The sequence below is a fragment of the Anser brachyrhynchus genome, assembly GCF_964034855.1.
Source record: "Anser brachyrhynchus genome assembly, chromosome: 4".
Classification (NCBI taxonomy): Eukaryota; Metazoa; Chordata; class Aves; order Anseriformes; family Anatidae; genus Anser; species Anser brachyrhynchus.
The window spans coordinates 28353322-28471239 of record NC_137698.1 but is presented as its reverse complement, the minus strand read 5'-3'; the positions used below and the strand labels follow the sequence as shown (position 1 = coordinate 28471239).

Here is a 117918-nt window from a genome sequence, read left to right as displayed (position 1 = left end):
ATTCAATGTACTCTATTAATATGGAAACCTTAGGTGGGATTTAAACCTCTCCATGATACTGGTCTCCCTTTTGTTCTCAACAGATGCAATATGAATTTTGTCATTGAATCAGTGCAAAAGATTTAACTCAAGGTGCTGAATAAACATGACTGGGAACACATTTGCAGGCAGTCCTCAGTTGACTGCAGTCTCCTAATGTTTATCTCATGTATCATATAAACAGGGTAGTAGGTTGGAGGGCAAGTTTATAAACCTTGCTCTTTTTGATTGATTGAGGAAATGCAGGGTAGGCCCAAGGTAAGTCATTTTCTTTTAACAAATGCCTTTTTAGCTAGTGAAGAAGGAATAATCAAGGTATTGCTAACAAAAGGACTTGGAATTGCTGTACCTCAGTCTGTTAACCACTTAATTCATAATTCTGTGTGTTATGCTATTACAAATACATAAATAATCGCTTCAGGATGAAGACGCATGGGCTGCTTAAATAACATAGGAATGTGTTTCTCTGCCAGCAGAGGCTACAGCTTACAACACATTTGGAGCTGCAGGTTCCCATTCCTCTTCATTATGTATGCTGACAGCTTTTAGATAATAAACATTTTGTTGTCATCTCCGAACTAACTGGCATTAGAATGAATATAATAACTTCCCACTTCTGTGTTTGAGGATGTACTGGGTGAGCTCCAAATGGCCTGAATACCCTGCTGTTCAGGGCTGTGATTTCTGTGGGGAAGACGGTTTACTGAGGACATTTTCAGAAAGGGGAGCCAGTGGTAAGGCCAGTGGCTCAATGAGTTTTACACTAGATGGTGTGTAGATGAGCTGACAGTGTTGACTGGATTAAGGATGACTAAATACTGTGATCAGCTGCTGTAGTCATGGTAGGAATAGGAGGGATATTGAGAAAAAGATACAAACAGTACCTCTGATATATATATAAAAAAATCACTTGTAAGTTTCACTGGTATGGTTGTTTTTACTTTTACAATCTGACATTGATGGATTAGAAATAAAGCATTGAGCATCTCTGCTGAAATGAATTGATATACATCATACATTTCATTCATGACTTCAGTCTTGCTTTGAGTCTGTATTTCGGAGTTACTAGAAAGTAAAGAATGACATTCATTTAAAGCTTATTTTTGATATTTTATTTGAGACTAAATTTGGTAAAAAAAAGCAAGATGAAAGTGATTGCAAGTTAGATACTGTTTTTGTTAGTCATTTAAATCTACCTTTAACATGCCTGATACTTCAGATAAAGAAGAATATAAAATAAATTTTGTGAAGTTCTATCTCTAATTAATGACCTCAGATGGTTATTTCTGATTAGTATGTACCTGACATTGTAGAAATAGGAGACTTCACCAGCTATCACATTATTTTTATTCTATAGATTCTATGACGAAAACTAGCTTTGCTCTTTTTTTTCACCTCCCAATTGGTTTTAAACTTTGAACAAATGGATTATTGAACTGACATAATCAGACAGGAGAAGAAACTGCTGGGTACAAAAGCTATTTTAACACTTCAGCAGATTCTGCTCTAAGGTGATTAGTCAGTGACTTCCTCCAGCTGAGTGGCTCTGCTTCCCTCAAAGCAGTAGCAATGTGCTGTTGTGCACGTAGATGTTGTCAATACAAGAAAACAAACTTGGAATTTTACAAATCTGATCTAACTTCCCCTTTTTTATCTTCTCTTTTATACAGAAAATACGTGTATAAAAAGGTCTTTCATTTGTTTCTTTTGTGTTATAGCTTGTTTACTTTTAAGTGTTGTAATAGCTGCTGCCGTCCATTGTTGGTAATATTTTTTGTCAATGCAGTATGGTCTGACAGGACCTCAAAACTAGCAAGTCTTTTGCTAGAAGCCTTCAGTGTTGCTCTTCTGTTACAAGGAATAACCACAAGTTTGACTGAGGGTTGGCAAGTTTTATCATCATAAAGATGGTTCTTTTGTGGTTGTTAAGCTAAAGTATTAGTGTTTGTATGCCTACTGCAAAGCAGTGTTCCTTTGGTCAATACAGTTACAAGATTTCCTGCTTCTGTTAACAGAAGGGTGTAAGCTGATCTAAACCGGTGCACAAGACTCCAGTTGCACCACAGCCCTCCCTGAGTGTTGCACACGACCTCTGTCCTGATCTGCATGTTCACATTCCACCTGTATTATTTAGCTTGGACCATCAGGTGCTTAATAAATTTGTCTCCATTACTTACTTTGGATAGGACTGTGTATCTTTAAACACTTTCCTGGCCTTGTTAGCACTTTAATCTTGCGTAAACAGCTCTATGGAGTCCCCTTTGGTCAACACTTATTTGAGCAGTGTATGGTCTGAGCTATGCACCAGTGAAACCTGTACCAGTGATTCAGAAGTGTTCTCCAAAATGTGTGTTGTAGTAGTTAAGCATGGAAATAAAATAATTTAAACTGGATTCTTACTATTCCAAAAGTAAGAGTATCCACAAAATAATTTTAATCCTTTATTAAAAAAAAAAAAAGTCCGTTTTGTTATGGTTCTTTATTTGATACAGAAGGAGCATCTGTGTTTTCTGTGCATATTGCCATGACAAATAATATATGGCAGGATTAAAAAGGGGTGTCATCAATTTATTTTTCATAGATATTTTAGAGCCATTTGACTCTTCTGTGTGGAGCATCAGCTCACACACAGTGATTTTATAATTTGCTCACAGTGTTTTTATAATGTACATTTTACACCATAAATGATCATCTAAGTGTATCCATACCCTTAGTATGTAAATCATGTATAAGCCTGTTAAAAGTTTCCTCCATTCACATACAAATTTCAGATGAAAAGACAGGAGTGATAATATATGCTCTTCAGAAAATTCAATATAGTAAATTCAGTGTAGCACCTGTAGTAAAGTAACTCCTGCATTGATAACTCATCAGTTTTGTTATTGGTTGGCTGTATGCTTGTCTAAATATCTGAAACATGATCTGAACCTGATTTTTGAGATGGAGAGGTAATAAAAAATTTAACATCATTTTCTAAACCATCCAGATAATTCTAACTTTTATTAAGATATTCTCTGCAAGTTTATAATGTACGTATGTACAAGCGCATATATCAGAAGAATGCTATTAAGGTTGTAGTAGAAAAGTGCAGTGGGAAGTAGGAAGGAATCAGACTTGACATTTGATTCAATTATACTGAATTACCACTTTCCCCCCTCCACTTGCATATGCTTTTTGTTAAAGCATGTAATTATCATGATTAGAGATCCCTTCCTAGTCAGTGCAAAGAACAGAGTGTGCTTACACTGTGTGTGTGACTATTATGTTTCCCTTGTGTGGCCCAACACTTATTTACTGTTCAGTTGTTCTCTGGAAAGATTTACCACTTCATGATCTATTCTTTCATCATTATTTTATTTGGAAGGGTTTTTTAAGGATGACTTTCTCTTGGGCACATCTGCCCTAGTGCACTCTCCTTTGGCAAGAAACAAAATTTATTTGTAGAAGAGAAGTGAACAACTGTGACATGTGTGTCATACACTCTTTTCTTGAAGAATTGTGGTTCTGTTAGTAATTAAAGGTAGCCAGCCATCCTTCGGCAGGTCTAAGTGGGCAGTGGCAGCAATTACACCCTCTCTCTGTTCTTCTTGGCCAGATGAGCATAAATAGCTGGTTGTGAAGAGAAGCAGGGAAAAACAAAAGTGGTGTTTTACTTTTCAAGGAAAGGAAGAGGACATCAGGTCATTCCATAATTTTAGCAGCCTGCAGTAGGTGCAGTTTAGATCCTCCATTTTAGCCCTTTGCAACACCCATGACTTGCGATGCTGTGTAGGACTCAAGATTGAATCCCTGGCTATGTTAAAGACAACTGCTTTCTTTTTCTTTGACTTTATTAGAGCAAAGCTTTGATCCTGTGTTTCACAGTGTTTTTTTTTTTTTTTTTTTAATGACCATGCTTACTTTAGATCATTTTACAATAAAATCCAGTAAACACAGACTATTTAATGAAACAGAAAGCCCCCTTATACAAGTGTTACTTCTGTGAATACCGAGCTAAACAGTATATTAACAAATGGATTCAAATTTTTATTCTTTCTGGGCTTTGTTGCTCTTTGTTTGTTTGGGAAGTGAAGGTTTGTTCACATTATTCATGTCAGTAGTGACCTTCCTGATTTGATTTAAAAACAAATGGAACACGGCAAATTACTAAGGCACCCAAGCTTGTTCTCAGCTTTGCCACACTGAAACTTTTGTTTATTCTGCAGGACTTCAGGAAGACAGCCCAAAGGCTTAGTGAGATTGAGAACAAGTGTAAAAGATGGAGCAGGTGGGAATGTCAGATCTTTCCCTGTAGTAGCTCTTAATATGCCACTGCTACAGCTTCTGGGCATTTTTGTAAAATACGTGCATACTAAAAAAATATTGATGCAGATTTTATGTCAATAAGATGGCAATACAATTACTTGTTGTAGATGATGCATAACAGTACTGCATCCATCTGTTCTCATTAAGTGAAATGAGATGTACTCAAGTTTCTTATGGTTAGATGAGAATGGGACATACAACCATGCGTGTCAGAATTATTGGTTACCAGAGGCATTATTCATATTACCCCATCACCTATGTTTGTCCCCACAATCATTCTTTTTAGGCTTTCTGTATACACATCTTAACTCCTGAATACTGCAAGCATGAACACATAACATCAGTTAAAATGATAATTGCCGATAAGCTTTTATCAGTCATTTAGAAATAAGACTTCAGGGAGAAAAAAAAAAAAAAAGAGCATCTTTAAAAATCTCTGTTCTTTGATATTGTTTCAAATGCAACAACTGAATCACAAAGAGAGAAAAATAATTTAAGAAAATGTTCAAACTATTTTGCTATCAAAAGGGAAATTAGCATAAATCTAAAGTAATAAAATGATTAATGTGTTTGTGGTAACTGTTGAATAAGGTTGAGTAACTGTTGAATAAGGTTGAAACTCTGTTTCATATAATCCTTATTATTTATAAGTACTGTTTAATTTCTGATAGTAGAGCTATAGTTGCTGGAGCAAAAGTGTTAAATCTGTAGCCCTACTGTCAGTGTAAAGTCACAAATGAATGTTATGTGAACACATGAGTGTGCATGGTTTGGCATTGAGGTGCATATACAACTTCAATGCTTTTTTCATATAAACTTCCACTGAGGTCTTAAACTAACCTTTAAACTGTGTTCTTATATTTTTTATGATTGTACCTTGACAAATTTCTGTCATATCACTGCAAATGCAGTGACTCTGTCCTGGTTCCAGTTAGGACAGAGTTAAGTAGCTCATAGTAGCTGGTAGGGTGCTATGTTTTGGATTAGGATGAGAAGAGTGCTGATAACATGCTGATGTTTTAATTGTTGCAGAGCAGTGTTTACACCAGGCCAAGGACTTTTCGGCTTCTCGCTCTGTCCTGCCAGCGAGCAGGCTGGGGGTGCAGCAGGAGCTGGGAGGGGACAGACCCAGGACAGCTGACCCAAACTGGCCAAAGGGGTATTCCATACCATCTGACGTCATGCTAAACAATATATAGGGGTGGCTGGCCGGGGTGGGGGGGCCGGCTGCTCGGGGGTAGGCTGGGCATCGGTCAGCGGGTGGTGAGCAATTGCATTGTGCATCACTTGTTTTCTTACACATTATTATTGTTAATACTATTACCATTATCACTATTATTATTATTATTGTTATTATTATTTTTCCTGTCTTAATAAACTGTCTCTATCTTAGCCCACAGGCTTCACTTTCCCGTTTCTCTCCCCCATCCCAGAGAGGGAGGGGGGAGGGTGAGCGAACGGCTGTGTGGTGTTTAGCTGCCAGCCGGGTTAAACCACAACAGACTCTCAGTGAGGTCCTGTAACTTCACACCACAGGAAGCCTTGGGAGTGCATTTTTTTTCACAAATCTTTGAAGGCATAATGAAACAACTACTTTTTATTAAGTATAGACTGGATGTAAAGAGGGCAGTCAGTATCTGAGAAGAGAAAGACTAGTCAATGATGGAAGATAAATGAAGTTACGAGAGGATGAGAGGTATACAAGAAGTAAAGAAAATAGACATAAATAAGTGTAGGCAAAGGAAATAGCAGCTCTTAAGATCTTTTCTGGGGATATAAGGAGAACGTTTCATTTGAATTAGAAGGTGAGCAACCCATGCAGATACCAATAAAACCAGGATAATGAAGGAGGAGTCTGAATATAACTACTTGCTCTTGGCTCCAACTTGAGATTAAGACAGGATTCGTGGAGGTTGTAACTCTTGCAGGACATGAAGATGAAGAGAATAGGTCTGTGCCAGGCAGAGAGCTGAGAGATCTTGCAAAGATGGCTGAAGTCAAACTAGATGTAGTAAGATTGTAGAATTGGAGTGATAAGACTGTAGCTGCCTTGTAGGACTGTGTTAGAGACTGAGAAAGGATGACATGAGGAGCAGCGTGACTGTTTTTGACAGTCACATTTGACTGTTTTTAAGACAGTCAAACACGTAGCCTTAACCATTAAGAAATACCATGATATTTGGACAGTCTACCTTTTAAAACTTATAAGAATTTCAGGCACAGCAGGACTCAAAAGCAAAAGCTTTAAACAATCAACTATGAAAGTGAAAAAGTGAAAGCTTCAGACACAGTAAAAATGGAGGGGCCCATGCAAGGTTTCTTCCTTCCTGCTGAGAGCAGCATTAATGAGTAACGAGCAGGGAAAGGCAGCTGTGGTGGTGAATTCAGGGAGAGGACACTCAGGATTTAATTTGAAATTTCTTCTAAGGAGTAAGGTTCTGACTGGGGAGAGAAGTTCCTGCCCAGCTGGCAACCATGTGTGGGCAGAACCTGCCTTCCACAGAGTGAACACTTGTCATGGGCTTCTTGTAACTGCCCTATGATTTACTACTTCTTGCTCTATTGAAAATGTGAGATCTGGTTTTGGTTTGGCTTGGGACACAGGATTTTAATAACTTGAGTGGCAAACTTGTCAGCATGGTAATATGATTCTTTCAGTCAAAGTATCTGCTTGATTGTATTTAGCTGGGACTTTAAAAGGCTGCTTTGGTTAATATGTGCTTGTATTTTGTAACAGCCCTTTTGTACTCTGAGATGATGGATTGAACTATCTGTTTCCTCTTTGCTTGCATTATTGATATACTTTTCTGATCCCCCTTATTAATTTCCTCTCTAAATTAAGCATTTCTGATCTTTTCAGCTCCTCATGTCTTTGAATAACTTCTTTTTTATCCTTTGGGGTCCTCTGTTTTTGCTGTATTCCTCCGGCTGACCCCTAGAAGGTTGACCCCTAGAAGGAGAGTGCTGAATTCTTGCTTGTGACTAGCTCAGAAGGAGGAAGCCTGGCTCCTTTGTTCCTTGGAGAGTCCCAGCAGTTTACGTACAGGTCTTACAGGCCGCTTTGCTGTAAGTTATAAGGTGGTCATACAGGCTGCTTTGCTGTAAGTTATAAGGTGATCAGAAAGACTGACAGATGAGATGTACATCAAACCCTCTGATCTCGCTTATCATATTTGAGTAACTTTACCCCAGAATAGTGCAGTATACTTCTGAAAAATGTAACACCATTCAAAACTGCATACCCTTTACCAGCAATCCAGATCATATATCAGACCAGGTGTAGTTACTGTATGGTAACTCTGACAGAGTGACTGTGAGTCTGGAAAGTCTAGTAAGTTTCCTTGCACACATGTGCAGAGAGTGTGTGCCATTTTTCTGGGAAATGTTGGAGTTACTGTGCACACATTGCACAATGAATTCACTCTTGCAATGTATCCTGAAGGATTTGGATTTTACTGTGCATATGCAATGCAGTATATATTCATATTTTCCATCAGGAAATTCTTTGAAAGAAATAGATCAGACTTAATTTCCTCTATCTAAATAGATAGGCTGTCCTCTCCTTCCTTTGAGCCATGAGAATCCAAAACGATCGTCAGCAATCAAAACCAACAGTAGAAGACAGCCTGAGAGACTGCAACCAAATGCAAGTCTTTCCAGCATGCTTAAAGCACCTTGGATAGGACTGTCTTCCCTAACAAAGTGGCTGCAGTATGAAGTGACAAACATACTGTAAAATCACAAATGAGGAAAAGCAGCTATGGTATTTACTTCTGTGTAACAACACAAGGTCTATTTTATACCTTCAACCACAGCTCATCTCAAGTAAAACTGAAGTGCCTTGTCTCTATTACCAAGGTACACATGGTCTTGCCTCTGAAAATTCAGGGAAAATTTACTTTGTGTCAATAATATTTTAGTATTGTTAGAACTGGCCAGATGTTTAATGGGTTAGGGGTTCAGGGTTTTCTTTTCTGTCTTTCTTTTTTTTTATTTATTTTTTATTTTTTATTTTTTATTTCCATTTTTTTCTTTCTCTGCAGATATTTAGTCAATAGGAACTGAACAAATGTCATCAGAACATTTAATCATCTGCTCCAGTAGGATTTTATCGCAGCAACAAGTCAGTTCTGCTCTTCCCCCTCATATTCACAGCAATTAATAAGAAAGTCTTGTTATTCTCTGCTTTTCTTATTCTAGGGTGGCTAAATACATCTACACAAATGTTGTCAATTTAGGCTCAGAACCCACCAGCACAGTGTTAGCTATCACAGTGCTTGGTGGGAGGTCCTCTTGAAATCTCTGCAGGCCTAGAATTTAGATACACCTAACTTTTTCTTGACCCCCTTGTGCAGCTTGAAGTGATCATAAACAATAAAGAATGATCATTTAAAGGTTATATTTTTGGTGCAAAATAATTGGAATTAGCACACTTTATTTAATTTTGTTTCCCCTATTTTTTTTTTCCCGTTATTAAGTTTGCCATTTAGTTTGCTGCATTTTTCCCCTGTCAGATTACATTTATCGTTCTCTCATTTTTCTTACCCTCTTGAGATGGCTTGTGTTTGTTACTCTTTTTATTTTCTGGGTTTCTTATTTCCTATTTTCTCTTTGCTGAGCCATCTCCAGATAAGCTTTTGTCTTCATTTCCAGGCATGATATTTTGATTCCCTCCTTCTATAAAAGGCTCTGTGTTTGAAATGCGGTAAGATTTTTACTCTTAATCCTGTTATTTGGATGAAGTATAACTTGTAAGATTTTTTCTTAACCACACAGAGGAAAGCAGTCAGTTCTGAGCCTGATACTAAACTCAATTACGATGACTTGACATGAACCCAAGAATAAGTGAAACAGTTTAATGCTCTCATAAGACTGAGCAAACTTTCTCTGGCATATCAGTTGTATTGACAATTATCCTCAGCCCAGACTCCTTTCCCTTCTCTTCTCCTGCCTTCCCCTTCTTTATGAGTCACACTTTTCTCTTTCTCTACAGTTACAAGCAGCTCATATCTGCCTGACTTCATGTGCCCCCACACCTCCCCACCTTGAGAACAGCCTTTCTCAACAGGTGTTACACACTATGTTGATGTTCTCAGTCAAGGTGTAGTATACCATATTCTTGTTATTCTCAAGCTTGACATGCCCCCAGCCCCACAAGATTAAAAACCCATTACCTATTTGATCAAAATATAGCCTGTGGAGCAGGTATGCTGCCTATTTGACCACACGTGGGACAGACATGCACCATATTTCTTTCTATAATCATTCAGTGTAGGTGGTCAATGATTTCTATCTCTGTTCTGGATTTTTGCTCTGGACTATACAGGGTGCATGTTCAGCATGCAATTTCTCTCTCTTTTTTTCTTTTCTTTCTCCTGTTACCATAGTTTTTCATTGTTTGTTCTGATGACATTCCTGCTAGAATATGTGAAATTTGCTTTTGTCTTTGTTAAAAAAGATTTTGTGAATTATAAAAATCAGCTTCCTCAGATACAGTGAGTAATACCAGACAAGTCTTTAAAAGAATGGCTACATAGATGAGTTAGTACAGCCCTTATATTTGAAACTTTTACTTTTCCTTAGGTAATTATTTTGCTTACTTTGTTCCACCAGCACTGAAGTCTTAGTATTCTGAAATGTCTTTTATTCTAAAAATATTGATCAGAAAGTTACATCTTTCATGGGAGAACCTTGCAATGATTGCATGTGAAACGAAAGAATTCAGAAACAATTACATTGTTCAGACTTTTGTGTTATATATACAGGTTTAATAAAACACATAAGAAACTTTTATGTCAGTATGATTAACATCTAACATTAAAGGTAATTTAGTAAACTTAGTTTACAGAAAAGTACCAGGCAATGACTTTTGCCTCAGTATTAGAGGAAATGAAAATATATTACTGAAGAAATTTCTGAGCCTTGCCATGCAGTTTCATTACACTAGATGTCACTGTTATACTTCTTAAAATATGGTGGCCATATTTTCCTGCTATACGACCTCATAGTCTAAGATGTTTAAAAGGCTGTTGAGTATAAGGAGGTGTAACCACGAGAGCATTTTAATAGTATAGTGCTGCCTGAAAGTATTTTTTTTTTTTTTCTTGGTTTGTGTCTAAGCCATTGCACCTGTATAGAGCACATAAAATACTTCTCTTCACAGTCAAGGACAGCCTAATCACTGTGGATGTGAATGTTCTTCAAATGCTTTCAGTGCAAGATATGTAACCATGAAGGATGTTGAGAAATAGTACAGCAATCCACTCTGGCTAATGGAAAGCAGAAACTCAGCTTTGTCTCTCTGCTTTTTAAAAGAACAGAGATAAGCCAAATGAAACATAAAACCATTATACAGAACCACAGAATCATCTAGGTTGGAAGAGACCTCCAAGATCACCTAGTCCAATCTCTGACCTAACACTAACAAGTCCTCCTCTAAACCATATCACTAAGCTCAACATCTAAACGTCTCTTAAAGACCTCCAGGGATGGTGACTCAACCACCTCCCTGGGCAGACCATTCCAATGCCTAACAACCCTTTCAGTAAAGAAGTTCTTCCTAATATCCAACCTAAATCTCCCCTGGCACAGCTTTAGCCCATTCCCCCTCATCCTGTCACCAGGCATGTGGAAGAATAGACCAACCCCTACCTCACTACAACCTCCTTTAAGGTACCTATAGAGAGTGATGAGGTCTCCCCTGAGCCTCCTCTTCTCCAGGCTAAACAACCCCAGCTCCCTCAGCTGCTCCTCGTAAGACTTGTTCTCCAGACCCCTCACCAGCTTCGTTGCCCTTCTCTGGACTCTCTCGAGCACCTCCATGTCCTTCTTGTAGCAAGGGGCCCAAAACCGAACACAGTACTCAAGGTGCGGCCTCACCAGAGCCGAGTACAGGGGGGACAATCACTTCCCTAGACCTGCTGGCCACACTGCTTCTTATACAAGCCAGGATGCTGTTGGCCTTCTTGGCCACCTGAGCACACTGCTGGCTCATATTCAGCTGCCTATCAACCAGTACTCCCAGGTCCTTCTCTGCCAGGCAGCTTTCCAACCACTCATCTCCCAGCCTGTAGCTCTGCTTGGGGTTGTTGTGCCCCAGATGCAGGACCCGGCACTCGGCCTTGTTGAACTTCATACAGTTGACCTCAGCCCATCGGTCCAGCCTATCCAGATCCTCCTGCAGAGCCTTCCTTCCCTTGAGCAGATTGACACACGCACCTAACTTGGTGTCATCTGCAAACTTACTGAGGGTGCACTCAATCCCCTCATCCAGGTCATCGATAAAGATATTAAAGAGGACCGGCCCCAGCACTGAGCCCTGGGGGACTCCACTAGTAACCGGCCTCCAACTGGATTTGACTCCATTCACCACAACTCTTTGGGCCCGGCTATCCAGCCAGTTTTTAACCCAACGAAGCGTACACCAGTCCAAGCCGTGAGCAGCCAGTTTCTTGAGGAAAAGATGGAAATTGATATTTCCATATTGATGGAAATTACTAATAAATAAGCAGATGAACACTCATACCTGTCTTCCTCTTTGATTAATGTTCTACATAAGGTGTAGAAACATAAGAAAGAAGAAATGTATGTAGAAACATAACCTTCTACATAAGGTGTAGAAACCTGTTAGATGTCAATCCTGGATGAACATTGCTTCTATTATTTGAGATACAGATAATGTATCTTATTGCTTAGAGAAAACAGCCTCTCCTGCCTATACCTAGAGACAGCTGTGTGTCTGTACATTACATTCATACAAAATGCAGTAAGAGATAAGATTTTCTACTTATAAGATTGAAGGTTTGTTCTGAGATAGATGAAATTTCAAGGACAAACAGATCTGCCTTTGGAAGTAACCCTCTGGTTTCTCCTCAACTGGAGGTGAAAACCAGAGTTACAACCAATACAAACAAATTTGCTGAGGTTTACCTTCTTCTCTAGTCTAGCGTTCTACTTTCTCCACACACATCTGACACAGTGTCAAATTTTTCATTCCTCTGAAAATCAACCAGATTTATTTACCTCTGATATTATGTGTTTTGATCTACCTTCCAGTTGTTTTACCTCCAATCAGTAATGTATTGCTGATTTTTACCTCTTGCTCTTTCCAGGTGTTTTCTATTTATCTTCTCATGTGGCATCCATCACCAATCACTTAAGAGTATTTAAAAACAATACAAACAGTATCCTCTCTTACTTTCTTTCCAGCATGTTGGATAAGTCAAATAGTACAATGGTTATTTGGGGGATATGCTGAACTCTGGACTTCTCAACGTCTCTCAACTCCTCAATGAATTCTGCAGTGCTGAGGGAGACAAGCTAGAACTAGCTAGATCTTGCCATGGAAAGGGGTTGGAGGCTGAATTTTGGAGCTATAAATGGAGCTACGTCAGACAGCTTTTTCTGTCTCAAAATTTCTGGTACCAGCATCACTTGTAGTAAAATCATTACCACACTGTCATCTCGCTGGGTACAATTAGATAAAATGGCCTACCCTACCTATGTGTGTCTGTGCATGTGCTAGAAAGCAGGAGAAAGAATTTAATGAAAGTAAGATGTGAAATTTTTCAATAAGGGCTTAAATAGGTAGTATATCAGGTCATTCTGTCTCTTCTGTTTACTCTATATTGACAGAAAATCAGGGAGAACAAGTAGTTCATTTTCCACTTGGAGCAAAGTTAGCTCCAAATTACTTTTTAGATTTCTTATATGCTTGAGCTCCCAGGTACAAAAATTGCCATTGTCTTTTGTGTATATGCCTTACAGAAGGATCTCTGATCATCTTTCCTGTCTGCCTTCATATTTACCTGAAGCCTTTGTACACTTCATTAGCATTCATTCGTGAACTGTGTTACTAACCATGACTAGGCTCTTTCTTTGAGATCCCTTTTTCTTTCACAATTCTGCAGTTCCCATACAGAGAAATTCTGATCTTCAGTATCAACATTAAGTAAACATCCACACTTAAAAAGAAGACCTAATCCCACTAAATTATTTCATGTTCACTTAGTTGACATATTTAAAAGAAAAGAAAGCAGTTTGTAGTGCTTATAGAGCAGTTTGTACATAGACAAAAATAATAATGCAAGAAATGTCTATTGTTTATCTAAATGTCCAGGGAGATTTGCTTTGCTTTCAGCTAAACAAAAACAAAGACTTTTTTTTTCTTTGATTTTTCCTTATGGCCAAAGAAAGCTGGGAAATTGTAAATGCATTTTCTGTTCTACCTGTTGGATAATCAAATTTGCAATGGCCTTGAACATTATCAACAGACAAAATAGGCTCTTCAGCTAAAAACAAATATTTGTTATTACAAAAATGTGTATCAATTAAAATTATCAAAGGGATTATGCTTAATTATGCTTGATGTTCTTTAAATTGGAATGACTTACAGTTAAGGTTTCATGATATGGTCTTTTTACAGCATTTTCCATCTTTTTTTGTGCAATGTATAACAGTAACTGCATACCTAGAGAAAAATAGACATTTCTCCCACAGGTATTATTCCGTTGTAGTAATTATCCTGAACAATAATGGGCTGCAGAGAATTAAATTCAGCTTCCTTCTTAAACAGATTCTGAGTTGCACGTCTGAACCATTTGAAAAAAGGCAGATAATTCCCTGCAGCCAGTCTGACTCAGCCAGCTGAGTGCACAGACCAGAGCCAGAGGGCAAACTTTCACTTGACTAGGTCACTTATTTCCTCTTTACCATATGTAGTGTTTACAGAATGAGGAGGATTTTAAAACCGACTTGCAAATTTCCCAGTTCAGTTGGCATATAAGAGATTTTGATCCAAGCTACTCCAGCACTATTTAAATCCATAATTAACTGCAGTGATTTTGTAGCTTCAACACTCTTCTGTGAGAGAAGTAACCTTTTTAGTTGGTGGCTCTACCTTTGTGTTCAGACATTTGATTTTCTCACTTAACAATTTTGTTTTTATAGACTGCTAAATTCAACTTGCAAACAGTGTAAAGTTATGCAGAGTTAAAGGTGTGTTTTCACACCAAATATCATACAGACTATATGTCCTTCTTAATCAAGTCTTGTCTTGCCTTGGCTCCACTGAGGGGAAGCAAGTTGGCTGTCACTGGAAGCTGTGCATGCTGCTGCAGGCTTCATATGTCCCTATGTATGTTTTCTCTTTCCTTATGCCCAGATACCAGATGGCTCCCACAATAAGCAGTTGAAGGAGTTCAGTAACCTTGGTCATATTTAAAACAGATCAAAGATGACAGGGAATATAAGTGAATATGCTGTTGAATATTACTGATGAAGGGAAGCAAATATATTGCATGTTATAGTAAAATTATTTCCAGATTTGTGGTACTAAGCTGTCTGCCTCACAAAATGTAAAGCATAAAACATCAAATTGCCAAACCCTGACCAAAATTCCTCTGTGGAAAAGCACAGTAATTTCTTCCTGTCAGTGTACAGAATACTTTTAAAGTGGTACAGGGTTACTTTTACATAATGTTTAAAATAACTCTTAGGAAAGCGTTTGGAAACGTAATGTCAGCTATAAAAAAATGCCCCTGGCTTAGCTACCTGAGCAGACCTTGAGAAACTGCTGGACATACATAATAGAGGAAGAGGCTGACAAAGTTACATACAACACTGCGAGGAAGGACAGGTTTTCCCAAGTGGGTCAGTGGAAGTGGAACAGGCAGCCATGCTTCTCATGCAATTTTAGGAGAGCACTGAGGATATTCTGGAGGGTACTATGTGCAAAGACCCGAGGTCGGAGCTGGAGACCCATGTAAGGGGCCCAGGGTCTAGTCATGGATATTAGAATGATTTAAAGCCTACAGTTTTCAGTCATTTTCTTTTTAGCGATCCAAAATTGCCTTCAAAAAAAAAAGGAAAACAGGGCCTACTTTTCTTCTTAGTGAACCCTTTTTACTTTTTTTTTTTTCCATTATGTTTCAAATTTTTCATACAGGAATTTGCTACAAACTAATGTCCATGGCAGAAGACTGAGGAGAAAGAATGGTGTTGAGTTACAGAACACATGCACAGCATATGAAAAATTGAATTGACAAGGTTACGCAGTAGCACATTTCTGTCTTGTGTCTTGTAGCTGAAGTAGGTAGCTGTGAAGATAGCAGAGACAGCAGAACAAACAGTCCCTTCCCCTTCCCCTCCCCCTCCCCTCTCCTCTTTCTCTCTTTTCTCTCTTTTCTCTCTTTCTTCCTCCTTCCCTTCCCTTCCTTTTTTTTTTTTCCCCCCTTCCCCCAAATTAAACTTTGTTTCAAATTCACATGCACCATCTATTCCTTCACGTTTTACACAAGGCAAACATGGGAAGCTACTTCATCTAACCAATTGTGGTTACCTGAATGGAAACTGTTCTTTGTGGAAGAGGATCAACCATGTAAAATCAAAGGTATGAATTCACTATTAATTAGCTGTATTGAAGTGATGTCAAGATACACAACAGTTAGTGGAACTATGCATCACAGAAGAATAAGTAAAGTCTCTCTTTTCTCCCAGTGTCATAGAGATTATTCGGACAAGGACAACAAGTTGAGGATGGAAGAAACATCCATACTTCACAAATAAATATAAGAGTTGCAGGAAGAGTGATCAGCTCCAGATTTATGTAAAGAGGTTAATATAGACTTAGACATCAACATTTCAGTCCTAACCTAGATCATATTTTAAACCTAATATTAATTATTTTGAAAAAAAAAAAAAGTGACTGCAAATGCCTCTGTGAGACATATAAATTTAGCACATACAAAAAAGTCATGTCGCTCCTTTTGGTCTGCTCTTCTCTTCCCCAGATGCTTAACAGCAACCATGGTAGAGAAATAAATATCTAAGTAGGTATAAAGTGTTTCTTGTAGCTGAAAACTCAGATCCATTCCACACTGAAGGTGTCACTGACTGATTACAAGATAACAGATGAAAGGAAATACATTGTCATGTTTACGTCCATAAAAATCATAAAAACACAGCAAACCTAGACATTTTGAGATATGGAGAGGATGGGAGAGTAAATATATGTAACAGTTATTATTCTTCCCCACCCAAAACACCAAAGGATTTCCTTTTATTTTCTTTTTTTAGTTCTTGAGCAGTTATTCTCCTCAAGTACCTTTAAGAAAAAGAGCCTTTCATAACACACAGCTGTCCCTTCCTAAATATCTTTCTTGCCTATACAAATTACCATTACAGGGAAAATTTAGTAAGCACACTGTAACTTTTTTCACAAGTTCTGAGAACTTTTTTCTGAGCTTACTTCTCCATCCCCCACTTTGCTTTTCATGGGTGCAGATACAGTGAAACGGCTGTCAGCAGTGCCAGGAGATACACTGTGACAAACTCAGATGTGTTGTGGTAAGATTGGCCAATTCTAGGTAGTTTGGTAGTTTTTTTTCTGTGGGACTTCAGAAGTTTCTTATCTGAAAGAAGAGAAGATTTTGTATGAATTGCCATATAGTACATAAACTGAATATCTAAAAGCAACAATTCAGTGGTGCCCTTTTACCAACAAATCATTTATGTCTTATATATAAAGCCATAAAATCTTGAAGGCTAACAGTCTTCACGGCTCAGGGACCAAAGTTGGCTCTACCATAGCAGCAGAGAATGAGGTTGTGGGAAAGAGGACTCAGAGAACTAAGTGTGTGCTAGATTAGGAAAATGGGTGCATAAGTTGTGTACATAGCAAGAGGAATTTGTGAGCTACATGGATCCTCTAAAAGTGTAGCTATAAGACTTTGTGAAACAGATTTGTAAATATGATTCAGTGTATTCTAGTTTGATAAAGGCCAACTGTACCTTAATGTTGTCTCACAGGGAATATGGCTTATATATAAGGCCCCTTTACTGTTCACCTGAATTTCTCCTTTCTGCTCTTATTACTACAGTTAATCCATCTCTTCATTTCTATCAGCCTGCCACCAGAGTTCCCTAAATGTATTATTAATCTAGTGCTGAGCTGTGGGAAATAGAAAGATGTAATTGAAAGTTCTGCATTGCCTGCTGCAGGAGGCTCAGTTCCTCTGCTTGGCTAATTGTCAAAGTGCTAATTGATAACAGCAATATTGTCTAAGCACTATCCACTCCATTTGCTGTGGAAAGGGGGGCTCTAAAGGGGCACTGTGTACATTTTACCTTTTAAATTGCAATCTCAGGAGAATTATGCTTGTGGCTTATTATTATTATTATTATTTATTTATTTTGCGCTTTTTTTTTTTTTTTGCTTGTGCAGGGGGTGGAGGAAGGAGTCTCATAGAAGGGAGCCAGCATTGCCTTAATAAGTAGCAGAAATGGGAAGCTAAAAATTTGAAAATAGTATAATCCTGGGCTGTATTTTAAGGTGAAAAAAGATCTTGCTCTCCAAAAATGACTCACATAGATGATGGGCATATTTTTTGATGAACTGGTAACATGCAGTACATGCTGTTACAAACACGTAGTCTCATAGCAGGAACATTTAACTGGGTTAAGAAATGTTCTTGTTTATTTGTGGAAATAGGACTGACACACAGCAGGGAGATAGATTTTCTCAAGCGGAAACTTTCTGTTTTGTGACAGAAAATAGAGTCCCAAACAAAATCATACTCTCCTTGTAGCAAAAGCATTCTGCACAAACAAGAGGCTTCTCTTTCATCAGTGTCAACCATATTGTGGCAACAGCCTTCACCGCCCCCTTGTTAAGTTTTCAAAAGGTACCCTTATGCCTTGACCCATGATGTCCCTTGTACATTGAGGAATTGTTATAAATATATCCACAAAGCTGCTTCATTATCTTCCTTAAAATTGCCCTCTACTGTTACTCACAGGAAACCTTGAAAAAAAACATTACTGCTATAGGAGGACCGTTCTTGTTAATCCTGATCAGTAAAATTCCATTTCTACTTCATCCAGGAATCACTTCTATTTCTAGCCAGGAAATAGAAAATTCATTTTTTTGAAATGTCCATTTTTTTTCACTTTTTTCACCTATTGTCCCTTGTCTTATATATATGTTATGGAGTCTTTGTGCCCAAAGCTGTGTTTGCACAGCATCTAACATATTAGTGAGTTGGTTCTTGATAAAGGATTCTTTTCATAAAATAAATGTTAAATAAGAAAATAATGATGTTCTTTATTCTAGCAGCTCTTGTTTTCTCTTTATTAAATCTGAGACACTTAGATAGTCTTAAAGTTCTTTCTACAATGCCTTTCATAAAGCTTGTGCAGGCTTTACAAACTGGAAAATATTTTGCCCCTATATTACCACTAGAGAACCTGATGCACAGGAAGAAAAAGTGATTTGTACATTCAGTAACATAATAATCAAGGTAGGACTTAAACTCTATTTTTCTAGCTTTTTACATTAACTTTTCTACCTTGGTGCTACTCTAATATACAATGCATGCTCACATAGACTGTCTTACTGTTTGCACAGCTAAATCTTAGTGTTATTAATGCCTACAGAATTATCCAAAATCTTTTAGTGAATGTGACTGAGGTAAAGGAGATACATGCTCTTGAAAAGAAAACACAAGCTATAAAGATGTTATCTAAACACAGAATAAAGCACTAGGAAGTTGGAGAAAGCTGAAGGTGGACAATGGCAAACAACAAGATCCCAGAACAAAAGCAGTTGTGGAAGAAACCCATAACCATATGAAGACTCCACCTTCCATGTTGAGATGAGATTGAACTGAATATAGAGTTTGTTATGTGGTCCTATTTTAAGCTTGAAATTTTAGAGGAAAATTTAAACAGAAAATATGTGTTCTATAATTCTTTTCACAGAAGCTACCATGAAGATTTTAATGAAGTGCCTGTACTTATCCAGAAAACAGGAGAAGGCTAATGTTGGGGATACTATACTCCTTTGTCTATTTGCCCAATATCTTGGCACTTTGTCAGTTGTGAGAAAGATGTCATCTGAAGGACCCCATATCTTAAAAATTATTTATGGTGCAAACCTGTTTGGAAAATCCATTCAAGTTCTGAATCAACTCAGTCCTGAAGAAAGAGACGTTTGTATTTTCTCAAAAATATATTTACATTGCCAGGAATGGCACTTGAGTATTCAGACTACATGTTGCCAGTTACCTGTCTGCTGTGAGATGTTACCAGCCAAAGAGTTAAGACAGCAAGAGAGCATGTAGGTCAATGGTATGGTCCTACAGTTTCCATTGTATCACTCTGAGAGCAGTGGCCAGTCCTGAATTCAAGGAGAAATACTAAAAGCAGTTGTAAAATCGGAGAAGAGATACTGGAGTTGGGCTAGCAAGAGAGAAAAATTATTAGTAGAGTTACAGTGTCAAAGCTGTTTCAGGTGAGCTCTGTGTGCAATGTCTTTATTCAGCTGTGTCAGGAGGAGCACATGCGATAACATAAAAGCTCTGAAGTGTCAGCCTTTGATGTTCAGGAGGCAGACTCACCTTTCAAGTTGAAGTACATAGACTTGGTGGTAGAACATTGAAAAGTAGCAGTCTGAGGGTAGTGACAACAGATATTAAGCTGCATTAATCTTGTTGAACACTTAAAGATCAATTAAAGACTTTGGCTTTAAAAAAGTCTTAGAACACAGAGCTGATATAACAGTGACAGTTTATATTTATCAGAAGGAAGTCTGTCATGAAAATTATCAGTAATTGAAACAGGAATTTCATAGTAGCTATGCATAGTAAGAAACTTTTTACTCAGGCAGATAATAATAGGACAAGGGGGAATGGTTCTAAACTAAAAGAGGGGAGATTTAGATATAGATGTTAGGAGGAAATTCTTCACTCAGAGAGTGGTGAGGCACTGGAATGGGTGGTGCAGAGAAGCTGCAGATGCCCCATCCCTGGAGGTGTTCAAGGCCATGTTGGATGGGGCTTTGAGCAACCTGGTCTAGTGGCATCCCTGCCAATGGCAGGGAGGTTGGAACTGGATGATCTTTAAGGTCCCTTCCAACACAAGACATTCTGTAATTCTATGAAAAGTTGCCATAAAAAATTGCTTTTCTGATCCTGAAGGTTTCTTTCAGATACGCATACATATGGAGAAATTCCATGGTAATTCCAGGCCATTGCAAGTTTAATTCTATAATACACTCTACATAGTTAGATTATTTGTGTTACTATTTCAGCATGGTCACCCTGGAATCTTGAATTTTTGTATTAGCTTAGCTTTAAATGCAATTTCCCACTAGCCACTAGGATTTTTTTGAAAGATTCAGTCTTGTTTCTGAGTCTTATTATTTTATAAACTGTTGAATGTCAAGCATCTCCTGGTATCACTAAGAGGAGCTGCTCCTTAAACTTAGTGAGAAAACTAATGACCCTGTAAATCAATTTATGGTTGAGTATGTACTGCTGTGTATTCGTGTTGCTACGTACTGCTGTGTATTGGTGCTGCTACCTGATTGATTCTGGTTGTGAAAGTCACTGTAGAAAATACTTAGTTGTTGTTACATATTTACAGGAACAATTGCCATAAACACAAATAACCCTAAAGTCTCCAGACAATTTTCAGAAAGCTGGCCTAATCCTTTAAAGGTAAGGCTTTGCATTTTTGCTACTGGGACAAATGAAATCACACATCTTTTAAAACACTTCAAAGCAGTGTTTTCTCCAAACTAACAGGAAAACAAGCATAGAAGTAATTTAATGTGTGAAGATATTTGATAGTTAAAAGATATCTGTTAAAAGAGCATGTCAGCACTTTTTAGGAATACTCAGTAACTGCATTCATGGGGTGTGGGATTTTATTTTATTTTTTTCTTTCATGAATTCAGCATTCTTGACGTTAAGAAAAACAGACAAGACATTCAGCAGACGGTAAACGAACAGGAAGTCTGCATAGTGTTTTCTTGATGCAATAAAAGCATATATCGCAGAGAGGGCTGATAGGAGTCAGAATGGTGTGGTAAAAGTCCCATTGATGACTGGAAGCCCTGGCAAAAATTACCTTCATTCAGAGATCGTCAAAGGCTTCAGAAGGGAAATAAAGAAAAGGAAAATGATTGTGATGTTTATGAATGTTACTTGTCTCACAATAATTAGATAGGTACCAGAAAATTGGAAATAATAGACTGGGAAAGAGGAAGGAAGCTTTTATGTCAAATGATGGTTGTGCCCTTTTATGATGTGGTTGGGAAGAAAAGTGCGTGCTGGGTGGACATTTCTTCTGGGTGTTGTATCATGTCAGAGATTCCCAGAGACTTGCTCAGCAAAGAGTCAGTAAGGGATAAAATGGAAGGAGATGACAGGCCATTATGAACTGCCCTGTCTGTAATTATATGGTGGTCTTAGAACAGACACAGAAGTACTTGTTCTTTCTGTGTGAGTCCGTAGGAAGGTCTGGGGGAGCTGACAGGACTTTGAATTGGTAGTTTGAGATCTCTCTGGGCTCTTTGCTCCATCTGGTTGATTGCTTTGGTTATCTCAGTTCCTGGACTTACCCTCCACTCCCCTGTTGTTGCAGGAGACCGTTCACCAACACAGACTTCAGAAACAGTAGATTCTGTTGAGAGGCACCATTGTGGAAAAGTCTGGTTTTGGGCTGCCTACAAAGGTATTGGGCTGCTGTTGGGTATTCTTGGAGTGTGATTAATGGAAGAGTATTAAGAGTGTCCCGTAGGTAGCTCACAACTAGCTTGAATGGAGAGAATTAAAACACTAAGCGAGATGGTAACAATGCCTGCAGCTGTTTTGTCCCCAGATGTAGAGGTGGGGAAATAAGGAGAATGAGAAATGCTTCTTTCTGAAAATAAATATGTAGACCTGTTTGTTTGTTTGTTTGTTTTCTCATGGGATAATTCCCATGCCACTTATTTTAAAATAGCTATTTTAAAATAAATAGATTTTTTTTTTCCCCAAGAGAAAAGACAATGAGCAAATGAAGGGACTAGCAGTAATCATCTAACTGCTACCACTAACTGGTAGGACAGAAACGGAGAGGACCATGCCTGATGCTGGTCTCGGTTACCACAGGGCTTCATCTACTTTCTGTGACTCTTCCAATACCAGACAACAGAACGAGTGTGCAAACACCAGTTTATTGTCCTCAGGAGCAGCAGCCATTAAGTGTACTATAGACCTTCCAGGCTTTTGCTACATGAGAGCCGAAGAATAGGCCATGTCCTCTGCTGGACCTTACTCAAACCTGCTGACACAAGGTGAGCCTTTCTCCTCCTCACAAGATACTCTTGAAGCAGTATCTTATACAGTTCTTCTAAAATGGATAAAAGCAAGAATTGTTCAAATTCCTTATATCAAGCAACACATATCAATTGTTGCCCTAATAACCATTGACAGCTCTAGAAAAAATGAATAAATCAATATGAAAGAGTCCCAGAAACATCATGCAAACTGCAGCTACCATTTGGCTTGTGCCACAGCTGTGTGTATATAGCAGAATTATACTTTTTAATGGTATCACTTCTAATGTCAAAAGTTGTTCTGATAGAACAGTAGAGAGTTAAAGGAACTCATATTAAATGGATGAAAAGCTGGTTAAAAAATAAATCAGAAGTAGTTGGATAAGGTATTGAATTATTAAGAGTAAAATGTAAAGAATAAGAAACATACTATTATTATATTTTGTGTGTCATAGAATTCTGTTTTTAATGCAGAAATACTCATTGGAGTGGAAGAACGTTTTCAAAAGCCATAGTCTCAGTAATGTTTCAGGTGACATAGAAATGGTGAAAGGTGTTGGAGAAAGTCCATACGATTACATTTCTTCATAAGAGGATCTCATTTGATGAACAAATGCAAAGTAATGTGACTAAAAATGAAGATTGTAACATGCTCTTCAATGTGAATTAGAGAATCTTGCAGGTTTTAAAGATTATGTTAAATAAATTTTGAGTGCACTGATGTTACTAAATACTTACATAACAAACCTGAAAAGAAAGCCTGGAGACATAAGGTAAGGAGATGAAATTTTTCTCTGATTATAGCAATATAAATCCCAGCTGTCTTCAGAATAAAAGTTGAAAATCTTTGTTCCATTAAAATATTTTTCAAAGCAACCAGGAATGCTTTAAAATTTGAAAGACACTTGCCTTTAGAAGCTAAAATTTCAGCAGAGATTTGATCCTGGCATGCAATGCTTACCTGAGGAAGAGTTCTGTGCTGATATTTGACTCTTAACAGAAAATGACATAGTTGAAAGCTGGAGTTAGAGATATTCAGACTCAAAATGACATGCAAGTCATCAATGGTGACACTAGTCAATTTAATAATTTACTTAGGAATATTTACAGTTTTATCAACACTATTTTGAATCACTAAGAGTAGAAGGGCACAACATAGGACTGCTATAGCTTAAAACAATGCTTCAGAGTGCAGAGCCTACCAGATTGTGTTGTACACTCTGTAAAATATAGGAGGCTTGATGAGATGGATTGCATGTTCCTCTAATTTTAAGATTTCTGATTCTATGCAAGATGGCCAGATTGTCAGCCCTGAAGCATGAAAGTCCCTTTATCTGCACAGCAGGTACCACATGATAAGCACCAGTGCAAACATGCTCCCTGATAAGCCTGAAGCCTTCCTGTAGGACCCAGTTATATGGAAAAGAGGATGATTTCTTGAGAGGTGGCCATTTGGCAGGGGGATTAAAAGGTGGATGGACACCTAACAAAATCAAAGATACTGTCATTATTTGTAAAAGGAAATAATTTTACTAGGATTTAGACAGAGGACTAATTCATATAGCCACTAATAGTCAACAGATGGTAATTACTACTGGATACTAAAAGCTAGGTCAGATTTGAACCCAATGACCCAGAACTAAAATGCTCCATATGCCATCACTATGCCGTCTGGTATGCTCACTAGTCATGACCCTCCCACCCACTGAAATAAGGCCTTTCCCCGCAAGCGGGAAGCTTTAATATTCTCAGTTAGATGAAACAAACAGCCTTGACATTTCTGCTCTGCCGTTGGTTTTAGCTCTTGCTACATGCTGTTTATCACACTTTCATTTTAACCTTGGGGTGACAAGGGAAAACAAGACAAGACACTTTGTAGAGGAAAAAGAAAAAAAGGAAGGCATAGAAACAATAAAGACTCTTAAAACAGAAGCTCTCCCCCCATCCCAGTCACCCATAAACTAGAAGTTAAGGCTTAAGGCTTGCTTTTTTTTTTTTTTTCTCCTCCCCTCCCTCACAGTGGCCAGTCTTTTCCAAGCCCTGAGGTGTTAACCAATTGCTAGGTGATATCAATCTATTTGGGTGGTGCATATAATTACAAGTGGTTTGGTTAGTTTAGGCTGCAACTGTTTGAGTTTAATTAATTAAGTAAAATCTAATAAAAATCTAGCTGGATGGTGTTCATTAGCCACATAGTGATCAGCAAATACAGCTTGCTGTGTCTTGAAAATATCTGAGGATTGCTTACAATTAAGACATGAGGTCATTTCTGTCCTCTTCATCACTATGTTGTCCTGCATTTTTTAACACATACTTGCATACATACAAATCCATAGCATTCTCACATAGTAATTTTCTGCAGATTAAGAGTTTGATTGGAGAAGTTACTGAGATCTTGTTCGGGTCATAATTTACAGGAAGGGAAGTTTGCTGAGTGTAGGAGGTGAGCCATGCCTCAGCTGCTCTTTAGTTTCCTGACTGACAGAAGACAATCTCTGCTGCCTAATGTCACACGACATGGTTGTCAGAAGTCCTGGCCTAGGCTGAACAGTCACTATTGATTATGCCGCAGTACCAAAGCCATAAATTTATTAAGGCCTGTTTTGTGTCAAACTTCTCTGGAAACTGCTCTGAACTGTTATAATATTTATGATACGCCATACATAAGATTAAGAATTTCCTTGGTCAGAAACCACTCATCTTTTACTTTGCCTGCAGATGCAGGACTTACTTGGAATCAGATTTGCTGAATGCTAACTTTCTGGCAAATACATATGGAATCTTTTATACAATCATGTTTCCTCTACCTATTATTGTTAAAGAAATGCCTGCAAATGCATTAGGTTTCTTCGGGACATTGCTTCTTTCTATGATGGCTGCAGGGTAAGCACTTTCATTTTCATTACTATGTCCTTCTTCTTTATTCTGTAGCATAAGCCTCAAAAACTTGAAGAATGCTTGTTAGTAAGTATTTTATAACAGTGCTGCTGTATTTTGCGGTTCAACTATATGTGGAGTGTAGTAGGCATGTGTTAATGCTTTCCCTTATCTGTATGACAGTTGAACAGATAGCATGAAACCTTTTTCTTTTTGTATGGAACTAATAAAATACCAAATAAAAGGCAAATATCTGCATTTGGTAGTGAAACAGTATAATGCTGCATCAGCAGGTCTTATTTCAAAATTTAGAACAACAGAAACAATCCTAAATAAAACACTTTTAATATCCAATCAGTTTTAGATGATGCTAATAGAAGTAGAATAGCAAGCAAACCACAAATTCTGCATCTTTATATATTAGGAAGCCAACAATTGGATAGTAAGGCAAGTCCACAAATGCATCAAAAAGAACAAAAAAAAGGAGGAAAGCAAAATGAAACAAAACAAAAAATATTACCACAAGTAGTCTGGACAGCAAGATGCATAAAGACAAAGTTTCCAGCGATTTGAAATAATGATACACGGGCTGATATATAGTGAAAACTCAAAGATATTTGTGACTGTGTTCCTCTGCTGTCAGACTAAAAGGATGAAATTCAGGTGTCTTTTGGGGCTCACATTAAAGTGTATGATACTTGTACTTCTATTTGCTTTTTCCACCTAGAAAAATATTATTTACCCATATTGAATATCAGACAAATTTGACTAGCTAGTTAAAGGATGTAATTAAATATTTATTGGCTGAACAGTTTATATTTTTTCAAGCAATTTGTATTGCTAATACTATCAAGAAGGTCCCTGCTGTGAGGCTACTATGACATTTTTTTTTTTCCCCACCTGCCTCATGGTAAAATATCTGGGATAAAATCCTCACCCTATTGACATGTATTAAATATAATTTCTTTGGAGGATAGGGCTAAGGTTTTTCTTCTCTTTTCATCTGATAATTCTTTTTGTTTTATAATGTTCAATATTTAAGAATCTTTATAGCACTGTGTACTTAGCATGGAAAGGTCTTGCTGGGGTTACTTTTGTTGAAGAGAAGAAACTCCTGAATAAGACTGATTTATATCTATGACTATAATTCTTCACTGGTGTTTATCACAAGCAGTCTGAATACACCATCCTAATAACACAGCTCAGACAATATAATGATTATGTATAATTATGTGTTTTTGTATAAGGTTAGAGGCTGTTGAAACAAAGCACTTTTTTAGCAGAGCTATTTGCACCTTTCTTCTGTTAGAATAGTTAAGGATTGTTCCCATCAATCGTTAATCAAATTCAGTTTTTAGAGCCTTAAGTGCTCCTCCTGCTATCTGTGGCATCACCTAGTATCTTGTTATATGTCTTGGGGCTAATGTCTCAAGCAAGAAAATTGTCAACAGCAAACATGAGCCAAAAAGACTTAAAAGCAATAAAATAAAAGGTTTAATTCTTTGAAGGAAGTTTAAACATACAGTCACTCAGGAAAGAATAGAGTAATTAGAAAAAGCGTATATACATATACGTATATATAAACCTTATATTTGTCACTTTGAGTGACACATAAAAGAAATTATACAGAGACTTTTCCACCTCTTCTGCCTTTTTTCTTCCTTTCTTTTCTATTTTCTATTATTATTTTTTTTTTTTTTTGCAAACTAACCTTTTAACTAACATTAAATCAATTAATAAGAACATGAAAGTAATTGTTCTCTATCTGAGTACCCAAACACCAATTCATGCACACAAGACTTGGCTGTCAATCAGCACGACTAACACACTAATGGATATCATGTCTAATCTTCATGCACTACAGCTGGGTCAAGTGCTTGGGCACAAATTGATGGTTAGGCTAGTGCTGGATTTCCAGTCCACAACTGATGTCTTAATTCCTCATTCAGACTGTGTCTGAAAGATAATTACTCTTTCACATGTCAGTTCATTCCAAAGCTGTCCTGAATTCTGAGACGGGAGCAAACAGACAGAGAAAAAGGAGGGGGGCTTGGGGGATGCCATGGCTACTCTGAAAATGCAAAGGTGCTGAGCTGAAATTGGGCATTCACAATGGAAAATATATGAACAGAGAATAATTAAGGATGGCGTTTTGGGGTTACAACTGTGGAGTGTCTGTTCTAACCAAAATAAAATTAAATTAAAGCTGAAAGAAACAGCTGCACATTAAGCCCTATTTAATATTGATGCTAACTGAAGTATGGATTTGAGTGAACTTCTTCCTCAAGGTTTTTTCCTTGTATCACTGCCTTATTGTATAATAAAAAGGATTTCTCATTAGACAAGTACAGAGATCACTCATATATGCTTCTTCACAGTATTTTGAGAAGGATTTTTTTTCCCCTTATAGGCCTCTTTTGGTGATGCCAAAAATTCAGAAGGACTTTGCCGAAAATGAAAGTATAGTCCCTATGAGGGAAAAATCCATAGGGTTTAAGTGGGAAAATGAATCTCTATAGTTTACTTCTAAAGTATTATGTGTAAGTAAAGAATTATGTTAAAAATGCTTTTAGTCAAAGCTGTTTTCTAAGGCATATTGATTTATTCCACATATATTAGCTTATTTATTGAGACACTGTTCTGTTTCAATTATTCAATTATTAGTATACATAGATGGTGAGGAAAGCTGTCCTGGCAGCTTTTCTTATTGGAAATCTGATATCTGGTTTGCTTAGAAGAAATATTTTCTCCAGTAGTTACTTGGTTACTGAGTGGAGTGTATTTAAACCAGATATTGTTTATAAGAGATCTGCACATCCTCCCTGAAAGAAACTAAACAAAAAACACCTCTTGCTGAACATTATAGTGAAGTTTCCTGATTACTGCGGCAATAGGAGAGGAAATGCTGTTTCCACTTCACTTACTTCCAGACTTCCTGGAACATTACTTTGCCTGGTGCTACTCTTTGATCACGACATAATCATCCTTAACAACTTTTTTTCTTTCACAAATTAATTCTGAGAGTTGCCTGCAGACAAAGCCAGTAACACTTGATCACTAAGGTAAAAATACTAGCTTCTTCAATTTTGTTTAACTATGGCTAAACTCTTACAGGTCTGTGTGAGTGAAAAAAGAAATTAAGGTTTGGTTCATATAGTTTTCTTTCAAGAATATAGGTGTTTTTGAATTAACCTAGAATATTAAGCAATTGAAAGGATAGTGTAGTCTATATTTTATGAATGTATTAATCATAATACAAAGGGAGACTATAAAAGCTTACACAGCTTAGTGTCCTAGAAAATCCAGGAACATGATTAGATATACAGACCCATGAGTCCTTTTTTTTGACATCTAGAAAATGGTTCATTTTCTTTTTTAATCATTCCTATGTCTAGCAAAAACATTTTACAGCAATTTTTCTAACTGAAATATAGATATTTCCTGTTGAAATTGTTGCTGTCTGCATAACGGTTTGATTTATCATAAGGCATATTCAAGTGAGAGATACAATGAAAAAATGGTATTTTCTATGGATTTTACAGATAATTTAATGGATTTTTAAAAAGATTTTATTTGAATTTATTGATATTGTTATGTTAGTTGATATTATTTATGGTTTTCCTCATATTCTTCTCATGCTAATATTGTCTGCAGCACAGTTTCAGGTTTGATGTAGATTTCTTTGACTAATGACCTTTATAATGATGATGACTTAACTGTATCTACTCTAGCAGTTGTGTTTAGATTAAGGTTTAGATTAAGTTGTGTTTAGATTGTGTTTAGATCTTTAAAAATAGCCTACTGATCGGCTCCGCTACCCAAGCTTTGCTTATACACCTGGGAGAGGTGGTGGACAGCACAAGTTAGGTACCTTTCAAAGCAAAATACAGCAGAAGTGCTTGAAGGGCAAACCCAGCACACTATGAAAGCTAATGAGTATTCAATTCGTAACACCAGCCAGATCCCAAATGTGCATACTGAAATGCACATTTCTCTTACTTTTCAGATCCAATCCAGGTGAATCACAGAATCACAGAATCGTCTAGGTTGGAAGAGACCTCCAAGATCACCTAGTCCAATCTCTGTCCTAACACTAACAAGTCCTCCTCTAAACCATATCACTAAGGGCTACATCTAAACGTCTTTTAAAGATCTCCAGGGATGGCGACTCAACCACCTCCCTGGGCAGACCATTCCAATGCCTAACAACCCTTTCAGTAAAGAAGTTCTTCCTAACATCCAACCTAAACCTCCCCTGGCGCACCTTTAGCCCATTCCCCCTCGTCCTGTCACCAGGCACGTGGGAGAATAGACCAACCCCCACCTCTCTACAGCCTCCTTTAAGGTACCTATAGAGAGCGATGAGGTCTCCCCTGAGCCTCCTCTTCTCCAGGCTAAACAACCCCAGCTCCCTCAGCTGCTCCTCGTAAGACTTGTTCTCCAGACCCCTCACCAGCTTCGTTGCCCTTCTCTGGACTCTCTCGAGCACCTCCATGTCCTTCTTGTAGCGAGGGGCCCAAAACCGAACACAGTACTCAAGGTGCGGCCTCACCAGAGCCGAGTACAGGGGGGACAATCACTTCCCTAGACCTGCTGGCCACACTGCTTCTTATACAAGCCAGGATGCTGTTGGCCTTCTTGGCCACCTGAGCACACTGCTGGCTCATATTCAGCTGCCTATCAACCAGTACTCCCAGGTCCTTCTCTGCCAGGCAGCTTTCTAACACTCATCTCCCAGCCTGTAGCTCTGCTTGGGGTTGTTGTGCCCCAGATGCAGGACCCGGCACTTGGCCTTGTTGAACTTCATACAGTTGACCTCAGCCCATCGGTCCAGCCTATCCAGATCCTCCTGCAGAGCCTTCCTTCCCTTGAGCAGATTGACACATGCACCTAACTTGGTGTCATCTGCAAACTTACTGAGGGTGCACTCAATCCCCTCATCCAGGTCATCGATAAAGATATTAAAGAGGACCGGCCCCAGCACTGAGCCCTGGGGGACTCCACTAGTAACCGGCCTCCAACTGGATTTGGCTCCATTCACCACAACTCTTTGGGCGCGGCCATCCAGCCAGTTTTTAACCCAACGAAGCGTATGCCAGTCCAAGCCACGAGCACCCAGTTTCTTGAGGAGAATGTTGTGGGAAACAGTGTCAAAAGCCTTACTGAAGTCAAGGTAGACCACAGCCACAGCCTTCCCCTCATCCACCAAGTGCGTCACTTGGTCATAGAAGGAGATCAGGTTCGTCAAGCAGGACCTACCTTTCATAAACCCATGCTGACTGGGCCTGATCGCCTGGTTGCCCTGCAAGTGCTGCGTGATGACACTCAAGATAATCTGCTCCATGAGCTTCCCTGGCACTGAGGTCAAGCTAACAGGCCTATAGTTCCCCGAGGTGAGCTACAACTCTTATTAATGTGACGTGTTTTTTGCTGGCATGTCAAAAGTGTGCGCAGGCTAGTGTTGCCAAGTGAGAGAAGGAAAGATATCAAATATTAGAAGGTGTGTGAAAAAAATAATATTAAAAATATACATCTATTCCCACACTAGCAGAAGTAACAGTATAAACAATTATTTGAAATTTAGCCTAAACAACATTGGACTAAAGTAATGGAAATCATTATGACAATGCTGTGGGTTTACACTAATGGTAGGGTAGGCTGTGGATTTTTTTGTGAAAGTCAAGTAGATTTTGGACTAAAAAAGGTCAAGAAATATTGTCCTCGAAGGTACTTCTGGAGAAGTGTCCCATCTTTGCCTGTTTAACTTGACTGCAAAATCACTGTGATGATTATTAAAAATGACTCTGGCTGAATTTATTGGGAGAGTGAGACAGTATCTGGGTGGGAACAAGCTCTGGGTTTGATGAGAGTGAAGGTTAACTGCCTGAGGGTCATAGTACTTTTCAGTAAAGTTGGTACACTGAAGAAGAAAAAAAAAAAACAACACACAACAACAACCACCACCACCACCAGAAGAGGCCACAGAATTTTTATAAACTCCCATGACTGAGAAAATGAACATGCTGTTGTAGTACTGGTTCAGAGCATGTGTGTCACCACATGACAACTTGTCTAGTATGTGAGAAAACTTTGCTATTCACAATTGGTGAAACAGTGCAAGTTTCCTATAAAAATCAACTTTGTAGCAAATATTCTGGTAATGCTGATAGAAGAATATACCCACTTACAGAAAGAATAGAAGCTTTTCTATAAGGCCCACAGATAAAGTTTTCTACAGTTCATAGAGGAATTGGAAATGTTTCTTATATGCTGTCCTGTCAGCAGAATCTTGCTGCCTCCTTCCTCCTTGTGCAATACCAGCGTGCTAACAATTAACGATACTTTGATTTAATTAAGTTAATGTAATTAACGAATGTTGAAGCATTCAGTGTTACTGCGTCATCAAATATGTTGTTTTAACAATTTGTTTAACAATGTGTTTGTGGCTTTGGGGGAAACTGCATTCTGATTTGTGTTTAATTTTCCACCTACAGTTAGATACATTTAAAGACCTAATGAAGCTAAGAAACAAATGAAGGAATGTAAGGTATTTTTTTTTCCGTTTTTGCATTTTACTTCCTTTGATTTTTTAATTAAATCTTCTAGAACTGGTTCCAGATTTTTAAACATTTTATCAAAATTTTACAAACCCAATAAATGAGTATGAGACAACAAGAATTCTCACTAAGATAGAGTACTCTCATGATAGGAGAGGTTGGTAGGCTAGGACCTATATGGAAACACTTTGTCCTACAGCAAATGCACTTATTTTAGGTAATAGATGGGATCCAGCTTCTTTCTGCCCACCTGCTAAATCACTATGTCTCAGCATACTGATATGTAGTGGAGTATTTATTTGCCACTTTTCTTAACCACTTCATAGAAAATAATCTGGGTTAGCATAAAGCACCTGTTTAAATTGTGAAGACTAACCTGAATGATTGTGATGGGGAAAATCTGGAAATACGCAAGTGTAGAATGCCAGCTCCAACGGAGATAGCTGGTAGACCAGCTAGAGAGGAATGACAATAATTGGACTGGACATTATATTTTCCTATAGAAAGTAAAAATTTAAATCTTAGAATGAAATATTTAGCACGGGATTTGTCTGTTTTGGTGATATCCAAATAGTTTTTATTATTTGTAACATATATGTCTTATACTGTAGCTGCACGTTTTATACTGTAGCTCTTATACCGTGAGAATAATTAGGCTAGGGGATCTGTTACTTAATGGAATAGGAGTATATAGCTGTGCTTTAATGAGTCAAAAATGTTTTTCTGTATAGGAAATCCAGTACCTTTGGAAATCTATTATAAGCCATTCCTATGTTCTTTTCCTCAAATGACCTTTTTACAGGTAAATGCACTTGAGAGTAACAATGAGGTCAAATAAGTGCTAGAAGCAAAAATCCATCGGTTGTGATTCTGCCACTACTTGCAATTTGCTGTGTCAAATTCAGTGAGTTATTCATCTGTGCTTGAAATCACCCATCCTTAGCACAGAGATAAGAAAACATACAACATCTAACTAATGGAAATATTCTGATTTGTAATTAATTGTTTGTGCAGTTCTTTCAAGAGAAAAATTGCTTCTGTATAAAACTCCAAGAGCCTATCCTGACCTAGAATTATTCAGACACACTTAGAGGATTACTTTCAATGTACATCAAATTATAAGGATAAGATGTTCCTATTCCAAAAAAACTTTAAGGTTGTGACTATTTTTGGATATAGACAAGTTACAATCAATAATATTCTGTGTTTCTCTTATTTCAAAATGAGTTGTGATCAGCTATTTATATTCAGAAATATTTATGAATTAAAAGAAAAAAAAAGTCCTTGACAGTGATATGATCAAATTCTATTCTAAGTGACTTCATTAAGCTCTCTGGAATTAGACATTTATAAACAGCAGAAATAAGTCTTTTTTTTTGTTTGTTTGTTTTCAAAAAAAACATTACTAAACAGCGACTGAAGAGTCTTCTAAACGTTTCTCTGTGATATATAGTTGTATACACTGTGCTATGATTACTAAAATATTTCAAGCATAACCAGTTAATCTGTCATTACATTTATCTTTCAAAGTCCTTTCCTGACAAAGAGGTGTCAGCAGGCTTATTAGAACATTATCCTCATTAAATAATTCAAAAAGTCAGTAGTTATGCATGATTCAGATTTCCTTCCTCTCTCTGCATTTTAGTATACTTACAAATTTGTGTGAGGAAACCTGTGGCTTTTATCTCCCAAATTCAGGTGTGGAATGAAAAGTTTCTAGTTCTTCCTGGTAACCAGCCAGGTATTTAGGAAAACAGAAACTATGAGCAGCTCTTCAACCTGGGCTCTTCTACAGTCTGGTAGCAGTGTTTTCTTCAGAAGCTGATGACATTCTAGTCACTGGAACCTCAATATTGTGAAGAATGGTAATATTTAGAGGACTTCTATTCTGTGATACATACAAATGAAAATTATGTGTGTTTATTATTTCTGGAACACATTTCCAGCTTTTGTTTTGTTGATACTTCTATCCAGCTTTAATATTGCAATCTTTATTAATTACTTCTAATGAAGTTTCATTTCACACCATGAAAAACTGGTTTCTCAATTGTAGTTAGAATTAAAATAGGATATATATATTTTTTTGCAATAAGTGGAAAAGAATATTTCCGTAAACAGAATGAAACAGAGATACATCATTTAAATTCAAATTCATTATTTTGTTACAACTTTGTTTACAAACTATGAACCTGCCATTAGAAGTCTTCTTTTCTGTGCTTTTTGTTGAAAAAGGATAACATTTTTTTCTCTGAAGAGTACAGGTCCTTGTCCTGTAGGTTCTTATTTAGCCTGAACATCTTTAAGTTTTGAGACTGGGGCTACATGTGCTTTGCAGAGTGTCTTGAGAATAAACTGACTTTTAGGGTTAGACACAAACATACTCTTTTCCAAAAGTTTCAGAGGAGGTCACATTTGTCCTTGGCAGCCTCTGATTGAACTGGGTATATTTTAAAGAACATTCCTGGAATCTAATGGGCATTGGTCTTCAGGAAAAGGAAAGTCTCCAGCACTACCATTCTAAGAAAAAATAAAGTGTATAAATGGTGATAACAGGTATCAATATTATTATACAATATATAATATTATTATTATTATACACCATTATTATACACCATTTCTTTAGCTCAGTACATAGCTGTCTTTCATAACTTCTTTTGTAGCATGCTTTTATGTTTATATATACACATACATATATATAGGTTATCTTAATAACCTATAAATAGCCCATAAATAACATGTAAGGCTATAAATAACATGTATGAAAACATCTCACATTCTGTGTAGTGAAGTGAAATATTACATAAACATATTAGCCATTGTGCTGAGTGCTGTAATTCACTAAACAGTACAAGTAAAACACTTTTCACAGAGCTCATATTTCATATACTTTAGTAATTCATTTAGAAACCCAGGCTGTATCCATTCAGAACTTATATATGTTTCAGAAAGCTCTGCTACAAAATGCTTTGTACTCTTAGGAACATTGATCTCTGGTCATAATCTTAAGCTTCAGTTCCTTCTGTTTCTGGTTATTTTCCAGGGAGAACTGTACTATACCAGAAGGAGATAACCTCTGAATTATTGTCAGTACACTCTGTCTTGTGAAACTGATTGTAATGTCTTGGGCTGTATGATATTAACTATGAACGGTTGCCTTTTCCTACATCCATCACTGATTTATGTTAATCTAATTCATTGTTTTGCACAGCAGAGTATTTTAAGATATTCCCTTATGATGAGTTAGAATATATAAAGCATACTCTACCATTGTTGGTCTCCTGAAAGCCTTTTCAGTGATAAATTGAACATTATATCATATCTCAGTAGAGCTAATCTCAGCTTTGCAATCACCAGTGCTTCAGTTTATCATTTGTCTATTTTGTACTATAGTGATTTAGGCCCTAGGACATTCTTCCATTCTTTGTTAACACTTGTAAAGAGTGTACAGAGCATGATTCAGCTGAAGAGTCTCCTACATGCTTATTTTGAGACCTTATAATTTCAAACTGGCAAGTTCTCTAGGTTTGCTGCATGTTTTCTGCCCCCACTCCCTCCAATTTATACTCCATTTAGAAAACAACTGTTTAACGGAAAATAATAATAAAGTAAAGGGACTTCTAATAATTATTTGCTAGCTATAAGATTAAATTTAATTGAAATATATTATTGTTCTAGGACAACGATCTGAAACAGTTTGGAAATGGTGAGTAATGCATTCTTTTTTCCTGACTGATTTGAATCCTGGGCTTTGAAATGCAAATCTGATTTTATAATTGTGGTAGAGGCAAAATCAGGTGGATTTGGTACAACAGTGTGAATGAAGCTGGGCTGTTGGGCAAGTAATGAAATGTGTTCCCTTTTCAACAGTGCTTGATGTTCATTTCTGCCATCCTTGTAGTTTGGCAGCTGTCTCTGGACTACAAGTCCTTAGGCAGTGGTTATATGGAGAATGAGTTTATCTATTGCTGTAGGCTTGTGCAAAATGGAGGGAAAGGTATAAGGTGCATTTGAGGGTGCTCCTCCCTCTAAAAGATTTTCCTTAATGTTTAGGAGAAGGAAACCTGTCTATTATTATATGGCTAGAAGGACAGTTCTCTCTTCATCTCTGGGACAAATGGGATGGTCACATCAGCACTGGTTTGCAAGGAACAAGTGGCACAAGAGCACAAATGTAAGAAAAAAACGTAAAATTCTTCTCAGAAAATATTTACAGGTTCCTTAGTATATATGTCAGACCAAGTTTACATTAGCATATTCTTGAATCACATGTCATTTTTGTCTGTATGAACCTTGAACTAGCTCCTTGTTCATTGGTGCTGCCAGTTAATCCTTATGGTTCCTCATAAAGCAGCAACCAGAATCCCCAGTCATCATCAAATTAAATATGGGCATTCTCTTCATCAGAGGGTTTATATTTCCTTTTGATATCAAGACAAAGATGATCACTGGCACACGATGCTTATACAGACTCTGGCAGAGGCTGTAAAGGTCAGTGGAACACAATGACTGGTACAAAAAAAGAGTATGCAACAGAAAGCATTTATAGCTTTATTCTAAGGATGAACAGATAGTAAAATATTGTCATTTTCTTCCTCGTTACCATGGCTATGTGGAAAACGTAGGACTCGTTGTCTCCTGCCTACTTAAATATACAGCTAGGTTTAATTGAGCAACACAGTGCTCAAATATTCAAAGTGCTCAATATTAAATTGTCCAATTTCAGCCATTGCAAATGGAGGATTCTGCTGTCCATATGAATTGTAAAGAGGACTGTCCTTTAGGATATGTGAGCAGGAACCAGTAGCTGTAACAGTTTTGTTCATTATCAGTTGCCGCTGGGTAGCAGTCAAAAGAGACTAGCATGCCAGAATGGATGTATTCTGCACTGATCTTTTGATTTTTTCACACTTTGGGCATTTCAGAATACTTCTTCAAATGCCATGAAAATTGGATTTTGCTGTTGCACTAAAGTGAACTCAGTAGTGCAGCTGCTGAGGGAGAAAATACATACTTTATATTTGCTCTGAAGCTAATGATAACTGATAATATTTCCAAACGACTATGTGTCAGCCTTGAAAAAGCAGAATGACATATATACCAGTCTCCTTAACTTCTGGTTAACGTATCTGCAGTTAGGAACTTCCCTACACTAGATGTTGTCCCCTGGGAAAATTGGATCTGAAAAATTTCTCATTCCACATCAGGAAATTAACAGATTTTTTCCACTGAACCTTCTCCTCCTCTCTTGCCCTCAGAAAAATTACAACAAAACAAAGCAACACCACCACCACAAACAACAACCAACCAAACAAACAACAAAAACAACAAAAACAGATAAAGCTCAGAAAGGAGAAAGAGAAAGCAAATCATCACTCCTTTCCTATGTTTTCATTGGGCTACTTCTTTTCTCACCCTCCAGTTAAGTTGTAAAGTAGAAAACATAGTGGGTTAACGAAAATCAGTTTAGGAGTCACTGCCCATGAAATTCATCATAATATGTCTTAGGCCTATTTCTTGTATCCATGTCATAGTGATGCTACCTACTCAGTTGATGTGGTGGTGCAATTATTCTCTTCTGTTTGTCTGTGCCGAGAGCTTGTTGCAGAAAGTAGGCCACCCAAAGTACTCTTTAGGATGATGGCATCCTCTGCCTCTTTGAGCCAGTTCTGCACATGGGAAGATAACTACAGTGCCTGTTTCAGAAATATCTGTCCCCTTTCAAATCACAGCTGTAGCTGTCATCATTTTGACAGAAAAGGTGAAATATTTATCAAATGGAAACACACCATTGGTGTTGGTTACAAGATAAGAATACCATTCAAAATATTTGTATAAATGTTATCTTATACTAATAAACCTTTACATTATACAACTTAGAAATATCCTTTCTAAGGTAATATACCTTCTTTTATTAGATTCCTCACACTGCTCCAAATATGCTCTTTTTTTTCTTTTTTTTTCTTTCTGGTTTTCCTGTGGAGGCAAAACTGAGTATGGTGAACAAAAATGTGCATTTACTTATTATCCACCTGAGTTGTTAGGTCCCACACATTTAATATTCATATTATTTAAAAATCTTATCTTCCCAGGTTTCTTTACTTTTCTGAGGGAATTTTTGGGTTCTAAGACTGTCTACACAGTTATTGTTGAATATACATGACTAGGTCTCAGATGTTTAACAAATTCCCTTAAAAATTAGTCCAGGTACATTTGTGTGTAATTACAATCCTGTGTTCCAGTTATGAAATAAGCTGACATAATAAAATGAATGAGTGAAGGTCTATCACATCTTACTAGAATGTTAAACACATCAATAACGATAATTTATAGTACAGCATAACTAATGCTTAGCATAAATTGCCATCTAAAGCCTTTACAAAGTAGCATGGTAACCACCATTAACTACCAGTATGCTTCAGCCTGTACTTGATGTTTAGATGTGGTAAACCTGCAATTTTGCATCCACATTAGTATTTGTTTTTGTCTACATTCCTGTTAGTTGAAACTTTGCCTTGCACATTTTTCTGTTCTTTGCCTTGCAAATGGGTAGGTTAAAAAAAAATACCGTCTATTCAGTTTCTTATAGTACTCATCATTATTCTGATTGAAATATCGTGAAAGCATTGAATTCTGACATTTGTTTAGTTAACTATGTGAACAATGAAAATGCAGTTCTTAATGTAGAAAATAAATGATTCATTTTTTTCAGTATTTGTACCATGTCATTGCATCTTACTGTAAAACAGACAAACTATAAAAGCTAGTGGATCATATAATTATAGTTGAAATACAATAGGGGAAAAAAAAAGGAACATATTTAAATGCCCTTTTTCAGATGAATAGCTCAGCAATGTACACTATGTAGGCAGTAGCTGTGCTGAATGCAGCAAATTCTGAGTTCGGTGTAGTGCTAAAACAAATGATTCAAGTAACAATGAAGGTGAAAGCTCTTTCATAAGTACATTACATAATCAGATAAATCCAGATGTAACAGTCTTAACTACCATGACATCTTAATTTCAATTAAATTCTAAATTCTGTTATGTAGAAGTCCAGAGATGTATGTAGTATCTGATTCTAAAGTATCTGACTAGTGAAGCTGGACATGAATTCTTAACAAAGTATTTTACTTCTTTTTAATTAGAAAAAATACCAAGCAGTCAAGAGGCTTCATTCATCCTGCATTTTAGAAAGCTTGGTCAAAAGACCTGGAAAGGCAGGGATGCTATACTGTTAGAAAGCATTGACACAAGTATTTGTAGTTGAGTTAGAATTGGCTATACCCTGGGAAATCTTTCAGGAGCCCAGTGGATTCTTCCTTCAGCTTCTACTGCAGCTGATAAATTTGGGTAAAAAGATTCTAACTGATTCTGCACAAACAGGATAATGTCACTACTGCAGTCCTGTAGATAACGCTAGTCTCTCGAATTAATTGTTTTAAGACCAGGAGGGGATAGATATTACTCCAATAATGTAACTCCAATAATGTAACTCCAACAATAAATCTTATTTATTTTTTGGTGCTGGTTATTATCCAGAATACTGGGGGGATGTGCAGGGAGCAACTTGCTAAATGCATATTTGTGCTGCAGGAAAGGGTAAGTAGGTTGGGAGTGGTACGTTGACATGTAACTCAGAGAAGAAACGAATCAATAATTTAAGATAAGGAAGTTTAAGTTACCAGGAATGGTGAGTAAATTATACAGTACATAACCATTTAGAAGTCATACCTGACAGAAATACCAGAAAAGCTGGCAGCTGTCTTAAGAAACCTGTTTCTAATGACCACTTTGCAGTCACATAGACCGTGTAAAATAATAGCTATATTTGCATCAACCTTTAGTTGCTGGAACCATGTTGCAGTCAATATTTTTTCATAACCAGGTAGTTTATATTTTAGAGCTTTTAAGAGTTTTATACTACAGAACACAAAGTAGTGTAAAACAAAGGAAAAGTTTATGTATCAAATTCTGTATATTATGTTCTTAATGGAGAATAGACTTTCTGATTTGAATGCTTAGGTTTGCTGTTTATTCAGTAAAATGTTGATTTTTCTAAAATGTTTGATTTTTCTTTGAGCCTTGAAAATATTTTAGAGCACAGACTGACAAAATATATTCCAAGTAATGTCCATTTCCAGTTTTACTCTACAAAGAAGCTTTCCATCATTCACATCAAATACATTAAATCACCTTGTCAAGGACCTGTTTAATTATACACTCAGAAAGAACTTCGGAAACTGTAATTCAGATGTTCTCTCTATATATATGGAAGTTAATATCCATAGTATTTTTTTTTTTCCAGAAAGCCAACTTTTTTTGAGAGAGAGTTATCTAAACAGAGAAAATATTATCAAACAAAGCAGTTGAACTTTGAGAGGAAACATAGTTAAAGCTTAGTTTGTGACAATAAACTGTGATACTCTGACACTTAGATGCAACAGTGAATGAGGCTTCTCAAAAATATCTGTGACAGAGGCCAGATCCTGATTTTAGGGACTTGGACACAAAACACGATAATTTCATGCCCAGAGAAATATGCACTTCTTAATTCTCTGGAATGTTCTTGTAAAATTCACTGGACATGGAAATGAACGTATCTATTGGTAACCTTATATTTCGCTTGATACTCACTTCCTAGAAGATTTTTCCTTCTGCTTTAGGTAATTATCTTCAATGTGCACTGTTTTACTACCTCTCAGGTTTTAGATAGCTAAAATAACTTGGTTATTTTAAAAAAATACCTTGGTTACAATTGCTTACATTTAACACCATTTTACTTCAGTGAAGACATGTACCAATCACCAGGCAAGACAGGCTTCTAACGTGCATCTTTCTGGACATAGTTAGCTACCTCAAGATGTGGTTAATATGCTGTAAAAACTGCAGAGAGGTTATTTGTTAAGTTATTTCTGATCAGTCTTGAAAGCACTGCCATAAAAGCAAGTATATGGAAGGAGGTGACTGTCATTGTATATACTTAGTATAGCAGTAAAAAATGAAACCATACGGATATCCACGTGTATGTATTTCGTCACATAAATGAAAGCAGATACTTGTGAAAGTAGTCATTTTGAAATTATTTTTTTCACTATGCATTTTGTAAGGAAAATTGCCTACTAGATAAGGACATATATCCAGACCACAATCTTTGCAGAATAATGCCTAAGCAGCTTAAATTACATCGGGGTGTTCACCACACATGACAGGCTAAGGATAGATGTCCTCAAACATTATTTTAGTACTTATCATTTGTATGTAAGTACTGTCATGCTTTTTGTGTCATTTATAGAATTACAATTTTCAGCTAACTTCATCTTGTAGAAACCATAAATTGATGGTAAACAGAATGTCACTGTTATTTGTGTCAAAGACATCACATCTTAGCTGGAAGCCTAGCAAGAATATTCAGGAGAGTAAATAATATCGTGTATCAATATTAACTGTTTCTAAATTTTCCTTTTCCCTTTAATCTCCACTGCAATTTGCATCCACCTTCAACTCAGCAAACACAGGTTTTCCTTTTGAATGGATATCACTAAAAAGCAATAAAGAATGTGCAAATCTGTTGCACTCAACTGTCTGAGCTTCTTTGAGTGTGAGAATAAGAACAATTGTTATTACTCCAGTTGTTGTACTGGCAGCACAATGTTTATTTTAGCTAAGGGAAACTGACTTATGGAAAAATACTTAAGAGGGAATTTGTTCTATACATCTTCTCCGTAACATCTGTATTTTCTCACTACCCTTCTAGCCCTCATTTAAGATGTATGAAATGTAATAAGAGTTTTCTGGATTAAAAAGTAGGCATAGATAAATCTGTTCTAAATATAAGATTATAAAAGTCTTTTGTCAACTGTGAATTAAGCCAATTCCTTTTTTCCTTTTCCCAGCTCATTCTCTTTCTCTGGGATTTTATTTTATTTATTTATTTATTTTAAATCCTACATTAAAATATCTTAATCACCTTCAATTATCCTGTCCTTATCAAGGGCTTCTTAAATCTCTGGGTAAAATATCAGAGTCTTTAAAGGCTGGTCTCCTACTCCTACAAGTTTTTGTAACACTATTACTACATGGTTCAGAAACCGTTGTGGCAGCTTTCCACTCTAGAATAAGTTTTCTCCCAAGATAATGGAACAAGTGAGAGATTGAGCTTTATCCTGAACCAGAGGCATAATGAGCATTTTGCAGAAATATACTATAACTGCAGAAAGTTGATTTACTCTAACTATTTTTCAGCTTCATCTTTTCCAGTTTTCATTTGCTACTTCCCATCTGAAGTACATTAGTTACTATAGAAACAGCAATGTCATTGGCATGGGTCTAAATATAGTGATGTCCACTAGTGGAGTAATAAGCCAATTTTTTTAATGATTTAGAATATGCAATATGGTTTGGAAAACAGAATTTTTGATGGTACAATACAATGAAAAGTTTGTGAGGGACATAATTTTCACCTTACAAAGAAAAAAATCATGATGGTTCCATATTATACAGGTCTTACCTGAAATTAAACGCTAGCTGGAAATAAACACTTTTATAGTTTTCTATTTCCACTGAAATTGTGGCAAAACTAATTTAACCTGAGTTCTGATTTTCATAGTTCCCATAATTATAACTTACAGCAACGACTTCCAGTATGGAGGCTTCCTCTTGGAAGATGGCATTTTATTTTCATCATCCTCTATCACAAGATGCTTTACTTTTGACAACATCTCACTTGCTTGTTTTATCCGAGAGCTTGCTTCAGAATGTCATAAGTATTTTAACAGCTACCTCTACGGTGGGTTGTTACTTTGAATTAGAGGATGCCTTGGTATCTTCTTAATGCTGCTTAGAAATATAATTGCGTGTGTGTGTGTGTCTGTGTAAGGGAGTGGGGGAGTGATTTCCTAAATCACAAGGATTCTACCAAGAATCCTTAATAGGTTTGTAATTGCATTTTTTTTGTCAATGTAAGGACTTTCCTTTCTTTCATGAATGATAAAATTCTGTCTGCTGATAAGCACATAAAAATGCTACTGAAATATAAAAAATGCTACTGAAATATAAAATATCAATATGGTAGTGGTGTTTCCCAAAACAACAACAACAACAAAACACCAAAAAACAATAACAACAATCTTACCAGCAACATTGTCACCAAGAATTCTTGAGAGATTTCAACTATGTTAGATACGTGTGTAAGCAGGGTGTCTCAGTTATAAATTGCATGTTTTTGTATATAACACCTTAATTTAAATTATTTGAATGTTGTTTAGGTTTATTTCTGTATATGGATATTGCCCACACTCTTTGTTTCAGCAAAGAAACATTTGTTTAGTCCCTTATTTTAGTGATAAAAAGGTTAAGTTCTGATGAGTCTGTAGTGGTTTTACTCGGGTGGGTGGCCGAGCTCCACCACAACCGCTCTCTCACTCCCCCTCCTCAAAGAGGAACGGGGAGAAAATACGATGAAAAGGGCTCAAGGGTTGAGATAAGAATGGGGAGATGGCGAAGTAATTATTGTGATGGCCAAAACAGGCTCAGCATAGGGAGATAGTAAGATTTATTGCCTATTACTAACAAGCTAGAGAAGCAAGAAACAAAGGAAAGAAACCAAAAGCAACTTCCCTCCCGTCCACCCTCTTCCACCTCCTCCCCCCCGAGCGGCGCAGGGTAATAGGGGTTATGGTCAGTCTATAGCGCTTCTTCTCCGCCACTCCTTCTCAGTCACTCTTGTCCCCTGTGCTGTGGGGTCCCTCCCACGGGATGCAGTCCTTGCTGAACTGATCCAGCGTGGGCTGCCCACAGGCAGCAGCTCTTCAAGAACTGCTGGGTCCGTACTATGGAGTCCGTACCACGGGGTCCATCCCTCAGGAGCGAACTGCTCCAACCTGGATCCCCCACAGGCAGCAGCTCCTGCCACGTCACCTGCTCCTGCGTGGTCTCCTCTCCACGGGCTACAGGTCCGGCCCGGAATCTGCTCCGGCAGGGGTCTTCCGCAGGCCGCAGTCTCCATCGGTGCAGGTCCACCTGCTCCACCGTGGTCTCCCCCATGGGCTGCGGGGTGGAACTCTGCTCCTCCGCGGTATTCCATGGGCTGCAGGGGGACAGCCTGCTTCACCATGGTCCTCACCACAGGCTGCAGGGGACTTCTGCTCCGGCGCCTGGAGCACCTCTCCTCCTCTTTCTTCACTGACCTTGGCACCTGCAAGGCTGTTCCTCACTCCTCTCACTCTCCCAGCTGCTGTGTGGTGCAGCGTTTTTTTTTTCCTGTCTTAAATATGCTCTCACAGAGGCACAAAACAACATCGCTTCTTGGCTCGGCTCTGGTCAGCAGTGGGGCCCTTACCTAACATGGGGCATCTTCTAGATTCTTCTCACAGAAGCCACCCCTATGGCCCCCTGCTACCAAAACCTTGCCACGTAAACCCACTACAGAGTCCTGAGTTGTCTCAGGTTTAAAACGAAAAATATGGTTATGATTTTAATTCCAGCTTACTGAACGGATAAGAATTTCCATAGAGAATGATCGACTTTTCACTACAAGGAAATACATACAGTTTTAAAATTTGTGAGATAGCTGTTCAATAGAAAGACACAAAGCAGAGCATAGTATTGAGTTTCACTGAAAAGTTAACTTTTGGAGGAATTAATTGTAGATTCATAAGACATAAATTATCGCACTTTCGAACAGGATGTGTTTTCTATTCCCAGAGGAACTTCCAGATGTAAGCTCATTATGTCTTGTTAAAGAGAAATTGCTGGACTTGTCATTTATATGACAAACTTTTAGTTAGATTGCTAACTGTTTCCAGAATTCTAGCAATTAACACTGTGAACTTTAATTTTTGCTTCATTTGTATAAAATGCATTTGAAATAATTTATTTGTATTTCATTTGAAAGGTTATCATGTTATGTCCTGGTAAGTGACACAGTTCTACTTCCAAACTGTTGATCTCTTCCACGTACATTAGCTTCATCTGTCAGTAGACAGTATTCAGACTATTTATATTTCCATTTTTAAGTGAGAAGGGTAAGGATGTGTACAGTGCAACACTCTTATGCTTTGGAATACAGATGTTCTGTTTTTATACCACGCTATACGAATGAAGAGAGAATGCTAAAGGTAAAATTGTTTTGAAAGAATTATTAAACCTGATAGCACAACGGAACATCAAAAGCATTTATAAATCATATAGACTGCATTTTAGACTATGTAGTTAGTGATCTCATTTAGCCCTTTGTTTAGAGTCCTATAATTCCTATTTGTCTATGTACAGTTATTAAAAAGCTGTTCTTTGCTTTACTCTGCTTTACTTTGCCAGATTTTGTTATCTTCATCTTAGCTACTGCTATTTCCTCCCTCATCTACCAACATCTCATCTCTTCCTTAAATGATTCCAATACCTTTTTTCTATCTTGTGTTATTCTAGTCTGTGTTGCTATAAATGAGTAAAGCCCAGGGCTCTGTTAATCCTTTCTCTGTGGAAGAGTAGATTTGTGTAGAAAGGCCAGTGTCAACTCTCAACTTCTGATTAGGTTGCCTATAATTAATTACATTTTCTGTAGAAAACCTAAGGCTCATTGAACAGTTGCAGTTCCCTGGCAGGGTGTTCCATTATTTACAGCATAATTATGTATTGGGACTGCATGAACAAGTTTAGATTGGAAAATTTTTACTTCAGGACAGTTTTCATTTTGTCGTCAGTGACACTGAACAGGTGGTCATTTCATTTAATAAGGATACATAAGAAAACAACAAAATTTTACTATGTCTCACACTGAGTAGATCTTTATATGAAGAGCAGCTGTTGCAACAGCTATTAGGAAAATGGCATGACAAGCCCTTCAGTGGTCAGAGATTAACCAGAAAAATCACTTCAGACCTTACCACTAGAAGTCCAGGTAGGTATATCTTAAGAACCTGAAAACTGTCCTTCCCAGCTTTCCTTATCAGATGTCTTTCTCAGGAACGTTTTTGGTTGGTTGGTTGAATTTATTTATTTATTTATTTGGGAGGGTGGTGTTGGTGTTTTGTTTTTCCTCCCCTGCAGACAAGGACATTGTGAGACAGACCCTTAGATTCAGACTGAGCAGAAGGAAGGAAAAACCCAGCTTCTGTATCATGTTGAACCAATCAGTAGTTTCTTGTGATAATTCATTTTGTATGGATACTTTTTTGGAATATTCACATTTGTTTCTTTAGTACCAGTATTCCAAAATTCCCAAATTCCTTGTGAGACATCTTATTAGTGGATGTTGTAATGTTACTGAAAACAGTCTAGCAAAAGTCTTTGTTCTTCTATTTTAAATATTTTGCATTTATATTTTATTGTACTAGATATTCTTCAACTTTATTTATCAGGTGCTCAGATTTCATGTCTTGAGAGAGAGATACTAAGGAAAGCAAAGCAATTAAAAATCTGAAAGCTTCTCAGAAGAGCTGGTAAAAACAGCTATTTTGCTCTTTGCTGTGCTATACTGATATCAATCAGAATTTTATATTGTTGGACTAGGAAACAGGTAAGAAAGTCTTTGATTAATTTTTTGATACTGAAATCTTTACATCTGTGAAAGAATATTGCACCATCTGCAGACTACATTCTTGGAACCATTAACAGTAATAAATGCTACTGTGTTCTTCATGTGGCAACTCCATCCCAGATAACGTGACTTGCAATTCACATTTATTGTGTGACTTAGCAGTGGATTACTACAATCTCCTATGTTCTGTGGAGTTTGAATTGCATTTTGAAGTTCAAGCGCAGGGCAAATAACTGTATGGTTCTGAGAAAAACGAATATATTTGACTCTTGTTTCTTAATTTGTGAACATTTCAAATTCTGTGTGCAATCACTGTGAGGGACTGTTAACTTTGGCTTATTAATTCATAGTTGTCAATGTTTTTCTATGTAATTTTTTAGTCTTGCTGCAGCCCTACAGAGTAGTTAGCAATAAGTTTGTTTTTAGAGAAGGCAAATTCTTCTTAGCTGGAAAAAAAGTATCAGTGACTTCATGTAGGATGTTTTTATGTGTATTGCATTGACTGAAAACAGTCTGCTGCAAAACACAGCTATGCTTATAGGTGACAATGTTTATAAAACAATGTTCGAAATAACACAGTCACTCAATGCATCCAAGAGAAAGCTGCAATCTACTAGCAACTTCCCAGCATTTAGCTTTCATGTCCTTTCTTTCCTAGATCACAAATTTCTGCAGAGATTACAGGATCCATTTTCATGGTAAGTTCTTTATTCCATGTTTAAACATCTCAGTATGTATTCTGATATATCCAGGCAACAGACATCAGAAGCTTTTACAGAAATAAAGTGTTGATGTAGATATCTAACCCAAAGGGCAGCTTGCTTGGTTCCTAGGTTATTCCCATAGCATTACCAACTTCATCTGAAACAAGAATCTTTCTGTTTCAAAGAGGTTAGCACAGTAGTCTTAAGTTAAGCCTTGGGGTGTGTTCATATTTTATATGATTAGATTGAGGTATATCAAAACAGCCAAGCCCAGAACAGGAACTGGAGGTGGTTATAGACGAATGGATGAGCAATAGCTTTCTCCTCAGCTTTCCCCTATCTGTCCTGCAGATGTTCTGTTATTTCCAAACATTCATACTGGTAGCCTGTTGGCTGAGCTCTGCCACAAACATGAGGCCAAACCCTTACAATACTCATGGTCATGCTTTATTTGGCTGGCTACTAACATATTCCTGACACAAAAGAGAATAAACAGCATAAGTGTGAACAAAATGTGAATAAAGGCAAAGCATTTGGTTAGTCTGAAATTTTTCCTTTTGCTTGTACTCAAAATCCTGCTCTAATAAATAGTTCCCCCTCTAGAATGTTAAAAAAGGGAGCATCTTATATAATAAAAATTTTAAGCATGGTAATAGGGTAAGCATTATAGTAATAGCCATAAGTATATACCATAGCACTTAGATGACCAAGATTGGAAAGATTTATTGCTAAAATAAATAATCATTAAAAATGATTTATTATAGCAATGTATTAATGATCTTTTGAATAAAGTGTTTTAAGTTTGAAAGAGATGGGAACTGGTACAAAAATAACTTAAAGGCTCAGATGTATATGTTTCATTTAATATTCAATTCTATACTTTCAAAGATATTTGCATGACAGAGATAGTTATCTCTTCCTATTTCACCTCTTGCTCCTATCAAAAGTAATAAAAATAAGTGTACAGAGCTATCAACTTTCAGTTAGGAGCTTTGTAAATCAAGCTAATCAACACTAGATTGAATAAGCAGCTGAAATCTTTGAGTCTTTCTGTCTATACCACAACAGAAAAAGAAAAATATCAAGGTAACTCTTGCTTATTTTTATAGTGCTCATCACTTTTTCCTCTGTAGCATTAAATGAGAATGTAAAACAAAATGCATTTCTCCACTCAACATTTATTTTCTATATAAAGCTCCAATAATAATGTGTTTTTCCTCTTTCATTCTACTTGAGTTGATTGAAAAGTTTTACATATTTACCAACCCCACACTTTGCCTGGCTTCATGAATTATGCAATTAACCATGAATGCAATTTCCTGGATTTTACAGTAATAGCTTTAATTGTGTAATGCAATGCTGTATAGACAGCTCATTCATAAACTATAGAAAACGTTAGAACAATTTCTTACATGGGTGAGTATTCCTGGGCAAAGTCAGATGAATATGATAATTTGTCTAATAAGCTATTTCTGGACAGTTTTTACACAGGGTTAATATTCCTTAGCAATGATATTTTCAGGAATACTTTTACCAGGCTATTCATGAGAAAGAGATCAATGATATTTTTGCATGTAAGCTGAAAAGACGCTAGTGTCTTCATTTTTCCTTTCCTTATAGTAGCTTTATAGGTACACATACACATGCAGACCATATAGTAGAATACATCAGTAGGTGTTCAGCCCTTCTAATTCTGCTGTGGGTAATTTAATGCAGTTAAATGCAGTTATTTATCGTAAATGATAGACACATTCTAGCTTATTTTACTAATTTTATTATATTTACCACTTAATCCTGTGTGTTTTACACAACTAGCTTAATGAGAAGGAATTCAAGAAATTGTTTATCTATTACTGAACAACCCTAATGCAGTAACAGAATTAAAAATCATGAGTATTTTGCTTTGCATTGCACAGGAACAAATCTGTGATCCTCAAGCACTTAATATCTCTGAGCACAATGTTTACACCAAGTAAACAGTAAGACTCATACAGAATTCAAGAGATCAGAAAGCTGAGGCAGTATGAGACATGAAAAACCTTATCTTTCATCTTTCTTTTATACATTTGTAGCCTTTAAAATAAAAGATTCCTGTCTTCCTCATGGCCAGCCCACCTTCTTTACCTGTTATGGGCATCCATTTTCTGTCAGTGCATTATTTGTATCTTAAACTTCAAGAGCTCACCAAATTTGCAAAATTGCACTTGAGACTATTATCTGCAAGAGTCTTTTCTTTAAATCAAAGGGCCCATGCACTCTGCTGTTAGATTGCATTTTGTCTGATCTATCAGATTTTTTATGATTAAGAACATTTGATTAGAAGTGGTTAAAAGAAAATTAGAAACATGCACACAGTCCTGCTGTGCTTGAAATGGTCAAACAGCTGTTTCAGGAGTAGTCTTGAGATCATCTATAATACTGGGAACAGTCAAATCAGTCATCTCAAAGCAGCCTTCTTGTTCTTCGTTACCTGGTGTCAGTACGGTTCAGCCTGGTAGTCAGCTAGCTACCTAGCTGTCTGATTTGCTCTTGGGGCCCCTTACCTCACTGAGGAATGGAGGATTAGACACCCTGGCCTGGGTTCAGTGGCCTAAACAGAGACATTTAGTAACATTTTGGATGCTCAGGACAGCCAAGAAATCTGCAGCAGCAGGCAAACACTGAAGTAGTGAACTCCTGCACCTTTCCAGGTGTCTAGCAGCACCTCAGATGACCCCAGTTATTTATCTGTGGGTAACTGAATCCTGTAAATCATATCTGTAAAATGCACAGTGAGAGCATTTGAGGCAAGGCAAATAAAACAGCAGTTGAAGGGACAAACAGGAAAGAGACTCTATAAGGTTGTACTTAGTTAAAACCTAGAAACTGTGGGCCTCCATTTGCAGGCTACACACTGTACACTTCATCCAGACTGTAATCCCTGATTTATTTAGAAATCTGGTTCCAAATGTGGCATTTACTTTCCAAAACTGGCTTTCGTCAGGCTCCAAACCTTACTTTAATATCACCCATTATATTTTAGCTTATTTCGCCTTTGTTGCACATGAGTTGAGTTGCAAACACAAAATTTGCATTGGAAAGAAATCAGCTTTTGTTTACTTTTCATGTGAAGTCATTTCTGAAAAACAAACAAACAACAAACTATTTTTTGTAAACAATATCTTGCTTTAATAATGAACCCAGTTGCCAAGGAATTTTCTGGTAATTATTTCTTTATTATTTAATGGCCCGAGGCAAGTATGAGAGTAGAGAACATTCCCCTAAAATAGGAAGGAACTGCAGCAATGGCAACTCTCTCTGGGATTATTGCTGTTATGAACCATTTTCAAAAGTTTATGATGCAGACATACAGGCTTGAAAGCACTCAGATTCAAGTTATTCAGATATTTTAGAATTAACAGCCTTTTTAAAGCCCTAATTCTTTCTAGCCTACATTTCAAAACAATTGCTGAACTATTTTATATTTTTTTTCTACCCTGAGGCAGATAATGTTCAGTAGACCTGTTGTCTTTCCACCTCTTGTAAGAAAGGCGGAGCATCATAGTAACTAGATATAAACTCCTTCATGCATTTTCCTAATGCTTGTATGTCTTGGTTTGAAAACCAAAAAATGTCAACTTGGTTTGACATTATGGAGTTATAATACTTGAGCAGAAAAATAAGGCTGCTTTGGTCAACACTTGCAAGGACTATGTCCTATAGAATGTTAGCAATCCTAAAGCCTTATAAAGTCTATTAAAGGCATGCTGGTACGATCACAGTTTACATGTTAAGTAAATGAGATAGAGGAGTTCATGTACTGGAGGCACTTTGTTGTCCTAAAGGAAAAGGTCATGGTACTGTGTTCCTGCCACCGGCAGCTTTGCCACAGGCAGTGAACACTCCAAGGCTTGACCAGCCTTGACTTACTCTTAATCAGGGTAGATGTGAATCAGCTGGTACTCCGGACAGGAAAATAAAGTCCACTCACCAACTTTCTGCTAGTAGATCTGAAAATGGATGGTAACACATTTGGGAGAGCTTCCGAGGGTCATTTCAGGAACCTGTTTCTCTTCCTTGAGTATTAGACCTTTTTCAGGCAGGCAAAAGGCTTTATCAGAAGCCATTTTATTATTTTATCCTTCTGCCTGAGGATGGTGAGAGCATATTAAATATCTATCATATTTCTGCAATGGCTACTAATGGAAATAGTGCTTTCTCCTTTATCTGTTTGCATGAAATCACTTAAGAATTGTCTAAATTACAGAAACTGCATTAATTTAAGTTTGTCGAATATTTTTGTGGTTACAGGAAAAAAGGCTGTTGAAATAAAAGAAAAATTAAGTCTAGTGTACTTGGTCTTTAAACTCTGAACCAACTAACTTGTATAGGTCCAGTCTGATTCATTTATAGGGAGAAATTTTCTTTTTAGACTTTCCTCTTGTCTTTCAGAGAAGTACATTTCCACTCTCTTATTTCTTTGAAGTATCTCATGTCGCCCACTTCCAAAAAGGTAACTTGTATGATTCCAGCTCTACAATACATCGTTTTCAAGGGCGCGAGCTTTACAACTGTGAATCATAAGGTAAGATATAAGCATGAAGATTTTATTGCAACCAGATCACTTTTTTTTTTTTTTTTTAAGTGGTAAGACTGATTTGAACTGGTCTGCAGTTTAGTTCCTCAGCTGCTGAAGTTTAAAAAATTGTTTGTTAAATATATTCATTCTTGTGTTTTCAAATACAATTATTTTTTATTACTTATTTATTTATTATACAGGTGCATTTATACTGGTACACATTTCACCAAGTGATAGGACAAGGACAAATAGCCTCAAGTTGCACCAGGGGAAGTTTAGGTAGGATATTAGGAGAAATTTCTTTACTGAAAATGTTGTATGGCATTGGAATAGGCCATCCAGGGAAGTGATTGAGTCACTATCCCTGTGGGTCTTCAAGAAAGGTGTAGATTTGAAACTTAGTAGCATGGTTTAGTGGTGGACTTCAGTACTAGGTTAAAGGTTGGACTAGATGATCTTGCAGTTCTTTTCCAACCTGAATGATTCAATGATTCTATGATTTTTTTTCTCCTGCCTCCTTTTTGTATTGCAAATTTTTTTTGCATATGTGTATACATATAAATTGGGCCTGTGTGTCTGCTTTCTCTCAATCTGTGTTCACATCTTCTTATTTCGAGATCTCTTTTCTTTTTGCTCAACCTTAATAGTTTTTAGCTGGTACTCCTTGGTAATCCTGAACCAAGATTGCTTTAGAATTCTCTGCAATATTTGACCCACAGAAAATATGAATTATTTTACATTAAAATATATTCTTGTCCCCGAGATCTCTGGGAAATCTTTTAGCATCAGAAATGTATTTACTACAGTCAGTAAGTAAGAATTTGTTCTGAACTGAGGAATTCAGGAAGAAGACTACATTTTGCAGCAGAGTTATGTCTTCATTCAATTGTTTGTATCCCTGTGTCTAGTCTCTATGTACAAGTTGTTCATTTTATTTGTGGCTTGCTTGACTGACTATACATTGATTTCTGAAATGTTAAGACTTTCAGAGTATGAAGTCTGAATATATCACTCTGCAGCTTGAAGGTAGTTCTTAAACACTGTAGTGGGTTTACGTGGCAAGGTTTTGGTAGCAGGGGGCCATAGGGGTGGCTTCTGTGAGAAGGATCTAGAAGATGCCCCATGTTAGGTAAGGGCCCCACTGCTGACCAGAGCCGAGCCAATAAGTGACGTTGTTTTGTGCCTCTGTGAGAGCATATTTAAGACAGGAAAAAAAACGCTGCACCACACAGCAGCTGGGAGAGTGAGAGGAGTGAGGAACAGCCTTGCAGGTGCCAAGGTCAGTGAAGAAAGAGGAGGAGAGGTGCTCCAGGCGCCGGAGCAGAAGTCCCCTGCGGCCTGTGGTGAGGACCATGGTGAAGCAGGCTGTCCCCCTGCAACACATGGAATACCGTGGTGGAGCAGGGTTCCACCCCGCAGCCCATGGGGGAGACCACGGTGGAGCAGGTGGACCTGCACCGATGGAGACTGCGGCCTGCGGAAGACCCCTGCCGGAGCAGATTCCAGGCCGGACCTGTAGCCCGTGGAGAGGAGACCACGCAGGAGCAGGTGACGTGGCAGGAGCTGCTGCCTGTGGGGGATCCAGGTTGGAGCAGTTTGCTCCTGAGGGATGGACCCCGTGGTACGGACTCCATAGTACGGACCCAGCAGTTCTTGAAGAACTGCTGCCTGTGGGCAGCCCACGCTGGATCAGTTCAGCAAGGACTGCATCCCGTGGGAGGGACCCCACAGCACAGGGGACAAGAGTGACTGAGAAGGAGTGGCGGAGAAGAAGCACTATAGACTGACCATAACCCCTATTACCCTGCGCCGCTCGGGGGGGAGGAGGTGGAAGAGGGTGGACGGGAGGGAAGTTGCTTTTGGTTTCTTTCCTTTGTTTCTTGCTTCTCTAGCTTGTTAGTAATAGGCAATAAATCTTACTATCTCCCTATGCTGAGCCTGTTTTGGCCATCACAATAATTACTTCGCCATCTCCCCATTCTTATCTCAACCCTTGAGCCCTTTTCATCGTATTTTCTCCCCGTTCCTCTTTGAGGAGGGGGAGTGAGAGAGCGGTTGTGGTGGAGCTCGGCCACCCACCCGAGTAAAGCCACCACAAACACACACTTTTTTCTTGCTTGCCTTGGCAAATTCTCTCCTCTATGCTTATCTAATGCAAATTTTTAGAAATGTATCACAAGCTATTAGAGAAAAAAACATCACAGTTAAAACTGAAATTAATTGCTAAAGACCATAATGTTTTTCATATGGTCTATATCAATGTAAAGTGTATTCATTTCTCATTGGATTTTGGTGTGATGCAGCTTTCTAGAACTAGCAGAACTGAATCATTGTAGTATTCTCAGTCTGGAGCTATGCCTAATTTAGATTTAGATGTAAGATCACCAAGGAAAATATGCGGCTGTGGAAATGAATTCAACATGGGGAAGAATTTAAGCTAGAGTGTTTTGCTGATTATCTGTGCCTCAGTGTTATATGCAGACTCTTGGTTGCCCAAATTTTCCTGGTAATTGTTAGACTTGCAAGAAACACTCAACAAAATACTTCAGAGAATAATCCCACATTTGATGACCTACCTTAGTGCATTTGCATTTTATGATCTCATATGACAGCTGAGATACAGTTCCCAGCACAGAGACAGTTTTAGAAGTCATTAAAATAATTTTTTGAACAGTTGATTAACAGGATGTTGGTGTTTAATATTCTCAGGGTAGGAAAGAATGCACTGAATTAAGTTTATGTGAGTCACAATTCTTGTAGCAGTCATATTTACTACAGGTGGTAATATACTGAAGGTTATTTTTTCAGGACCATTGTAAAATGTCTATTTTAACAAGTTCCCCTATCTGCTGCAGTGCAATTCCAGTTATCAATGGTAGTGGGATAAAACACTTGATAAGGAGCAGATATGATCAAAAGAGGGAGTCAAAGAAGCATTCAAACTTTTAATGTAAGGAGACAAACCAGTCAGCTCAGAACAAAAAGAGCAGATGGAGAAATGGTGATGTACTTAATCAGATTCCACTCTCAACAGTGTTGTAATTTGTGACACATCTCTATAAGCAGGCTTCACTGAAGCAAGGTGACAACATGGAGCAAAGAATATGTAAAGATCAATGACAAGAATGAATGTACCTGAGAATTGGATGTTCGACAATGGTAAGAATTTTAAAACCTTGAAAGCTCATCAACTTTGTCCATTAGGAGGAGACATTGGCAGTTAGACTGCACACTGTGGGTTATAATCTCAGTAGCTCAAGCAAACCAACCAGAAATGAAAAGAGCTAACAGAAGCAGTGCTAGAAAGATCTTGGAAAAACCTTACCAGAGTCCTTCATTCTCACGCTCAAGGGACAGAAGTGATCAGAAATGGCAGGAGTTAGAAATAAAGGGCTGTTAAAAGCAAGTCATTGAAAAGCAGAGCAACTTCCATATCGTAACCTCACTCACATGCCAATTTAACACATGCGATAGATCACAGCTGTAGAATACTAGGGTCTCAGATAAATTTTGGTGAAGGACTTTACTAACAAGTAATGTTAACATGAACACCAGCTATGAGATAGCTTGGTAGTTTAAAAGCATGTAAACCATTCACATCAAATAAGACTCTCTACATAGAAGGTATGGAATTATACACTCAAAGAAAGCCTCTGTGCTTTTATGAATGCCATAAAATGTGAACCTGGTCAGCAAAGGGGCCCAGCAGAAGTAGGAAGAATGTTTGCCTGTTAGAAAAAAAAGAGGTTAGAATGTTTATGTCTGAATTTTCACATTGAGCATTTCACACTGATATTACTGGTTAATAGGGTTTTTGCTAGGAAGTAGTAAGGGTATGAGGACACTTGACAGTTTCATATCCAGTATGGTAAAAGAACTAAAATACTGGAAAACAGTACTATAGATTCTGTATAAGCAGTCTGTGAAGTAGACTGATGTGAGGTGCTTTAGCACTGCGATAGTTAACAGTGAGGAAAACACTTCTGAATGAAAATCCAACATAATGAGCTGCTGGGAATAGTATAGCAGGAGGTTGAAGGCAATAATGCACAGAAGCACCATAATCACTACATGGGCCTTTTATTAAGAGGGTCAGTAAAGTGTTATTAGAATAGCAGTACAGCCGTACTAAAATGGTAATGCTTTAGCCATGATTTCTCTGTTAGACTAATTCTTAGAAATAGGCCATGCATCAAATAGTACCATTTCCTTAAGCTTATAATTTCAATATTTATGAGTTAATTTGAATCCCAAATCAAAAAAAAAAAAAAATCAGTTATGCAGCTGTAGCAAACAACTTATCTGATGCATAACTAATTACTTTGAAAAGTTCAGCTGATTTCCCAGCCTCCCTCCCACCAACTCCATACGCATACAAGTTGATAGCAAATTTTCTAAAAGAAATAAGCTCATGAATACTGCTAAATACCCACAGCCCAGTTTCATTTTTAAGAAACACTGAGATATGGAATAAACCCAAACCAATGTGAGATAAGTGCTTTCAGTTCCTTCCTCTTCACAAGAGTCATAATTTCTGTACTTTTCAGTGCCAATTTTCTCTCCTCTCACTCTATCAGCTTTATGTAGCAAGAGTTTGTTAGCAGAGGGAGCTGCAGGGGTGGCCTCTGAGAAAAGTCCAGCAGCTGCCCCATGTCAGATCAGAGCCAGTTCCAACTGGCTCTAAAGGGGACCCACCGCTGGCCAGAGCTGAGCCAGTGAGAAATGCTGGTTGAGTCTCTGGGAGAGCAGAGTGAAGAAAGGGAAAACAAACAAACAAAACCAACCAACCAAACAGCAACAACAAAATGCTCTGCAACTGTGACTGGGAGAGAGGGGTGAGAACCAGCCCTGCAGGCCCCAAGGTGAGGACAGGAGGTGCTCCAGGCAAGCAGCGCAAGTTCCCCTGCAGCCTGTGGAAGGGCCCCTGGTGGAGCAGGCTGTCCCCCTGCAGCCCATGGGTCCCACATGTAGCAGATCTCCACGCTGCAGCCCATGGAGAGGAGTGCACACAGGAGCAGGTGATTTGGGGGAATCTGCTATCCATGGGGAACCCATGTTGGAGCAGTTTGCCCCTGACAGATGGACCCCATGCTACGGACCCATGTGGGAGCAGTTCTTGAAGAGCTGCTGCCTGTGGGCAGCCCATGCCGGATCAGTTCAGGAACGACAGCATCCTGTGGGAAGGACCCCACGTAGAGCAGGGGCGAAGAAGTGACTGTGAAGGAGCGGTGGAAATGAAGCGTTAGGGACTGACCACAGCCCACGTTCTCCTCTGCTGCTCAAGGGGAGGAGGTGGAAGAGGGTGGATGGGCGGAAGGTGTTTTTAGTTTGCTTTTAGCTTGTTATTAGTTTGTTCTAAGTTTGTCACTTCTCTAGTCTCCTAGCGATAGGCAACAAATTACATGAATCTCCCTATGCGGATTCTATTTTGCCTGTGACAATAATCAGTGAATGATCTCCTTGTCCTGATCTCAACCTTTGAGCCCTTTTCATTGTATTTTCTCCTCTTTTTCCTTTGAGGAGGAGGAGAGAGAGAGTAGTTGTGGTGGAGTTCAGCTGCCCAGCTAGGTAAAACCACCACACCCACTGAGAAAATTAATTTATTTATCAGAATTGAACCAATAGCTGGCTATACGTAGTTTTTCTCTATCTATATAAAATTTATATAGATAAATTTTCTAGGATTTGTATTTTTTGTATTTTAGGGATTCAAATCATTCATTTCAGTTTCAAGCACAACTGGGGAGGTAGGAGTAAAGAAATAATAGAGGAAAAGAAAATATTTCTTTATTTTCTTTTTTATTTTCCCTCTAACTCTTAGAGACTTTGAATTTTGGAGGGAAATGATGGTGCTGACCTTGAGGGGGAGGAAGCCTGCAAGATTATGGTTCTGTCACCACCTACTCAGAGCTAACATGTCCAAATAGCAAATGAGTACCACCAAAGAAACCACCCTTGTTATCAGAGCTAAAGATTTACTAGGGGCTGTGCAAAATTTTGTGTAGGGTAGGTCTGGATGTGTAAGAAAAACATGGTGATTGCCTGAGAAGTGTGGATTTGTGGACTTTGTTACGCACGGGATTCTCCTGTATTACTCTGCTAAGGCAGCTCTGCTTTTTGCTGGAGCAATTTCAGTTCATGCTTACAGAGTCATGCCACCTGGAAGGTTGTCTCTCATTTTGTTTAGTACCTTAGTGGTTTGTGCTTAGGTCTGTTTTCTTTTATAAAGACAGACTTTTCAGATGTGGAGTGGCACACAAAAATTCTATTTTTTTCCATTGTTGTAAGTTTTCTGCTACATGGAATTGGAATTTTTTGGAATGCTGTATTGCAATTAGATTAACAAATTCCATGCTTATTGTCATGAAGAAGTGATATTTTTTAGACCAGTGAATTTGTGAACTAAAGCTATGCCTCTAACTCTGAAAGCTCAGAAAAGAATTACACTCTTTTGCTGTTAATATTTAAACAGAAATACTACATTTAGAAAGTTTTAAGTTACATTTTTGTTACATTGGCAGTGAGTAGGCAAAGAACCCTGAATAGTCTTGGTGCTGCAGAGTCTACATTTTCCTAACCTTTGTTTCACCCTTATGCTCTCCCCAAAGCTCTTGCATCAGCATGTAAAAATCCTTTTGTTTTAAGATCATTGCTTTTCTGTAACTCAGGGGGCTCATTATTCAACCTTTTGAAATTGATTACTATGTTTAAGAGGAACTGGAAACTGTGTTTCGCTGGACTTCCTCTTTTGGAAACAGGTGAATATAAAGGGTTTGAATATAATCCTAGGAACTTTTTTTTTTTATTTTATTTTAATGGCTTCATTCTTCTCTGAATATAAAACAGCACTTTAGTGTTAGCTCTTTTGCATTTCTCTTGAGTAAACCTGATTTAATTTATGCTAAACATGATGGAACACCTGTGTGCAATGGATAAAAACTAGAGTACATAATATTGGAAGGAGAAATGTCACATCCTAAGTATGGAAAACAAGCAGCAAAGCTCTGGAGTTTCTTTTAACCTTTTTGTTGTCATTTTGGAATTAAGAAATATCTGAAAACAAAAGAGATCTGAGAGAGATTATTCTGTTTTACCAAAGCATGAGACAAATTTTCAGCCAGTTCCTTATGTGTACAGAAGCCCAGCCTGTGGAATGCAATTTAATGGATAGACTAAAAGACTAAGAATTAAAGTAGTTGGTTTCTGATTACTTTGCCAGTGCGAGATAAAGCAAGTTGGAAATGTTGTGAGCAGTAGCAGGGCCAGTGTACCAAAGAAAGATTATATGAGAACAATCTAATAGCTTTCTTATATTTTTTTTTTCAACCATGAATATGATATGAAGCTTTTGAAAGAGTACAATATTTGATATAGCTCCATTTGGAAAACTGTGTTCATGTAAGATAAAGTATGAGGATGTGTTTTAGAGGATATACTGCATTAACAGGGAAAGAGGAAGCCTGACTTTCCTCTTGTAACTGAGTCAGCAATTTGATTTAGCCTGAAAAAAAAACCACAAATGTTACCCCAAGATATATCATGTGAAGTATCTCCATTGAAGATTGGGGATTATTACTTTTATTCGATACAGAGTTAATAATTTCCCAATACTATTCATTCCTTAACAGGAAAGAAAAAAATAAACCCTGGATTATAGATTAAATTCAAAGCTGTAGAGTGCCAACTCTGGGAGAATTCTGAAGGGAGGTATCATTGCTTCCTGTAACTACTGCAAGTGGATAAGCACCATGGAGGGGAAAGAATTATATAAGGTAAGGAAAAAAGACTGTGTCAAACCAAATAAGCATAACATACATGTGAATAAACCAACTGTCAGAGAGAGAGGATATAGCTCCAAATAAGAAAAGTGAAGGCCAAAAATGCTGTTTGTTGTTAAGGAGGAGTTAAACAAGTTTACTTTAAAAGGCAACATGTGATGAGGTTGCCTGTGACAGAAAGTGTCTGAGTCTGGTTCAAGGGAGGTACCTCCTGGTCTTGCTGCAATAGGTTCATATAATCCTCCAGGCTGCTGTGCACTCCAGCACTCCTCAAAAGAAGGACGTTATAATAATACTTAAGCAAGAGATAATGCATTTATAGGGACTTAACAAGGAGAGAACAAATACAAGATGTTTTAATGTGAAAATATTTCCTGGGGATTGTTCTCAGCTAGTGGGAGAAAGACGTTAGTATGGAGAAAAGATTTAGCTTTTCCATTTATGTAGGTTGTAATTAGAAGTTCTGCTCTTGGTGGAACTGGCTTATGATGTCATTCATATTTGCTGTTATGGTGAGTACGCAGACCATTGGCAGGGGGGTGGGGTAGGGACAGGGCGGCACTAAGTTTCACAATTTACAGGAAAGACTGTAATTACATTATTACTTACCCTCTCATCCAGAGCAAGGTTTTATTGTCAACTACAATGAGAAGCAGGTGGGTACTAAGCTCATCAGAAGTAGGGTTGCATACAGCTGCATTGGAAAGGAAATAGAGAAAACAGAATAGAGGTATAAACAACAAACTGAAATATTGGTTGAGTGGGATCAATACATAAGGCTGCTGGACCTAGCAACGTTAAGGGGAAATACAGATTTCACTTCATAAATTTTAGTAGTCCATCATTTGTTTTTACTTTCAAGTAGTAGTTACAGGCCAACCAATTGCACTTGGAAAGAGAGAGAGAAATGAGCTGCCTTAACCTAACTACAGCTGTAGGTGATTGCAGCGATGAGAATGGGAATCTATTCAAAGGTCTGGTCTTTCTCACCATCTGGCCCTTTGGCTCCCTAGTGTGCTGACACTGTGTTATCTTTGTGAACCAGCTGGCAGACATTGCTTTGGCTTCCACCTTCCTCCCGGAAGCAGAGTCTGTCAGTTTGCAACAATGACAGGAAAATTTTCTAAAACCATTATGATGTTTAGGACAATTCAGTTCCTAACATACCTCCCAGGGCTCTTGAAATAGGTCATATTTATTTGCACAGTGCATCATATATTTTCAGCAAATATATTGAAACAATCCTGAAATGCAAAGGTGAGGTATAAAGAAAAGGTAATTTTTCAAGTTAAAATACAGAGATGAGAATGAGCTTGATGTTTTGAGGTTTGTTTCATTTCTGCCGGTAAATCAATACATTACTTAGATGCTAAGGCCAAAATTCTCACATCCACTTTAGGCACTAAAAGAAATGATCTTATTTTCAGGGTTGTGAGCTTCTACTGCTCCAGTTAACATTAAGATGAGAAGTATGCTTGCAATTCCCCAGTAATTAATAAGAAATGTTTCATGGGGATATTATAAAACTTAATTAGTTAAAAGTCAAATTTCCTTCTGTGTTCCCCCTTGCTTTTCCAAAGTCATTTTACAATGTATCAAGAGATTCATAGTTGGAAATAAACATATGACTTAAAAAGTGTACTATCTTGAACAGGAATCCAGATGACCTAGTTCAGAGTAAATTCTTTACGTTTTTCTTTTTTGTTGTTGAGTTTCTTAAACAGGGCTAACCTTCATCTTGTGGAAATGTCTACATTATACAAGGAACTTCAGACACTTTCAGGAGTACATATTTTTTAATCTGTTTCAGTATACTTTCCTTATAACTTTCTGCAGCTTGTTTACACATTGTGCTCTGTAAGCCCAAGAGATTCTCTAGACTCACTTAAATGTGAGACAGTTTTGAAGCCCTAGAAAACAAGATTTTTACAGATATATACTTAGAATTTTATGCAGGTATGCTCAGCAAGGACATTACCTGAAGCTCAGTTATTTCTACTAAGACAAAAAAACCTGCAATTCGTTAAAGAAAAATACATGGCAACATACCTCATGAGAATCATGTCTACATCTCAGATTTTCCTGTTGCTAGAGACTCCATGAGGAACGTGCATGGCTTTAGGGTTTCATGCTGATAAATTATAGATGGACTGAGAAGAGCATAGGAGCAGCAGATGTTACTATTGTCACTAACAGTATTGAGAGGCTGGCAGTGGAGTGTTGTCTTGTGCTTGCTTGGAGGGGACTATTTAGAATAGACACTTCTGATAAATTTCTTGTAATACCTAACACCTCTCACCTTTTTGTCAGGTATAATTATCAGATAGAAGTATGTAAAAGTGACGAGCATTACATACTACATGAAATTTATAGAAAACATATGTCTGTATAGAGAATGGAAGGCAGTTTCCCCTAAAACAGTGCTCTGGATCCTGCAGGGGACAACACTGAGAAATCTAACAGGCGGGAGCTGAGAGAGGGATATTCACACAGAGTAAGTCCTTGGATTAAGACACAATATTTTGTAGGGTTCCTACATGGGGGGTGAGAAAAGGCATGCAATCCTCCAACAAAGCATGATTTAGAGAAGGAGTATGATATATTTCCTGCTGTTGTGTAACTCAGGGTATAAAACTATTCACAGAATATATAACATGCTTATTTTAATGTGGTATTTTTAAAATGGGAATTGATCTAAGAGTTTTCTAGGATGTTAAAACTATTGATTTTCCTCTTGGAAAATGTTTTCTTCTCTTCACCTACATATTTAATTGTATGTTTACAACATGATACATATCATTTTATTACCCATATATTTAACATAATCTATAGCCAATTTTAATGAAAAGAGATACAATTTCAGAGAGTAAATATTTGTCTACTGACAAAAGAATTTTCAAGAATTTTCTAACAGTAAGCATAGTTATTAATGTGTCCCTTCGTTAAAGAGAATATAATTATATACAATATAAACAGACACAAAAAAAAAAAAAGAGAATTTGTCATGAATCAGCACACATCTCCAGCAGGGAAGTATATTTTAATGCTCCCTTTCTTACTAAAGGGTTTTGATCAAACTTTAAGTACTTGAGGTTAAGTAGCAGCTGATCACCTTGCATGGTTTATCAATGTGGCCGGATATTTGCACCTTTCAGTGACGTACCTGACTCTGTTCATTACTTGGTCACTATGAACTGATTTTTGATGAAATTAAAAAAAAAAATAAAAAAATAAAACAAACAAAAGCTTCTCCTTTTGAATTTATGATGCTGGGCTAAGCTTCCAATGAAGTCTCTAGATTCTTCATTTACTTAGTGCACTTCCATATGGTTATTTTTTTCCGAGTTAAAAAGTGTGTTCTAGTAATAGACTGTCATTGCAGTTAATGCTGAAAACTGAATTTCTCCATTTTTAACAGAAAATAGACAGACAATACAACATTTTTTTTTTCCTGTGTTGCACTGGATAGACCAGTTCCAATGCTGACTGAGCTGTGAGGTTTTCAAGTGAGACTGCCAAACATGGCACCTATTGGCAGAAGAAGCAATGATATTGTAATCACAAAAATCTTATGAACACAGCTGAGATGTAGCTCACTTTACTGAAGTTATCGCTTCAAAGCATTAACCAGGTAAAATAAATAAGAAATATGTCGTTTCCAAGGACATTAGATTCATGGTGTGTCTTGTAAGGGTCCTTCGGAAAGTTTATGCTATGTGTTTTAAATGTTCCTCCTCACCTACATAGTATGTAGTAGTAACAGCTTTAAATAAGCACAGAGAAAAGGAAAGGAAGTTACAGTTGCAGACGAAGATGAGAAGTACATTCAGCAAGGTGTACAAGACTAACAGTGCATGGTCTGTCAGCTCTGTAGTATAGTGGAGCAAATTAACAAACCAACCTGGATAAAATTTGTCAAATAATACTTTTTTTTTTTCAGATAAAAAAGATAAAACTTCATTTTCCAGTTTTACTATGCCAAAAAAAAACTCACGTATATTTATAAGGTTAAGCAAAGACCACATGACACCCACCACTAAAAGATGAAATCTGCTACTAATAATAGTACTGGAAATCACTTTTTAGTTTTCACGTGCATTTCCTGCTAGAGAAGTCCCTGAGAACTGACTCACATTCTTAAGAAAATATTTTAGGTTTGTCCTTAATTTGCTGTAAAGGCAGTCATGTTGTCAGACAAACACCAAAGATGTCACAGTTATAAAGATGGAACAAGGGCTGACAAAATGATTCCTGAAATTTTTCACTTCCCGTTCCTCTGCAGTCTACACTGACTCATATAAATGTTGTCTACAAGAAAACAAACAGATGTGCTGTAACTCTACCGCTTTTCTTTGGTTTCTTCACTTGAATAGAACAGCCAGACAGTACAGGCTAATTGATTCAGTACTGAAAAACAGAACAGAAATAAAATTACTTTTGCTGTTTCTCACTGAGAAATAGATGAAAGTCATTTTAGTCTTACCATGATACAAAAATCATTGTCAAAAATTCTATTAATTCATTGTGTCAACTTCAGAACAGTAGTTCAAGCCTAATATTCTGTAGCTGTGTTTATCAGATGGTATGACTTACACATGAATGCTTGCCAAAGTGTAAATTTCTAACACAGTAAAGGAAAAAAATTAGACAGTGCTCTCTGTATCTTGTCAAACAAGGATGCACATGCTTTCATAGTCCACTGGAGTCAGTCTGTTACTTTCAGGCTGACTTCACATGCTTACCCAATGCCAAACTCTGTTTGAAGCACCTGTCATGAGTTAAATTAGTCACCATCTGCAGGTAAACATAATCATAAGCACTATTGTAAGGTTCTTGTTCTGTAATCACTGCATGAGCTCCTGGTACACCGAATGCTCAGGGTTTTGTTTTTTTTTTTTTTGCTTAACTTTTTAAAAAATATAATAATAATGAAACTTATTCCAATAGGTTTTTCTGTTATCTAAATTTATGTCTCCCATTAATTTAACAGTGGAATTCTCCCTTAAAATCTCACTACTCATTCTATCTTATTCTAATCAACTGCCCAGATAATTGTATACAATATACGTATGTATCTACGCGCATATGAATACGTATAATTGTATATATAACTCATTAAGAAAAAGGATGATTCATTTCTGATTTTCTACCTTTTTTATCATCTCTTCATTATCCATTTTGCCAGTCAGCAAGCTGCTCAGTTTCATTACCTCTCTTAGAGACCTCTCTACAGCCATTTGATTTGCAAAAGTAGAGTCACAGATCTCTTCCCTCAGTTCTGTCCCCTGGGCTCTTTCCACCAGACAGTTGGACAGCAGCACAGATACATCTGAGGCATCAAGTAGTGAAGAAAAGGTTCCTGTGCAGTTATGGAGAGTCACACAAGGGAGTCTGACCCGTATCATTTTATCTATTTCAGCATAAATCATACATTCCTTATTCAGCAGCATTTAAATAATGTAGAATGCGTTCTCTCTTCCTGTACTTGCCAGGAAAGCCTCCACTTAACATCCGTTGTTTAAACCATGAGAATCTGCACAGAAACCAGGGCACTGTATGAACATCTTTTTTTTGGGGGGTTTTCTCCAATTTTTGTGCAAAAGAGTGGGGGAAAGGCAAGCATGGTCATTGTCTTTTCCAAGCCCCTTCTTCCACCCTAAAGAAAGAGGAAAAAAAAGCATACACCTGTAATCTCTTTCACTGACAGAACACCACACCTTCAAAGAATGTATTTTCTGTCTCCAATGTGGTAAAGTGAATTGATGTTCAATATAAATATGATAACAAATGTGCATGTAAATGATCTGAATTCTGCAAACGCTATGATCTGCACCATTTTCAACCTTGGGGTTCTTCTCTGCTTGGGAACTAAATAACATTGTAGATAATGTGTTTAGAAAAGAAATTTTAACAAGTTCCTATAATAAACGTGGTCTTTGCAATTCCCACAATAATTGGGATCTCCATGCTGGTAATACATTTACAGATTGAAATTAAGTAGGGCATAACTGAAAAAGACTGTGAAAATTAATACAGTGCAGCAAAACGAAAACTCCTGCATATGCCTCCTCCCTGTAACTCTGCTGGCTTTGAAGTTGTCAAAAGAATTTATTGCTCCTTTCTCTGATCTTGTTATTCCTTTCCTTTGAATTCTCTTTGCTACACCAAAAGCTATCTTTTCTCCTTGCTTTTCAATATCAGCCTTCCCAATATTCATTGAATTGTTAGCTTACTAATATATTTCTAATTTTACTTGCCCACTAGATACTTTTATTCTTCCTCCCATGCTGTTCTTCTGGAAGACCATCTTAGTAATAAAATATGTCACTTGCTTTCCTTTTGCAAAGCTATTGTAAAGTTTCTCTTAACTGTAATGAGTCCAATAAACAACTGAGTAGACAGGTAGTGAACAAAAACATCATTTTAATGCATTTAATAAAATAACCTGGAAATTTATCTAAGAGGTGAGATAAACTTAAAAATTTCCATACACTTCCATGTGAAAAATCTTACATTTTGTTACTTCCTTTATGTCCTCCATGTTTTTAGAGGTTCTTGTACTTTATCCCGTAATCAAGATAACTTCTACATTGCTTATTGGTTTCTTCAAAGAGAAGAAAACCAGCAGCTAAACCCTCAACTTTAAATACACGCATTTGTGATGAATATTTGGCAGAAGGTACCGTTCCCTTACAAGTCTTGCATAAATCTCAACCTGTGAGACCCTGCTGACCACAAGTTAGGTGATGACTCATCTTCTTTGCTTTCTGATAACAGGAAGCAGTTGTGGAGTTGCTGCTGGGAATCAGTAGCTAGTCAAGGGCTACCTACTTTATACAAAAGACTTTGCTAATAATTTCTCCTGACCTGTTTGCAATATCAAACAGACTACTTTCTGACTGGTGCAGAAAAAAATGTATCTTTCTTTGCCTAATTAGCCCATTTTCTCTTCTCTTTCTTTCCAACACAGTCAAACTATGGGTTTTTTACTTCATGGTCTAGAAAACAAACAAACAAAAACAACAACAAAACACATGCACACACAAAACAAAAACAAACAAAACCCACAGCAACAAACAACAAAAAAAGACAACCAGTTGTGAGGACACAGAAAAAAATATCACTGGAAAAACATCAGTTCTTATATTTTTAACCACTCAAGTCTATGCTTGATCAACCATGGTGAGTCCTATCTGAATTCCAGAAGGTTATTCTTTTTCCTTTATAAAATTATAGCTACATACTAACAACAAACACTTCAGGCAAAATCATGTATCAAGCCTATTATTTCTAAGTCTTCATTTTAATATTTCTAAGCCTTCATTTATCCTCCTAGGTCTTTTATCAGAAAAAGAATATCTGATAACACCGTCATTATTAAGAACAGATGAATGTTATTTATCTTAATATTAAAAAAAAAAAAAAAAGGAATTTATCCAAACATGCCAATAAATGGTTCTGCTAATGCTAAATGTGGAGAACAAGAAACTGATGTTACTGCTGAAAAAGTTTTTTTCTCCACAAAATTGTAAAATTTTCATTTTCAAAATATAACATCTGTTGTATCTGGAAGGCCAAGTGGTAGAGAAGGAAAGGACAGCACAGAGTTACAAAGGAAAAATAGAAGTGGTTATTAATGGGCTAGAAAAATAATCTTCTAGTGTTTCTTAATTTGATTTTGCTGCCATTGAATCTCAGGGTAATAGTTTAAGATATAATTCACTCTCCATAAGTATCAATATAGGTGTTGTTTTTTATTTTAAATAGAAACCCACCTGTTGGGTCCTGTTTTTCAATGGTATTTTTCTTCTTCTCTGCTAGATTAGCCAAAAAGTAGATTAAGTGAAGGTACCCCAAAGAGCAATAGAGGAATTGGTAGGTACCAGAGGGCTGAAATAGAGGAAAGGGTTATGAGGATACCTTGCTGTCTATCCTGAAAAATTGCTATGGCATCTTGGGGCAGCAGTTTTGAAAGGTGTTTTTGAATTGTGCTCCCAGGTGCTGGCACCACACAATGCTGACTCTCAGACAAGACAGTCCGTCTGGGAGCATGTGGAATTGGGTCACCTTGTTACTTTGGTGCTACATGTTAAGGAAAGCAGAAAGGGGCCAGACAGCAGTGTGAGCACATGGGGTCAGCCAGATGATGGCAATAACGCAAAGTGTCCGTACAACCTCCATACTAACTGTGGGAAGTGCTCAACCATGGTGGGCACTGATGTTACATCTGTCAGGCTGCAGAAACCTCCTATTGCTGACAAGCTCAGCAAATGCCCAGTTTCTGTGGGGCTGGTTTATGGCATCCTGATGGGTTCCTGGGTAGATCTGGATACTTGGTATGGGTTCCCCATAAGAAACATCTAGCCAGCATCTTACTGCTCCAAAAGTCAGGGAACTAGTCTGCTGCAGTTCAGTCTGCCAAGACATGAGTTGGCTTTTATTTGTACCATATTTGCTTTACTTTATTTTATTTATTTATTTATTTATTTATTTGTATAGAATAAAGCAAAGATTGGCTCCAGTTGTGCCTTCACATTGTGGTTCCCTACTTAGATAATCCTAGATAGGATTTACCTGTTCTAGCACAAACACTGCTGCTTCTCTGTCAAAGTGGATCCATGAATAAGGCAAAGGGTTTCCTGAAGTTTATGAAGTCATGTGCTATGTGCAAAAACAGTGAACTGCACATTCTGTTAGCTGGTTTGGGAAACAGGTAGGAAATCAGCAGGACTGAAGGGTTCACTGGCAAAGTAGTTCACCTGTCTGCATAAAGTGCCCCTTGCAAAAGTATTTTGTGAAACAATATGCTTCAGCTCAGTCTCCCCAAGAAAAAGTTTTCTGGAGATATGTGTTTTGCTATTGTACTGTTTCACTATTTATATTTGTTTATTATTTGTTTGTATTTTGCTATTTTGTATTTTTCTCTGGCAGAGAAAAAAGCGTTTTAGAAAAAAGCAATCGTTTTCTGACTATCCCTGTTAGATACACAAGTTATATTACTTTGTTCTGTACTTTTATAGAGTTCTATAGGAGTTAATTATAAATATCTTGAAGTCCACATATTGTCATTTGAAAATGCAATCATTTTTTTGCAGTACTCATTTTACCAACAAGACATGAAAAAATTGGAAATTGCTCATATTTTTTGACTTAAATCATGTGTTTAATTTCTTAAGGAAAATTCTAAGAGAAAGAATACAAGGGTAAGGAAATACTTGAAGTTTTCAAAAAAAAAAAAAAAAAAAAGGAAAGAAAGTCAAGCAAGCTGCAAGCCTTAGGAAGGTCCAGGTCCTGTTATGATTATTCTATTATCACCTTCTACTGGGTGTTCATTTGATTCAGGCAACTTGAAAATGTCCTTGAGATCTGTAACTTTATCTAGATGCCAGTATACCACCTCTGTGCTCTTTAAAATGGGATGTCTTAAACACTGTTTTTATTTTTATATCAAGTGCTGAGCTGTATGGGGAGTAAAACTCAGGGAAAACAGAACTTTAAAGGATATGAAAGAATAAACTTGTCTTTGATTTGGCACTAAAACTTAGGACTTGAGCTTTATGAACTGGGCTCTGTTGTAGGGGTATGGCCCATGGGGTTCAGGCCAGGAGAATAAAACATAGTTTTTTATTTCTAAGAAAATTATGTAGTAGAAAAAGGAAATTCTTATTGGGATTGTTTTCAGTATTCTGGGGAGCTCTGTCCTGACAAAGCAGCAGTGGGTCATGGAGAGGCCTCCCAGAAAACTAAAGGGAACAGCTGAAAAATGCAATGCTTCCATATAGAGCTCAGGCTGGTTACAGACAAATTATTAACTTAGGTTTATCAACCCAAATGTAGCCTAATTTAATAAAATCATATTACTGTTACAGATCCTGTTTCCTGAGCCGCATTAGAATTCCGAAGACATGACTTGGGACTAGTATCTGTGAAATAAATTGGAGTACTCCTATAAAGGCTGTTTTAAGACTGAAATTTGCAGTAACATTCTGAATTTCTAACCATCAAAAAGGTCAGTAATGATTTTGATGTTACTGATACACATGCTGAAATTCAACTCTGGTTTTATTTTATTTATTTTCTTTTTTCTTTCTTTAAAAGTTTATCTTAGTCTTGACAAGGGTGAGTTTAAGTTGTTTTCATTCTTATGGGCTTATTGCAAAGCCTGGTTATTGTCATCTGATATACAGAAAGGTCAATCCTTGTTTGTAAAAAAGAAAGATCTTTTTTTCTGTCTTTGATTATCTTACCACTTCTGTCCTCTAAACACTATGAAGCAAATGGTATAATTTTCTCTTAACTCCACGTCACTTTTCAGTTCAAAATCTAACTTCAAATATTAACTTTAACTTAAAGGATATATAATGCTTAGACTACATCTACACCTCAAAAGGAAAAAAAGTAAAATAAAAAATGAAACAAATGCATTGTTTTGGAACAATTTGCAGATCAACATTTGGGAAAACAAACATCATTTTCTATGATTCTTCATATTCCTCTCATAGTTTTGTTCTTCCTTTTTTCTTTTTTTTTTCTTTTTTTAGGTGTTGAAGACTTTAACAAATTTAATGTATGTGTATACTGTGACAAAATTACGATGACTGTGCAGTAACAGCCCAAGGCTAAATCTTCTTTTATTATACTTGGTATTCAGAATGCAGCAATACCTCATAATAAGTAAGCTGCTTCAGCTAGAATCGTTATTATATTCCAGTAGACAAACTCATTGACTGTAAAGAAGTTGGTTCACAAGTGGGATTATTTTGAAAAGTATTTACATGGCAGATTACAATATTTCTATATTAATTAACTGGCTTTATTTTTCCAAGTGTTTCTGTAATTATATGTTGGGTATATGATTCTTTTTAAATATGGAAATAGCTATTTAGAATTTTTCCTATTTTATTATGATCTTTATTGTTACCAGTAAAATCACATCCTTCCTATCATGCTATCTTGTTTCTAGTGTAGAGAATGTAACACTTACCAGGCAGGAAAGAGTAATTGTCAAAAAGTTAACACCAAACTGCTTTCGTTTTCTTCTCTTTAGTCAAAAGTATAATGCTCTGTTCCCATCTATTCCAACCTATAAGGCTTACCATTTTATCTACAAAGTATTTATCAATGGAACTGTCTGTTTTGTAGTCTTAAACTGGACAGAAGAATTGACCTTCAAGATTCAAGGATTAGACTCACAGAAACCTCAAGAAAGCCAATCTTTCATCTCACAAAGGTAGAGAAAAAGAAATCAAAAGTGTTATAAACATATGGATCTTTGGGGCACAAAAGAGAGAGAAAAATCTCAAAACTGTATTTTCAAATGTTGTATTCTGAGAAGCAAGAATGCTGGAGGCAAATCTGGAAGAATATTTGGGGAGAGCAAAAAGCAAAAATAAAATCACCATCACTTCTCTGCTAATACAGTTCCATAGACTGCAAAACTGATTGCGTGCCAACAGCTAATGATTGTCATATCATTTTCATGAGGAATAGGACAGATCGTGATTAAGGTGGAATTACTAAAGCAGCATGTCATAAAAGGTTTGGTCAAGTTTATGCACCTCAATGCACCTACTTTTTTTTCACAGTCAAAATGAGTAAGGGGTTTTCTAGATTTTTAGTCCATTGTCAGCTGTGGGGTAAATTAAATGTGAAAAAAGTAACTGGGATGTGCTTAGGAAAGGACCTTGGTGGGTAACTAAATTAGTCACTGAATCCAATTCAGTTGTGTACCAGAAAGGCAAAAAAAATATCTAAATCTATGCTATTAAAATCCACCTATGACTGCACACTTGTTAAAAGAAACACATCAGGCTTGGCAGTGGCAAGGAATCTCTTCATAAATAATCCTATGTTTGAATCAATTTCTTCAGCCTATCTCAAAGTTCATACCGATCTAGTGAATCCTCTGAGAAAATAAGTACTCAATCACACCTCACAAAAGAGAGGAATAAAGACAGCGATTCAGAGAATATCCGATAGCCAGACTATGGGATACCAGCACACGGCCTCATCTAGCACAACAGACCTGAAACCCATGCTATCTTCATCCTGTGGGAGTCCTTGAACCCTTAATGCAGGTACAGTTGAAGTGTAAGTCTTAATCTTTTATACTTGTATTTCATAAGTACATGTTCACTAAGTCAGAGTGACAGTTTGTCTCTCCCTAAAACAGAGAAGTTTGGGGTATTTGCTGATTACCTGTAAATTTTAGTGTGATACACATGGCATGGGTGCACTTGTATATAATCCAACCCCAGAAACAGGTCCAAGACTCTGAAAGAGCAAGGATTATGTCTTAAGTATTTTTGTTGCATTTCCTAACCATTTTGCTATTGAGTTGACAAGTGAATTTTCTTTTTTTTTTTTTTTTTTTTCCTTTATGAAAAGTAGTCTTAGCCAAGGTGTGCAAATTTGGAAAATTATTAACTATAGTTGTGTTTGTGAATCAGAAGCAGAGGCAAACAGCCATTTTTTCTCAGATACCTCTTACAAATAAGGCATAGGAAACACCCATATCCATGGCATTCATTAAACATCCCATTTAGGCAGTTCTACAGCTTTGTGAACTCTGTACTTCAGTGCCTTTTTTTCCCTGTGCAGAGAAGTGGGTGATTCATTAATACATAGCTTCTGCATACCTGGAGGTATTTTTCTGTCCACTAAATAGGATTGGAATGAGAAATAAATATTTGGTGATAAAGGGAGAAACTGTAGGGAAAAAAATGCTTCTCTAGAATCTAATATTGGATTAAAAAATCAGTTTGGCACAGTTCAAGTAGACTAGTCTACAGTACTTATCTATCACACCAGACTTTGGTGTCAATATCTTTGTAGATTTTTCTTTCCATATAGTTTATTTAATATCAGGTTTCAGTCTTATATTAGCTGATTAAATGTGGATTTTAGTCTTGTATTAGCTTTCATTACAGCAGAAAAATATTTGGTCTGACAAATTGGACTAGAAAGGGTGAGGGCTAATTTTTTTCATACTGAGTTGATCTGAGACCCACAGAATATTTTCACAAGGGAGTCAGAAAGAGACTCCATTTAAGAGAGGGAAGATTTTATTTTCCAGAGAAGCAAATACACTTAGAGATTTATTTTGGAAATCCCTGCTTTCATAAAGAAAGGCAAATAAACTGGAAAAACAACATATGTGGGCAGCAGTGACTTCTAAACATCAAGGATAGGAAAATCACGTTATTTCTGTTCTCTCTCTCTTTTTTTTTTTTAATTGACTATTGCAATTATGATTAAACAGAACATTTAAAAAAAGTAAGAAAATGAGTTTTGCTAGAAAAACACAAAAATACTACACCAGCACTGCTATGAATTTCTTAAACTATCCTGAGCTGAGGTTCTTCAAACTTATCTTTATTTCAATGCTTTCCTCTGCTCATGGCTCTGCTGTTGGGGATATTAATGGGGTGAAATATACTTTTGTCTTTAAAAGATTCATCTGGACAAATCTCATCCTCTCCAGAATCAATTACTACATTCCTTATTGTCTATTAAATTATACATAAGTGCACCAAGTGTAATTCCATTGATGTCTGGTGATTTCTTCATTCCTGTGAAGAAGATTTTATTTTCAGTTTATCAGCTTGTGATTTATGTTAACGAATAGATTATTTCTTAGTCCCCAAAGAATCTTTATAAACGACTCTGGCCTCTCTGACCACACACTTCTATCCTTATCTATTGCTACAAAAGCACATTAACATGCTCATACAATAGTTCATAGACACCAGTGTCTCAGACGAAGTGCTTTTATGTGGTTTGATTGAAAGATTTTCTCTGAGGGATAATCATATTCCTAGCTATTAGGAGAAAGAAAACAAAATGAAATTGATTGCAGCTGTATTGAGATACAAACAAACACACACACACACACCAAAAAAAAAAAAAAGGTGGCTGTTCCGTTTTAGTAGGTGTTTGTCTCCAATAATTTGTAAGTTCTATTTCACTGAAGTCTGTGTTTTCTATAAGTTATTGTCCTATCTTATGGCAGAAGTATGTACAGACTTTTTCTAGTTCATTTGGCCTCGTGGGAATTCCTAAGGATATCAATGAATCTGTGTCTTTTTGATGAAGAGAAACCCTGAATGACCACATTCTATGCACCCAGCACTGAAAAAATATATTTCAAAAATTAGTCAGTTTCCAGACTAATCCATAACTGTGAATCGGCCGTCACAATGCCAGTGATGTGGTGTTTGAATACTAGGTCTCAAAAAATTTGACGACACCCACCATTCATAGTTAGACACCTCATTAACTAGGCAGTAATGCAAGACTATCAAAAGAATGCTGGAAACACTAAAAATCATGAAGACATGGGAGTGCATCAAATCCCACCTTTTCCTAGAATTTCAACACCTACCTCTAGCCTGCAGGAGAGTTATATTCAATTTCCTCCTCTAAGATGATCTGAATACATGTTCCCTTCCCAAAAAATTGCCTTGGATTCACTTCTATTAGTGGTATAGAGATTTGTGCCACCTGCAAATCTCTCTTTCTTCAGTGCACACCATCTCACCCCACACTCCAGAAATCTGCTCCATGCATTGATTTTAGACAGCTGTGAGAGTTTCAAAAATTCCCTCTGTTCTTTCTTTTTAAGTGAGCAGTTCAGATTTGGGTACTGTGGAGATTTATCTATTCCAATCTACACCTCTTCTTTGAAAACTCAATTAAATAGTCCAGAGCTCTGTCTGATGCAAAAGAAGAAAACAAACAAACAAACAACAACAACAACAACAAAAAACTGTCGTTGTAGCCATAAAAGTAATAGTACATCCATAGACAATCTTAAGAATGTGGGTGTGCTGAAACTTCAGTAAGATGCAGTTAAAAGATTAGTAGACACTATGGAAGAGTATTTTTCATAATATGATCCTTTTAAACTAAGTAAAGAAATTATAGCTCTGTTTGGTACCGTTGTTGGTCCACATTGGATTGTTAAATTCTTTTCAACAATTTATTTATAAAAGCTCTTCTGTTTCATTCTGTGCAATGTGTCCACTGCTTGATGCCAAGCTTCTGTTGGGAATCGTTTACACCTATGTAACATAGGAGTTTTAAAAAGTTATGTTTATGTAGCATTTTGCATCTACTCAGAAAAGGTGTAAATAATAACATAAAGAGTTGGGAAATGTAATTTTAGTCCTCTGATATTTAGAAAAATGTTACTTTGTCCCTGGGTTCCCTTTTGGCTGAAGAAAGTGGTCTCCTCTGGGGCAAAGTCCAGGCATTGGACTGGTTTGGTTCTCCCAGTGTCTGAGATAGATATGATGACCAAGCTATGTCAGGGTCTCTTTCTGCCTGACCTTCACAGGTCTCCAAAAATTGTCCAATAGACCTTTGACTCATTCATACATGTGCCCACCAAGGTACCTCATGTCACACCCCATGATATGAATTGTAGTAAACTCTCAATTTCCTGTTGTACATAACTACAACACAGATGTAACGAGCTGAACAGAAAATAAAATTTAGTAGAATAGAACAGAACAAAATAGTTCAATGGAAAGGGGCCTTCAAAGACCATCTAGTCCAACTGCCTGACCACTTCAGGACTAACCAAAAGTTAAAGCATGTTATTGACAGCATTATCCAAATGCCTCTTCAACACTGACAAGTATGGGGAATCAACCACCTCTCCAGGAAGCCTGCTCCAGTGTTTGACCAGCCTCACAGTAAAGACATTTTTCCTGATATCCACTGGTGCAGCTTTGTGCCATTCTCACGTCCTGTCATTGGTTACCAGGGAGAAGAGATTAACATCTCCCCCTCCACTTCCCCTGCTCAGTAAGTTGTAGTGTGGCAAAGAAAATGTAAAGAAAAAGAAAGAATTACAACCTGTTGGGGCCACAGGCACCCAGATGAGGGCTGGACCAGACCAGGATTGATTTGTGTTCTCCAAAGCTTTCATAAAAGACTGAATCCAGTCTGCACTATGTGAGAGGAAGACCGGGTCTATGCCCTCCCAGGGGAGGATGCACTTTTCAGTGCAGACATGGCCATACGCACATGTCATGCTGGCATTGGTAAAGCCCATTCCCATGTCTTAACAGCACAGAACAAAATCTGCTTTTGGTGATGAGAGGAAGAGAAGAGCTCAGTAGTTTAAATTAACTGCATATGTTTCTAATCCTGGTTTGCTCTATGCCTGGGATATATAAATTTGTCCCAAGAGCTTGTCTAAACAACTTCTTAGACTTCCTGTTGATTTGAAAGCAGTGTATAATTTAAATGGCAGGAGAACGGGGTCTCTCTCCTGTTCTGTTCTCTCATCCCATGTTTTCCCATAATAATGACATATTCTGTAGGCAGTCCTCAGTTAAATGCCTCAAAAAATAGAAAGACCAGTAAGAAAATAGTTAGACTGCCATCTAGTCTGGAGCCCAGATTGTAAACTAACGACAGGAACTGTAAGACAGGAATAATAGGACACTAATGCTCATTATGGGACAGGATACTACCAGGGTGTGCTAATTGTGTGATGAGAGTGACACCCTCTCTTTCTGATAGGAACTCTTCCTTCAACACTCTTGGAAAAAATGCATAGATGGTTTATGTTGTACTAACAAGTGGAGCTCTAAATCTGACATTTTCTGTTTCCCCATGTGTTACCAATGTAATCTTCTCAAGGCTGCAGCAAGGCCCACAAGACTTTTCTCTCCATGCATAATTTTTCCGTATTAAGATTTGTGATACTTAACAGATACTTTGAAAGTATAACTATTAAGAGTTTTTTAATAGACCACTAAACTGATGTTCTATACATAGAATTATTATTATTTACTACAATGATGAAAAATCGTTGATAATACAGTATATAAAACTAAGTAAGCAATACATTGTCTTTGAGTGGTTGGTAAAAACAGTTCTAATAATTAAATCAGAAAGATGGTTATCTAAAAATTAAACAAGTTGGACAATTTGTAGGTGCTTGTTAATTAAAACCCTTGATTAACATTTCCTAGTTAACTGCCAAGATCGTTTATAATGTCCATTATGAGAAGTCATTCAGAATAAGAATACACTAATAAGCAAATCTGAAGGACTATAGAATTTTTTTTTATTGTTTTTTTTTAAATAAATCCTCTCATCAATACATAAATGTGAACATACACACACGAGATTATCTAGCTGCCATATCAGCAAAGCATTGCTATAAAATCTGCAAATTTCAATAACTGTTCACTGGAAAAAGATTATACCAACTGAATAATGGCCTCAGCAACGCAAGAAAAGAAAAAAAACCTTATGACTAGATTTAGAAAGCTGATGCCCAACCTGATGTGCAATCTATGCTTTATGTCTATATATATATAATTGATAGGTCAATGAATAAGAGAACTTCCCTGGTCATAAAATAGCTAACGGTACATTTCCATGGCTCCAAATCTCCCATTACCGTTAACAACTTCATTACTAACCAGATTTATATTGATTTCAGGATGAACATCAACATTATATCTTCTCTCTATAATTAGTTAAAAGAAAAAGATCCAATTTCTTCTGTTTTCTTGCATTCAAACTATGAAAAACAACTTTGATACGCTTATCTGTAGATAAACTAAAGCACATTTCTAAATGTCATTTGTCAAGTACACACTCACCTGTGCTAGAGATTTAATTTTAATTAAACTGCCTTTATTGATTACAACAAGCATGCTAGTAGTGTTTTTCTTTGGAAACTAAAAATCATGACCTTTTTGCACCCTAAATGAGTGCACTATGAGTCATATAATGAATTGCTTATGTGATAAAGTGATTTTAGTCCAGAATCCATCAAAAATTAGACTCAAGCAAATAAGTTGTTATGCCCAAGGAAAATTACTAAAAGCCTATAAAGGGAAGAACAGTTTTGCTGTAGTTCTGCTTTGTTTCTTTAATAAATTGAGATAATGATTATAGAAAATATTAATACCATAAAATAATATTTTTGAGACTATTTTACCATTCACCACTGTGTCTGCTGAAGGAGTTGAACATCAGCACATTGTTTTATCACATGCAACAGCTTTATCTGTGAATTTTCTAAATGAGTGCAGGGTTTGCTCCCATGAAATATCTGTTGATGCTTGGCCTAAGTGGTCACAATGACACTGATGTTGTGTCGCAAATTTTGTTTAATTGGCCCAGGTAAAGAGAGAGTAAAGATAGCTGCATGTGACACCTGCACATTTTTGTGTGTGTTTCAAGTCAAACTAAACTAATGGAAAACAAACTTTTTTTTTTTAATTTATTTTTTTTATTCAACAGTTAATCAAAAATTGAGAAAGCTAGAAAAAAGTGGTTTCACATAATATTATGAACAAATTAGAATATGTCTTTTCTAAAAGCATGTAACTGTTTAAAGCCTACAATAGCATTTCTGTGCATGATAGATCTGCAAGGAAAACCTGCTTACATTTAGTCTGAAGTTATAACTGATGTGGATCGGGGCTTTGTACTGTGCTTCATGTGCTCCACAGAAATGTGTGTCTGACTGTGCAAAGTTTTTGCTGTATTTCATGGGCAAGATTGAACTTAACAGCTGAACTGACTGCTGAAAGTGGACTGCCAGCTTTAAAAGGACTAGCATTAATTGTGGCTGGGAGATGGTTTAAGAAGCTTCCGCTTCTGAATTTCTCATTAGGAATTCTCACCTGACTGGCCAAAGCAGCTGGAATTAGCATATGTTAATAGTTGAATGTGGGTTGATCCATGGCAAGGTTTGGGAGGTACAGCAAATTCTCCCAGCACAGAGACAAGCTCTTAGGTTCTGCTAAGAAAACTATTGCAAAACAAATGTTTCCCCCTAGTAATGACTGCTGTGAAGAGACAGTTTTCACAGCAGTTCTACATACACAGGTCAGGTGTGGAAGTGGAAACAATACAGTGTTATAAAACCCAGATGTAAAATTCAGTGTTTGGGAGCATATGAGAGACACATCACATGAAAAACTTGGTTTTCAGCTGGATGGGGGAACTGAAGACAAAATGGCTTTTGTGTAAAGCACACTCCCTACCTCTGAGGACATAATTAAGAAGTTATGTAACCAAACTGAAAGTCTTGTAAAACATAGCCAGAGAACCAATTTGTGAATAATTGCCATCCCTGTGGAGGATGTATGAGGCAGCATGATTTGCTTTGTAACTGAACTTTTACAAGGCTTGTTTGGAGACGTTCCCCCCAACCCTAGTGGAACAAGGAACAAACATATATCTTTCCTATACTTGAAACCATAACATACTGGGAAACAGTTCTGGAATTATTTATACTAGGGTTGAATTTTTACTGAAGACCCCATGCACCTTGGATGAGAGGAAGAAAATATTTCCAGGGTCTCAATCTTTTGCAGTTCTAAATGTGATGTTTTGTCAGGCAGTCTGAAAAGGCACTGTCTGGAAGCTGATAAAATGCAGTGATAAAGGGTTCACTTCCGATGTATCTAGGAGTTAAATCTTAATGATTATTATTTTAAAGGTTTCAAAGTATTCAGTATATAATTCTGCCAAGAGGAATATGATGAAATTTTAAAAGTTAAGAAATTTGTTTTTCATTTTACTGTAATGGAGAAATCACTGACTTATCAAATACCACAAAACTCAATGAATAAATATGGGATCTGACTGATATCTGGGAAGAATATTATGAGAAAATAAGTAATGTGCAAGAAATTGAATTGTCTGGCTGAATGCTGGTAATAAATTAGCCTGTTGATTTAGTTATGAAATACTGCTTTTGCACATGTTCACTTTCAGGTCTGGAATTATATTTTGCAATATATGTATATATAAATACATAAATATATAGAAATAATGTAATCAGTAATTTTCTTTTAAAACAGAGTAATTAATTAACGTTTGAGTTAAGTTTTGGTATAAAACTATTCTCTAAAGAATTAATATTTTATTTAAAGCAACTTCATTACAAACTAAGGTCTTCAATAAAAAAGCAGATGTATTAATTCAACAGTGCATTATATTTAGCTATGTACGCTAAATCATATCCTAACATCGGGTTGTCTTCAATGTGTTTTAGACAGTTTAATTTCTCATCTATCTCTGTATATTTCTTCTCAGTATGTTTTTTGTTTGTTTTGTTTTGTTTTGTTTGTTTGTTTGTTTTAAAGATTTCAGGGATCTTGCTTTCCATAGGCTTTGAAAGACTGTTGGATAACCCATAATCTTGGGTATTTTGGCACAAAAGTACAACCATTTATTTAAAACACAGTAATGTATTATTTAGCATGAACTGACATTAATTAGGAAATCAAGATGACTTCACAGGAATAAATGAAAATCTGTATATTAATATATTAATATGAAATGTAGGGTTTGATCTTCAGCATATATTAGAAGAGACCTAAAAGCACTGAGCTACTGTAGTGGGTTTTAAGTGGAATCTAGCCTGAGTGGTGTATGAGCTTCAATATCCCATTAGAGGGTAGTCTTTATGTGTCTCTTCCAAGAGGTGAGTAATATGGGTTTGAACTTCACCAGAGGGAAGCCAGAACTAGATGCATGTCTTCCACATGTCATAGGAGAACTTAAATAGCTGGAGAAAAGATGGGCAAACAGCTCTCCTCTGAGACTTCTGTCTTTTATGCATAAATCAGGCACCTTCTTGCTCTGTGCTCCAGACCTGTGCCCAGACTAAAATCTGTTGGTCTGTGACAATCTTAAGCCACAAAAACTGCAACACCGTAGAGTTTATTGTTTTCTGGCATATGTTGCAGCTGAATGAAGGCTTTGAGAGTCAAAGTTTTTGAAATTGGGTGGACAGGGCCCAGGTTAAATGTGACTTTGAAATCATTTAAGAGGACAGAAAAGGGAAAAAAAAAAAAGCAAACTATCCTAAACCACAGATTCTGGAAGTACTAATGTACATGAATAATTGTATCAATTGCATTTAAAGAACAAAAAAAGCTTGTGTGCAGATGTATTTATGAATATGACTTCTTGCATTTCCATTATTTAAAGTAGTTTTTAGATAAAGGTCTGACTTGTAAAAATTAAAAATAATGTACATTTTCACTATAGAGCTAACACATTTCTGGCTCTGGAATTCTGTGTCTGGTTGGATTCCATACTCCAGCTGTTCTGCATGTGACAGTTTTGTCAAAAAACATCCCCTCCCCCCCCCCCCCCCAAAAAAAAAAGCTATTTCCTATTAGCTTCAAGTCTAGCAAAGCATTAAAATTACCTGTGTGGCATTTTTCTGCTGCTTTTGCTCAGTTACATCATTACATTTTAGCTCTCAAGATAAAAAGGATTGGCATCTGTTATGTAATACTTGCTCTTTTATTCTGCCAAGTGCCATAAAATCAGATATCTAATAGCTCTGGGTTTAGAAGTTCATTACACTACGGTGATATTGCTATCACTGTAACAATGTTATAATACCCTCCATGATAAACTTTTACAGTAGAGAGACCAATATTTCATTATTGTTGATGTGAATAAGAATGTCCATGTAATTCTGTGCTGACAGGTTACTGTAGTTGATGAGCTTATCAGACTTCTATCTTTCTAGCAATTCTCATTTTTATTCCAATCTTGCCAGTGTTCATGTTTTAACAAAACCTGAAAAAAACATTCTCTATTTCATATGTTTGGCATAAATCTGATTGTTACACTAGACATCTCTCTAAGTACATCTTATTTTTCAAGAAGATACTTTCATCTTGAATTAACTTTACTTAGCAATACTGTACCTTTTATATATATATATTTATTTTTCATTTAATTTATGTGATGACATTTAACATCCAGATATATGTTCACTAAATGGACTGTGCATATTGGTGTACATAGCAGAAACACAATTTCTTCACCTTTTCTGGCAGGGAATTAGATGTTCTGTGAGAAGGTAGTTTTGGCTATTATGCCAGATGTGACATCAGTAAATTATAAACATTACAATGATTTTATATATGAGGAGGAGGGCACCATGAGAAACCTTCTGCAGAACAAGGCATATACAAAATCTTAACATTATGCCTTGCTGATTCAGGCAAGTTTTGTGGAAACTAAAGGGAGAATGCAAAGTTTCTTTTAAATAGCAAAAATGTTGCTTTTCAATTTTTTTATTTTTTTTTTTTTTTAAAGATTTGATGGCTTTGTAATATAAAGAAATTATGCTGCACATCAAATAAACCTAGAGATTTTTTTCTGTCAGGAAAAAAATGGAAAAAGTAATCATGAATGAAAAGACTCTTTAGCAAAGACACATGTAACTTGTTTTTATCTATATCCAGTTAGCACTTCCATCAATGGTCTCTAAATGTTACATCCTTCTTTTCTTAATGTAAATCCTTATCTTGAGCTATCACATTCCCAGTAGATGACATTTTACAAAGGCACCCCCTGGAGCTAAACACATCTCTGGAAATCAAGAAACTCTTGACAGATTGTTTTTCCAGCCAGTTCTGAAGGCAAAACAGGCTCTCCACATAGTTTAGCTAATTTTACATTAGGAACGTGATTCTTTTTTTAAGCTCACATGAACTTAAATGGCCATGTGCAATTATGGATGCTGATTGTTAAATGGAAACACATATTCAAATGTCAAAAAAACTTCTTGTGATAAGTCACATTCAGACTTCCGGAAACTCAATTATATTCTAATTTGACTTTCATTATAACCAATTTTTGCTGTCTCTTTATGTGTACAGTTTTTATTTTTGTTATTATTTTAATCTCTTAAAGTACTTTTCATTATGTTAATTGCCATTCTTATTGATATGCTTAAGAAATAATTGTAATTTTAATCACTTAATTGTAGTCTTAATTCTAACTAAAATATCATGAATTAATTTCCTTGTCTTTACAGGAGATGTGGTGAAAGGGAAAGCGTAGCTTGAATCACAGACAGCTCTGACTTAAATTATTTAGCGCATCAACCCCAAAACATTTAGAGCATCCCACTGTGATCCCCGTCCTGTATTGGGTGGCTCTTGGGTCATGCCTGTGATGGTCCATCATACAGAAAGCCAACCAGTGCTGATGAACCCAGAAGCAGTATGGCTGGTGTGTCCCATGTCACTTACTCCAAAGAGCTGTGAAAATGGGCTGAACACACATAGTGGCCATTTGCACAGAATTTGCAGCATCAGGGTTTTCTGACAGTGGAGAACCACAACACTTCAGCTACACCAGAGCACACCAAAGAGTAAGTGGTTATTAAGGTGAGAATATATTTTCAGGAGAGGTGTTGCCATCTGATTCTCAGCATTAATATAATTATGTTTGACAGGAAGATTGTAATATAGAGACCCAATATGGTTTCCAGTTAAAGAAAGACATTGCAACTGACATTGCAACTGTAGCAAAATCATGCTGTTATCTGTGGGTTTTAGGTTGCAAAATTCGCTTTCTATGTCAGAAAGTTGGTGTTTCATTAACATTTAGAATGCAGATTTTTTAAGGACAGCCAGATGAACGAGTGTGAAAGAGAACTTATGTATTTATTTAAATGTTTATGCAGCTATGTTCTGTCTCCATGTTCATGTCATAGTTTGGTGGTACCTTCTGCCAGCCAGGACCAGAAGTTACTGGCAGACACACTGGCACGGTCTCTTTTGCTCAATGCACTGAAGAACAGAACAGAGAGACTTTCTGCCCTCCTTCACATCAGCATAAATGCCCTTGCTGTCTTGCTAAAGGAACACTCTTTTACTCATGGCCTCCTAGAAAGCCTGTCCATTTGTAGAGTTTTACACTTGTAGGTAAGCTAATTTCTGTGCTGGAAGCCTGTTTAAATCAGCCAGCTGGGAATCAAACCTCTGATCCCAAACTCTAAACCCACTCACCTTATAGAATAGAACCAGCTGCTTCTTATTCCTCTGTAAGAATCCATACAATCTATTACACAGATACATTAAAAGCTGCAGTGCTTTTGGTAAGTTCAAGATAATTTAGTTTTACCTGTTAAAATGCAATTGAAATACCAATAGGCACAAGCCTCAGGAAAAGGCTTTAACAACGGAAAAAAAACAAACAAACAAACAGGGATGGCACCTGTGAAAAGACATATAAAACATGTATGATATATTTGATCAACATCAGCCCCGTGGATTGGTGATAGAACCCTTTCAAGAAGAGATGTAACATTACCTATCTTTATACCCAATATCTTGGGCCTTTTGCAAACTGCACCTCTTAGACCAGAGCAAACCTGAGCTGAAATGAAAGTGCTCTTTGTACTTTTGGAGGCTAGTTCGACATACCATGTTTCACAAAATATACTAAATATTTTAAGAGGATCATCAGTAAGGTTAGGCAACACCATTCTTTTAACAGAAGAAATATTCTTTTTTTTTTTTTTTTTTAATCTCCTTGTGTTATCCTTTTTCAGTCAGGAAGTGTGTTCAAGGTAGTGGAGTATAGTTGTAATGAACATGTGAGATTATTAAATGTTTCATCTGTGTATTAATATTTAATCAACTACAAAAGCCATTTATTGTTCCTCATAGTCCTGCCCTAAACCTGTAAAGATTAGTGTTAACTATTAGTCCTACTATTTTCACATACTAACATTGGTTATTTTCTTGATATTCATACAAGTGAGAGTTAAATTATCTAAAAGTCTGTGTCTGGTGTAAGTTTGGGCTATTTATTTATTTATTTATTTTTACTTTCCACTTTCTTTATACCTCTCATCTTTGTGGTTTCAAGAGACAATCAGATGCTGTCTGGGTAGATTGGCCTTGCACTGAAAATCTGAGCAAATATTCTTACTTAGGAAACCCAACACTGATGAAGCTAGTATTTCGCTTTTAATGAAGCCAGAAATCTATAAACCTGTGCAAATTTTAGTACTTGCTGCTACTGCTGCTTGTTTTCCATACCGCTGCCACTCACAGGTTTTCAGAACCAGATTGTTTTATATTTTTCTACGTGTAATTAAAATGAAACCACCAATAATTTAAATATTCTAGTTACAGTATCAAATCTTAGTAACAAATACTTGTAAATAAATTAAACCTTCTCTAATATGATTCCTCTGTTTTTACCCTGCAGTCTGCATGTGAGTGAGGAATAAAAAGTTACTCTTGGTACTTCCACTCACTAGTACAAAATTTGCATAGATGGAGGCATTCAGGATTTATCTTTTCTAACTTTTCTGTTTCCCAATAGTTTTAATTATGATACTCTGGTCTTATAGCTGTTCCTCAATAAAAGTCCAGTCCTTTTATTTACTGTCCTACCCTTATTTATCTGCAGGCACATGCCTTTTTCTTTTCTCTCTGTCAGCCCAACTCCCTCTATCTTTTCCATTGTGCTTTCCCATGTGCCTCACCTAAATCCCTTTAATGACTTCTATTCCCTCAACCACTTCTTTCCCCTTGTATCTGCATTTTTCTTCCTTGCATGCCTATTGATGACATCAAATATTTCTCTATCTGACAGCATTCAGAAAGCTGTCATCATCACTCTGTCAGAAATGCATTATGATGTCTTTCATGCACCTGCTTCTTTCTCTAATCTTCTCTACATTCTTGAGAGGACTTTTGCCCTCAGAAACTCATCCATAGTTTTATACATTTTCCCTGGAGAAAGTAATGTCAATACAGCACACCTGGGATGGCATACTTAAAAGGCACTCTGCCTAGTGGGAGGTGTCCCTGCCCATGGAAAAGGTTTTGAAACTACGTGATCTTTAAGGTCCCTTCCAAACCAAACCGTTCTGTGATTCTATGAAGTATTTAACTATGAGGAACAGTACAACTATATTAAACTGAGCTAGTAGGGCTGCCCCAGGAAAACAGCCTTGGAACTGTTTCTGGTATAAGATAGGGTATACGTGACACTAAATAATGTCATATAAAATGTTACAGAAATAGCAAGTGAGATTTATGACTAGTTTTCTACATTGTCTCTTGACCAAAGTGACAGGACCTTTTCCCTCCAATGTGATCCTGCTTCAGCTGAATTTAATAATAAAACCCATAGAATTAATCAAGGGAACATTTCACGCTTTTGTTAAATAGCAATGGCTTTTTGAAAAGTCTCATTTACTGCTTCAGCTAAGTTCAAAGACCAGAGTCTGCATACGTTCTTCAGAACAATATTAGTTTTAACAGACTGCACTTGATGGTAGGTTTGTAGACCAAATAATTACTTATACATTAGTGTTTTAAGAATAATAGAAGCATCACATTTATTTAGTTTCCTCTGTCTTTTTAGTAATATAAAGTTTGTAATGGCATTGGCTATCAAAAAAGAGGTGTCAGCAATTTTAGGAAACTTCTTTTCTTTAAAGCATCCAAACCATAGAGGTAAAAGTTGTAAATTCAATCTTATAATTTGAAATGTTTAGATTTTGTGTCTTCACTTTATTTCTGTTCTTTTCAAATAGATACAAAGGAATCTGAGTCACAGAACACTCCCTGGATTCTAAAAGTGAATACTGCAACATGCACTCAGAAGAATTCAATTTATAACCATGAAAAGAGAATGATCAACTCCACATCCAGCTCAACAGTATATATGTACACCTGCCAACAGCCAAGTATATTCATCATTAGAGCTGGATAGGAATACATGCAAGTGAAACAAAGCAGATCACACCACCAGCAAAAAAAAAAAAAAAAAAGAGAGAGAGAGAGAAATCTCAGTATAAAAAAGAGAGAGAGAAATCATTATATTTATGTATTTTTTTTACAAAATTACCCACTGTAAAAGACAAAATTAATATTAATGCTAACAGCATGCCAGAATCCTGCTGTGACTAAGGAGGTGCCAATGTCATTCAGCTGCCCCAATCTTCTGAAATAATTCTAATAAATAAAGTATTCTAGAGCTTCTGCCACATAGAAAAATATGGATTTTCATTTTTAATACATGTTTCTTTGTGGCAACTCTTCCAGCTCAGTTTGGTTTGACGTACTGCAAACACACTATCGTGGCCCTCTTTTGGCTGGTAAAAATATCACACTTGAATTTCTTTCATATGGACCTACTGTCATTTTCTTCTCTTTGTCATCTTATAAATCTGAGCAGGAAATGATAAATAAGGTTTCCTATTTTATAGCTACATTTAGCAGTAGCCCATGGTTTAATCTGCTGGAATGTAACACATGGTGCAGTGCTCTTTTGGTGGTTTGGTGGTCTTTTCTCAGAAACGTTTAATTTCCCATTATCCTTTCCCCAGGGAAGCAGGAAATCTGTTAGACTGCCCCACCAGTAGACAACTCAGAGGCCAGCTAACCTGCCAGTGAGTAGATCATGCTGCAGTGGATGAATCATCAGTTTACAAATCAAGGTCACGCAAGATAACATGCATGGGGTATCTGCAAACATCATACATGTTGAACTCGAAGATGAAACAGTCTAACAGTGAGAGTGGGTGGGATAGTTTATATTGTTCAGATAAAGACTTGTATGTTGTGTTTTTTTTTGTTTTTGTTTTTTTTTTTTGATTGTCCAGTGCTTTGCTAGATTTTTCTGGTTGCAGTTTCCCAATACTTTTCATTGTAGAGTCTGTCAAATTCTGACAAAGTCTTTGTCAAGCTCAGTATAATTCATGAGACAGTAAATAGAATTCATTGCTTTGATCAAAGACTGACAGAATCTGATAGTAAACAGCCTAAAAAACAGAAAATTCTGCTTTGAGCTGGGGCGGGGCAGGGCAGGGGGAGGAATACTTTAAAAAAAATAATAATAAAAGTGCATTTAGGTATCTTGTCCTCGATGAGCTTCACTTTTCCTGGAGTGAAGTAAATTGACTGTAGGTAGGATGGTAGAACTTGGCTGGGGATTGTTGAGTCTGCATTTTGTAATAGGACAGAGGACTCCTTGCTAAGGGAGATCTCTGATTGTAGCTGATGGAGAGTTAATTGTCCCTGTTGCTCAAAAAGGAAAAAAGCCTGACCTAAGCAGAATGTTTCACAGACATATCAACCAGCAAAAGGACCATTTTAACAAATAGTGTTTCCAGGATTTTCTGATTTTCTTTTAGCTTACATAAAATGGAAGACAACGTCAACAAGTGAGGTAACAGCAACAGAAATTAAAGGGGGTAGAGACAAGAAGAATCTGCATGTAGTACAGCCACAGGTGTGCTATCCTTGGGTGACATCTAACATTAGGTGTCACCTGGTAGATCTCATAGATAAATAGGTCTGAAGATTACAGATGTGGGGGATGAAATAGATGTGAGCTTGTGGGGATGAGATAAAGTATAGGAGTAAAAATGTTGTTCAAGCAATTCAAGACTGACAGATAATCTTGGAACAAACAGGGAAGATTTTATCATGCCAGAAAGAAATCTGTGTCCCCAGAGTCAAGGCAGAAAGTCTGCTGGTGATAAATACAGCAGAGAAATGAGCTTACTATATGAGGATAAGTGCAGAAATGGAACATAGGCTCACAAGGAAGCAGATGTTGGTAGGTGATCCCATGGGAAAGAGAAAAGAGGTAAAAAGACAAAAATCTTTAGAGAAATAAAGCTGATAAATATAGAGGAAAAAATAGGTTGCTCCTTCAGTCCACATGGTCTTAGACTCCATCTAGTTGATGCCATTTGTAGTATCTTTCTGCAGCTGTCTTCTTGAATGGTAGCAGCTTCTAACAGGGATTAGATATAATTTCTCCCATTTTCTCATTTTTTATGGAAGTCTGGCCTTCATTAGAGATCATGAGAAAGAAGACAAAGGAGAACATTAGAAATATAGAGGAATGCCATCTGGATTTTGGCCTATGCAAGAAGAAAGTGCTAAGTTAAAAAAAAAAAAAAAAAAAAACCAACAACAAATAAACAAACAAAAAAAACCCGCAGGATTGCCAGTAAAGCAGATGCAGGAAATTAATTGTCAGAAACAGGTGGAAACTATGGGGACAGGGTACTGAAAGTAATACTGCCGGGAAGTGGAATATAAGATATTTATTTGATATTTCAGGTGCTGTAGGAGCAGACAGTAAAATAACGCTAAGGAAAATGGTCACAGAAGCCTTTAGGAGAAGTCTAGTAACCACAGAAAGTGAAAGTGTGTTGTTTAAAAAAAGAAGAAGAGAAGGAATTAAAATATATAAGACAACCCAAGGTACCACGGATGCTTTGTGGAAGATTTGATTGCTGGGCTGCATATGTGGAATATGAGATTTGGACTTCAACTGAATGGTGAGTTCAGTTACAGAAATAACCGTCCTGAGCCCAAATAGGCATAAACAATGTGAAAAACTTTAAGAAATGAGGAAAGAATGTCAGAAAAAAATCAAAATATCCAGAGACTGTATAACTAATCATAATATTAAAAAAATGACCCTTTTCTTCATTTACAGAAAAACAAGTGGTAAGATATAATTTTACCGACTCAATTATTTTTGTAATATATGGTAATATTAGAGAAATTTTACTATATGGCATTATAAAAACTGTAAGTTTATGTAAGTGTATTGCAGTGGAGAAAGCAGACAATGTTTTAAAATATATTCTCAGAATTTACTTAGAAGTATATTCAAATAAACCATCCTCAGCTGTTATGTAGCTGAACATGGAAAATGTCTTAATTCCAAAATAGTTCAGAAGTCTTAGAGTAGAGGTAAAGGGGGAATCAGCCACCTTCAGGTACTAGAAAACAAAAACACATTGTAGCTGCCACTCAGTGCATGGGAAAGGTTAGGTGCTTTAACCTTAATGACAGGCTACTTAAAATGAGCGCTTTTTTATCTTTATTTTATTTTATTTCTAGCATTTTATCTTTCCTATAAGAACTGCTAATGACAAGAACCTGACTTTAAATTCCTGCTTTCTAGGGACTGGAGTTTTCATAGACTTCAAGGTTACAGTGAAGTTTTCCTAAAACTCCACTAAATCAGGGAAGATCCAAGGGCAGGAGTGACCTTTACTCTTGAAACTGAAGTGGAAGAGAAATAGGCAATCTCCTTTGGCTTTACAGTGAAGTATTTATTGCCATGAGCTGCCCTGTTTTGGTTGCCAATAAATAACATAAAATTTTTAACTCCATCTTTCTTGTCCATGGAGTTATTCAGAAGATGGTCCTGAGAAAGAAGTTCGTTCTATTTCTCTTTTGGAGTTAGGTTACTGCAGAGATAAATGACAAGATTAACAATGGCAGAAATAGAGTAAGAATAACCATGATTCTGTGGCCGAGCATCCAAAGGTGAAAACCATATTCCAAACTATGATAACTTTTGCATCTTTTTCAGTGGCCCTTGATTACACCTGGATTGTTTTTTCCCATGCTTGGGGGGTGGGGTGTGGGGTGAGGGGGTGGGAATATTTTAGCATTTTTATATTTAAGAAAGTTGCAATTTTAAACTAGTGAGTAGCATTATGTTTCAGTCTTTCATCACTATTATAGCCCATGGTGTAAATCTGCACTATGAACTTGGCCAATCTGTTATACATAAGACAGATGGACTTTGTTGGCTTTGGACTCATCTGTGGCTTTGCCCCAAGCAAAGAACTGGTTTGCTGCCCCAGTCTGCATGAAGATAAAGAATATATGATCTGCCTCCTTGCTGTGCCCTGCTCTAATGAAAGTACTCACTACCAGGCCAATATCTCTCAGGATTTCACCCCTTACATAGGGGCTAGAGCTAAAGACTTTTTTTTTTTTTTTTTTCACTCTGCTTTTCCCATTGTGCTGCTCTTTAGGTAGATAGGCAGGGGAGAAAGACAAGTGAGAATATTATTGCTCTCCATATAATCTGACTCATAGACAGACCAAACTACATCTTAACCAACTTCATGATTTTTGAATAAATTCAGTATGAAATGTATTTAATTTACTGTAAATTAATTATTAGCATTTTTAATGTTTCAGAAGACATCACTTTGAAAGTTCTTAAATAATATTTTAGTCACATTGAATAAGAAAGACAAAGAAGACTCTCCACTGTTAAAGCCCAGAATCCAGACATAAAATCTTGACTATTTTTCTGGTATTGCCACAGACATCTTTTTTGTCCTTGGGCAAGATATTTGTTCTTGGTGTCTAGAAAGAATATTAGCAGGCGCTTTCCTCTCTAAAACACAAAGCTTTTTTCTGGCATTAATCACCTGATCAGATATTTGAACTTCATTGATACAGCCTGGAGGTCTTTGGCTTTATGTCCTTATATTTCAGAGAGAAACTATTATTTTTCCCCTGAAGATTTCCATAAAGATAGGAATTTTTCTTTAAATCAAACAGAAAAGTGCATCCGGGTGTTTTACAGCTAGGCTACTGTCACTTTGTTCACAGCCCAAGCCAGCAGGGAGCCATGCAAATTTTAGCATTGATCCTGTGCCAGCATGCTCTCCTCCCCAGTAGGCTTTTGGTCTTCATTTGGTAAAGCAAAGAAAGCTTGCATATGTTCAGATCATGGGTAGATCAAACTTCAGACTAAATCTAGGGGCATCTAGATGCACCTAAATAAGAGGCTTTTTTTCAAAAAGCAAGAAATGACACCTCTCCAGACACAACAGTAGGTTGGGTTCTAATCTACAGAGGAAATTTCTAACTTATTCTTCAGTGCTATGCACAAGTGATAGTCAAACTACAGTAAAGTGGTAAGGTCTTCATACAGAAGACTCATGTATGCATGACATAGCAACTATATAGCACTTCATACACTTTTAATCCCCCAGGTTCTTTGCTGGTATTTTCTGTTTGAGTGAATTTACACAATGAAGACATGAAATTCTCCAGAAATTTTATTGATCTAGAAACTGCTTTCCAGACTGTTTAAGAAAGGACCTTCAAAGAGTTGGGCCTTGCAATTTTGAAATATCACTTCTAAAAAGAAAAAGTGGTGTTGTTTCTCCCTTGACACAAACAATTAACTCTGTAAGACTGGGGAGTCGGAGGGAAAAGTGGCGACTTTTAGCATTTGTCAGCATAACACAGAGCATACTTATATTTGATCTTCAGAAAGTGAATGGGGGAAAAATATGTAAGACAGAACTATTATTTAACTTTCCAATCAAGTAAATAGTTTTCAGCCATAGAATATGGAAGAGGCAGAAAAATGTCCCTAGCTGAAGTGTGGAAGCCTTGGCTACCACAGTAAACATGGTTAATGCATACTGTCTACATAATTGCACAACCCTTTTGGCTCCAAATGTATTACTACACCAGAATATCATTCAAACTAATTCTATGGCAACATGCGAACATCCCTCAAGAAATACTACTTTTTTTTTTTTTACAATAGTTGATACTATGTCAAGTACATATATTTTACATTTTTAATCAACAACAAAATAAAATAAAGCTCATTATTTTATGCTTGATGTTTTGAGTCAAAAGCATTTTTTTAGTACTTGAGAACAAGTGTAAACCTGCTGCTTGAGGAAAAAGAAAATAAAAATAGCGTTATTACCCCAAAGAAGAGACAAGCTTTAAAATGCATTTAAATGTATAAATGGCACGTTTATGAATAAACTGTTTGCTTTATTAAACAGTTTCTGAAGTTCTATAGCTCTTCTAGGGTTTCTCTGTATTTTTATAATTCTCTTTGGTATCATTTCAGAAAGCAATTAAATACATTTCTATTCAGGCAGGCTCTATAAGCCCATGCCTGACACACTGAAATGTGCTTTGCAATAGAAGATTAAGACTGAGTGAAATGTTCCTATATCTCATATACAGCAATTATATTTTCAGTGTCTGATTTTTTGGGCATAATTCAGTAACCCCTAGGTTATTGGTCCTTGTGGGTGTGTCTCAGTTTGAATTTCTTGGCACAACACCCTGTTTTCCTTATAGCATATTTTAAGGACTACATTGGTAAGTATACAGGTACATCCCTAGGGTGCAGATCATCACAACACATGCCACTGGATGTGAAAGTAGAGATATTGCCAGTTCTCATAATTGCTAGTTTAAAATGGATTTTATTTCTTCATTCAGTTAATTATAATACTCTCAAATATAAAGATAGAAAAAAAAATTGAACTCGAAGTTAATACAGATTGCTTGAGATTTTTCCATTTAAACCGAATGGTTATGGAAAAAACCTGCTCAGCGTGAGAGTATTTTTCTTAAGAGTTCATTATTTCCAGCAGCAGTTTTTGTCTTCCCTATATTAAGGCAATTCTCAGAAGTACATATATATCTATACATGTACACCTACTAATGTGTAGTTGGAAATAATTTGTGAGGAGGCTTTTCTGTCAATGAATGTCTATTTTTTTTTTTCTTTTGAAAAATCCTTCATAATTCTAATGTGCATGGTACATTGCAGATAAGTCAATTTTGTTCTGCTTTCTGAATCTTTATGTAGTATGTTCCATTCTAGGTCAAGGGATCAAAGGTTTCAACCATAACAGAAACTACATTTTATATGTCCATGGGAAGTAGTGAGATGTAATAGCTAGTATGCTAAGGCAGTAGCTAAGTAAATAACAGTTGTTTTTTTTTTATTTTTTTTTTAGTTTTAGTTTTAGTTCACCTCCAGTTTACCTTAAAATGCTAAAGATTTATCAGAACTTACTAAAAGTAATTTGTTCAACTGAAAGGGGATAAATAGTCCATAGGACACTTTTAAAGGGATTTTTTTTTTCATATAATTGCAATTTTCAAGGTCATAACAATTAAAAATCAAAAAGTTCAAAACAGTAAGTCCCTTAAGAACACAGATTTAAAACTTTTCACACAACACCGTTGCTGATGAATCTCTGATGTCACATTCCTAAAACAAATGATCCTGGGTTTAGAATTATTATTTTTTTTTTTCCTTTTGGGCCTGGGCCTATCTGCCTGGCTCCCCTAATAGCACTAGTTAGAGCAAAAACAGTTATCGCATGTAACAGTGTTCTGTGATATCCAGTCCTGAAGAAACTGTCCCTGCTGACCTCAGAGAGACTGAGCAGATCCCGGGTTTTTGGAGAATTCAGTTGAGGAGAACAATGTGATTTTTACCTGCCATTCAGGAGTACAAAATGCTACTTTGTAGACAGAAACAGCAATAAATTCCTGTACTTAATGTGAGTGCATAGACTGTTTGAGGGGACCAAGCAACTCTCCAGTAACATCACAAAGGATCTGTGACAGGACCATGAATATGTGGTCTGAACGTGCAATACAAGAGAGGGGAGGGGAAAAAACAAACAAACAAAAAACCAACATCATTCCTATGTACAACCAGAACCAGTAGGCTATATTGTAGAAAACTATGAGAATTTGACACCTGAATATTTGTAGGACCTGGAATACCTGCTTGATGCCTTCCAGTTACAGCGGGAAAGGTGATAGATGGCATTACACATCTACTTCATGCTGCAGTGCTCATGCTTTAAAAGGTGGAGAGGTGGCACCTGTGTGGGTACCAGAACAGACTGAAGGATGCCACTGTATATGCAGACAAAATAACATCTGTCCCAGGGCATCAGAGATGGGTCTCATTCTCTGAGGGGTTTTGTCAGCAGACAGACCAGGCCATTTGCAAGAGATGGCAAGTCAGGAGCTATGACTGAAAATCCAGCCAGCGGGGCAGTGCCTTCGCCATGAGGGCATAATCTCACAATATCCCCAAAAAAGTGCAGGGATAGGGTACACTAACCAGGTTCAGTTAACAGTCCAGCAATCACTAGGTAACAGTGGTGAGGCAGGTCCAAGGCCAGGCCAGGAAGCCAAATCAAGAAGGCAAGGAAAAATGAAATGCCAGGCACAGTACAGCTATGTCATAGCTCAGGCAATGGCCAAGGACATGGGCATAATTGCAATTATGCTCCAATGCCTGAGCATAAATGCAGCTCCTGAGTTAACAAGTGGTTGGAGGACCCACATAAGACTTCCCACAGCTGTTTTGCATAGGTTCTCTGTTTTCATGGCACTTAGATCAAGCTTACACAGCTGTACTATATCAAAGGAGACCATGAACACAAGCATCTCCTACCCTGCGAGATGATATTAAAGAAGAGGAAGGTTTTGACTGGTCTGGGTAATTAGGTTGTATTGCTGTATTTTAAGTACTGATGGTTTTGCAATCACCATTGTCTGAAAAGATGAACAATGTGGAGCTTCTGGAACACAATAGATTTCTTCCTCTATTCAGGGGAGAGACACCATACTACAAACAGGACGGACAATGCTATCTGAGAGGTATGTTGTTTGCTTGACTCCTTATTTCCTGATTGTGGTTAATGGCATGGGGATCACTTTTCTCTGAGATGAAGACCTTACCTGATTCAACAGACAATGCATCTGTCAGTAGTGTTGAAGTGGTCACTAAAGAGCTGCAGTATAAACCTTTAAATGGAGTGCAGAAGATAAGTCATGGGGGCATATTTCATAGCGCAGGAACATCAGAAGCTTGTGTGCAAACTAACAGGGCCTATATGAGAGGTACTGAGCTTGCAGAGTTCGCAATACCCAGGACAAGAGTAACCTTCTGTTCATGAGCACTAAGGATGCAGTAAACTCCTGAAACCTGGAGACTTCTCCAATTTGATCACAAGCACGTGTATTGAAAGCTTTGGGCCTCAAGGGCATGGCACAGCTACAGAAACTTCTCACTCTCTCTCATTAGATATGGTTTCTTGGATGCTGCCTGATGATGCACAGTTATCTCCTGACTGAACTAAACATCCAAGCAAATGCACGTCACTTGCCCCTTAACCAGAAATAAAGAGCATGATGGCATGCAGCTTCAAGGAGAAACAAGAAGTCCTTAAGGGAAAATTCTCAGGTTTTGGGGGAATAACATGACAACAAATTAGTGTAAGTACAGACATGCCTCAGGGTTTTATTGTCTTAGAGCTAAATCTCAGAGACAGATGAATACAAACTGGTCCCAAACCAGAGGATGACAAGTTAGCTGTGGAAGGTAGAGCAGTTGGAGAGGATTGTATCTTGATGCTCTTGATACAAGGGGACAGGGCTGGTGTTTTCTGGGCTTTGGAGAAAGATGTGGGACCTTTTAGCAGCAAATAATATGCATAGTCATTGCTACTCGGTAGGACAAGGGTTAACAACTTTAAACTAAATGAGGGTATACTTAGATCAGATATAAGAAGGAAATTCTTCTCTCAGAGAGTGGTTTCAGAGGCACTGGCACAGGTTTCCCAGAGAAGCTGTGGATGCCCCACCCCTGGAAGTGTTCAAGGCTGGGCTGGATGGGGCTTTGGGCAACCTGGTCTGGTGGGAGGTGTCCCTGCCCATGGCTGGGGGGTTGGAACTGGATGGGCTTACAGGTCCCTTCCAACCCAAGCCATTCTATGATTTTACTTTCTAAAAGCAGCTAAGACACAAATAATATGAAGTAAAGTATGTAAGGAAAGAAAATACTGGAAAAGGAGCAGATAAAATAAATGGATGACTGGGTAGATGACAGAGGAATATAAGATGGAAATTGTCTGAGAGAACACACAAATAAGCAACAATATAAAATGATAAACTGAAAATCAAAGACATTAATGGGCTACCTTTCTAGTCAGTATTTAAAAGGGTTTTGAAATAATGGTTGAAGTTATTTGCTGTAGAGAAAACTATCAAGTTATATAGTTGGTATAATATTTACTGGTGTTTGTCATTTCACATTGCGGCCACAAGAGTTCTTTCATGATGAATTAATTACATTACTATATACATTAGTGGCACAGTACATTACAAAACTGGGAATAGCCCTGGCCTTTCATCTAGACATGGTTAACTGTTTAGAAAGTAGTGTTAAGGGCCAGTTGAATAGTGTCCTGAGGAGATCACAGGAAGAGATCATAACAGATCATACCTTTCAATACCTTCAATACCTTTTGGAAAAGCACATATTAAAAGTTTGGTGTGCGTCTTCATATACATTACAGAGCTAAAAAAATAAATATAAATCAGAGCTCACAAACTTTGTTGGAGGCTTAATTGCCATGTTTTTACTTGGTTTGAAAATGTAGTTATTTAACCTGAATGAACAGGATGGGGGGGATAGTTCTTTGTTTGTTTGCCTGTGTTTGGTGCTGACCTACAGTCAAATCTAAGATAATAATGTATTTAACTTTGTGTATGCAAATAACCCAGTGAAGTCAATTAGACTGGTCCATTAGTAGTATTATGTATGTGCATAAGACTTTATAGATTTGGAGTTTAATAATTTCCCTATTTTTGTCTTTGAATTTAAGCTTGTTGTCTAGACAGCACAAGTTCATACAGCTCTAAACTGCTATAATCTTCTTACATTCATTTGACAAATGTCTGAAGCAAATATTTCAAGAAAAAATTTAAAAAGCTCTTTCTTGAGACTTTGTACTTCAAAGCAAATCATTAATGTTTTGACAAAACCAAGAAAAAATACGTTGTAAGGTATAACACTGTTCTTCTATTTCAAAAGCTCTGCAAGGTAAGCTGTGAGTAACAATTTTCAAACTCTACGCCTGGGTCCTTCAAATGTTTTATACATGTTAACCTCATGCATATAAATATTTGTATAAGTGTTTGCGGAGTCAAGGGCATCAATAGGAACTTAATACTGTTTGGCGCTCTACTGTCTGTGCTTTGTCTCCTTAACATTACTTTATTTTGAATGACTTTCTGCATAATGCCAGTACTGAAAGTGTTGTTTATTTTGTTTTGAATGTGGAAGTGTTGTAGAAGTTTTCAAAATACCTTGTTGGCTGTCAAGAAAAAAATACGTTCTATGACTTAGGCATAGTTGCCTGGATCAGGCTGATGGTTATTTAAATATGTCTTTAAGAAATAACCACATATTTAAAAGTTAAATACATGAGATACCATAAACATTTTAAGTAGTATTATAGTGCTAAAACAGCAAGGTCACTTGGGCCAAACAAGTATGTGAGCTTCAGATCACTTTCAAAATATATATCCAGAAGTTCCTGAACAGACAATTCTACATATTTTCAATTAAGCTGGATACCCAAAGCCTTTTTAGTCCATTTATGAGTCAAGCAGAAGCAGATACACAGAAGCAATTAATTTTGACAACAAATGCTAAGCTTTTTATCTCTGTATTCTATAATGTGTTCCAAGTACTAAACAGCTCAAATACAAAAATGTCAAGTAGTGAGTCTAGCTTGAAATACAAATATGAAGCCTGACTTGCATTAAGAAGTTTGGCATTGGATAACATGATTTACAAATACTTTCTAGGTAAGAAATGTGTTCAAATGCATTTTTTTATTATATGCATGATATATTTTCATAGAAATAAATTCTGAAAGTATGTCCCAGTTCCCTATTCTAGGTGACTGATACATGAGAACCTCTTTCCTATTCTTCAGCTGAACATCTGTAGTTCTCAAACTCTTGGTTCCACAATGTCATATGTCTTTACAGGCATTCTTAAAGGAAAAAGTTGTTCAGATTTGTGGTTGAAATGGATACCAATTTCTATTTGCAACCCCTGCTGCCCCTCCACCTCCAGCCCCTTTAAACTAGGTATGCATTAACTCTGCTTTGCTCTCTGCAGTTCTCTAGTTCCAGTTTCAAGTGAAGCGGTTCCTAGTGTTTCTTTGTTGGTGATGGTTGGCTTGTTTGGGTTTCTTTGTTTGCTGCTTTTTTATTTTTTCCCACCCTTTTCCCTTTGGAAAGAACCACGGATTTATTTACTTAACATTCAAAGCTATTGCAGTGGCAATTTTCCCCCTTGTATAAAGTTTGTATGCTTCCTTGCTAAATGCTTTCTCTGAATTCAGTGCAATCTTTAAAGCATAACTGTGGATCATCATGGTTAACATTGACTCCAGAATGCTCCAGCCTGTAAATTCAGATTTAGAGAGAAAATGTTAATCTGCAGCAAACCTATACTTTAATAGACTGGTTCTTAACAAATAGCAAGCCTATTTCTAATGTAGATGATGGCACCATCTCTTGAAAGTAACATGGTAAAACAGCAGAGATCTATAGCGTAACATGGTAAAACAGCAGAGATCTATAGCGAAGGACAATTACATGCCAACATTCTGCCCGCTTAAAAATCTAAACTTTTTTTTTTTTTTGCCTGCAATTGATACAAGATTTGCATAATTTCATACACAGGCCTGTGTTTCTTTTGGCCTTTCACAAGTTTTCATTGAATGAGGGTCCCTCATTTTAATTGCTGAGGTTTTTTCCCTGTAGTCACTTCTAACATTTTGACACTGGTGTAAATTTTATTCTTCACTCATACATTAATTTACCTCTTCTGAAATAAGTAATGTGTTTCCATGGAAGATTTTTCCAAAACAGAGTGAAAGAGTGCTCTTCTTAATAAAGAAAAGGTAGAAAAGAGAAGCAAATTCGAGCTAATGGTATCACCATTAGCTATCCAGGAGTTTTATCAGTCTTTACTTTCCTTTTATCCTCCTTCATAGCCACAGAATTCACAAAATTCACATACACGCATGCAGAAAAGCTTTTTCTTTGAAGACCCTGATACCATTGAAGAATCCCCCAGCTACCACTGTTTTCTAGAGATCTACCTTGGAAGTTGCCTGCATGTGCACATTCAAGGCCAGAAACCTTACTGGTATTCTCATGTTTGTAAAATACCTCAGTGTTCATGAGGATTACTTCAGCCTCCACCGGAAAGTACTATCAGGTAAGAAACTATCTTTCAGCATAAAGAATGTGTTAGGCATCTCAAGGAATAGTTCAACTGTGAAGACACTGAATTCTTCAGATCTGTTCAGGGAACAACCCAGCTTACATCTTCGTATAGGCTGCTTCCTTTCATGATTGTCCCAGTTCTTGATTGCCTCACATTGAAAAGGAGTCATGACCTTGCTAGTCATTTATGTCCCTGATATTTTCTCATGATTTACTGACTTCAAATTAGAGCTGAAGGCTTTCAATGTACATGACAAAGCTGTAGCCTTCAGCAAAAAGTTTCAACCCTGGATTTGTCAAGTAAGAGAAAGCAACTTTGACACATTAAGACCTGCTGACCTGTTGTGGTTGAAAATGAGCAAACACTCAACAGTCTGATATTGAAGACTAGAGAGGGGAACACTTGGTAAGTCTCAGTTGTCAGTTTAGCCAATACACCTCTGAAATAGGCAAGGAGAATGAGAGCCATTGTCAAACATCTGTAGTTCCAGCTTACAATTTAAGGACACTGAGCAATTCAGCAGGTTATCTTGTAATGGTGGAAGGAAATAGGATTTCATGCAGGAACCTACTAAATGTGAAAAGACCAAGCAGTGTGGCTTTAGATAGGGCTTAACAATCCATTCAGGATCATATTTACAAACCCATTCTTGATCACTTCTACTATCAAAATAAAAATGAATTACCTTAAATGAAATGAAGAAGGTCTAATAATCAGCATATCATGCCTTTACCTGCTTGATGACAAAAAATAGTTTTCACTGTTTCTTTAGAACTAAAGGACAAAAATGGTGGACGCACTTTTTTTTTTGGGGGGGGGTACAAACATGGTATTCATATTTATAGATTTAAATTTGCTATGTGGTAATCTAAATACAAAATTTATGACAGAAATTGCACCTCGATTTTAAGGAGACCACAACTTGGAAAGCCTCTGGAGACCAGTAACCTGGGATATGCTCTGACGCTTATCTGGCCCAGTTTAGACATATCTAAGCAACACCAAATAAATGCCTAATAACACCCAAGTGTGTTGGCTGGACCTCATGTAAAAATAATTCAAATCATAGCACTGAAGAAAATATTTACTGTGGTTACCAAGATCAAATGGGGAACAATATGTAAAATGGTCACTGAGGTTGATAATAGTTTCACAGCTGAGAAAGACATTAGTGCTTATACCAAAGCTGCCTCACAGGCAAAGCCTGTGGTATTAGGATTCAATAGATGAGCTCAAAAAAAAAAAAAAAAATCAGCTGATCTGTTTAGGCAGAAAGAATTTGAGATGGGCATAGGTCAAAAGAAAGGAGTCATAGAGGTGTATGGTATATTGAAAATGAGGCGGTAGTGCCAGACTTATGTACATTTGCAGCTCTTTGAAAAATGTCAAATGTTCCCATTATTGCTACTAAGCACAGTACTGCTATGAGGAGGACATCTAAGCAAATATGTAAGAAGGACATCTGTTCAAAATTTTGGCTCCTGAATTGAGACTTTCAGAGAGTTTCAGAGACCTCCCAGGAGCATTTGGGCCACACAAAGCTGATGTTTGGTATTTACATCACAGGCTATTTTGCCCTGAGATTTTTCTGTGTTAATGAACAACACACACAAAGGCAGCACTGTAAGTCAAATTCCCCTGAAGACAATGTAACTAGGCCAGCTGACGTACTGAGGCCTTGCTGAATAGAGGCGAGTACTGATCTTTCATCGGGCTGCACTAAAAGCCTTGTCAAATACCTAAAAGCTTTGGAATGCCCATGCAGACTCGATTCAGCTCACATCTGTGCATGGACAGGGTGTGTATACTTGTGTTGGATGCAACAGCAACTTTAGGTGATGAAAGAAAACATCTACTTCACCTGCAAACTATGGTTAGTTTTTCCCAAAAGCTGAAAACATGAAATTTGGTATTACTTCAAAGCCTAGGACCACTTTTCTCACACAAGCTTTTCCTCCTGATCACGCTTGCAAAGTTTTCAGTCCCTGATCCTAACCCTGAAGCTTCTAGATCACTTCAAACAAACTGGGAACAAATGGGGAGAAATGTCTGAGACCCTGAACAACAGACAGGCTGCTAAGCCCCTCATCTGAGTGTGTGTGTGAGTGAGCGTGCGTGCATTTCTATCTCGGTTGCTCAGAATGGATTAATGAGTTTTGCAAGCTACCAGGGAGAATTATTATTCCAGGACTGAAGTTGTTCGTTCATTTCTGTGGAAACAAAGCGTTGCTGAGACTTACCAGAGTGAATGCAACAGAGTACAGCAAGGCATGCACCCTGCTGAGTTCACTCCAGGCATTTGCTAAAAAAGCATGTATCATAGAAACAGAAATGAACTTTTGGGTCTCCCAGGGTCTGATTAAATTCCAAAAGGGGAGAGTTTCCCATTGTGTCTTCCATCTGCCTGTTTCAAGACCATACAGCAGATTCAGAGCAGGACTTCTGAAGTTAAATCCTTAATTCAAAATGTCTAACTCTTAGAGGGCTCATAGCAACACTTTTCATATCCAAAGTTGTTCAGCATATCACTCACATTCATATATGTTGATTTAGAATTGCATTATATTTGGTATACACTGTAATCCTGAATGCTGACCTCAATTTTCTTGGTCTGCCTTGTGCCTCTCCATGTGATCAGTAAATCCGTATTTGACCCTAGTTCTACATGTAAAAATTTTGCTGACAGTTGCAAACTCTGGTGTCAATGCCCTGAGTAGAGCATAAGGGAAGAAAGACAGTGACTACAACCAGTGCAGCTGGAAAAAACAATTTGGTTCTGTGGCAGTAAAATAAAGGTGTGTTACAGATAGGAATCAGTACTAAAACTCCATGCATCTATTTACATACATATACATACTGCTGCAGAGAAGACATGCTTTACTAACACTCCTGGAAGCAATAAGCAAGGGATTTAAGCTGCAAAAGGGAACTATATATTTAAGGTATATATGAAAAGTACTGGAAAGTTTTTCCAAAAGGCCTTTTGAAACAGCAATAAACCCAAGTAACAGCAGCAGGTTGGATGCATTTTATAAGCTAGAGTTTTGCTGTGCTGTGAATTAACCAAGTAACTTTAAACACTGTTCATTTTGTTTTCTTTGTAGATATGCTGTCTGGAGTTGCTATTCTTATGAAGAACTGCGTTTTTAGATAATGTAGGTTTTTTTTTTTTCCTTGTACATTAGTGATCTATCAAGTTCACTGAATTTCACAACGTACCCTAACATTCCACTTCTTTTGTGTAAGCTACTTCCCTTTTCATCTCTGCTGATAGTCTTATAATTTTCTTCACTACCAGACTCTATTTGATATTATAGGGCATGTGTTCTAGTAAAGTAATTTAACGGAGGAAAAAGAATACAATTAACCTCTCATCGTTGTGTAACACTGGAATAACAAAGTTATCTGTACTTGTACCAGCTCAGTTTATTTTTACAATAATGGAATTCTTAAATTTTCTTAATGACAGAGGGTAGAACCCATGTCAGTGTTTAGTGAGATTTTCAAAACATGGTGCTCTTAAGTACATTTAGGATCTTAAGTATCTTAGGACATTTACAGCCAATATTTGCAACATCAAAATATCTTTCCTGAAGTACTATAGAAGGAGCTCCACAGCTGCTGTCAGTATTACATAAGTTACATGGGCTTGCACAAGGTGACTGTTCATCAGTTCTGTTCATCAGCACATTAAGCTTCCTGCCAACAAGAGAAGATTTCAATGACAGTACACCTCCAGTATGTCGACAAAAATACATAAGCATTTACCTAAAGAGCTTTCTGAGGTAGGCATGGATTATATTTTTCAATATTTTAAAAGGGTTATGTTGCTGGAAATGACTCTTACCAAAACAGCTCGGGGGGGGGGGGGGGGGGGAGACAGTAATTGATCACACCAAAAAACTGAGTAGGAACAGGATTTTTCCCCTTGAAAGAATAATCAGTGTGGAGTGCAGAGATTAGAGTGATGAGGCAGAGCAGTGTGAACCACCCTAATTTCCAACAATGTTGTGATATTTTCCGCCATGCCAGTAGAAAAAGCACAGGCATAAAATCGCTACCCTGCTGAGAAGCAACACTAAAGATCAGTTATCAATAGCAGGTTGATGCCTCGAGGGGAATGCCCCAGATGTGTGTAGAGGTTTGCGTTCTGTTCAGAATACCGATAAACAGCTCTGCTTAAAATGGAGTATACAGCTATTTGAGCAATTAGGAAGCTTGTCGTGGAAAATCTTTTTCTGGATGTCAAAACAAGACGAAATTAAGGAAGATTTCCTAAACAAAATGGTTAGATTCGATAACTAAAACTCAAAATTTTCAGAGACAGTCTAGTGTAGTACCACAGAAGAAAATTATTATATTTGCAGATAAATAATTAACATAATCTAACAATGTAATACTATTGCAAAAGAAAGCAGATTTTGTTCTAAGGTGTATTGAGTTGCCATATGGAATATATTTCTGAAAATGTCAGAAATGAGGAAAAATTCACCTGTTTATAACCCCTCTGGTTTTCTTCAATATTGCAGTTGAAGAAGGGAGCCTTTTGCCCTGTCAAAACAGTTTTCCCTGTTGTGCAAAGACACGGCATTACTGAAAACTAAGGAAAAATATATGGTCAAAATTATCTGAAGTTTTCCTAAACGGGAAAATAGCTAATTCAGTAGGATGCAAGCACAGAAGGTCCATCTTATTTGGAAGGACTGAACGATATTTATTATTCAAACAACAGCATTATTTTTGTGGGAGAAGCCAGTCTGTGGAACAAGGACTCTACTGTAGTTCACAGCAGTCACTTTCCCAAAAGGGTGCACATGAGTAATGTTTTTAATACCATATAGATCATCATCACAATGCATTAAATAGTTAGTGACAGACTGTTTTGTCAATAGAGAGATTGTTTATAAATAGGACAGCTGGAAGCTGACTGTTACTGAGTCAGAAGTCACAGAAAACTTCATACTGAAAGGAAGGGTTAGAGTCTTTGGCTCTTAATTTTGTCTTTATTCATGAACTTCATTCTAAATTGCCTTAAACATTTAATTTAAAAATTAAATGTAGTTGCTAATAGATATCTCATTTCAAGCAGCAAATAACTTATATTGGACTAAAACAATAAGGTTGCGATTTAGGTGCAATGTGAAAAAATAGGCCAGAAATGCAGAAAGCCTGAAGTTACTTTAAATACTTTTTGATGACACAGAATGTTAATTGAATGAGTGTTTTGCATAATTGGCAGGGCTCTTTCAGCATAATTAAAAAAAAAAAAACACACACACACAAAAAAACCCTACATTGGAGAGACCCATGGAATGACCCCCTCCGGAGAGATGACCCAGCTTTTGAGAAATCTCTTTGGTGATTCTTGACAATCAGTGAAAAGGGCCTTTAGGGAATGATTTCTCTCCTTTTAGCTGCTGACACTGTAATTGTCCTGAATACTTCAGCAAGGTGTCCAGAGAGTTATGGTAGTATCTACCAGACTTTCCTAATGGAGCTAAGCACCTGAATGTGGAGCATTTTGCTTTCTCAATACTAGCAAGAGTTATATCTCTCACTTACTGGTCAGAACATAATCTTAAATCTTACCTCTCACGAGTAATGACAATGTAGCCACTACACCCAGGATCTCCTAAAATCAGTCAGACAAGCCTACTTTTGCATCAGGTCAGTTGTCTTTCAACGGACGGTCCAGCGCTCATGGGATATGGGATATGTCAATGTATATACAAACGTGCATGAACATTAAGATTGCTAGATGGAAGATATTAGCTAAATAAGGCAGCAATGTGTAGACTAATTGAGCTTGACACTGGCTACCTTCACCAGCTGTACAACAAGCAGTGAAATCCAAGAAGGTTCTTCTCTAGTTCTTCATCATGAACAGGGGGCAAAGCTTTAATTAATTTGCTCATTTTGCATACTATTAGAAAGGAGAAGGTGACTTCCTAAACAAGAAGTTGGGTGGAGTCAAAATTTCTGATGTGCTGTTTGCCCTCCCCACTTAACAGGATTAGGAATCCTGTTAAACTTCAGCAGACCTCCTCCATTTTGTGTACTGTTGCAGTGAATGATGATATGAAAAAAGCCAGGAATGCTTGTGGGATTTAAGGTATGTGTCAAATAACGGTTTAGGATTCCTTCCTTAGTCTGATAGCTTTGTAGCCATGTCCACAAAACAGGAGTTAGTGTTTTAGAAGCTCTGCTATTTCCTACACTCAGGTACAGTTCTGCTTCTCTTGGGGTGTGAGTTCTTTGCTTCCTCTGAAATTAACTCTCAGGGCAGTTAGCACCTTAGAAGTATTAACATCATGATCCCTACAGAGATTGTGTTTCTGTTCATGTTACAATACCACAATCTTTGTAGAGGTTGTTTACACAGAACAAGTGAGAACTACATGTATTCCTTTTATTAAATGAATGGTTTCTTTAGTGTTCATAAACAGTACAGCTGAAACAAGTACCTAATTGAAAATATACTTCTGATTACAGGTGCTCATTGGTACATAGAAATCTTGAGTGTACTGTATGCTGAAACCAGGCAATTTTTTTTTTAAGTATTATTTTAAATATGTTTTCTAAGTCTCTCTACTGTCATAGGATCTAGTTTCTATAAGGATTATGAACTGCATTCCTACAACTCATTTATCACAACATTGCTGATAGTAATGTATATGTAACAGACTACACAACTGAAGCTATTTCCACAGCAGTAGTCAGTCAACTGCAGACAGGTATCACAAATGATTTTGCACGTCCTTTACTGTAGTCTGTCAAAAATTTGTGATACTGGATAATCTTTGTAAAGCTTCACACCATTAAGCGGTTAATAATGTTGTAAGAACAAAACTGATGTCTTCACAGTTGTAAAGACTGCATATACAATACTGCTGGGGAACAGAAAGAACTAGAAAATGGAATCCAAAAAGAGTAATGCAATATATTTATTATTGAATTTCTTTCCTTTTTTTTTTTTTATGGATGTGTACTGATGACACCTTTAAATAGAACATTCACCATCTCTAAAACCAAGTCTACCATTTACATGTATTACTAATTCCCAACAGGTGTCTGTAAATTTGTAATAGCATGACCTTTGAGAACTGCATACTTTGCTTGACTCCAAGTACCATTTCTCCTTCTTTGAATGACTATTTATTTACCCAGCTCAGCTGGGTACTGTATGACAGCTTTTGTCCTCCATGGACACACGAAGATCCTTTTCTGTTCCATGAAATGTTGGTTTCTGGAGGTGGAGAATCTTCTTCCTGTTTCTTCTGGAAGTCTTGCAAAACCAACTCTGAAACAGAGGTGTTACTGAAAAATATTCTAGGGATTATTATTTTACCTGCATAATACACTATATTCAGTACTGACAAAAAAAATGAAATGCAAAAATTTTGTATACCAGTTTAAGGAAGGTAGATATGTTAATAAGTCAATGATTAAAAAAAAAAAAAAAAGAAAAGGAATGCAAATTATCTTGAACACTTAGAATAATTATCATAAATTTTATAATCTTTCTCTCCACTTTATTTCTATAAAGAAGCTGAAATTTTGAATTTTACAAAAGCAGAAAGTTGCTTTTTTTTTTAAATATCATTTTTTAAACAAATGGTCATCCATGATGATTTCATGAATAAGATATCACTACAACTTAATATTGTTAAATATGCTTCTAATGTTATATCTTTGAAAATGGAACTGCATAGAACAGAATTAATGTCACATACTTCAGCTCAAATTACTTCAAATTATACTGACATTTAATTAATTAAAAGTTATTCTTAGAATATGAAATAATTATGTAGTTCAAATATACTTAATTTATATGATACTTGAAATAAAACAGCCCTTTCCCCATCCTTTTGAAATTAAGAGTGCTGCAAACAGCAAGCATATCTAAAAAGGATTCAGACATTAATAGATGCTGTATTTTGAAACCAAAAGTTAGAGGGAAAAAAACAATGCAACAAATACCACCACCTCAAAATCAATTAGTTTTGTTATCAGGGAACAGTAGACCACTTCATACATTTCTCTTATTGTTCATATCAATATGAAAAACTCAAAATTTGAATGTTAATCATCAAGAAATATTAGTGCGTTAATTCTTAGGCTAGGAGCATGTCATGGTCATTGTAATAGGGTTCCTTCATGGGAAACTGTCCATATTTATATTCTTGCTGGAGACGTTTTATATACTTCTAAATGCTTGTTTATGATTGCTTACTTGCTTCAAAAGATCTTGAAAAGAACTGATCTGAGTAAAGATCATCTCAATTAAGTAGCCAAACAGAGTAACCGTGCTTTTAAACATGTTTTTCTGATTGCACCAGGGGAGTTTGCATATAAAAGTATGGCTGTGCTTCAGTCCCACAGGACAGAAGGCAACCAGGAGGGGAGATAGTCAGTGACAAGGAGTCATCTGCCTGGGACCCCAGGACCGGTCACCGGCAGAAGAAAATGTCTGAGATTAAATGAGGTCTGAGAGCAGTTTAAGAGACCTGGCGCACACAGATAAGTGTGTATGTGTGTCCATATCTTTTCCTTTAAATCACAGAACCATAGAATGGCTTGGGTTGGAAGGGACTTTAAAGATCATCCAGTTTCAACCACCCTGCCATGGACTGGGATGCCACCTATTAGAAAGGGTTGCCCAGGGCCTTGAACACCTCCAGGGATGGGGCATCCACAGCTTCTCTGGGCAACCTGTTCCAGTGCCTCACTGTCCTCTGCATGAAGAATTTCTTCCTATCCTCTAATTTAAATCTCCCCTCTTTTAGTTTAAGACCATTCCGCCTACCGTTATCTACCCAAGTAAAGAGTCCTCCATCTTTTTTATAAGACCTCTTTAAGTATTGGAAGGTTGCAATGAGGTCTCTCTGGTGCCTTCTCTTCTCCAGGCTGAACAGCCCCAGCTCTCTCAATCTTTCTTCATAGGAGAGGTGCTCCAGCCCTCTGATCATCTTTGTAGCCCTCCTCTGGACTCGCTGTAACAGCCCCACATCCTTTTTGTGCTGGGGGCCCCAAACCTGGATGCAGCACTCCAGGTGGGACCTCAGAAGGGCAGAGTAGAGACAATCCCCTCCCTTGACCTGCTGGCCACTCCTCTTTTGACGCAACCCAGGACGCAGTTGGCCTTCTGGGCTGCACACACACCCTGCTGGCTCATTTCGAGCTTTTTGTCCACCGAACCCCCAAGTCTCTCTCCACAGGGCTGCTCTCAATGAGTTCCTCTCCCAGTTTGTACTCCTGTCTGGGATTGCCCCAGCCCAGCACCTTGTACATGGACTTGTTGAACCTCATGAGGTTCACATGGGCCCACTTCTCTAGCCTGTTCAGTTTCCTTTGAATGGCATCTCCTTCTTCCGTTTTATCAACTGCATCACTCAGCTTGCAAACTTGCGGAGGGTGCAGCAATCCCATCGTCTATGTCATTGATGAAGATATTGAAAAGCACCGATTCCAAGACAGACCCCTGAGGGACGCCACTCATCACCAGGCTCCATCTGGACATAGAACCATTGACCGGTTTTCTCTGGGTGCAGCCATCAAGCCTTATCCACCAGATGGTCCACCCTTCAAATCTATATCTTTCCAATTTAGAGACTAGAATGTTGTGTAGGACCATGTCAAAAGCCTTACAGAAATCCAAGTAGATGACATCGATTGGATATTGACTTATCGACTGATGCAGTTGCTCCATCATAGAAGGCCACCAGTTTGGTCAGGCAACATTTGTCCTTGGTGAAGCCATGCTGGCTGTCCCAGATCATGTCCTTGTCCTGCATCTGCCTTAACATTGCCACCAGGAGGATTCATTCCATGATCTTCCCAGGCAATCAAAATTTTAGAAGTGCAGAGTAGTATAAGAACTACAGATAATTTAAATAATTTTATATGCCACTTTTCAATTTCTTCTGTGAAAGTCTAATTAAATTAGTTCATACATGTTTCTTATTTTAAAAGCAAACAAAAAAAAAGACTTATTATTTTAAAGTAAGATGAAATATGAAGACTTCCTCTACTTCAAATAATTCCTAACTTTACTGTTTAATTTTTGCTTGATAATAAAAATAAAACACATTAAATTTAAATGAAACTACTTTGAATTTATTAACAAAATTTCTGCATGCAATTAATATTACTGAAACTATTTGATTATAATAATAGATAGGAATTGAATTAGATTATATTCTACAATATTCAAGTTGTTTTTCTCTTCCAGCAGATGCAATATACAGTCAGGTCAATTTTATGACTCTGTTATTTTCTTATGTTTACGTCAGTATTTATTTGACATGTTTCTACCTTCTTATTCTGCAAAGGTTAAAGTCAGTTAACCTCTTTGTGGATATTTCAAATTGCAGAATTCAGAAATGTTTCATTCAAATAAAAGAGCTCATAGGTCCACATAAGGTCAACAGAAGAAATAGAAACCCCATGAAAACAATTCCTTCAGAAAGGCTCCACTTAGCTTACAAAAAAGCCATCTCTCTCCAGTTTATTTGTTGTGTTTGGAATAAGCCTTATTTGCTGTAGCTTACAGCTTGACTCTCTGAGAAAATCTGAGCATTCTGAATTGGCCTCTTTGAACTGCACATCGATTGACACCTAAGATCTGCAAACATATAATAGAAAACTTAGTAATTTTAATAATCAGTGACTGAAATATAAAAATGTCTTTCATTTCTTTTAAGAGTTTTGTTGTTTCAAAATTTTAAACAGTAAAAAAAAAAAAGAGCTCTTACTGTAAAAGAATCTGTAGAAGTAGATTTAATTATATTAATTATTTGGCTTGTCCTTTTCCCTAAAGAAACAATGCAGCATTATTTTTCATACTGAGGGTTCTCATCTGAATTCACCTGTGTTTAAATGTGCCTCTGGGGCTTCTGAGAATGGGCTAATACCCTATTTGATGAAATAACTAGTGTCTGCACCCAAGATGAAATTTACCTCTAGGCAGAGTCAGCCAAAGGTCTCTCTGCTGTTTAAATGGAATTAAGAGTTTATTCTGACCCTCTGTACTGTATTAATCTTACCTTAGAGAAAAAACCTCTAAGTTTTAAACACTGCCTCCACATTTCGGAAGTGGAATATGAGTTTAAAGAACAGAGCCTCAGTTGAACACTTGTATGACTGCATTTCAGGATTTTTGATTTTCTTTTTCAGATTAACATAATTGATCAAACTAAATGAAATAAAATAATCAGAATACTCTCTTCTGTCATGGCCATGGAAGTCATATTTGTCAATATCTAGTAACAGTTGCTCCACTGAATAATGAGTCTCCAGTGCTGACAGTACAAAAGAATAAATAAAATTGGATACCAGCTTATTTTTTTACGTTGAGTGCTTCTATATTCATATCTTATACTCAGAACAAAAATTCCTTCATGGATGTATTTATGTCCTTTAAACTACATAGTAAAGGGAAGAAAAAAAAAGAAAAAAAAAAAAACACAATTGCTTTTCCAGTCTTTAATAGAGGATATTAAGTGATGGCTTCTTTCCATGCTTCTGGAATCTGCCAAAGTGACAATTGATAAAGAATGGCAATGGATATTAATTGTGTTTGAATTTGTTTGGTTTATCTCAGTTTTCTAATACATAAGGGTGTTTGCTTATTGTGTTTAGCACTCCACCAAAAGCAGTACTGGGGTACAGCTGTCTCAAAGCACTGCTGTGTGCAGCAGAGTTTTTCTTCTGTGGCCAAATGAACGGGTCATCCTGGCTGTAGCCATTGTGTCTGACTGTTTGCTTGGCCTCTGGCTAAGGCATACATTTTCCATTAGATTCCACTGAGAACAGAAAGCATAAAACCCTCTCCTTTCCCCTTCATCCAAAGCAAAATATCTGAGGGCATCATGCTATTTACTATTCCATGTGAAGCTGGACTGTTCATGGCTTTGTCTTAGCTCGATGTCATTTCTTTGCACTGGTAAATAATGCCATTATGAGTCTGAACCTTGGAAAGCATAGTTACATATCACAGAATCACAGAATTGTAGTGGTTGGAAGGGACCTTGAAAGATCTTTGGGTCCAACCCCCCTGCCAAAGCAGGTTCCTTAGAGCAGGAAATCTAGAAATATTTATATATCTAGAAAATTTTTTTAAAAACAATGTGAAGTATACATTTTATTAAAACAGACATAAAACTTTCATGTGCCTAACTGAAAATATAATCTGAACAGATAAAATATCGCATACTTGCCTACATAAAATTTTAATGACTTCCAACATTATTTACAGAGCCGCAGAGTAAAAATAGGAGTTAGTTTAGTGGCTTGGTCCAAAACCAGCCTGTGAATAATGGCCTGCAAAAGCCACAAGACTTTATATTATGTTTCATGTAGCCATAAGCAAACGAGAAAAAGTTTGGAGGTTAGGTGGTGGAAAGAAAGGAGAATACAGAAGAAAATGAAGTCACCATGAACTACAGTAACAATGGCCTTTGCAAAGCAAGTAGAGTATTGCTATGGAGGCAGTCAGCACACTTGGAACTAGTAGAATATCTAACGGATCTACTTGAGACAGGCATCCTAAGAAGAAATGCACGAAATGTGAATAAAAGAAATAGGTCCTCTTTGTGTTTGAGTGTACGACCTAAAGGGCGTTGCAACATTTCAGCCACTGGAGTAAATTTATTTAGCAAAATGGAGAGCAGGAGAAAGTAAGGAAAGCATGGCTTAAAGATTTGTTACTCTTGAAGATGACGTAACTTTGAAGTGTACGTTCGTGAGCATGAAAAAAAGATGATACGCGGAACTTTAAAGTGAACTGCAGTGGGTTTAAGGAAAGACAGCCATCCTAAAAAGTACTTTGGTGAGTTCAAAGATAAATATGAGAAAATTGTGTACCTGGTCTTTTATGTACTGAAACATTTCACCATGTAACAGTTATAATGGGCATCTGGTGTGACAAAGTGTTTGATAGCAGCTGAAAACAAACTGACACTTGAACTAAAAGGCAAAGTACTCAGCTTATCTTGTTGCATGAGCTTGTACAAGCAATTTTATTATGTTGTGGATTGAAAAATCTTGTTTTCTTGTTAGTTTGTTTTCTCAATGACAAATAAAGTGTGGAAAAAATAGGGTAGAAGCAATGCCAAGTGCACAGGCAGTTCACTCCTTGTAGTCACATCTCACATGGTTTCCAGGATTAGCTATACTTCCAGAGTGTGAAAGGCTATTAAGTGCCACTAGATCACAGAGTAGCTTAGGCTGTCAGCTACCATAATATTGTATAAGAAAATAGTACTACTTACTCACACTGGTTTTGTAATGTTTCATTGACATTAGCAGAAAAAATGCTTGTTTAGTGGGAGTAGGATCAATTCTTACTGCAGTAGTCTTGAAGACTGTCCGACACATTTGGTATCTGAGAAGGTGAGCAACATTGAAAAACTTGTGCAACAAGCTTGTTATGGTAGACACGTGTCATGCCTCAGACCTGTCTTGTAAGTGATGTTCAAGAAACTCTCCATCACTGAAGTTTTATATGAATGAAACATTTCACCACTTTACCCCAGTTTTCAGTTTAGCTTGATGACATAGCCAGCATCATTAGAACAGAATATAACTTGAGAATCTCCACATCCAAGTACTGTGACAAAACAGGACTGATTTTCGTTCTTTATTTTTATTTTTTTAACCTAAACTGTAGTTGAAAAACTACACAGAAGTAAAAGGAGTCATAAAAATGTAAAATGTGTGTCAGGGAGAGGAGAATTAAAACATTTAACCTAACTGAGGCACAGTTGCTACTGCATCGCCCCGGCCTACAAATTGAATGCACCTACTGTATTACCAATTAAAGAAACACTAGGTGATCTATTATTTATTTATTTATTTATTGCTAGATACCATTTGTCAGCCTGAAATTTTGCCATGACACCTACTACGTGAATGTTCAAGTGCACCAGCTCTCTCTTCCATGACAGTAGTTTGCATCCTGCTAAGGAGGAGTAAGCAGTCTCAGTTTTCAAGATGGTACAAGTATTTACTTGGTTCAGTCCCTAAAAAAAGTATGACATTTTTACACCTCTGATTTTTTTTTTTCATTCCAGAAATGGGAATAATTAAACCACCATTTTTAATGTTTTCTGACAATATTCCAAATGTTTTCTTCTGGTACATCTTGCATTTTAATTAAAATAATTTTGTAATAGATATCTGTCTACACATAGAAATACATGTTTTGGATGCAGATTTTTTGGGGTTTTGAAAAAACTTTTAAATTTACTCTTAATTTGTATTTTACTGTGAAACAAATTATTTAAGTGCCTAATTTCATAATGTATTTTTATTTGCTAAATACTGTTTTCATTATCTGTCGCAGGCTTATTGCACAAGCTGTCCTGTAGAAAGCTCTATACAGACAGCAGCTGCAATGTTGTTTTTTTCTGATATTCTGTGAGATTTCCATTCTGTTAGTATCCATATGAGACTTGTAAAGCACCATTGTTGGTTATTTTTATTCTTTATGGACAACACTGGGTAGTATCTGACAATTCATTACTGAGAATAATAAAAATCCACAGGGAATTTGCTCCCCCTGAGATCTGCCAAAATCTAAGCATATTTTGTTTATAATGTATGGCATTTTTGTCTAAGTTAAATTGGTAGAACCCCATAGATTTTTGGAAGAGTTGCATCAGTGTAATGAACTGAAGGACTGGTGGGTTGTTTCTCTACGCTACTTCAACAAAGATTTCCTTTGGTGTTTTCCTGTTTTGTTTTTCTCCTTCCTAGTTAGCTCTGCTTTTATATAAATGAACTATATTTGTAAAAGAGCCTGTCTGAGTCCCTGCATTAATTATTATTTTTTTTTTCAGTCATTCCTCTACTACTGCAAGGAAGAACAGTCAGGTTGCCCATCATGAAAAATACTTATCCACATCTTATACTGAACCACAAACACATTTGCATATGTATCTCTCTATTAAAATTGTTCTGTTCATTAGCAAAACTTTTTTATGGAAATGGCTTCCTTTCATAGAAAAAAAAAAGTTTTACCGCTTCTTAATCTATATTGTATATAACTTACTTAGGCTACATACAATCTCTCTGTAATAGCACTACATTAAATAGATACCCTTTATACCTGTGATAGGAAATGCACATATGATTTTATTTATTTTTTTAATGTCTCTAGGTTACATTACTACATTATTATTTACTCACTCTCCTTTCTCACAGCACTCTCTGGCATTCAGTCATCTAAAGATGTGGATGTAAATACTGTTTACTCTTCAATGTAAGAACACATCAATGATATTTGTGTTCTGAATATGTTCTAGTTATCTAAATCTGCTGCAAAATGTATAGAGAACCAATATATTTATATTTCCTGAAGGCATCTGAAGGCTCTTTATTTGATACTGACTGAGAAATTGCATGTTCATTTTTGTACTACATCTTCTCATCTCAAAAAACAAAAAGCTTAGATAGTGCTTCACTCAGTCGCATTCGCTAAACTGATGCCAGTGATGTTCAATGCATTTTCTTTTCCAAAACAAAACACTCAGTCCAGATGTCCCAATTTTGGGGGGTGAGAGCAGGGGGTTGACTGCCTTTGTCTGAATATGCATCTGTCTCCCAGGAGCAGTCTGACGGAATGTCTGTTGAATGGTACATCAAGCTGTGTTGTGTCCATCCACAATGAATAAGCATGTTTGCTGCATGCATTCAGCTTGGCCATTTAGCAGCTATGGACTTGACTGTGTCAGTGTTTAAACAGGGATTCATCATTTGAACTTCAACTTTATTTAAAGAAAAAAAAAATGAACTCCTGTGACTCTTCCTCACCCAATTAAATGTCAAACTGCAGAATAATAGCCTTCTCTTTTCAGTCACATAATTTCTCCCTATCACAAGTACATAACATCCATGAAAAATGCTTGCATTGTAAGTATTACATGTAATTTCAGCTAAACTTGTTGTGTTTCCTTTATTTTTTTAATCTGATTTAGTATCAGTAAACACATAGGATTGGTAGTATACTTTAGGCAGCCAGATATCTATGATCCATGACTGTTTAAGAGGACCCAAGCTGAAAAGCACTGCCCTAGGTTACTGTAATTCATTTTCAATGTGAATTGCAATATGCTGTGATTATCCTTCGGTAATGTGTTTGAGAGAGAACCACAGTCCTTGGGCCAACTGGCCTGTGTTCATGTGGGTTTGGGAGAACGGCTAGATTTCATGATTATTGTTCTACGTATCCTGTGGGTCCCATCCAGTGCCCTTCTAGCTCTTGGACACTGTGTTTTCTCTGAGTGGAGATTTTTCTTTTTCAGTTCAAAGTTCACTCAATGTGTGTGTCGCAGGGGAAGCTGTGGGGGATGTGTGAATGTGGAGGTTTGTTGAACTTAGTGCTAGAAGACTTCCCCAGATGGAAGAGGCCTGAACAATTTTACTCTTTGTTTATCCATACTGTATCTCTGGAGCAAAACCTAATGAGAACTCATGGAAAAGACAGCAGCAGGAAGCTGTTCACAAAGTATGGGTGATCAGGAGACTGAGGTCCTGTTACAACATAGGAAGAAAGCCAAACTGTTACTATAAACACATAAAGAAAGGTAATAAAGTAGTAAAAGTTTTAATGTTTTTCTTGGTCTCTGCTCCATGAAAGTCTATGGTATACACTTCTTTCTGGAGAGTTCTCTTAATAGCACCAATTTAATCTAAGAAAAGTTAAGATTCTTGGGAGCTTACATTTCAGTCTGGTAGTTGACCCAGAATATGTGTGCTCCATTACTTAACTAATTCTTTCTACAATAAAATCTATCATTTCTGAAAGGCCTTTATGCTCACCTTATATCTAAGCTTCCCATCCTTGGAGGGCAGAGTCATACTAATTTAGTGAAAAGAAATAAAATTTCTAGGAGAAAAAAAAAAAAAAAAGGCAAATTTAAAAGTTAACCAAATGTAAGGCAGTTTTGAGACTCTTTGAAGTGAGTCTTCTAAATCAGACTCAGAAAGGTGAATATAAATCACTTGGATTTTCACTACCTCTTACAAAGAATAACCAAGCAACCAAAAATAGTTACAGAAAGAATAATTTCCAGAAATCATAGGACGAAATAAAATTTGACCATGGATATGAAAAAGGGTTATTCACGGTACTGGCTGTGGAAAAAACAAAACAAAACAAAAACCAACCAACCAAAAAAAAAAAACAACAAAACAGAGGCAAACAAAAACAAACAAACAAAAAACCAACAAGAATAGAGATAAATGAGGAAGAGTTCTCTTGTTTAAGTAAGACTGAAGACTGAAGTGCACGTGGTGGGAAATTGCCACAGCCCAGTTTGTTTTGTCAGTTGTTTTAATTGTGGACATCTTCTTAAAATGCATTCAGCAAGCCCATACAAAGCTTTACTTGTCACAGCAGCAGGAGTTTGGTTTTAGAAACACAACCACTCAGATTAGCGACAATAAAATCTCTATATAGGCATAACTACATACAAATATTTACTACATATTTCCTCTCAGGTACTCCTATCTTTCATCTTCTGTAGCCATCCCCAAAGCTTTCTCATATATTTTCCTTATTTCTAAAAGCAATTCTTTCACAGATTATTTGCAGTTACTTGCACCCATGATTGTACTTGTAAAAATTAAAAAATGTGTAATAGAGAAAAATACAGTCAAAACGTTAACTAAAGAAATGTGTTTAGCATTAGTTTGTACTGATGAATTTCACCTTTTGCAGTTGCCTACAATATTCATATGGGAATCATATTCAATAGCTAACCTAGATAACCGTGGGCCTTAAGTGGAACAGATAGCAATGACAAATAATTTCCTAGAAGGGCTCCAAAAGTGTCTAAGTTACTGTAAAAATCTTCTGCTAGTACTTTAATCTTACAAATATAAGAGGCAAGAGCTACAAACATCGGTCTGTGTCCCATTTTATTTCAAAATGTATACCAAAGCTGTTAAAATCCTTAAACTAGGGAGGTCTGAAATTAGATTAGATCAAAAGTACAACATTATGAGGTTCTGATTCCAGATATGATTAAAAAATGATGCAAAGTTAGCCACCTTCTGCTCATTTGCAAATATAAATATATATACAAACTCCTTAAGAAAAATTACTGTTTAAAATCTACAAAGAACAGATTAAGAAGTTGGGACTCAAAGACACTATTTTTATCTTTTATTAGCCACATATTATTTCTGTAGTTCATATACAAAATGTTAATAAATTTTGGGGGCAGAAAATTATGCAGTAAAATATTCTTAGAATTTTTGCTTTCTGTCTCCTGTGCTTAAATCTGGTGCCAAATTTTAGCTTTTAAATATCGATTAGGGTTGGAAACAGTCATTATTCATATTGCTCCCACTGCCATGTAGTTGGTTTCTACAAGTTTCATTTCAAATTAATAGTTTTGTTCTTATATCTGTTCTGCTTAATGTTTTTGATGTTCTCTGTCATCATGGTTTCAGGGTCATCTGTCACCTTGATCACACTCCCAGACTCTCTTCTAAGTTCTCTTTCCAAGCTGTGAGCCCAAACTGACCTCATTCAACAGAAGAAATCATTTTTCATTTTGCATTTACTCCAGGTTGCCAGAAACAAAATTTTTATCAAGTATTTTCTTTGCAGTGTTTCCACTGGGTTTGGTCCCTCGTATAAAATTTATCTTCTGAAAGACATAAAGAAGTGAGCTCAGAAATGGGCCTGAATTATGTAAGCATGCTTGCCTTTTTTTTTTTTTTTTTTTTTTCCAGCGGGGCGACAATTTTGGACTAGCTGGAGATAACAAAAACTTCACGTACAGACCTTTAATGAAACATCATTTGCCTCATGATGTCTTCAAGCAACAGAGCAAGTGTACCAAATATATCTAGAGAACAAGCTATAGTCCCAACCCTCCTTCAAGCCTATACTTGAAAGTGCTTTATAGAGAGAGAACAATATGAAAAGAAAATGGTAATATCAGAACAAATGTCTTTAACAGAGTTT

General features: G+C 36.9%; 3 long non-coding RNA genes across 5 annotated transcripts; 2 read left to right on the top strand and 1 right to left on the bottom strand.

The window, feature by feature from the left end:
* The first annotated feature begins 5576 nt into the window (after positions 1–5576).
* Positions 5577–91778, top strand: LOC308195035. Of its 2 annotated transcripts, XR_013951168.1 has the most exons (23): positions 5577–5607; positions 15642–15733; positions 20767–20840; positions 21769–21858; positions 22278–22462; positions 22919–25327; positions 29328–30714; positions 31816–31868; positions 33577–33743; positions 35554–35581; positions 35929–36049; positions 46232–46389; positions 47069–47108; positions 51546–54831; positions 59301–59444; positions 69320–69459; positions 70593–70680; positions 71321–71527; positions 82282–82620; positions 85810–85996; positions 86605–86795; positions 88352–88572; positions 89208–91778. It is a non-coding gene; the product is annotated as an uncharacterized lncRNA (long non-coding RNA). The 2 variants fall into 2 exon arrangements; XR_013951169.1 differs by lacking the exons at positions 20767–20840; positions 21769–21858; positions 22278–22462; ... (7 more) ...; positions 88352–88572; positions 89208–91778 and having other exon boundaries at positions 5585–5607; positions 85810–86576.
* A 9892-nt stretch (positions 91779–101670) lies between these two features.
* Positions 101671–104766, bottom strand: LOC308195044. The gene is made up of 3 exons (XR_013951182.1): positions 104529–104766; positions 103432–103508; positions 101671–102638 (listed from the first exon to the last, which is right to left on the bottom strand). It is a non-coding gene; the product is annotated as an uncharacterized lncRNA (long non-coding RNA).
* A 159-nt stretch (positions 104767–104925) lies between these two features.
* On the top strand, positions 104926–117673 carry LOC308195037. Of its 2 annotated transcripts, none has more exons than XR_013951172.1 (3): positions 104926–105051; positions 112805–112969; positions 113780–117673. It is a non-coding gene; the product is annotated as an uncharacterized lncRNA (long non-coding RNA). The 2 variants fall into 2 exon arrangements; XR_013951173.1 differs by having other exon boundaries at positions 104931–105051; positions 112805–112934.
* The last annotated feature ends 245 nt before the right edge of the window (positions 117674–117918 follow it).